Source organism: Ahaetulla prasina, chromosome 8 (assembly GCF_028640845.1).
Source record: "Ahaetulla prasina isolate Xishuangbanna chromosome 8, ASM2864084v1, whole genome shotgun sequence".
NCBI classification, from domain to species: domain Eukaryota; kingdom Metazoa; phylum Chordata; class Lepidosauria; order Squamata; family Colubridae; genus Ahaetulla; species Ahaetulla prasina.
Genome location: NC_080546.1, coordinates 31653272 through 31770383, shown reverse-complemented (window position 1 = coordinate 31770383; position 117112 = coordinate 31653272). Strand labels below are relative to the sequence as shown.

Below are 117112 nucleotides of genomic sequence, written 5' to 3'. Positions count from 1 at the left end.
AGCACTAGCTGTTACAGGTTAACTCATTTCTGTTTTAAACAGAAAGTTCAAAACAATTAAGTAGCCTTAGGATCCCTTCACTGATTTTCATTGCAGATTATATGGAATACAATTTTCTACTTAAAAACAGGTTGCATTCCAACAGGCTGTTCATAAGTCAATTTTAAAACAAATCGGCATATGTATACAGTGCAGCGAAACTAATTTTTTTCCATCTTCTAGGACGGGGGTTCCCAACCCCCAGTCTGTGTACCAGCAGTGGTCTGCGGCATGCCAGCAACCGGGCTGTGCAAACAAGCGAAGCGCCATCCATGAGATGCAGGTAGCACATGAAACCCCGCCCCTCCTCCGGTCCGCCGAAAATCCTCTGTTTAAGGAAGCAGTGTCCTGGTGTCAAAAGGTTGGGGGGCATTGTTCTAGAACCTTCTATGTTGGAGTTGCAGACAGCTTTGTTCATAGTAGTGAAGGTTCATAACTTGAAACTGCAAAAGAGGAGGACTTTCTGTAAATAGAACTAACCAGAGCATAGCAGCCTGTATGCACTTAGCCAGAAAATAAGTGTTAATGAATTTAACAGAATTAATATCAAAGTTAGTATGTGCAGCTTGGTGATTGCTGAGGTCAAATTTTCACTTGGTCTGTTTGTTTGTCTTGATTACATTTTCCTTGTGTATATAGGGAATGGTTTACATGTGAGATAATGTTTGTATGTAGATGTGGACCAATTAATTTTGCACATGGAATGTTTTATTCAATATTTATTCTCATGACCTTGTTGCTTTTGGAATGAGGCCCTTGGATAGAAGAGTACATATTGTATTTATAAGTACATATTGTGTCATATGAAGACATTAGTTGGGAGAAAAATATCTGATATTGATTCCAGTAATATTTGACAACCATAGTTGTCAAGGAAAAAGCTGAGCAGCACCACAAGTTTTTGCATGAACTTATAACCATTTTTCTGGAATTTTTCTTAAATAATCTTAAAATCAAACTTTTTCATATATTAATTTACAATAAATTAGAATGGATTCTATTCACATTATCCAAACTTATTTACTTCGGTGTGCCTATTACAAATATATAATTTTTGCAGTTTTCCTTACTATAATGTACCTTTGTATATCATTTTCTTACACATATGCAGACTTTGCCTATTTTTAATTTTGCCCAGTTCTCTATGTAATTTTTTTTTCTTAGACTTCAAGATTAGCTTGCAGCAGGTCCAGGCATGCTATATATTTAGTTTTGTCTTGATGTAGATTTAATTTATTTATCTTACATAATGAACTTAATATGAGGAATGTTGGCCTTTGATGGCTAGACATAGTGTGCTTAGATTTTTGTCAGCCTTAAAATTAGATTGTCTAACCTTTTCAAAACAAGTTACCAATATCATGTCACCTCACTAAACTAGTCATAACATTTCTACAAGTGTGTGTGTGTGTGTGTGTAGGTGAAATATGTTATGAGCTATACTGCATATATAAAGAGTTAAGGATTATGAAATGCAATTATTAACAAATATTGGCCTCTTGTTGGTATTAAACTTGTGATATTTGCAAAGGATTTAATCTCCTGACAGTTTTCGAGGTATATTCTTAACACAAAGTCAACTAATATCTTCTGTAGATACTTGATGTATATTTGATGTATATCAAAAATCTTATTGAAGAAAAAATGCCATGTCCATTTTAAGGTTTTTAAAAGTCTGGCTGAATAAAGAACTGAAGTAAATAAATAGAATAAAGTAAAGGGTAAGATTGGCACAAATAAATAGTAAAAGAAGATTGGACATAATGGTGAATTAAGGGATACAGACCTTATTTACTGGAGCTATTGGAATGAAATATATTGGTCCTTGGGTTTTACTCAGTGGGTGAACAAGTGAAATAGTAAAGTCCAAAAAGTATAACAATGATTCCTTGAAAATAAACCCTATCAAAAAAATAAGCCCTAGCTTGATTTCTACATATGCGCCCAATATATGACCTACCCCTCCCAAAAAATAAGCCCTAGTTAAGACCCACTCCAGGGTGCACGAGGTGTGGTGAGCACACAGGTAAAAATCAAGGTAGGGTAAGGATGGGGTGTGTGGAGCTGCCCTACTCGTACTTACCTTCAGACAGTTGCAGCCAGGCCTCGCATACCCCGACACCTGCCTTGCCTTGCTGGCCCACTTCTTCTGCGGCCGCTTGCCAGAGGCCAGGGGCAACACATGCAAGCAGCAGCAAGCAGCTGCAGAAGTGGGCTGGCAGCAGGCTCCTAATGGATGGGCCTGTTGGTGCCACCACCGCGAAGTGAGTTAGTGGAAAATAAGACCTGGTGCCTTTCTTGGTGGCAAAAAAATATAAGACCAGATCTTATTTGTGGGGAAATACGGGTAGTAAAACTGTATTATTTGACAGCTGACCACTAAATGAGTAGGAATTTTTGTGAAGTTTGTGATTCCTAGAATGTAAGACATGGAAGGCTTATAGTTATTTAATCTAATTGCTCTTCCGTACAGGAATTCCCATTATAACTTCTCCAAGCTTCTCCAGCTTCTGTTTAAATAATTCCATTGAAGTAATCCAGTAATCTCCCACCTGTTCTCTCATTAATTGTTACTATTCAAAATGTACAAGTAAACTCTATTCTTTGCAATTCAATCTTACTATTTCTTGCCCTGCCTTCTGTAAAAACTTTGAACAATTATTCCTTGTCTCCATTACATACCTGATGACAGCTATCCTGCCTCAGTGTACTCTTCTCACTATATTTAATCTCTCAACCATTCCTTGTCAGGTTTCTTCCCCTTATAATCTTGGCTTTTTTCACTGAATATTTTCAGTTCATTAATATTTTTCTTAAAATGGTGTAAGAACTGGATGGTGTTATCTGACTAATACAGTATATAGAAGAATTAAGAGTTAGTCTTGGTCTTGACATTATATTTCTGCTGATGCAGCCTAGGACTGTTTTTATTTGTTTTCTGTACCTGTATGATACTGTTCACTAAATTCAAATAATACCAGATTCTTTTATGCATATGCTGATGTTCTGTCCTGCCCTAAATTAATCTTGATTAATTGCAACTTGTCAATATCTTGCTAAATATAGAGGTTTTTCAAACTTCTGTTGCCTCTATCTTTGTCTGATCTGCAAAAATACTGGAATTGTCATTATCATTTTCTGTTTGGTCTTGCTGTTTTCGCTGTTATCCAGAGTCACTCAGTGAGTTGGGAAGCCTTTGAAATGTGATAAATGAATAAAAACTGTAATAATTATATTTTCTAATTTCTTATCGTGCAATTTATAAAATCTCCGTGCTGACAAGTCCATAGCTTAGATTGGAGCCTAGCAGTACCTTCTTCAACATTTTCTCCTAGGTCATTGTGGAGCTGTGGACTTGTTGGTTACAATTGTTTAACCAACTCTGTATCAGCGGTGAAATCCGGCCAAAATCTATCCGCCTTGCACGAACCATTAGGGCCGGCGGCAGGAGACTCAGCCCACCCATCGGGATGTCATTACATCCCATTTTTGACCCTCTGCGCATGCACAGAAGAGGCACGCATGCTCACATTTCCGAACCAATAGTGAAGGTAAGTGCATTTCACCGCTGCTCTATATCCATCTAATGGTAATTTATTCCCACTCACATTTGTTATCTTCCATACTAGAGTCTCACTGGTGACTTTTTCAAATGTTCAAATTTGTTCAATTAAAGGTACACTATTCAGTGCATTCCCATTGTGAACTAAATTAGTTATTTTGTCAGAAAAAGGAATCTGATTGGTTTAGAATGCCTTATTCTCATGAACCTTGTGTTGATTTGTCCAGAAACAAAATGTTAAAAAAAGGATTAGCCTGCAGTCAGCCAGTTATCTATAAATGTTGGCACAGGTAAGTAAGTATAAGGGTGCCTCCACAATAAACAGTAACCTTTTCTTGACTCTAAGAATGGGCTTATGTGATGCCATCAATGGTGCCACTTCATTTTTATTTTCTGCCAGCAAGATCCTCTTTTTTTCCTCCCTTATACTGAATCTATTGTGATTTACTGGAAAACCTTCAAGCAGAAGTTTTGTGGAGAGAGTTAAAGAACAAGCTTTAATTACACATTTCAAGAATAAGCAACAGACTTCTTTTAAAGCATGAGTTTGAACTACTCAGCTGCTAAGATGTATATCATCAGTTTCATTGCAACCATTGTGTACAAAGTATGAATCAGTATTTAGTTGAGAGAAGGATTAAATAAAGTGTGGAAGGTTCATTCAACATAGAGACACACCTAAAACTTTTTCAGACTCACCCAATGTTGTATATTTTGAGGGTTTGAAATAGACAAGGTAACCACTTTGCGCATAAATGGTGTAATTTCTATAGCTTGAGTTAGCACTGGAGGCATAAGTATGAAGTATGGACTAGATTTATATAACGCATATATAGATTAAACTAGTATTAACTATATAATAGTATTCTAGCCCAGAACTTTATGCTTTGTTACAAATTATCTTACTATTTCATTAGTGAAATGATTCATAGACCTATTGATGATCAGCTAATAATATTCTTTTACCAAGAGTGATTAAGATTCAGACGTCTGTTTCATATAAATATCAACTGTACAGTATGGCTACCAGCCATCTTTCAGCATGTTTTGAATCAGTGGCTGCCAAAAGTTGTGAAAATTTAAAAGCCATTTTGATGATAGTTTAAAAATGGCAAAGATTTTGGAAACAGGTACCTATTTTCAAGATCAACTGTGTTTGTTTCTGTTTGTGTCGTGTGTGTGTGTGTATTCTTGATTATCCAACAAGAAATCTCAGGAGAAAAATAAATCAGGCACTGTTTCTTTCTGAAATGTTCAGAAGTCTTTCCATTTTTAGCACTATTGATATATGATGCAGCTAACTCACTATGGCCAACTTGCCATGGCCAACTTATCACAGGATCACTCTCCACGGGATAAGAAATGCTGGAACAGAATCATTAAAGGATGCAAAAGGAGAGACAAAATGAAATGTGAATGACAAAAATTTAAATTATTTTAAAATTATTTTAAATAATTGAATTGAGTTGTTGAATTGTACTGTGGTGAGTTGTCCCATGGTGAGTTGACCATGGTGTGTCTTGGCGAATTGTCTGGGGCAAGTTGGCCACGTGAGTTGGCTGTGGCGAATTTGCTGTCCAGGGCAAATTGTCCACCTCAAGTTGTACCATTCTGGTTTTCATCTATCTCTAGAAGAGTTGGTCTCTAATGAACCATGGATTATTCCAAGTACATTTTGTATTGGAGATGATGAATTAGAAAGCAGTTTTAGGCGTGGAGCTGTTTTTGAACTTTCCTTGTGCGGAGAGATAACACTGCAAAAATCTGATGCCAAGACTAGATTAGAAAGGGGCTCCAATATCTCTAAAATAGCTCTATGAAGTTCCCCCACCAAATGTATGCATACTTGTATACATATATATTTTCAAGAGGTAGAAGGACCAAATTAAAGAATTCCTATTAACGTTATCATGAGTTAAGTTTTTATTCCAATTTCCCATTTCCAGCAGCCACTGTAAGACATTCTTCTGTTCAGAATGGGTTCTGTTCTACACTGATCTCATAGGACTTTATATCCCACAGTATTCATCTCTTATCTTCTAATAATCCTGCCTGGGTTTCAACCTAACCTCCCACACAACTGGATAGAAACCCACATTCTTGGAAGCTGAAAATGCCTATGCTTTTTAAAACAAAAATGCTTTTTTTCAACAGGAAGTCCAAATTTGGGCCGTATGTCATAGTACCAGTTTGAAAACTCATGCCTCTTGTTCAGGGAGTCAGAATTTACCAAGATAATTGTGGGCAGTGCTTTCACACTTTCAAGAACAAAAATGAACTGCATATTCTTTGTATTTATCTTATCCTTGCAGTTTTGTATGTGAGTATGTGTCTGAGCATGCATGTTTCATTTTCATTTGTTAGAAATATGACTCGTAAAACATTCCTTGATTTGAATGCTTGGATTTGATTGTAAAAACATTTTATGAAATTTTTAATTTTTTCTCTCTTAATTGTCTATGGAGATTCTCAGACATCCAAGTCATGGTTGTCTCAAAGGTGCTTTTTTCTAGAAGGCAACTGGAATTCCTTGTTGTTGTTGTTTTTTGTTTGGTTGTTTTTTGAAGAAGAACAGAAGAATCTTCTTGGATGAGAAGCGAAATATCTTCAAGGAAAAAACAAAGTCCAGTTGCCTTTTTAAAAATCTTTGGATTATCTCTTAAACGTACCCGGCATAATAAAAATGTGAATTTTAATAGATGATTTGCTATTGCAAAAATAGAGAGATCGGCTATTATCTTTTTGCTTACTGTTTTACTAGACATGCTGTATTCTGTGATATTGAAAAACCTGATGGAACATAGTTTTTGGCGAGATATGTTTTTTTTTTAATTTAATGAAAGTAATTTACAGAGCAATGCATACTTTAAAAGTGAATCAGAAGTACAAGTGTGAACAGAGCACTTCCCGCTATTAATTAAAACAGCTATGAAAACCTGACCAAAAAAAGATCACTATTTTAAATATCACACTGAAAATATGCTGCTTTAATAACATGAATCATTAAAACAGTGGTTTTTCTGTCGGCCTTTCAAATAAGTCTGAAAAATGATGCATATATTGTGATGAATAGAAGATAGGGGGTGGGCTTGCATGAAGCCTGAAATACTTCTCTGGACATTTTTCAAAGTATTCATACCCCTAATAAAATACTATTGTGATTTCATGCTGTTTCAGGTTAGTGAGAATCAAATACATAGAGGAGAGTTGCCATTTACCACAGGAGTGTCAAACCCAAGGTCCGGGGGTTGGATCCAGCCCACAGGGTGCTTAGATCTGGCCTGCGGAGCCGCAGAGCCTGGAAACAGTGAAGGACTGGCCCGTGGTGCCTCTGCCAGTGAAAACATTTTTCCTGGCAGAGGGTTATAGGAAGTTGTCACAGCTGAAAAGGAAGGTCGGGAGCCCATTTTCACTGGCAGAGTGCTCGGCCCACCACACGCACTCTAGACACGAGTAACGTTGAGCTGGCCACACCCACGCCCGCCCACCCCGAGGTCAAACACAACCCTGTTGTGGTCCTCAGTGAAATTGAGTTTGGCCCCCTTGATTTAAAATATTCTGGATAGTACTGTTACAGTTTTGATTATTTTCATTCATACAGAATATGGGATTTTAGAGTATTTTACTTGGTACTTTACAATACCATCAATACGTATTGTATTCTAGAAAAAGTAGAGTCATGCTTATCTAGTAAGTTGGAATTATTAAAATATTGCTCCCATATGACTGTGTCACTGAGTTGCAATGCAGAAGCACGTAAAAGACATTTATTGGAACAGCCTATGTGCTTGCTTGATATTTTCATTAGTTTGCTTAAATATTAAATGAATTGCGGGATTTAAAAAAAAAACTTTTGGTGGATCATAATCGAGTTATTCTGCAGTGTGGTAGTGCTGCTTTTCTGTTTTTTTAATGGAAATATTTTTATTGATATAAGGTATTATGAATGTTAATGAAAATATAGAATGGGAAGGACAATCATTTTTTATAAACATGCTTATTATTGCAGCAAACACGAGAGACCATGTATTGTATGTCATCCAAAGATCCAAAGCTATGAAGAACAGGTGGGCTTTGGTATATGACAGTAAAGGAGCCTGCCATAAAATGGATTGTTTTATGATCATAAGATGAATCAGTCACGTGATTGATTTTATGATCTTTTGCAGCAATTGTTAAGCAAACATCATATTTGTTAAACCAATGATTTACCATGGATGTGGTTTGCCAAAAATTGGAAATTCTGGTATTTGGCAAAGCCATAAAATGTGGTCATGTAACTGTGGGATGCTAAAAACAGCTGTAAATGCAATCATGTTGCCAAATGTCTGAAGTTTGGTTTTGTGGTTGCAGAGGAGGCCCGATAGTTGGAACTTCAAATATGGGCCATAAATGCCTTTTTTTTGTAACTTTGAATGGTCACTAAGTGATTGGTTGTAAATTGATGACTACCTGTAGTAATAATACATGATTCTAGTGATAGGTTAGGAGTGTGGACAGACTGGTTCAAGTCCACCTTCAGCTATGGAAGTTCCTTTCTAGCTAACATTGGCCAGTGCAACATGTCTCTGTTGTCAATATGAACATGTAAACTATGTTTAGCTTGGTGGAAAGAAAAATAGAAACATAGAAAACTGACAGCAGAAAAAGACCAATTGGTCAATTGAGTCTGTCCTTTGGAGTTTTTTGAATTATTATTTTATTACTTTTTAAAAACTTTTTATTATGTTTACCCCCAAGCTCAGTTATTGATAACTGACCCATTACTTCCATTGGAAGTTGGTTCTACGATTCTACTATTATTTATTTGAAATAATACTTTCTAATATTACTTTAAAGAGATACTAAATCTAATAATAGTAATAATACCATCAAGAAACAACACCATAATTAAAAATAACCCTTCCATACTTCCACCTCTCACAATATTATTATTATTTATTATTATTTATTAAATTTCTATACCGCCCTTCTCCCGAAGGAATACTTGACAACACAGTATCAACAGTAGAAACCTTCGAATTTCTAGGTTCTATCATATCACGACATCTAAAATGGACAGTTAACATCAAAAACATCATCAAAAAAGAACAACAAAGACTGTTCTTTCTGCGCCAACTCAGAAAGCTCAAACTGCCCAAGGAGCTACTGATCCAGTTCTACAGAGGAATTATTGAGTCTGTCATTTGCACCTCTATAACTGTCTGGTTTGGTTCTGCAACCCAACAAGACAGACACAGACTTCAGAGGATAATTAGAACTGCAGAAAAAATAATTGCTACCAACCTGCCTTCCACTGAAGACCTGTATACTGCACGACTCAAGAAGAGGGCTGTGAAAATATTTACAGATCCCTCACATCCTGGACATAAACTGTTTCAACTCCTACATTCAAAACGATGCTATAGAGCTTTGCACACAGAACAACTAGACACAAGAACAGTTTTTTCCCAAACAAAAACTCTGCTAAACAAATAATTCCCTCAACACTGTCAAACTATTTACTAAATCTACACTACTATTAATCTTCTCATCATTTTCATCACCAATCTCTTTCCACTTATGACTGTATGACTGTAACTTTTTGTTGCTATCACTAAGGGTTAAATTGCAACCTATGACCATCATTTGTGTTGTAAATGTTGTACCTTTGATGAAGGTTTTTTTCTTCTTCTTTTCTTTTATGTACACTGAGAGCATATGCACCAAAACAAATTCCTTATGTCCAATCACACTTGGCCAATAAATAAATTCTATTCTATTCTATTCTATTCTATTCTATTCTATTCTATTCTATTCTAAACTACTCTTGAAAAATAGGTCACTGTCTGCATAGTTTATTTCCTTTCCTTTGAAGCAAAGAATTTATATTCTTTGACATCTCCACCATACCATAGCTAAATTGTCCTTACTGATCCCACATGAAACTGGCAATCATGTACCAACCAATACTGGCACCAAACTACCAACAGATTATAAATTATGGAAAATGTATTTATATAGAGCACAAATTCCAAACAACTTTACTATGCACTTGCAGAGTAAAGAGAACTAATATATTATTTGGAGCTGGTTATCATCCGGTATAAATGTTATTTTTTGCTAGCATACTAATTAAAAAGTTATGTAGCTCTTTAAAATACAAGCTTTTGATGTGCAGTGGCTTCTTACATACATGTTATTGTACTGTATATGAAAGAAATTATATTGGATACACTATTGCTAGATCATTTTTTTAAAATAATGTATTAAACAGTGGTTGTGAAATGTTGCACCAACCTAAGCTTATCTTTTCTAAAATTCTGCCTCTTCCAGCCTGAGCAAGTCACCAGAAAGCCAGGAAGGAACCATATTGATCAGAATGCTAGCTTTGAATTTGATTGAAGCAGGTTCAAATCTAATTTAGCCCTACATTTCATATAGTTAAATGTGCCACCAGTCCTATGGTGATGTAAGACTGAGAAGCCAGAAGATTGAAAAATATTAAATTGAACTTCCCACATTACTTTCCACTGTATCCTGCATTAGTTATTTTTTCTGTTTCCTTTCAAGTGGAGAGTGCAGAAAAAAACTCAAAATAGTGATATCAGCCTTTGGGTCATTTATCCGCAGATGGTTTTACTGTCTTGAAAGACAGGTATAAAACTATACGGTACTCTTTAACAATTATTCTAACAACAAAGCATGTTTTTAGAGGGTCTCCATTGTGTGAGTGGCCTCCCTCCCCCCTCCCTCCCAAAACTCAGGATTTTTGTCCACCCTCCTTCATAGATAAAATTGATGAAGGAAATCATTTAAAAAAAGGGTCAGAAACGTCCTTGGAGATCATCTTTCTAGTGCGAGTTTCCGCTCAAGGCAAAACACTCACCACTTTTAGCACTGAAAGCTTCTGCCAAAGAGCTTGAACAGGTGTGGGGAACAAGGGCGGGGGGAAAAGGGGCCTAATGCAGAACTGAGAACCAACGGTTTATTCTGCAGCTTAGAACGACTGGCGGATCAGCCGCACCTTTGAGCAAACAGCGCTGACGGCCTGAATAAAGGAGCTCAAACCCAGAGTCGGGGCCTTGCCCGCTGGGGAAGGCCGTCCTCTCCCCTCTGCCTGCTCGGCCTGCCTTCCATGTGCTTTGGGCGGCGGTAACAGCAGCCGAGCCACCGCCTCCGGGCGGAGCCCCGGCGAGGAGGGGAAAGCTGATTCTTATACTCCACCGCCCTGTGCCGCGCAGCCTCCTCTATCTCTGCCGCACACGCGCCTGGAGCGGGGGAAGGGGAGGAGGAGGAGGAGGCGGCCAATGCTGCCGCTGCCACAGCTGTAGCTCCGCCAGCCAGCTCGGGCAGACAGGAAAGCAGCCGCCTCAGCAGCATGGCGGGGCTGCGCTACCCGTCGCAGAGCGGCTACTGCCGCGTCGCCACGGCCATGAACCTCCTGCTCGGCGTCTTTCAGGTCCTTTTGCCTGGCTTCCGTCTGGGAGGAGCGCAGGGCCAAGGTAAAGAGCCTGGCGAAATCCTGGAGGGGCTAGCGCGGATCTGCAGCGGGAGGGGAAGGCGGGGGAGCTGGTGTGGGACGAGGGGGGGGGGTCGACCAGAAGAGGTCCGGTTCTGACAAGGACGAAAGTGGACTGAGGTTTTCCACCCTCGCCCCTTTCTCTCTCTCTCTCTCTCTCTTTCTACGCCTCCCTTTGTGCAGCGACGACTCTGGCTGCTGCCTTCTCGGGCGCCCAGAAAGGGGGGAAAAAGAGCCGCGAGCTAGTTCCCCTTCCCGCCTCGTTGCTTAAAGCTTCAAAAAAAAAAAAAAAAAAAAAGCCTGCTCGTTCGGAGCTCCTTTTTTGCACGAGCGTTGTGGCAGATCTGTAAATAAAGCCGTGGGGGAGCCAAACCGCCGAAGGCGCGTTCGCACCCTGCGGACGCTGCTTTCATGACTTGCCACCGCCGCCCCCTCGCTTCCCGCCCTGCTTGGCCAACACGCTGCTGCTGCTGCTGCTGCTGCTGGGGTTCGCGTGGCTGAGAAAACGACGCCACCACCCCTCGCCCAGGCTTTCCCTTCTGCCTTTCCCAGCTCGCCGAAGAGGAGGAGGGGTGGGTTGTTCGGACTTGGAGCTGCTGAGGTAGATCTCTCCCTCCACCACCGTTCCCCCGCGACCTGCTTGTTTTAAAGAATAAAAGGCCAAACGCGCGCCTTTGGCAAGTCGAGTCGGCCTCTTCACACTCCCCTTTTCTTTCACGCGTGGTGTCTGCAGCAGCGTTCAATATGGAAGCGCCTCTTAGCCTCGAGCCTGAACAAAACAAAGCCTGACCACATGTTTGGGCCGATCTGAAACGCCCGGTCCTACAACATAGGAACTCGCCTTCTTTCTCTAACTATATTAAGATCCAGATCACCAAGATATTCTCCCTTGACCTGGTTAGAAGTGATTTGGCACTGATTGAGGTTTCTACCTCTTTCTCTCCCCCCCCCCTCTAGCGATTGATCCTATTCCCAATGTGGTGGAGCTGTGGCAAGCAGAAGAAGGGGAACTCCTGATGCCTGCTAAGGTAAGGGGAACATCTGGGAAGAGGTAAATAGCAGAAGGGATATTGGAGGGGGGGGTGTAGCATCTATAGAATAAGATCATTCTTCCCCTTAGAGGGAGATTAGGAGTCTGGAAAAACAAATAATTTCTGTATATTGCCAGTGTTTTCCCTCTACATTGTTCTGCAAGTCATGGTGGCCTAAGATTTAGAGATGGTGGTGGCTGTGGCTGTAAAACAATTCTCCCATGTTCGTCTTAACCGGATATCGGCAGCGCTGTAGGCTCTATTTTGCTGTAATTTCAGAGTAAAATAATAAAAGGCTATACACCAAAAAGTACTGTGAGCTTCTGCAAGATTTCAAAATCTATTGCACCTGATAATTTCATAGGACAAATCCACTGACAACTGATGGCAGTACTGCTTCTATAAGTGAAGGTTGCTGTCAGCAGATCCCATGAATTTTTAAGGTGTTTAAAGCCCACTTCTTTAGGAGGAACATTGTATCAGATATGTTTATAAAGTTATTTTTTTCTTGTTACAATGTAATCCCTGTTAAAGTGAGGGAATATAGCCATTTAAATTGTGAAGATACTCAATTTATTAATTTTAATTATTTTAAAATTCAAACTTTTAGAAAAATTCTTAAATAGAAGGTGGATGGTTTTCATTTAATAGTTTCTAATAGTTGCTGATATATTTTCTTTAGCAGCTATCTGGTTTTTCCTTATTCTGTCTATAGTTCCACACATTAATAAATAATGCAATATTCATGATTATAGTTCTTATTTTATTTATTTATTTATTTATTTTGTCAAGCACATATTAGATAATATATATAAGTATAAGCATGAATTGAATACATAAAATGAATACAATTAAAAGGAACATTAAGACAGGGACAGTAGGCACTCTGGTGCTCTTATGCACGCCCCTTACAGACCTCTTAGGAATGGGGTGAGATCAACAGTAGCCAGTCTAAGGTTAAAATTCTGTAATCATGTCTTCTAATTTAGGTATAATCTTAAATGAGCTGAAATGAGTTTATTTCTAAGCACTACAAGACTTTCCCTGGTGCTGCCCAGGTATAACTTGTTTCATCCCCAGCTGCTGCAGGAGTTCATATGGTTAGATGGTTAGATGGAGCTCTCATATGGCAATATAGCTTAAGGCCTCAGGATTGGAAGAACTACTCCATATGATATCTTCCATGGCTAAATACAAGCAGAAGAGGGTCTGGCATGGAAAGAATGTATTTGGGGAACTTATTTCAGTTTCTTAATCCCACAGTGATCATTTGTAGAGCATGATAGTTCCATCAACTCCCTAGATAAAATAAACCCTTCTCTTTGGACTTAAATATCTATGGTAGAAATAAAGTACGTATGAGCATTATTACTGAGACAATTTCTTACTATGCAGGAGTGATTTACATGAATTGGTGTTTGTGTGGTTATGTCATTTAGTCTTATGAAAGGTGTAACTCCTGCAATGATCTTGACTGCAAGTTCCAGATACTTTAAAACTTAGTATGTTTGTTTTCTGGTTTAGTTATTAATTGATGAAGTGTATATTTGTTATATCTAAATTGAAGGAAGGTGGTATATTAAAAAATAGCATGCTTTTATGTTTAGTTAGTTGTAATCACCCATTTTTGATTAACTTCAGAGTGTTGCTATATTTTATTTATACTAGTGTTTTAATTTATGGCATTATTAGATACTGAGTTCTGTTTAGAAAAGCAAAGGAGGGTGTTAACTTTAAGTAAAATTAAGATTGTTGGTTTTTCTGGATTGTCAGAAAACTGGCTAAAATAAGTTAAATATGGTGTATTATGCCAAATTATTGTTTGTCCAACATTGGTGTGCAGACAAGGACAGCACAGTAGCTGAAAGCTTATTACTATAACATGTTTAGCATAGTTTACATCATCTAAATCAGTTGTATATTATATTTTCATGGAGCATATAAATAAATATTATTCCAAATTATTATATTACACCATCAGTTAATTATGTATGACTAAACCAAATGGTCTTTTGTTTCACGATGCTTTTTCTGCCTTCCTTTATGAGCAACAGTGCATGTTGCATGCAAAGTTGACCTTTGTTTCAGCCATGCGTAGCAAGGTGAAGCAACCCTCATTGGTGCATTAGTTTAACAATGCAGCAATGATTATCTTGATGAAGCAAATGAATTTTGAAAAAAGCTGAATCTCAGTTTTGTGCAATTGTAAACATTCTGTGAGCATCTCCCTATTTCTCTTATCTTACATTTATAGTACATTGGTTTGCTACTATCATAATGCCTAGGCATTAAAACAATGGTTTTGGCAGTTATAGGAATGAGTTTAACAACTGAAGGATATCAAAATGAAAAAGTTGCCTCTAAGCCTTGAGTAGAAAGATAATATAATAATTTCTTTCTTTTTATGTTACTTTTAACAGAAATATTTTTTTCTGTAAAAGTATGCTTCAAATTTTTTCTCAGGGAAAAAAGTTTTACTAATATGACTTCCTATTCATATATAAATTTTGTAGACACTAGTATGAAACTAGATTGGTTTCAGTATACCAACAGCCAGTTTTAAAAAGCAGAAGTGAATTTAAAATAAACACTAATAATTTCTTCCTTTGTCTACTGTGAGATAGTTTGAAGTAGATTGTAGAAGAGCTGAAGTGTTTTGGGTACTTCCTAAATGCCTTTTTAAGAGAAAATTCCATTTTAGGTTCATATTCAATTTCTCTGTCAGGCCTGTAGTATTTTGTTTAGCCTCTATGTAAGTTCAATGCAATAGTAAGCAGAAAGTGAATTAAGAGTTTCATTTTAAATTCTCGGTTACGAAGTAATGAAACTGATGTTCTTATTTTAGAAACTGGTGGAATCTCAATTCAAATCTTGAGTAACTTTGAAATGCTCATGAAAAGAATAGTTTTTTCCCAATATTTTTCAATAGGCGTTTTCTAATATTCTTCAGGAATAGATAGAAACCATAAAGCAAAAGTGATGAAGTTCTGCAATCCAAACACTGCTTTGTTTATAAATTCTTAATTGCATTTTCTTATATTATACTAATGCCATTTCTTGCTACAGTATATTGATTTCTGGGAATCAACTGCATTAATGCTTGTTCAACTAATGACTTATAGATAATCAGTTGCAAGGGCAATTGGTACAAGTTATGGTATATGGTACAAGTTATCATATTTTGTGCCCATTGTGGTTTATAAATAACGTCTATTATGAACTGGTAAAGATACCAGATGCCTACTCATATTTGTTTATAGCTGTCTTAATTCCTATGTAGGAACACCACTAAAATAAGATTGATTCACCAGTGAATATTTTAAAGTCTTTCATTGGTGCATTTTTTACTCCATCTTGAAGGGAGTAATATTTTCTTAATTTTGTGGGACACATGTACATAGATTAAATAAAACAAAGAGAGTGAAAAAGTATTCTAAAAAGGAATCTTGTCCCATTTGTGTACATTCTCATAGATGTCTTAACTAAACTACCGTATTTTTCAGAGTATAAGACGCACCGGAGTATATGACACAGCTTAGTTTTTGGGGAGGAAAATAGGGGGGGAAATCTGCCTACCAGGTATTCATCTGCCTAGCATCCTTAGTCTGGTCAGCTTCAGCACATTAGTTTGCTGGTTTTGAGCATGCATGCTTTTTGTCCCCTGCTTGGGGATAAAAAACAGCTTCTAAAGCACAGCTGATCTTTGGAGAGAGAAGCAATGAGAAAAGCAGGCGAAGCTTCATTCTCAGTAGCACCTCCACTCTCACTAGCAGCTCGTTAGGGCTGAAAAAAAGCTTCTAAAGCACAGCTAAGAGTCGCTAGTGCCTCGTTAGGGCTGAAAAAAAGGTTTGAAATGGAGTATAAAATGCACCAAATTTTCAGCCTCTTTTGGGGGGAGAAATGTGTGTCTTTATACACCGAAAAATATAGTGTATGTTTATGTAAGTAATCCTTGTCTTACAACCACAATTGAGCCCAAAATTTCTGCTGCTAAGTGAGAAAGTTGTTAAGTGAATTTTGCCCATTTTATGATCTTTCTTGAACAGTTAAGTGAATCACTGCTGTAACACGGTTGTTTGGTGAATCTGGCCTCCTCATTGACTTTGCTTGTGAGAAGGCTACAAAAAGAGATCACATGACCTCAGGACACTGCAACTGTCATAAATATGAGTCAGTTGCAAGTATCTGAATGGTGCTGCAATGTTCGTAAGTGAAAAATAGTTATAAGTCAGTTTTTTCAAGGTGCTGTTGTAACTTTGAACAGTCACTAAATGAATTGTTATAAGTCAACTGTACTGGTTCAAAAGAGATTATTTGTAATAAAATTTGCTTTTGGAAAAAAAAATCCTCTAAAGATCAAGTTAATGCAGTTACAACAATAGCAATAGCACTTACTTATATACTGCTTCACAATACTTCATAGTCTTCTATAAGCAGTTTACAGAATCAACATGTTGCCCCAATAAACTAGGTTCTCATTTTACCAACCTTGAAAGGATGGAAGGCTGAGACAACATGAACTGGTCAGGATCGAAGGAATTGAACTTTTTTAGCTTGCAATATTGCATTCTAACCACTGTGCCATCACGGCTTTGTCACATTTAAATATGAATGCTGGGTCAGGAACATGATGAAATTAATGCATGGGATGCTCGCTGATTTGAATACTATGTTTTGTTAAAAGGAATGATAACCTTGATGGCACAAATCTGTTTTGCTTTAGAAGATACAGGACCTTCTGTATTTCAAGTGTGCTCACTTAGAATTCTGGCAGTTGCATTCATAAGAAATTATAATCTTCCTGACTGCTGTTAATTCTGGGAGTGGTAGTGCTAATATATTTTAAAGGCATCCATTATTTCTTATATTTATGGATTGGATGTCAAAAGCGCAGATTATGAACTAAAAAATGTTTTTCAGGTTTTCAGGTAGAAATATTCAATGAATAGTATAATAAGGTAATTTGTATCCAAATAAACAAGCAATATTCTTGAATGTTTTAGGATATTACTCCCCAGATCTGTGGACAAGGCTGTAGGCTATAAAAAGAAAAGACACTTGTTTTCTTATGTGTTTCTCATGTACTTAAGTGTGTGCTATGATATCATAAGAGCTGGATGCATTTTGCAATTTGGAAGAAATGGATTTTTCATTTTCTTTGTCTATATTAAGGATGTGGCATATGCGAATGTGGGAAGAAGAGGAAGCTACATTCTGTAGTTAGAAATACAGGACTTTTACAGTCTTGTTATTTCCCTGCCAAGGATGATAGAAAAAAATAATCTCAAATGGGAAAACCTTTAGAAGTGTGTGTATTAAGCAAAGTCTATCTATTGATACTCTCAGAAAGGAAATGACATGTTTAAGTTTATTTGAGTGTTACTCAGTGGAATACACAAGGATAATATGCCACGAACAATGGGGCTGCTTGCTATGGGATTTCAAGATACTGCTTTCCCAGGGCCTAATTTATGGAAAACAAATGCCATTTGTCATGTATTATAGATTTCCCGGACTTTCCCATGAGTCTTAATGCAGTTATTAAATGTTGCTGATACATCTCTTTGTCTGGTGTTTATTATGGTTCATCACACAATCAGCCAGATGTTCACACTGGATTTGGCATTTTTGTCTACCTCTCAAGTCTTTTCCAAGGACCTGTGATAGGCAGATGTGGATGTTTGATGGTGTTAGATGTATTGTTGCAGCATATAAGATGTTCTGAGTAAATCTGCCTTTGCAATTGACTGATGGTGAATTTGTCAATGCTGATGATGTTCAAGTGTTGTTCCAGTTGGTTTGAGATTGCACCCAAGCCACGTATTACCATTGGTATTACCTGTGCTTGCTTTGGTCACAGTCATTCTATTTTTGTTTACAGGTCTTTCTATTTTGTTATCTTCTCCAATCTTCTAGAACTGTGTTGTCAAACCTATGAAATGGGTGCTGGAAGCAGCATGCAGAACCATCCTGTGAGGAATGCGTGGCCTGTCTGGTTCCTCATCCACGTTCCTATGCACACATGCGCACTGGTCAGCTGGCTGTCATGCGCACGGGCATGCTGAAACCCGGAAGAGAGGCATTTCGTCGCACATGCGCAAGCTGGCACCCAAACTTCCAGGTTTACGTCAAGCGCATGCGTGACGGCCAGCTGTTCGTCTGGCGTGCATCTGTACTAGAAGTTCAGGTGCCTGCTTGTGCATACACTTTCTGGGTATCGGCACTCCTGCATGTGCGAAGGCCAATGGGGCCATGCGGTCCAGGCGGGATGGTTTTGCGTGCCATTTCCGGCATGCAGGCCAGCACGCGGTAACATAAAAGCTTAGCCATCACTGTTCTAGAATATCTTCTGTTCTGCTGTTGCTCTATATTTTGTTATTGTTATTATTTATTTTTTTACAGTGGTCTTCTGTTACATGTCTTAAGATTTAGGCATTTACTTCAAAAGGTTTAAATTTTGCTAGTAGCATTTTTCAAAAATTGGCATGCAAATGTTAAAACATATTGTAGTATGATAGCCTAATTAACATGAAACATCACTGAGCACTTACAATACTGGCGGTGCCAAAATAAAGTATATATAGGAAATGCATGTTTGTTGCTGAAAAGCTTTCTGGTGTTTTCTTTGTTTACTAGGCTGAATCAGAGGAGGATGTGGAGGAAGATCCCCAAGAGCAGAGGTAAGCAAAGTTAACTTTCAATAAAAGTCTGAACAATTGGTCCAGCTAATCTTCAATTATCAGTTCTTTCTGGCAGTGACTACAATAGTTAAGTTAGAAAATTTAGTAGTTTCAGTTAAGAAAATGTCCAGCTCTCCTCTGCTGCTATGGCAAATTCCCACTGAATTCATTTTGTAGCATTCCTCATGGTATTAATAGAACTGATACTTTAATGTATATTGTTTTTAGTAGAGAAATGCAACACAATTATAATTATACAACTGTATAATTTGACTTATAATAGCATTCATAATTATCTTTAAAATCATTGACATGTTCTTATTTAATTCTTATTTATTTCTCTGAGAAATGTACTTTTTCAAAGAAACAACATTTTCAAGAGAGCAATGTTTCTAAAAGCAAATCGGTGCTGATCTGTTTTACCTTAGATGAATTTTATGTAGAAAAGTAATCTTGGGTAGATATGGTTCTGGAAAAATAAATATAAACAATGCAATTCCTCCTGTTATAAAAATAACATTAACATTATTGCTCAGTCTCAGTTAAAATTCTACCCTTCTTAACAGAGGTAGGGTTTTATAGATAAAATTTAGATATTTCTTTCCAAAATATTCATGTAAATGTTTTAAATAATGTAGAAACTTTAAAATTTAAAACTGAATGCTGGTTTTATTATTTGTAGTTATTTCAGTTTTCTTACTAACATTAGGGAATAAAAATACTTGTCTTTGCAAATGGTTGAATCATGCCTACCACAGGTGAGATAATTCACTGCTCCCTCCGCTTGTACTTATTCTCAAGAGGAAGATTTTATTATTGTGCTTAGTTGTAAGTTGCTTCATTAACTTTCCAATCAAGTACAGATATCTATATGTTTGCTGATTAATGGATGTACATATTTGAGTTGTTTCCAATATACTGACAAATATAATCAATTTTTTCTTTAATTAGCTAGCATCCCTTCTTTGTCGCATCTGATTCCCCTTGATTTTGTAACTACTACCATATACTGTACTTGCATATCCTTAACCTGATCAAGCTAAATCCAGGAACCACCCTGAACTTTTAATAAACATTTTATTTGTCAATGAATTAGAAAAAATGAATATATAGCAATTTCTAAGTATTGATAAAATATCCATAATTTGGAACAGTATATAATATAGCATGTAATATGGCAATAGCTGTTTCCTTTAAAATTTGAGATTCATTTTAAAAATAATTGGTGACGTAAAATTTTTGTTATATACTTCAGAACACATTTGCCTTGTCTTTTTCAAATCCTGTAAAATGAAGATGAGGAAGTTTTGTTTTTTATTCACCATATTATTATATCAGATTATTTTGTTCTACGTGAAAGAGAGAATGGTTGAAAAAGACTCCTTCTTCTATTCCTTTCTAATAATCCATAGGATTTAATTGAAGGTCAGAAAGCCTTATTAGTGCTGATTGCTCTCAAAGTCATATATATCTTGCCTCCTCCACCACCTTATGTAAAATAAACACAATGTCTTTGTAATTCATGTATGCACAATTCGCTAAAATACAATTCCTCTCTTAATATTTTAAAACTGTTTCCATAAAACTGAAGAATTGAAAAAAACGTAGAATACATTTTTTGTATGTTTTGTAATACAAATACATTTCCCATAATTTTTCCTTATCTTTTATTAGTTTCATAGTGTTTCCTAGAAATGCTATTTCATGTATTTGTTTTATTATGCCTACTTGTTCAATTACAAATTTGTGAAATGAAAAATTTAAAATTAAAAAATGTACGACTTAATATAATCCAGAAATAGACAGAGACAGTGCCTGGGGATCTTTCCCTATATAACACTCATTGTGTTGGATCATGGTTGCTAAAAAGTACAGTTTAACATGCCAGGAATGGTTAGGGTCAGTTTTCTCTACTTAGCCAACTTTTAGTAAAATTCAATATGCTTTTTTTTGGTTCAGACATGAGATCATTGATTGACTATAGAGAGATATAGAAATTCATAATTTTTAAGAGCATTGCCATTGCTTGCATCCATATCTTTCATTATTGTGGACGTCTGTGCAATGAAGTCACAACTTCGAAGCCTACAATAATTGTTGCAATACTATTGCATATTTCAGGAAATGGGGAGATGTTTCAAGTGCTGTTCTCTAGTTTTACGGAAGATGCTGTTCTGCAAACAATTCTTGTGCAAACGATGTGCTTTTAATAGATGTGAACCAGGCAGTATGTATAAAAACATTTGTGAAACTGGACTAAAGCTGCCATACTAAAGATGAACAAGTATATAGAAAGAGTGGATAAAAAAGCCAGGAATTGTCTAAAACAGTGTTTCTCAACCTTGGAGGCTTGAAGATATATGGACTTCAACTCCCAGACTTCCCCAGCCAGAATTCCCCTATATCCTTAGAGGAAATAGATAAGAAGGAACCAAATTGTTAAGGAAAAATGTCACCTGAACCAGAGAAAAGAAGTTGGACCTGAAGTTCCTGAATACTTGGAAAACTGCAAATCCCATCAACAGCTACCAGATTTTTAAATGAACAAGGCAAGAGTAGTTTCCATTAGTAAATTAACAAATCATGCACTTTGGGCAATAAAAAGGGTTCAGAAGCCTGCATGCTCTTTGCATTGTCTTTGGATTCAGATTTGGCAGCTCATCCCTCTAGCAGGTTGAGGATGGCAGCTTAGTTGAGCAGGATGCGGGTAGGTGTGGATCCAGGGGTGTGTGTGTGTGTGTGTGTGTGTGTGTGTGTGTGTGTGTGTGTGAGAGAGAGAGAGAGAGAGAGAGAGAGAGAGATAATAAATTTACATTGTTACTTGCTGTAACTTTAGATTCACTGGGTCTCTTGTGTATTCTTTAGGAGTGAATGAATGTCAGTATTTGGTTGAAAGTGATTTTAGTGGCTGTTGATGAGTAACACTTATGGTCACTCACTCACACTCACAGTCCTGATCAACAGCCACTCAAATCACTTTCAACCAAACACTGTTTATGGGATTTGGGGTTTTTTTCAGGCTCATATTACCATACAGTAAATTACATACTTAGCAGCTTTTCTCTTGAGGTATAAATTTTAGTAAAAGGAAAATAAAAACTTCGCTGAGGGGAAGAACCTGGAAAAAAACACCAATTTGGCGTTTTTTAAACTTGTATTGATTAAAAACAGGCAATGGATATTTGAAACATTCTTATGAAACTTGGTATAGATGCCTTCATTCATTTGCATTCCTGGCATTTTAAGAAAATCTTTCATTTACACAATGGGTGGGAGGCCCACATGCCTCATATGCTCTCCCCAATAATGTGTGGTTCCTAGTGTTACCAGAAATTTTGACTTTATGATTGAATTTCAGCACTACCAGTTGTAAGGTCCAAGCTTCAAGTAAAAGGAATTTACTTTTCTTTTTACTTACATTTCCATTTTTCCTTCTGATTTTGTATAGGTTAAATCAGGGGTCTGCAAACTTGGCTCTTTTAAGACTTGTGGACTTCAACTCCCAGAGTCCCTCAGCCAGCAAAGCTGGATGAGGAACTCTGGGAGTTGAAGTCCACAAGTCTTAAAAGAACCAAGTTTGCAGACCCCTGGGTTAAATAACTAACTAAATAAATCTAATGTGGAAGGGCTCTTGCTGCATCCTGTGAATTCCTGAAAGAAGGCAGAAAGAATGAAAGTGGATTACAGGTAGTCCTCGAGTTACAAATATAATGGAGGCTGCTCATTCCATTCTGTACCTCGAGGATTAGTGAGAATGTATCTTGTACCTTGAATGAGATAACGCCCTACTTTCAGCCACGCATTCGCTAATTTTAATTAAGTTGCACATGAGGTATCTCTGTGTGAGAAGGCCACCGGGGGTGGGTAGTGATGGAACAGGCCCCCAAGGCCTCCCCAACCCACTAAAATACCTCATGCTTTTCACTTTCTGCCACGCTGGACTCACTTACCTTGCAAAGATCTGTCTCCTCTCTGCCACAGTTTCTTTCGCTTTGAGGGAGAGAAGAGTCAGTGGAAGCTCCTGGGCATGAAAAGTGTTTGCTGCACCTGTCTCCCACTCCTCCCCCAATCCTTTCCATCACCACCGGGACACTTTTCACCCAGACGGAGACTGGATGCTTCATCTGCATGCAAATGGGGCCTTTGAAAACGGAGAGATTCGCTCCCTTTTGAAACACCCCTTGGACACCTAAGAGGCCTTTGAAAATGGAGCAGATCCCTCCATTTTGAAATGTTCCATAGGCACCTGTGAGGCCTTTGAAAATGAATGGATTCGCTCCCTTTTGAAATCCCCCATGAGGCCTTTGAAAATGGAGAGATTTGCTCCCTGTTGAAATCCCCCACAGATGCATATGAGGCCTTTGAAAATGGAGGGATTCGCTCCCTGTTGAAATACTTCATACATGCATATGAGGCCTTTGAAAATGGAGGGATTCGCTCCCTGTTGAAATACTTCATACATGCATATGAGGCCTTTGAAAATGGAGGGATTCGCTCCCTGTTGAAATCCCCCACAGACGCATATGAGGCCTTTGAAAATGGAGGGATTCGCTCCCTGTTGAAATACTTCATACATGCATATGAGGCCTTTGAAAATGGAGGGATTTGCTCCCTGTTGAAATACTTCATACATGCATATGAGGCCTTTGAAAATGGAGGGATTCGCTCCCTGTTGAAATCCCCCACAGACGCATATGAGGCCTTTGAAAATGGAGGGATTCGCTCCCTGTTGAAATACTTCATACATGCATATGAGGCCTTTGAAAATGGAGGGATTCGCTCCCTGTTGAAATCCCCCACAGACGCATATGAGGCCTTTGAAAATGGAGGGATTCGCTCCCTGTTGAAATCCCCCACAGACGCATATGAGGCCTTTGAAAATGGAGGGATTTGCTCCCTGTTGAAATCCCCCACAGACGCATATGAGGCCTTTGAAAATGGAGGGATTTGCTCCCTTTTGAAAGGCCTCATAGGCATTTACGGGGTGTTTCAAAATGAAGCAAATCCTCCATTTTCAAAGGGTTTCCATTTACAAAAAGGATTTGTGAAAAATAATTCCAAATTATTTTGACATCCAAATTTCTGTTGCTAAACAAGGTAGTTGTTAAATGAGCCACAACCAATTTTTTTTTATTTGTCACAACATTATATACAAGCACATACAATGAAAGAAAACAATAGGACAGGAATGGTAGGCACTTTTGTGCACTTATGCATGCCCATTATTATTATTATTATTATTACTATTATTATTTTATAACCTTTTTTGCTATTTTGTTAAATATAGTAAATCACTGCAGTTTTTAAGTGAATCACATGGTTGGTAAGCAAATCCAACTTCCCCCATTGACTTTTCCTGCCAGATGTCATCTCGGAAGGTTGAAAATGATGATCACATGACCACAGAATGTCTCAACCATCATAAACACATGCCAATTGCTCAGTGTCAAATTTTGATCACATGATAATGGGAATGCAGTAACAATCGTAAGCCCAAGTACTGATCATAAGTTCCTTTTTTTCAGTGTCTATAACTAAATGAATGGATACAAGTTGATTATCTTGAAGAATAGCGCAAATTTATATTTCCTTCATGTTTGATTGTACTGCATTTCCCCATTACTATGTTCACTAATGGCATGGTAAAGAGTGTGGAGGCTGGTTAGGGAAAAAAAAGAAAAACAGCAGAGCATTCCGGCATTCACAAACTTCCAGTTCTTGATTTAGACCATGGAGTGGCAACCAATATTTCATGAATATTTATCTTGGAATGTAGACAAGCTGCAAATTAAAGCACAGAATTTATATTCATGGGTCCAATTAAGCACCTTCAGGAATCAAGCCAAGAAAAAAAATGTGAATTGAGGAAATACCAAATATTCTTGTGAGGAGATATTAGAGCGCAATGTCACTGAATAAATTTTGGATAAATTTTTGTAGTGGCCTTATTTACTGTAGCCATCATTTTTAGACCATTTTCAAAAAGTCTTAAAAGTTTGCTTTATACATGTCAAATTAAAAATAATTATCAGAGTATGTCTAAAATGAGCAGGTTCAGAGTATGCCTTTGCTTTAAATTAATATTCAGAAAATTTCTCCCAAATAAAAACTAAGGCAGCTAGATATAACAGAATAACAGAGTTGGGAGTGACCTTGGAGGTCTTCTAGTCTAACCCCCTGCTTAGGCAGGAAACCCTTGGCTTCTGAAAAATATCTCTCTTCTTAAAAACATCCTGTTAGAGCACCCACAACTTCTGGAGACAAGTCATTCCACTAATTAATTGTTCTAACTGTCAGGAAATTTCTGCTTATTGGAGTCTCCAGTGCAATTTGAAGTTAATAAGTATTTATATTGTAGACTTAAAAGTTCATGAACTATTCAAAGTTTATAAAACTAAGATTGGACCAAGAGCAAGGCAAGTAATATCCTGGGAAATCTCAAAGAACCCGAGGTTAAGAGCTAAGGAGCTTTTTCACATTGGCCAATGTCAGTGTTCATGAAGAACACTGAACAACAATGGTTTGCAAGGCAGAGTCGCAAGGAAAAAGACACTATCCAAAAAAAAAGTACTGCTAACAATTTTCAGTTTGCAAAGGATCATGTGGATAAGTCAGAATGCTATTAGAAGAATGTTCTTTGGATGGATGAGACCAAAATAGAACTTCTTGGCTTCAGTGAAAAAATGTTATGTAGTATGGTAAAAGTAAACCATTACATGAGAATCTTACCTCCTATGTTAAACATGGTGGCCCATCCTATGCCCTGAAAGCAGTTTCATGTTTGTGTCATGAAAGCAGTCAGAAGTGGGGATGGGCGCAGGCTAGGACCTTGTCGAGGCTTATGGAATTCCTTACTTCCTGATGTAAAGATAGTGTCTCCTCCCTTTGAACATTTAGAAGAAAATGAAAATAGTTTTTATATTGCTGGGTTTTCAGAACATTTTAGAAATGTTCTGAATGCCATGCAATTCTACTCGGCTTCTCATTTTTTAAAATGATATTAGGGTTCTTTAAATATATGAGTTTCCTAGAACTTAATGATTGGGATAGAAATCATGTAAGCTAATTAAGTATATTTAAAAAATAGCAATCTCTAGGGATACCAATGGAAGTAAGAGCTAAAGGTAAAATGCAAATGGTTTCTGCTAATTGGTTCATTTGAATGGACTCTTTGTAGTTCTATATTAAGATGATTTTGATTTCGTTTTCATTTTGAAATGAAATTTGGCTTTGAAAAAAATAGGACTTTAAATACTGTTAATCTAAAGGAAGATGCATGGTTATTTTGCAATGTTTGCTACCGTGCATAATTACAAATACTCAGTTAATTTGATCTGTTGCTCTATTTTTCCAGTCATCTCCAATCTTTGGCTTTGGTAGCATGAATTATAGGCTATGGAAGTGTATATCTGATAGGTGCTAGGTTAAAAAAGTTTGTCCTGTCCTGTTTCTCTACCCTGTGTTGTTTTAGGGTGAGAGTGTACATCAGTGGTAGTCAGCCTGGTCCCTACCGCCCATTAGTGGGCGTTCCAGCTTTCATGGTGGGCGGTAGGGGTTTTGTCCGATACTGAAGCACTTTCCTTTTTTTATATTTAATTGACTTTTTAAAAAAAATTCATAACATTATTTAAAAACATTTTCATTAGGTTTTCATAAAATTCCCCGTGACAATTTAAATTTCTGAAAATATACTATTTGTATTGCCTGCGCATAAGTTTAGTGCATGTTACGTAAGTGAAACTAAATGGTGCTATAGTGTGACTGCAAATAAAAGAGCCTCATCCCAGAATAGCTTGCGCTTCTCCCCCCACACCACCCAGCTGTAACAGACAAGCAGAGCTGGTAGCCGGCGCCTCCCCCAAACCCAAACCATGATGCGCGAGAGGCATGCGCAGACGATGATACATGGTGCATTACTGTGGAACTGGTGGGCGGTTAGAAAATTTTATTAGTAACAGATACAAATAGTGGGCAGGAGGTATAAAAAGGTTGACTACCCCGGTGTACATTCTTTTGCCTTCCTCTGCATGAAAAATAAGTACAGATAGTCCTTGACTTACAAATGTTCATTTAGTGACCGTTTGAAGTTACAACAGCACTGAAAAAAGTGACTTATGACCATTTTTCACACTTATGACCATTGCAGCATCCTCATGGTCACGTAATCAAAATTTGGATGCTTGGCAACTGGCTCATATTTATGATGGCTGCAGTGTCCCAGGGTCACGTGATCCCTCTTCTGTGGCCTTCTGACAAGCAAAGTCAGATTCATTAAACAACCATGTTACTAACTTAACAACTGTGGCCATACGTCTAGGACTATCTGTATTCATCATGATTTTATAGTAACAGAAACTATTGGTATACAACCCTTCTCAGGGATGCAGCAGATGATTCATGAAAGAGGAGCTGGAACAGACTGCAGCAGTTGAGTGTATGTAGCAGACATCTATCACAAGTGTAAGCAGGCTTTCACAAATTCACTAGCCAAAAACTTGGAACAAAAAAAAGAGGGGAAAAATGTGTCTTGCTCTGCCAGAACACTCAGTATTTTAAGAGGATATTTTAAGAGCAAAATTAGACTTCCAGAGCTCTTTTGGGAATGTTGTGCTGTCATTTGGTTAGCTGGTGGAAGGCTGCACCATATTTGGTGTTCTGATGTTCAATATTATTTTTAGTTTTCTCTGTCTCTAGATCCATTGCCCCATGCAGTCTCTGAATTATACCCCTTACTTTATGAAGATGTTTCTCAGTTTAAGATATTCCTTAAAAATACTTCCCAGTTGCTGCTGACTTCATTCCAATATAGGTAGCTATTTAGAAGAACAAATGGAAAGTTTGATTACTGTATCTGCTGACAAGACAATTTCCAAACGTTCTTTTTATTTTACCTGTAATCCTTGCTTCCTTCATATTTGATCTCAAACTGTGTCTTTCTTTATCCCTCAGTTCTATTTATTTTTTTCCAACTGTCTTCATTGATAATGCAAAAACAATTTGGAGAGGGCAGAATTAAAAAAATGTTGATATAACTTTATTTGCTAAATAAATCATTTGATGTAAAAGACCCTTCCCCATATATTTCCCCATCCTTCTGTTAAATGAACCCTGAAATAATGTGTCCATCTTAGAAATGAACACATTTGTCAATTTTATTTTCTCTCAGTTCCCAATATCTATTTTTATATCCCAAAATTGCACAAGTTAGTTTTTATTTTAATTTTTTTTAGAAAGCACCAAAGCATATATACCGTGTTTTCCCGAAAACAAGACCTTGAAATAAGGGCTTGGCCTTATTTTGGGGGGTCTTATTATTAAAGAAGAGGGGGACAAGCTATTCTCCACAGGAGGGCAAGACAAGAAGTAACAGATGGAAAATTATCAAAGAGTGATCCAACCTGGAATTAAGGTTACATTTCCTGATAGTGAGAACAATTAATCTGTGGAATGTCTTGTCTTCAGGGGTTTTGGGTGCTCCAACACTGGACATTTTTAAGAAGAAATTGGACAGCCATTTGTCCAGAATGGTATAGAGTTGGAATAGAAGACCTCCAAGGTCCCTTCCAACTCTAACATTCTGTATTCTGTACTGAAGTTCTTCATTTTATATGTGCTAATTAAGATCTTTTATAGTTTCTAATGTTTATTGTATCTATATTGGTTCAGTTATATATGCTTGAAATCTCTTGTAATTCAGTTGTATTGCATTTTGTCATCTGCCTTAAGTTTATTAGAATATAACCACTATTTTTTATTTTACTTGTTTTGTATTTTCTTATTTTCAGGACCATTGATTGTTAGGTGGCTGCCTAAAGTTAAAAAACAATTTTTACATTGTCTTTTTTCCTTATATAAGGAAGTAATTTTAATTATACTTTGCCGTGACTTGATATAAGTATTTTCTTAAGCAATATTTAACATGGATCAAGTATTTGAGATGTTTGGTTCAAATAGCAAATCAAGATTAGATCTCTGTGCACTTGTGAAAGATGTATGATTTGAAGTTTTGATAAAACAAAATTAAGTTTATATAGCATGTAGTTTTGTGATTAAAAGTTATATTTTATATTCTAATTTTAGAAGTAATAAAGATTGTTCATAAAAATGAACCTATCGAATGATAGGCAGAATAACATTTAAATAAATTAAACAAAAATAAGAAATCAGTTAAATAAAATCTTCAATGTCAGCCTTCTGTTGCATTTGTCGACTGCAAAATTGCAGTTCTACATTTTCAGTTTGGTTAGAACTTCATTTTGGATTTTAGATCTTGCTTAGTCTACTAAGTCAAGAAAAGATTAACACCAAGTGTCACTTTTAAAGTATGTGCCATCTTGAATAACACTGTATTGAAATGCTTTACAATACTGTACTGTTTGCTATTTTCAAAATTCTGTTCAAGACAAGTAGCAATAGAATGGATTTGAAAGACTTGTTTGACCAACTCTTTGACCCATGACATACATGTTTTGTTGCCATTAACTACTGTTCTTCGGTGCCAGTTTGATTTCTGTTGCAGTGTTTCCATTTATAGAATTTTCCCTCACCCTTTTTTTCCTGTAGTCTTAAGAGTTTCTGACCAGAAGGATTACTCTTTGTAATCCATTTCTTTCAAAATTAATTTGAGTTTTGATCTGTTTAAATTCTGTTTAAGATGCAGTTGACTTTAAACTTATAAAACATATTTGCATAGAAGGACTGGTTTTATATTAATTAATATTTATATTAATTTAAATTATATTTATATTTATATTAATGGATTAGAGCAGGAGTGTCAAACTCAAGGCCCATGGGCTGGATCCGGCCCATGGGGTGCTTAGGTCTGGCCCGTGGCACTGCCCTAGAAACAGTGAAGGGCAGGCCCTCAGTGCCTCTGATAGCAAAAACAGAGTTCAGGGGGACACATGCAGTCCCCCTGAGCTCTGTTTTCACTGGCAGAGAGTGGCAGGAGACTGTTGCAGCCGAAAATGGAGTTCGGGAGCCCATTTTTACTGGCAGAGCGCTTGGGCCACCACAGATGCCCCTGACACGAGTGACATCAAGCTGGCCATACTCACCCTGGCCCCAGAGGTCAAACACAACCCTGATGTGGACCTCAATAAAATCGAGTTTGACATCCCTGGATTAGAGGATTGTTAAACTCTTTCTTATGTATGTATATACGTATATGCCCATCAGCCAAAAGTATGATATAACATAACAAATATCACAAGAATGTTATAGTTACTCACTTCTCTATACATGCTTATTCTGTTTACAAGTAAGGCCATATCAATCATGGTTTGTTAAACCAAGCTTCTTACAAAATACTTTTTATGAAATAAAAAGAGTTTTGTGCTGCTTTTACCTAGAAGAATAGTGAAAAATACTGGTTAATGATTTTACAGTTTTATTTTTTCTGAATGAAAGGTGAAATTCTGAAGTTTGGCTAGTTGCGTGATGATACCCATTAGCTGTATTCAATTCTAGTGGGACTGTAAGTTTGTACATGTTTTTCATAAACTTAGAGAGTACATACTTACATGGATTTCTCCAAATGGCAATTATAACACATTTTCTATTTATGAAACTTTTGCTTCTATTTTAAAATAAACATATTTTGAGAGAGTACCATATTGCTTTTCAACCTGCAGTTTACTTAAACTAACTTTATGTAGCAGACCATAGTTGGAACATAATGTTATTTTGAAAATATTCAATATATTCATTCAGTTCTGTGATTAGACTTGAACTATTCAGGTTACCTACATTGACAGATCCTTTATATAATTGCAAAATCTAGTTTACATTGTTTATTTAAGACTAGGAATTGGATTGTATTAATATATAATGTATATATAAAGTATAAAAATGTGGCCGGGTGTAATGACATTTTACTTCCTATTGCTTCAAATTGTATTTCCTTCTTCCCTTCTTTAATTGCATTTCCCTTCTTTATAACAGAGATATACTTAGTGAGCATAGAATAGGGCCAAACTCTTGTTTTTTCTTTAAAAGTAACCCTTTTATTTGGAGAGTATTTATGACTATTTGGATCTAGATTATCCCTGGTCATTCCATGGGGCTACATCTGTGTATTAAAACATAAGCCTTTGTGTTACCAAACAAAGGTTAAGCTGGATTTGCATATACAATCTCCTTTGGGATAAAAGATGTCAATGCAGATTGCATGGACTTTTGACCTAAGTGCTCCACATATAAATATAGTTCAGTATATAAAGTCAGAGAATGGAGCAAAGAGCTGGATTCATGCTAATAAACCCCTTTACAACAAGCACATGCTAATAAAAAAGGTATTCTTGAAATTTTAATTTTAAAAGCCTGTTAAAATTCTATCCGCAGTTAACTTGTTTATATGTGTGTGTGTGTGTGTGTGTGTGTAAAGTATATTGTTAGTATATTTTAATGGATTTTATGTTTAGATTTGTCTTGTTTTATATAATAAATTTACTTTGTCCATAATTATGGGATATTAATAATTCCATGCTAGTGTTGGCTTTCCCCTTGGGTCGACTGGCTGTTCTTATGACCTGGACAGCTGATGACTAAGGGACAGCTCCAGTTGTGGCTGAATATTAATTTTATAATTTCATTTCAACTTCATTCTCTAAACAGAAATAACTCACTTTGGTTTGGATATCATGTTAAGATAGAGTTAGGCAAAGTTACAGCTGTGGGTATCACTGGATCTGCAGTTGCCTCTGTTGGAGCCTGTTTGGCTGTCTATTTCATTTCATTTTTTTTTTATGCCTTTGAGTCATGACTTGTGGCAGTAGCTTAGACTAGTCCTGCAGTTTTCATGGCAAGGCTTTTTGTAAGTGGTTTGCCATTTCTCTTTCCTAGGGCTAAGAGTGACTTGCCCATGTCACCCAACTGGCTCTGTTCCTAATGTGGGACTACAGCTCATGGTCTCCTTTCATTTCTAATGTGATGCCTTAAGCACCACACCATACTGTCTCTAATTCTTAATGTGTTTGTTGAAAATTTATTTATTTAATTTATAATGGACACGGTGACTCTGGGCCGTTTATAACTTTAAAAAAGCTAAAGTATAAAACCCATATACTGGGTATGTCTAGTTTAATAAAAAGAAGGACTAGGGGAGACATGATAGCAGTGTTCCAATATCTCAGGGGTTGCCACAAAGAAGAGGGAGTCGGGCTGTTTTCCAAAGCACCTGAGGGTAGAACAAGAAGCAATGGGTGGAAACTGATCAAGGAAAGAAGCAACTTAGAACTAAGGAGAAATTTCCTGACAGTTAGAACAATTAATCAGTGGAACGACTTGCCTGCAGAAGTTGTGAATGCTCCAACACTGGAAATTTTTAAGAAAATGTTGGATAACCATCTGACTGAGATGGTGTAGGGTTTCCTGCCTGGGCAGGGGGTTGGACTAGAAGGCCTCCAAGGTCCCTTCCAACTCTGTTGTTTATTAGATTAGATTAGATTAGATTAGATTAGATTATATTAGATTAGATTAGATTAGATTGTGGAAAATGGTTGGCTGTGTTCTACTTTACCTTAACTTAGAACTTTTATATGAGCAGTTCATGGTCTATTCCAGTCAGCCTCTGGCCACATTTCTGTTATTGTAACTAAATTCTTCTATCTCCTTTTAGTAGTAATATCGTCTGTCTGATTTCTTTATGTGTTATGTGATGATATCTATATGGGTAAGACTGTTAGCAACAGAGACATCATTGAATTGGCAAAAATTGATAAGTTTTCCCGTTTTCATTTGTTTGCTGTGCGTACAGTCCAATAACATTCTTGCCTTGCTGTTTTCATCATTGATATTCAAGTCCCCAAGCACAAGCAGCACATCTTACTTGCATGTACTGTCAATTTCAGATTGAACTTGACCATAAACCTTGTCAGCCTCTTCTTCTGCAATAGTGATTAGAACATAAACATGCCCAGCCTGTCATATCAACTGGTTGTCTACAAAACCTAACTGATTTTATTCTGTCATTTATTACAGTGTACCCAGATATTGTCTTTGCTTTATCTTTTATAACTTTGAAAACAGTGCAATTGCTTCTTTGCTTATTACCTGTTGAGTAGTAAGCAGTATGAACTTCTAAGTGACCTTTTCCAGGCCATTTCAATTCTCTGATGCAAAGATGTCAGAGTGTAGTAAATTCATTTCATCTTTCACTGTGTTAACCTTTCCTGTCTTTATGCGGCTCACATTCCATGTTCCTACAGTACTTCTATTTTTATAACTTCCAGATTTTATTCTCTTTAACTTGCTATCTGGAAAGCCACACCATAAACAATTCTGAGAAGTTCTCAGCTCTTTTTAGTAGCATACCTAGTGTCATCTGACCTGAAAGGCTCGTTGTCCAAAATTACATTGTCAATAGCTTTATCTTGTCTATCCATGTGTTTTTCCTGACAGATATAAAATTATGCCTTTGCCATTGTCTGTTAAATGGTCTTTATCACTATATCTCACACAACATCATATAACACTGCAACGTAATATAGATACCTGCTTCTTTTAGTTGGTGTCAGCCTTCCAAGTAGGCCAGATCAGGAAATGGACAAGACATATTGGAACTCTGTTGTTATAGTAACAGAATCTTGAAAGCCTGCAGCATTTTCGTTTCGTGATCCAGAATCAAGGCATTATTCCTTCAGATTTCTGAGTATCACTTTCTTTCCTTCCCAGATTTAATTCATGTTTTCCAGTGCGCTGCTTGGCTAATCCTGTTGGAAATACATACACTCCCAGTGCTTTTTATTCACTTCACTCAGCAACACTCCTCACCCTGCATAGTGAGGCAGCATAGCAGGCCTTGGGGTGATTACAAGCAGTGTTGAAGACAGCAAATGAAATGGTTGCCTGTTTTGCAAGGAAAACATTCAGTTTCACTGATCATATTATCTAGCCGTACAGGTCACTGTAAAAGCAGATATATGTATAAACATTGGATCTGTCAGTCTTACGTATTATGAAATACAAGATCAGAAGAATTAAGGTTTTAGACCAATTCCATTAATGTGGGCAAGGTTATATGGCAACAACAACAACAACAAAACAGATTACAAATATAAGAGCAGTTTCAGCAAGCTGAATTTTTATGTTACATCTGACTTTGAAACATACTGTCTGCATCAGTACTATGTGTTTTAAAGGATTAAAATTCTAATAAAGTTGTGCTGCTCATTGCATACATTCAAATTAATATAGCTGTAGGCTTCTGTTCTTAGAAGCTGATTCATGGACAAAAACTCATTCAAAGTTGTGTAGAAAGTTGTGCGGAATAGATATTATGTAAATGAATACATGGGAGAAAACTAAGAAACTTGGTAACCTGTGCTGCCTTCAGCATTGTGATTAAAACTAGGTCCTGACTTCAGTGTAAATTTTTGGATAAGCTATGTACAATTAAAAATTATTCTTTTATCTGAAATAGAAGCTTCTGAGAGTTAGGCAAGTTTTCTCATGTGAAGATAAAAATAATATCATGGACATGGACAGGTTGCTGGGTAGGCTGAATGCCACCACATGTTTACTGGATCCGTGCCCCTCCTGGTTGGTACTGGCCACACAGGAGGTGACACGAGGCTAGCTCTGGGGGATTACAAATGCTTCTTTGTGGGAGGGGGTCTTTCCCGCTGCCTTGAAAGAGGCGGTGGTGAGATCTCTCCTCAATAAGCCTTCCCTGGACCCAGCTGTTTTAGGGAATTACCGGCCAGTCTCCAATCTTCGCTTTACGGCGAAGGTTGTAGAGAGTGTGGTGGCATGTCAGCTACCCCAGTACCTGGATGAAGTTGTCTATCTAGACCCGTTCCAGTCTGGCTTTCGGCCCGGATACAGGACGGAGACAGCTTTGGTCGCGCTGGTGGATGATCTCTGGAGGGCCAGGGATAGGGGTTATTTCTCTGCCCTGGTCCTATTAGACCTCTCAGCGGCTTTTGATACCATGGTATCCTGCTGCGCCAGTTGGAGGGGTTGGGAGTGGGGGGCACCGTTTATCGGTGGTTCTCCTCCTACCTCTCTGACTGGACGCAGACGGTGTTGGCAGGGGGGCAGAGATCGACTCCGAGGTGCCTCATGTGTGGGGTGCCGCAGGGATCGATTCTCTCACCCCTCCTGTTCAACATCTATATGAAGCCGCTGGGTGAGATCATCAGTGGCTTTGGGGTGAGATACCAACTGTACGCTGATGATACTCAGCTGTACTTTTCCACCTCGGGCCACCCCAGCGAAGCTGTTGAAGTGCTGTCCCGGTGTTTGGAAGCTGTACGGGTCTGGATGGGGAGGAACAGGCTCAAACTTAATCCCTCCAAGACGGAGTGGCTGTGGATGCCAGCACCTCGGTACAGTCAGCTGCAGATGCGGCTGTCCATCGGGGGCGAGTCGTTGGCCCCGATGGAGAAGGTACGCAACTTGGGCGTGCTCCTGGATGGTCGGTTGTCCTTTGAAGATCATTTGACGACCATCTCCAGGAGAGCTTTTTATCAGGTTCGCCTGATCCACCAGTTGCATCCCTTCCTGGACCGGGATGCCCTATGCACGGTCACTCATGCTCTCGTTACCTCTCGCCTGGACTACTGCAATGCTCTCTACATGGGGCTCCCCTTGAAGAGCACCCGGAAACTTCAGCTAGTCCAGAATGCGGCTGCGCGGGTTATTGAGGGAGCGGTTCGGAGCTCCCATGTAACACCTATCCTGCGCAGACTGCACTGGCTACCTGTTGTTTTCCGGGTGCGCTTCAAGGTATTGGTTACCACTTTTAAAGCGCTCCATGGCTTAGGACCGGGCTACTTACGGGACCGTCTATTGCCGGCCTCTATCTCCCAGCGTCCGGTGCGTTCCCACAGAGAGGGACTCCTCAGGGTGCCGTCAGCCAAACAATGTCGACTGGCGGCCCCCAGGGGGAGGGCCTTCTCTGTGGGGGCTCCTACCCTGTGGAACGAGCTTCCCCTTGGGCTTCGACAACTACCTGACCTTAGGACCTTTCGCCGCGAACTTAAAACCTATTTATTTCGTATGGCTGGACTGGCCTGATTTTAAATTTTAAATTTCAAATTTTTAATTGAATTTCGATGGGTTTTAAATTTTTGTAATTCTTATGGGGTGTAATGTTATTTTATATTTTTTGGCAAATTTGAATCAGTTTTTTAAGGGTTGTTTTAATTATTGTGTATGTTTCTTGTTTGTATTTTATTTGCCTGTTCACCGCCCTGAGTCCTTTGGGAGAAGGGCGGTATACAAATTAAACATCATCATCATTATTATTATTATTATTATTATTATTATTATTATTATTATTATTATTATATATGCATGCTCCTGCTTCTAATTAACAAGTCATATATATAAACTTTCAAGAGAGTCACTTTTTGAGAGTAGAGAAGTAAATATCAGAATACTGCCTGAATGGGTGAGCTACACTAGAAACTGATGAGACACGGTGTACAGAGCCTTTCTTATTCTCTTGAACCTCTATTATCTTGCTGAGGAGCCTTTTTGTACCAAGTTGGGAGGCTGAGAACCAGTATAGTTCAGTGATTTTTCCCCATTGAAGCAGAGGCTTTGGGACTTTAGCAACAGGTAGATCATGCAGCATATCCTACTTTGTCTTTGTTAGGGACAGATTGTTGCATACTACATTAACTTGTTGAGGCCAACAAAGAAGTATTGAAATATTCACAATTAAAAAAAGAATGTCCAGAAAAACATGGTATTATTTTGGTTCTGAGAGTGAGATTATGTCTAGAAAACAGGGGTGTCAAATTTAAGGCCTGTGGGCCGAATCCAGCCCACTGGGTGTTTAGATCTGGTCCACAGGGCTGGCCTGGAAATAGCAAAGGACTGGCTTGTGGTGTCTCTGCTAGCAAAAACAGGCTGGGGGGGGGGACATACGTACTACCGTGCCTTGTTTTGGCCAGCAGGGTGCTGCAGGAGGCTTCTATCCTGTCTCTCTTCCCCTGCCCCCCTGCTGGTATCCTTACGATTTATATTGACTGCTTCCTAATATTATTTGATTGCTTATTTGTACCCTATGTTGTACCTTATGATTCTTGACGAATGTATCTTTTCTTTTATACACCGAGAGCATATGCACCAAGACAAATTCCTTGTGTGTCCAATCACACTTGGCCAATAAAGAATTCTATTCTATTCTATTCTATTCTATTCTATTCTATTCTATTCTATTCTATTCTATTCTATTCTATTCTATTCGCAAACACTTAATGGCTTAAATTAGCCATTACAGAATAGTTTATATGTAACTGAATTCTTGAAAAGGTTTTATTACATTTGGATAGAATATTATGAAATTTAGTATCCCAATATCTGGAATTTTATATAGTTTAGCAATACAAAAATGGAATTACCAAATAAACAAAGCATTAGATGGCGTGCTACACATTTAATTGAAGGAGTGTTTATGTATTCTCTTATCTAATAAGATTCTATAGTTATTGCTATATTCTTTTTCAGGTTTTCTGCAAAAATGCCTGATGGAAAGATTATTCATTTTCATCCTTCTATTCTCCATTTTGGAATGCAGTGAGTATTTTTGCATTTTTTCAGAATAAAGGCAAAATAATATATTATACAAAAATAATATTTTCAAGAAAAGAGCCTTTTGTCTGATTTCATTTCTCATTACATAAGATGCATCAATACTTTCAGGGTGATTATGAAAAGAAAAGTAAATAATGAACAGATACCATTTTTTTTTTAATTATGAAAGAAACAGCACATTAGCTAAGTTTTAAAATAATTACAGCTCTTAAGAGGAATATGTAAATCAACTACATTAACTTGCTTTATAATCTAGATTGTTCACCTACTTATATCATAGATGTAGTGTTATATCAAACCATGGTTTGTTGTAATGTGATCAGGGCAAGGCTCATGCATTGTTACTATATTGAGTCTCTGCTAATTTCAGCCATAGTTTGACCTTATCCTAAAACCCAATTCAGCATATTCAAGCAATACTCTTCTTGTTTGATTCTGCTTTGAAAAGCAAATGAAAACAATATTTAGATAATATATTGAAATCCTCAAATATTGAGAGTGCCACAATGCTAGGAAAGAAGAATTTGTGTCATTGTAAACCATGGCATTGATACCATGTCTTCAGTTATTGCAAAATTATCTTTTTTCAAATTATGTTGAAAATAATGTTATTTTTGTGGAGTATAATTCTGTAGTGTTGAAACTGAGTTGGAACAAAAAGAATAATCTATCGTTTTAGCAATGTCTTCTTATTTCACCTTTTCTTGTTCCCTTAGGTTACTGGGGCTGCCCAAAGCTAAAATGCTCTATGCTTACAACCCTAATAAGGATAGAGACATTCTAGTGAATTCAGTGTTTACAACGACTAGGCATTTTCATGTGTCCCCTGCTCATAGCAGAGTGAGTATTTTAACGCCTTTTTGAAAATTATGTTGCAGTAGCATGCAAGTTTTTGCCGAAATCGCAGTGCTTATATTTGTAAGCACACAATCAATTTATAATTAACAAATGAAGTTTACATCCATTCATATCAGAAAAGCGGGTTACATTGACTTGCTGTTGTCATCTTTATTTATTAAATTTTATTTTATTTATTAAACATTCACCACCATCTTACGTCTGGGTGGCTTACAGTATTAAATTAGAAGAGGAAATGCATTGAAGCCAATATATATTTTTCATTCCTTGATGGAAAAAAATAGAGCTTGGTAGGAAAAATCCTCTTTTCAATCATTCGAAATCATCCTATCATTTCTGTCCTTTTTTCTGAAGAAAATACTTGCAAAAGAGAGCAAACATTGCTTGTAAAATGCAGAGTTGCAAGTAAAATGCTTTATCAAGTGTACATAATATTTAAATATTCTTTTATATTTTACTAATAACATACAAAAATGTTAATAAAGCATTCAGTATAGTCCATTTATAAGAGAAACATTGGTCCAGTGTGTGACTTCTAACAATAATTGTTATATCAAATAATTTAGTCACCTTTCTGGAATTTTAAAATACCAGTCATTTAATAGCAAATGCATAATCATAAATACAAGCCAGTTGCTAAGTACCCAGATTGTCATCACATGACTGTGGGTATAGTGCAACGGTTGTAAGTGCAAACTTAGGTCATAAGTAACTTTCTGAGGGCATTGTAAACAATCGTAAATTGAGGATTACCTGCAGAATGAAGTCTTTATGGATTAGTGCTATTTTACCATACTGAAACACCTGAAATCAGTCTGAATTTTATGTCTCCTGAAAATTTCAATTCCCAAACTGCACTCAAACTGCAAGTATAAAAAGTTTCTAACACAATAACACAAGTTGTAGCTATGATACCTATGTGTGCAACAACCACATTATTAAAAGCTGAAGTACTAATTCTTCTTTTATGTGGTGCTGTATGTGCAAGGATATCACTTCCCTAGAAACCCTTGTCTTGAAGGCCATTTGAGGCTCGCTCTAGTGGTTAAAATATTGACTCAGTTTTAAGACAGAAAGTTGTGGCTTTGGCTCAGTTTGTATTAATAAATAAGACACATTCCCCTGTGAAAGAACTGAAATATTTCTGATTTAAAACATGTTAAAAGATACCAAGATAACCAAGAAGTATATTTATAATTTTGCGTTATTAGAACACATCCTTTAAAAAATAAAGGTGAGTTGACAACATGTTACTCGGTTCTGTCTCATTTGTGGGAACATACAACAAAGTTTCCTCCCTCCTTTTTGTAAAGCTTATTTTTCCTGTTATAAAGTACATGATGTGAACGCACACAGAATGCAAATAGCAAGTTTGAAATGTGATTCAAGCCTTGAAACATAAAGCAATTTGCACATGAAACTGCAGAGCTGATGTTAGATCAAGGTCTATATATCTGTAAGGCTCCTCCTTTTATGCTCAGTGGGCTGTTAAACCTTAACAGAAGCTGATAACCAGCTGTTTTAATGAAATATTTAAAATATGGTTTGCAGGCTCCATGTTTTCCCTTTGCAAAATAAAATTTATTTTGCAATTTATCATGCTTTTTTGAAGCCAAACTAATCTGGAACTTCCTCTCAAAGTATAAGGAGAGCAACCATGATCAATGTGAACATTTAGGTGTACTTAAAATGTCTTAATTTTTTTCCCTACAGTTCTTCCTCCCTACCCCTATCTTGTCACAAATTACTCTGAAGTTAACCTGATTTCAAGGGTGGTTTGTTACGTTGCAGGTTCAGTTGCTGTTGAAGGGCATCAGTCAACATAAACCAAGTATATGGAAATGTGAATTTATTTCCATAGAGGTTTTCGCATCACATCCTTAATGTTAAAATGTCATCTTTGTGTGTGTGTGTGAGAGAGAGGGAGAGGGAGAGAGAGAGAGAGACTTTCCTTTTCATCAAAAGTATAAATAATTTCAGTAGCTTATCACCTATTCTTAAAATACAACAAATGATCTCTTCTTCCCTGTATCCCATCTCTTATCTATAAAAAAATCCATATTGCTGCATGGTTTCAGCCCTGATCAGCAAAAGTCCATTAAGAGTTACTAGAGATAGCAATGTATCTCTTTTAACCTTAATCAAAACTTTATACACCTCTTTTAATTATTAATACATCTTGTGTAACATCTTTTTCCATGTCATTTTTAAATCCACTTTTAAATCACTCTCAATCTAGTCAGCTAATATTTGTTCCTCTTCCATAGCATCTTTTAAACACAGTCTGTTTGTAGAGGCTGTCACTCTTAAAATCAACTTCTCAGACCATTGTTCAAAAATATCCTTCAATATGTCCATTGATAAAATATTTTGCTTCATTCTGTATTTGTAAATTGGAATTGAGTCGTTTTCTGTTAATTCTCTGTTAATTGTAATCTCTAGTTCGTTCTAGTTGTAGTTATACTGATTTGTGACAGATCATAGCTTTCCATTTCATCCAGACCTTACAAGTGTGACTTACAATTGTAATGTAGGAACAAGCCATGAGGAATGAGAAGAGGATATGTAATATGATACTAATCACTGCTATTTAATGCCACATGAAATCCATTTAAATCCCTTTAAAATGGATTTTGTATTCAGGCGTAATATCACCAGTTTTTAGCCTGGAGTAATGTATGAATGTATCCGTTATGAAATGGCATTATGTCAGTGATTAATAGCTGTATGTGAGAATAGCTAGTGACTGAATTTGTGCCCCCAATGTTTAGCCATAATCTAAGCATTGGCTTAGCTATGTGTGTAAACCTGGCCACTGTTATTCATAAAAATGTTTTATAATTTAGTGTTATGGGTAACCTAGCTCTACTGGTTTATCAAAGCATGATTAATACAAACTATAGCATATTGAAGCCAGATAATAGAACACCACTATTATAGCAATAGCATTTAGACTTATATACCACTTCACAATGCTTTACAGCCTTCTCTAAGTGGTTTACAAAATCAGCATATTGTTCCCAACAATTTGGGTCCTCATTTTACTGATATCAGAAGGATGGAGGACTGAATCAATCTTGAGCCCATCAGGATCAAACTGCTAGCAGAAGAGTTAGCCTGCAATACTGCATTCTAACAACTGCACCACCATGGCTCTTTATGACACTTGGAAGACAATAATTTTTCTATGGGTTATAGAAGGACAATGTAATACTATTAGGAGTTGGTTCTTTGATGAAGTGATGGGCAAATGAGTGTATTTTGGCTAGTTTTATCATAGTAAAGGAAAGAAGTAATAGATGTCTCTTTGTAATTTATAAGTCTGTAATAAATGAATGGCAATTTGATTTACTGAACATCAGATGCTTTTTATTTTATTTGTAGGTGATTCCAGCAATGGGAAAAATTTATTTCAGAGTACTTTTTCTTCCAGTAGAAGAAGGCAGTTTTGAAAGTTCGTTATTTATAAATACCTCATCTCATGGAATATTTTCATATCAGGTAATTATTAATTTACCAGCTTGAGATATAGAACATATTTGATTTCAAATGATGGTGTAATGGACCAACAACCGAAAGCTGTCAAAGATGTACAGTCTAAACAAATACAATTTGCAGAACATTACATGCTGTGTAAGAAGTTGACATTTAAAGGTATCCTCTCCAATAGTCATTGCTATCATGAAAGGATTTTGCATGGATATTGGTGAGTCTCCTTTAAAAAGAATAATCTTTATGAAAAAAATATCTTTTTTTAAAGGACAAGTAGTCTTATTGGGAATATTAATATTTTGATATTCATTCACATAATTTAAAACTGCATTATACTATTTGGCCTTGATTTATTTTTGCAAGGTATGAGGACACAATCTAGGCTTTATGCTGGGCTCGTTCTACAAGCAGTCATGATGCTTCATTTTTATGTTTGATTGCAGAATTGGTCTTACCGGGGTGTCAGAAGCTGGCATGAGAAAGGCATATTTCTCTAGTTTGCATAGATGTCTCTGATTTTTAAGCAGTTCTATTTTGGAGCAAAGCAGACACTCATTCCTCTCTTTCCTACCAGGAAACATAGCATAATAATATGTTCAACCTTGTCTTATGAAAAGCAAAGATCCTCTTTTCACTGTAAAGGTAAAGGTTCTCCTTGCACATATGTGCTAGTCGTTCCTGCCTCTAGGGGGCAGTGCTCATCTCCATTTCAAAGCTGAAGAGCCAGTGCTGTCTGAAGACATCTCTATGGTCATGTGGCCAGCATGACTAAACGCCAAAGGCACACGGAACGCTGTTACCTTCTCACCAAAGGTGGTTCCTATTTTTCTACTTGCATTTTTTACATGCTTTCAAACTGCTAAGTTGCCAGAAGCTGGGACAAGTAACGGGAGCTCACCCTGTTTTTTTTTTGTTTTTTTTTGTATACATTTATACCCCGCGGCACTAGGGATTTGAACTGCTAAACTGCTGACATTTCAATCGACAAGCTCAGTGTCTTAGCCACTATGTCCCCTTATTTATTATTACTTATTATTTTTTACTATAGTGGAGACCAAAGCATCATGCCATCTGAGAATATAATGCCTTTGTTACAGCCCTAGTTTTTATGCTAGCATGGAACTTGGGTAAGAACTGACTCCTTTTTGAACCCAGCTTCTCAGGCAAATGTCTCCCACTCTCCTACTGTTTTTCCTTCTTTCTGAAGACAGGGCTCTTTTTGTAAACTTGAGCTGTCTTCAGAGTGCCTTTGGAAAGACAGCACAGATTTCCAAAGATATCACAGCTTTTGGAAAGCTGCGCTATCTTTGGAACAAGTCATTCTCGAGACAACAGATTTCTGAAGACTGAAGCTGGAGAAGTTGTGTCTGAAAAGAAGGCAGCAAAAAGTTAAAGGTTGGTGCATGGAACTGGGAGAGAAGATAGCTGGGGAAATGAAGGTTTGCTGGCACTGTTGGGCCAGCCTGGGAAGCCACTGTAGATGTTGGAAATGTTTGTGGGAGAAGCTGGATTCAAAAAGAAGACCGCAAAGACAGGGAGGTGCTTCTGCTTTGGCAAGGGGAGCTGAATGTAAAAGGTGAGAATTTAGTTTGGAGAACTGGTAAAAAAGGCAGCTGGGTGAATGAATGGTTCAGTGGTGGGTTTCAAATTTTTTTACTACCGGTTCTGTGGGTGTGGCTTGGTGGGCGTGGCATGGCTTGGTGGGCATGGCAAGGGAAGGATACTGTAAAATCTTCATTCCCACTCCACTCCAGGGGAAGGATACTGTAAAACGTCCAGTCCCTCCCCAATCCAGGGGAAGGTTACTGCAAAATCCCATTTCCTCCCGATCAGCTGGGACCTGGGAGGCAGAGAACAGATGTGGGCGGGGCCAGTCAGAATTTTTACTACCGGTTCTCCGAACTACTCAAAATTTCCATTACTGGTGGAAATGGTCAGAACCTGCTGAAACCCACCTCTGGAATGGTTGCTGGCATATCTGGGGCTTCCTGGGACACTGTAAGCAGCCTTTGGGACTGCTTGCCACCCTGCCAAGCAGCCTGCCGGGCAGCCAAAAGTTAGAGGCAGTCTGCTAGTGAGCCCTGCGGCTGGGAGGGGCCAAGCCTGGAATGGCTTGGATTGAGGTGGGTTCTCCCTTAATGATATGTTATTCTCTGTTAATAACAACAGTGCAAAGTGCCGGAATTGCTGTCGTAAGTTAATGCGGTCAGATGACATTCACTTTATAACCACACTGACTTAAGAAGGCAAGCCCAGTCCCAGTTGTGGTCATAAGCTAAGGAACACCTGTAGCTTCTTCCTTTCAAGAACCCTGTTTGTGGTCATATGCTTATATACCGTATGAAAATTTCCTTTATTTTTATATTTTTTTCTATAAGTGTTCTTTTTAGAGACTTAAAGAAAGAAACAAAGCAACTCTGTGACAGAGGAGAAAGCTATAATTTTATTTTCATCCTGATTTTAAAAAGGATAACAACCATGCTGGCATGTAGAAAAAATTTCTGTCATTTATATTGCATGCCTTTCAACTTTTCTTGAGATGGTTTTTGTTGTTTTTTTTAATCCTAGGGAAGAAGCTCTTTTTAAAATGGACTACATTTATTTTTAAATAGGACATCCTATTTTATCTCAGTACCAACAGTTGAAATCTTACCTGTCTTTCAAACTGCTTTTTTTCTTTTTCTTTTTTCAGGAATCTGTCTTACAAACTAAAATGTATTTTTGGAAATTTTGTTTTACTAGGCGTATTCAAATATATGTTCATCTTTAATTTGTGAGGTCATGTGTATCATGATTCTGATATAAAATTGTGGAAAGAAGTGATACCTTATTAATATAGGCAGTCCCCAGGGTAAGAACGTCTGACTTAAGGACAACCCCTAGATAAAAACAGGCTGCCCGTCACTAAAAATATCAGTGGCAGATGGTCCTGCCTAAGCCAACAAAGCATTGAAGCTACGCAATTCTTTCAGGAACTACTGAAGCTAAGTATTTTTTTACATACAGCTTGTTTTTAGCAGTTCCCGAAACGTTGTACAGCTTCATTGGCTTCAAGGAATGATAATGCCATTCTCAATTTTTAGTAATAAGCAGTCCTAAGTACAGGACAGAGATAGGGAACTCTTTCTTAATCATAGACTACCTGCATGTTCAAAATATGTTCATTTGTAATAAATGTGCTAAAAAAAAAAACACCCTTAAAATATCAGGTTTTGAACATATTCATGCTGCCCTGACCTGTTTGCTTGTTTGTTTTTTTGCAGAAAATGTGTTTTATATTTGGTAGGGATGAATTTAGCAATGTTTAGAGTTGAGGCATACAAGGGTCTAGCATGAATTTGGATCTGGCATGAATTTATTATTATCCCACCTTCATTATTTTTATAAATAAGCAGTGAACATACCTAATTCTTCTTCTTAATCTCCACATGAGAGAGAAACAAAATAATAATAATAATAATTAGAATAATTAGAGTAGCTTAGGAAAATAGAAAACTGAGTACAGTACACTAAAAGAGCCTTTTCCTAAATTACTATGCCTGTGCCGTTACTGTGAGAGTTCAGAAAAGTTGTTGCTTCTCTACTTTGTGATACTTTTTAGGGATACATGAACAGGGCAAATCAGCTTTCACTTTTTAAATCAAAAATTGGTCTTTTTGCTTGCTTTACAAAAAGTTAAAGCTAGATGGGGTAGCTGATTCAAATATATTGAAGAGAGCATTATCTATTTTATCTATTCCAGTAATAGATACAATGTGATGCACGTCCTCAACACACACACACACACACACACACACACACACACACACACACACACACGCATGCATACACGCACGAACGAACGAAAGCACACTCACAAACTTTTAATGCCAATATGAAACAGTAAAATCTTGATTAATGATTATAAACACGGAGAAAACAGTGTTAATTAAATCTGAAGTTCTGTTAAATCTGAATTGGCAAAATTTACATCATTACTTCATTGACATTTTTGCATCATTTGCAGTCACTTACATCATTTGCATAATTTAAAGCAAGAAGCAAACAAATACAAATATTAATATATTTTATACAAAACTATTTACGTTACAAAGTTTTGAGGACTGTTTTGTAAGAAACATAATCTGTTGTTTGGGGTGGGGGGTTGTAGGTGTGATGTTCAAAATAAAATTTGGTCAGTTGAATCTGAAGTTTCCTGAAAGGATATTTCATTTATACCCTAGATGTTTACCGCAAACAGTTTCTTTTTGCTGTTTTAATACAGCAACATTTAATTTATTGTTAAAATAGCATTATATAAAAGTGCTAGTAAAATATTGCAGTTCTTTATTACATTTATTGTTGGAAATGTTTAATTTAACATGCTGTTTTGTACTAGGTATTTGGAACAGGAACTTCAGAAGCCATTTCAGAAGATTCTAGACAGGAGTTAGCTAACACTTATTTGCTGCTTCCACATATCAATAGTCTTCAGATATCACAAACACTGGTACTGTATTCTTCTTTAAAAAATATCTTATTACTCTTAATGTCCTGTTCATTATTAAGTACAGTATTAACTGGAGTTTTAAATGTGACCTTGGAATTGAGAATGGGTAATTTATTGACAATTGAAGATTCTACCACTGAGTTTGTAAGTGGTAGGGAAAAATAACCTTATTGATGAAATAACTGATAACTAAAGGCTGTGGTTTTGCAGACAAGTGTTTCCGTTATGCTGAGGATTTTGCTCTAAAAATAAAGCGAACTGTTTCGCTTTCTCATGCATCCATGCTTTGACATAATTCTCATTCACTTTCACCAGCTAATTTAAGCAGGCAAAATTTCTGACATATAAACCTGCTTGGTATATAACTCTTACATAAGATACTGTCAGAGAGAGAATCTCTTAATGAGATTTTTAAAAGTCTTTTCAACTTGCTTACAAAGAAATATTATTAAGGGTTTTTTCATTACTTTGATTGCTGCTGTTATTTATTCATAACAACTAAGAAAGTTAGAGCAATTCATAACTGTTCTAAAGCAGTCTTAAGGTCTTTTACATAGTATTATGTAATACAGAAATGCACAATCTGATTCCCTTGGCTGCATACTTCTAAACATTGCAATATGTAATGTGACAGATGTAGAGAAATAATTTAATTAGGGACTTGAGGAATCACATATTTAATTTTAATTAAGTTTAAATGCAAATAATATTTAATTTGTTTAATAATTTAAACAATATTTTTAGAGCAATGTTTCTCAATCTTGGCAGCTTTAAGATGTGTGGACTTCAACTGCCATCTTGTCTAGGGAATTCTGGGAATTGAAGTCCACACATCTTAAAGTTGCCAGGATTGAAAACAGTGTTTTAGAGTATTATTTTGTGATTCGTATTTGAAAAGCTAAGTGTGAACCTCAGCTTGGAAAAAAATATGGATCTTTCTTTGTAGCATTTGTCTACTGAAGCACTATTAGTTGATCAGTAGTGATTGGCCATTTTATAATAAACTGTTATCCGAAACTGAATTAATTGACTTAGCATACTGACTGACCACTTTATAGCAGAAAAAGCAAGAATGTGAATTTCAGCACACAAATCTTTCCAAGATTTTTTTTCTATCATCAACTTTTTCTGATTGTGTCCCATTGTCTTTAGAAACTTTGGGCAGAATAAAAATGCATTGAAGTCTATAGAACACAAATACTAGATTTATATGTGAAAGAATATAACTAAATTGTTTGATTTGCATGCTAAGGGCTGGGCTTCCCACTTTGCAAACAGGAAATTTTTTTAAATGGAGCTAGAACTATGAAATGCTATGTGAACTTTTTTAAAAAAGTTCTAGCTCAGTGAGGAAAAAAGTGTTTTATTGACTGTTTTATGGATAAATATCTTTTTAAAGGGCAAGATACACTTTCATATATTAATAAACATAGAAAAGGGATGATAATAAGTCTAGATCTTATTTTAAATAGAAAAAATCATGCAAACTCGATCACTGGCTCTGCGTGATGTAGCAGAAGCAAAGGGAACAGGTTTGCTAAATTAAACGTGGTAACAGATGTTTATTAGCCTTAAATATAGCAAGGCTGCTTACTCTATACCATGACAACATAAACAGTCCCTAGTTTATTAAAAGATGCATTGTTTCAGTTGTTACACTGTCAATATACTGATTTATTAAATATTCTTTTGTAAGTGTAGCTCCTGCTGATTCTCCTGCATTGTATTTTAACAAAGCTGATAATAAACACAAGTTTGGACCTTGGATATTAATATTTCCACAAAATGTGGTGCTTATATAAAGAATTTAAATAAGATCTTATAGCTCCCCCTTGTGGAAATTTAAAACTTTAAATGTAACAATGAAATAGAATGAGCAACAATGCTATTTAAATTTATTAAATTTTATATTATGTTTGTTATATTTTGGATGCAAGCTCTTCAATAAGTACCTCTGACAATCTGATTTTACAAAATGATAAATACTTTTCCAAGTGGTTACTTATTATTTTAACACAAATAATATAAATTACAACATTAAAAAGCATACATGCCATTTGTATCTTCTTAAAATGTCTGAAGTACATTGCATATAATAGAAGGTTTCTATGATCAGTAGCCTTGGGTCTTTGGATAATTAGAGATCCAAATTTCTCATTTTTGTTAGGAAGCCCAAGATTTTAATACAGAAGAAAGTACTTCTCTGTACTTTGACACAACCTTTTGTTCAACTTAGATATTATAGATTTCTCCTTATTTTCCTCTAGATTTCAATTTCTTGAACTATTTTATAAAACTACTGGTTATGTATTTTTTTCAGGCAGAAACTAGGAATGTCAGTCATGTAAAAGTTCGCCTTGAATGCAGTTTACATAACAAATTGTATCATTATTTTAAGGTATGGCATGTATGTTTGCTCTTAAATTTGCTTTTACGAATATAAGCATTTTATCTATGAGCAGTAAATTGAGCTGCTGTTAGATGTGACTTGAACCAGTTCTGATTCATTGCTCCGGTATACATTAGCATGTACACTGAAGTTATCTTTTCAAAACTAATTTTCCCTTCTTTATCTTTATCAGGTCTTTTTCAAGTTATATACGGCCTAAATACCCTTTTTAATATTTATTTATGAACATTATTAGAATTATTTAATAATTGCTCTTAAACATTCTATTCTTTGAATAATTAGCTTTGTTAAACAGAACTACTTTTATTCTAGATATTCTTTTTCTTCAACTTTAAGCTGGTTATTATCTAACATAGATTTCTGTGCTGTTTCCTTTCCTGTCTTCTTGATTCTCTTACTATTTTGGGGAACTTAAAATGGTGCAAACACCGCAATTTCTGTTATTAAAGTGACTCTAAGAATGTGAAAAACTTGCCATTTTAAATTCTGGAATGTTCCAGTCCCAAGAACAGCTGGTTTGGTGGTATTCAGATGAAGAATGGAACATTATAGAGTTAGCCAGAATGATCCTTTCCCAGAATCAGCTCTTTTACATAGTATTTAGAAAATACTAATTTTCTCATGTTTACTACTCCATCTATGAAAAAAATAATAATTAGTTTCAAGAACTCTTTCTTCCTGGATTACTTTTGTGGAAGGAGAAGTCAACTGACAGATAATCTCATACTAGTAGAAGGTAGCATTTGGAGACTAGCTTTCATAACTCATTCCTTTAAGAAGTCCTGACGCCCTTTAGATTTCCAACAGAATGAGGAGGGGTTACAGGTAGTCCTCAAATTACAACCACAATTGAGCCCAAAATTTATGTTGCTACATTTGTTAAGAGAGTTTTGCCCCATTTTACGACCTTTCTGGCCAAGTTGTTGAGTGAATCATTACAGTTGTTAAATTAGTGCCACGGTTGTTGATCTGGCTTCGCCATTGACTTTGCTTGTCAGAAGATCACAAAAACTGTTCACATGACCTCAGGACACTGCAGCCATGTTAAATATGAACCTGTTGCCAAGCATCCGAATTTTGATCATGTGACCATGGGGATGCTACAATGGTTGTAAGTGTGAAAAACGAACATAAGTCGCTTTTTTCATGAGCCATTGTAACTTTGAATGATCACCAAACAGACTCTTGTGAGGACTACCTGTACAATTGAATAATGGAGGACCTTGAAGGCTCTGGAATGAAGGGTGGTTAATTTCCAAAAATGTTCTTCTACCAATACAATGTTGAATATCAAATCTTTTTCTTTAATACTGTTAAAGAAGTTAAAGTAAAATCAAAAAACAAGATGGAATTCATTCCAGAGTTTTGAATATATGAAACATTGGTCATGAGATGGCAGATGAGGGCAGGAGAGTAGTTTAGAATTTGCAGGGCAGGCTGAGAGATTCATAACACCATTCTCAATAACTAGAAGAGATAGCAGTGGGATACTACTGCTGCCCTCTTCATAGTGCAGGCATTTAGAGCCTCAGGTAGCTGCTTCATTCTCTTCATTCATTCTCTTTATTTAACATGATCAAACTTTTGAGTTCCATTTCAGATTTGCAGACTCACTTCTAGATCCAGTAGTGGATCTAGTAACACTGCATCATCAATAGTGATATTACTATCTTCCATGGTTGTCTAAATTATATGTAAATTATAAATTCAGTTTACACATAATCATTAGATAGACTTAATTAAACTTAAACAATTTACATGAAAGCAACATAATAGGTGTGATACTGCTCCTCTTTGGAATATCCATGCAAAATAATAATAATAATAATCCCTTAGCTAGTGCATAGCATACAAGAAAAATGCCATCAGAGTGTCCCTTTGTTTGTCACACCAACAGTTTTGCTTTGGTGTGGGTAACACCCACTTTTAAGACTTGTATTTGTAGGCTTTTAATTATTCACCTGTGGTCATTTTTGGATTTTCCTTTCGTTTTATATTAGAATTGTTGCTTTGCATCCAATGACCTACTGCTAGAAATAAGTTTAATGGTCCGAATGAAAAATGTGCAGCATGAATTTGTGGATCTTAGACAATACTTACTGGAGAACCTTTTTGTAATTTATGTAGCAATGGATAAAACACAGACCTCAGGTAAGGCCAAGCTATATTACCACTTTATTTTTTTTATTTTTTACCATAGTATAATATTAAAGTAGAGAGTTTACATTTGTTTCTGGTTTTGTTCTTTTCGTATAGATGGTTCTTCAGTAATCTTGTATGTATTACATTCGGGGAACAACCTTTTATATGTACAGGTAATTTTTAAATATATATATGTATATATAAACATTATATTATTGTGCTTAATATTATTTTTGCCCTAAACTTTTATGTTTAATAAGTTGCTCACAAATTCTTTCTGATCCCCTTATGCCCAGGAAGTTATAATACAGCAAATTGTGATTTTATTGAAAAATAAATTGGAATAGAAAATCCTTGATTCAAGGAACAAAATACAAACAGGATTGTTACCAACATGTTTATGATGTTGAACAGAACATTCTTTATTTCCTAATTTGGTTTAGAAATAGAAATTAGTTTAGTTTTTTTGAACCAATCAAAGTATTGAATCAGGTGTGCAAGGAAGGAACCGTCCTGGAAATCAGTAGATTAAAAGTTTTTAGAAATAACAGCCACCACCACCACCTAGGATGCTGGCAGCAACCTATATCAACCATTAGCACCAGTCCGTGGTATGTGTGATGCATTTTGAATGTTCAGTTGACTGAGATTCATGTTTAATAAAGATGATGATGATGATGATGATGATAACAACAACAACAACAATAATAATAGTGTAGTAGTAATAGTACCCGATAGTAGTAATAAAATCAAAACAATATTGTCCCTTAATGTCTCTTCCTCTGGATAATCAAATACTTTTGTGAAAAGACAGATTGATTCAAGAAGCTTTTACCAATGAACTGAGAAATGGAGTATTGAAAAGCAGATGAGAATATACTTTTGGTATAAATTGTGAATGAAAGAATTTGCACAAGTAGGGAGTAGGATGGGACAAACTGCAGGGATTTGAAACATTGCCTGTTTATAGCAACTATGATAAAAATAAATGATGTAACAGTATAATTTGCTTTTTTTGCAGGATGTAAAACATTTGACCCAGGAAAAAATATTTTCTTTGCTTTTTGAGCCAATATTGCTACCATCGTTGACCATGAATTTCACAAAAGTAGCTTCTATTATTTGTAAAGGTACAGTACTTTCATATGTTGTGTAATAATAAGTGATATTTTATAGGTCTGTTTTTGTTCAGAGCTAAAAACTGTTTAATTTCATTTTAACCATTTTGTCTACCTTTCTAATAAAAAAACAAAATGTATTAACTTAGCATACTGTATAATTTTTGGCTTTTAAAGAACATTTCAAGTATATATTTTATTAATGTTCATGGTCCTTTTGATAGGACTATTAAACATAAGTCACATTGTATTATGGTATAAATATGTGTGTGTATGAAATACATGTAATTATACATGGATAATTATAATCTACTTCAATTTATTCATCTTGGTAAAAGACTGTGATACAAGTGAGAAACTAAAGTGGATAGGATACCATCATATAGTGTGGTTACATTGCAGGGAAAATAATATGCTTTCCAGACAGTTGCTTTATTTGAAATTATTTTGTGTTATAGAATATTTTATTCTATAAAATATTAAGTTTTTTCCATACTTAAATTCTCAACTGTGGATATGGTGAAATGCATAATCAGCATTATAATTAACAGGTGTATATTTTTGGTTTGGAATCTGTTTTTCATTAATTTTCTTTCTAAATATCCAATTTCAAACATCTGAGAAATTGCTTCCCTCCAGTTGGTCTTTACATCCTAAATTTAAACATTTTACAAACAGCAGTATCTATGGGTATTGATTCAGATACATATTAATGAGATGAAACAGTAGTAATTTTTTTGAGAAACTGCTAAGGTTCTAAGATATATGTGAAATGTATGCCAAAATTGTTGTTCTTGTTGTTCAGCCAATAAGTCTGATTTTTCATGTGTGCTCCTTTTTTTTTTTGTTTTTTTTGTTTACATTTATACCCCGCCCTTCTCCGAAGACTCAGGGCGGCTTACAACTCCTTTAGAACAGGAGTCTCCAACCTTGGTCCCTTTAAGACTTGTGGACTTCAACTCCCAGAGTCCCTCAGCCAGCAACTCTGGGAGTTGAAGTCCACAAGTCTTAAAGGGACCAAGATTGGAGACCCCTGCTTTAGAAGATAGAATAATAGGGTTGGAAGGGACGTTGAAAGGCTTCTCCTCCAACCTTCTGCCCATGGCAGGCAATCCTATACCATTTCAGACTTTCTTTGGCCTTGATCGGATGGATACACACAGTCATAGAAAGAATAGCAGAATAATAGAGTTGGTAGGGACCCTGGAATTCCTCCAGTCCAACCCCCTACCCGAGCAGGAGACCCTACATCATTTCAAACAAATGGCTGTCCAATCTCTTCTTTAAAACTTCCAGTGATGTAGCACCTACAACTTCTAAAGGCAAGCCATTCCACTCATTAATTGTTCTCACTGTCTGGAAATTTCTCCTAAGTTGCTTTTCTCCTTGATTAGTTTCTACTGTTTCTTGTCCTGCTTTCAGGTGCTTTGGAGAATAGGTTGACCCCCTCTTATTTGTGGCAGCCGTACAAATATTGGAACACTGCTGTGGTGTCACCCCTAATTCTTATTTTCACTAGGCTAGACTTACCCAATCCTGCAACCGTTCCTCATATGTTTTAGGCTCCAAACCCCTAATCATCTTTATTGCTTTTCTCTACACTCTTTCTGCAGTCTCGACATTTTTTTAATATTGCGGCGAACAAAACAGTATGCAATACTCCAAGTGTGATCTTACCAAGGCATTATAAAGTGGTACTAAAATTTCATATGATGTTGATTCTATCCCTCTGTTAATGCAGTTTAGGATTGCATTGGTTTTTTTGATGACTGCAGCACACTGCTGACTCATAAGAGTGGTTGTCCATTAGGACTCCTAAATCCCTCTTGCAGTTACTGCCATTGAGCCACTATTCTATAGCTGTGCATTTGGGTTTTCTTACCTAAATATAAAGCCTTACTTTTCTACCACTGAATTTCATTTTGTTAGATAGAGCCCAGTCAAATATGTCAAGATCCTTCTGGTTCCTGAGCTTGCCTTCGGTGATGTTGGGTATTCCTGCCAGCTTAATGTCATTCGCAAATTTGATGAGTTCCCTTTCTATTCCCTCCTCTAAATCATTTATGAAGATATTGAACAGTACTGGGCCTAAGACAGAACCTTGGGGTATACCACTGCTTATTTTTCTCCAGGTAGATGCAGTTCCATTAAGGACTACACATTGAGTGCAGTTTTTCAGCCAGTTACAAATCCATCTAGTGTTGATCTGTCTATTTTACATTTTTCTAACTTACCAAGAAGTAGGTTGTACTTTGTCAAATGCCTTACTGAAATCTAAGTATACTATGTCTTCAGCATTTCATTGGTCCACTAATATAGTTTTTTTGTCAAAGAATGCAATAACATTTGTTTGACATGATCTGTTTTTGACAAACCCATGTTGGCTTCTGGTTATAACTTTGCTTGCTTCTAGGTGTTCGCAGATCTGTTGCTTGATTATCTTTTCCAGGTTCTGCCCAAGTATTGATGTCAGGCTGGTTGGTCTATAGTTTCCTGGATCCATTTTTCCCCCTTTCTTTGACATAGGTACACTATGTGGTCATGAAAGCAACCAAGAAAGAGTTAATCTACTGGATAGAACAACTTTACTTAAGCCGTGTCTTTTGCATCCAGTAATAGAAGGGTGAGTTTTTAATGCAAATTTGTAATAACATACTACAATGCAAAATCCTCAAAAATAGAGGAATGCGTATTCTATAAATTAGAATTAATCCAGATATCATAATTCATTTGACATGATTTAAAAACAATTTCCAGAGGGATACATTGATTTTAATGACATTTGGAACAGATAGATTTTACTATATATTGAGATATAAATAATAATAATAATAATAATAATAATAATAATAATAATAATAATAATAATAATAATAATAATAATAATAAGTAATGCTACATCATGAGGAAGGAAGGAAGGGAGGGAGGGAGGGAGAAGGCAGTTTCCAGATTAATTTTTATTGTATTTTGAAAAATATTTATACATTGTATTGTTTTGATATAGAGATACTTATAGAATATTAATTAAAATTATTGATAGTCTTCTCATTTAATTGTGCATGTTATCTCTGTAGGTATTTTGGCGTTAATCCATTTGCAGTGGTATTTCACATAGAACCACATCACAATATTTCAGCATTTTGGTCTGTATGGTTTACAAATAATTTCGATTTTAGCATTATGCTAAATGATGTGTATGTGTCAAGGCAAACTAAGGATATTCTAAAGGTAATTTTTTTAAAATTTCTGGTCCCATAGTGCACTTTTCCTCAAATGGCCATCTCTATAATAGTGCTTTCATTCAGCTCAGTCATATCTCCTTTTCTTTCTGCAGTTTGTTCGTGTATATATATCTAGATTTTTATTCATTCGGTCTACATAAAATACTGATACCTTATCTGTGACTGGTATAAACTATGAACATTTATATGAAATAAATATTTATCGCTGTATCATAAAATAAATTTGGTGGGACGTACTAAACTGAATTTGAAATTTATTTTATGATACAGCGATAAATACTTGTTTCATATATATGTTCATAGTGCAAACACATCATATCGAACCAATGTGAAGCTCTACTGTGATTTGGGTATTGGGTGTTAATGAGTACAAGGCCTCTCAAAAGGTCTGCTAAGTAAACTAGAGTGATCCAGTTGGGGCCTTCCCAGTTTATTTTAGTATTTGGCAGCTGTGACATAAGCTGTTTATCTTCTTTATTCTGAACAGCTTCTAAAATGCCACTAAGCATCAGTGCACATTTTAGAAATTATCCTACTTGTGACTGAATTTGTGAGGCGCCAGTGAAATTGTAAGGATATTGAATGTTGAATTCATAATCAAATTTCACTGTGGGGCAATATATTTGAACAATGATTGATAATCTTCATACTCTTGGCTTTATGAAATATCTAGATATTGAAGGAAATGGTCTTGCAGCAGAGAGAAGTAGCAGGACAAACATCCTTGTTTGCTGTTTTATTTTCATATACACTAGGATTAGACTCAGAAGACATAAAACCAAGTAGTATTTGTACGTGTTTTTTTTACCAACTAAATCTGAGGTTTTTGCCATTAGGTTCTAAACTTCACGGGAGCCCTGATTCTACCTCCTGGCTGTTGGAATGTGTTTTCCTTGAAATATCACATACAGGAATCTGTAATAAATTTATTTTCCAGTATTTTTGTGACTACAAATGTTGGAGTGATATTTGAGATTCCACTACAGATTTATTCTGCTTTGTCTCAGGTACTGTATTGCTCTAAATTTATAAATACAGAATGCATTGAATAGTAATATTATTACAAAAGTGGTACTGTCTTCTACTTGCAATGTGTTGTCTATGAAATTATTCTCCATAACATATAAAGACAGGAAAACTCTTAATGAACTAATAAATAGGTCCCAGATGGCACTTTCATCTGGAGAAATATATGAATAAGATTTTTCTGGTCCCCTATTAATGTTTCGGATTTTAACTGAAATAGTTTCGCTTTTTTTAATGTATTGCCGTCTGTAGTCATAATGTTTGAGTAGGCCAGTCATATAAATTGTATCTTAAAAATTAAATAAATAGCTAATTGAAGCAGTGTTTCCTGAATCTGAATTAAGTAAGACCCAGGATTTTCTGAACCACTTTGTATTATTGTGACAGAAATTGAAAGCTTTAGGTCACAGGAGTCTACAATCTCTATTCTTCTTTCTAAAATTTAAAAAAACACCAAACGCATACATTTTAAAATTATGTCATTTAATTTGTGTTTTATTTGAATTTTAAAAATTCCCGAAACCACATAAAACATAAGAATGAACCATAGTGCAAACCGGCTTACATTTAAGAAATTTATTTTTCCAAGATAATTTTGCATAACCATTTGTTTTTCGATTATCTTTCAGCAAGGAGAGACTCATTTTGAAGCCATAGCACATCATGATATGTACTGTTCCTTAAGAATGTCAGACAAAGGTAAATGTAGAAAAAATAATGTTTTAATCTCTTATCTTATCAAGTAAAATACAACAGCTAGCATTCATTTCTTTGCAACACTATTTATTCTTTATAGATCTTAGCAATATTCTGTCATTGCTGCTTAACATTTTGTAGTACAGAGGTTTAGATTTTTTTGGCAACAGTAGGAAAATAGGGCAAGGCAGTACACCAGAGGAAAGGTAAGTTAGATGCCGCCTCCAGCATGAGAAAGAGAAATAATAACAAGGGTTGTTTTTTGCATAAGTCTCATGTAGTAGATAAAATTTGTTCTTTAATTTTTTCTAAAAATATAGATTCTTTGATAGTTTCCTAAAATGAGAAGATGATCAGAGAAGTATTAATTAAAATAATATTGTATAACACTGCAACTGTGTATTTTAATTTTCATTTTAGCAAACCTTCTCTGGGAAAGAAGTCTTTCTCTCGACAGCTCGACATGGAATGTGGATTCTGATCTTGCATATGAACTCCATGAAAAATGGCAAAAAATTAAGCAGAGTGAAATTTGCAGGTTTGCATAATAAATGCATATATATTCTTTTAGCAATTTTGTCTGCAGCTAGAGTTGTGGTTTATAATTAAATCTATGTATGTAGCAAAAATAGGCATAACTCAAATTAGGATGAAGAAAAAGTTTTCGGGCTCAATTATGGGTAAAATGCCAGCTATGGAGTGCAACTTAGCTTTTTTCTGACTTAAGCAGGGCATAGACCTAGGAGGAAGGGCTTGGAAGACAGTCTGGAAACAGGTTCCCAATTGGCAATTTTCTTTATCTCTCATTCCATTGTCATTTTGCTTGTTCAGCCATTATAAAACTTCATCTTCACCTCTTTTCTTCTTAAAAATATTATAAGCAGTGGGGTAAAACCACTGGCAAAAATCCAGGCTACTTGAGGCACCATCTCATTCCATTGGGACTGACCCGTCTCATCTGTGCTGGCAGAGGAGGCATGCTGCAGGCCCTGTCAGCCTGATTATTCTGGCTTGTGAGGTCCAGGTGAAGGTCCTTCTCTGACTTTGCGCTTGCCCTCTGGAACATCTTGCCCCTCGATGTGAGGTCGGTCCCAACCCTCAGGAGTTTTCGTAAGAGCCGACCTGGCTCTGCCATTCAACTTGGGGTCCCAATGGGGGCATCACATCAACCATGGAGGTGGCTGATCAATTAACATCCACCCACCCACCCCGTCTGTAATTGGATCATAGCATTTGCTTGTATTAATTTATGTATATTTTTAGTGTATATGTATATTTGCTTTCTAGGATTGTAAGCTGTCCAGAGTTACCCTGCGGGCGGCCAATAAATTTTATAAATAGATAAATATTTTTTAAAAAATAGAATTAATTTTACAAATATTTCCAACCAAAAGTATATAATTGATATTTATATAAAAACATTAAATTTATTGACCATTGTTTTATATGTATTATCTCAACAGAAGAAATCTTAGGGAAATTATTCAAGCTGCTTATCAAAAAAATCCTGAAGAAGAATCATCTGCATTATCTTTTCCCCATTTGGTGTCAGAAGCTGGTCTTACACTGAACTTCAGTGCAGCTGCACCAATGAATAGCATGGTGAGATTATATTATTATGATCTTGAAAAAAATTCTAATGTGTAGGTATTGCATCAATTTAAAAGAATTTTGACAACAACTGCTGTGTTGGAAAATTGTAGAACCAGGTTGAAGCCAATAATTTAGCTTAGCACATTGTATTATGTTATAATAAGTGGAAAGAAATTTTTTTGACATTTATAATCATATAAAGTATGCTAATTAAGTAGGGACGCAGTGGCTCAGGGGCTAGGACGTTGAGCTTGTCGATCGAAAGGTCGGCAGCTCAGTGGTTCAAATCCCTAGTGCTGCCGTGTAACGGGGTGAGCTCCCATTACTTGTCCCAGCTTTTTCCATGCGCCTTTGGCATTGAGTCATGCCAGCCACATGACTACGGAGACCTCTTCGGATAGCGCTGGCTCTTCGGCTTTGAAATGGAGATGAGCACCGCCCCCCTAGAGTCGGGAAGACTAGCACGTATGTGCGAGGGGAACCTTTACCTTTACCTTAATTATGTATAATTGTAAATATTTAAGGAAAACATTAAAATTTATAGACCATTGTTTTATATGTATTATCTCAACAGAAGAAATCTTAGGGAAATTATTCAAGCTGCTTATCAAAAAAATCCTGAAGAAGAATCATCTGCATTATCTTTTCCCCATTTGGTGTCAGAAGCTGGTCTTACACTGAACTTCAGTGCAGCTGCACCAATGAATAGCATGGTGAGATTATATTATTATGATCTTGAAAAAAATTCTAATGTGTAGGTATTGCATCAATTTAAAAGAATTTTGACAACAACTGCTGTGTTGGAAAATTGTAGAACCAGGTTGAAGCCAATAATTTAGCTTAGCACATTGTATTATGTTATAATAAGTGGAAAGAAATTTTTTTGACATTTATAATCATATAAAGTATGCTAATTAAGTAGGGACGCAGTGGCTCAGGGGCTAGGACGTTGAGCTTGTCGATCGAAAGGTCGGCAGCTCAGTGGTTCAAATCCCTAGTGCTGCCGTGTAACGGGGTGAGCTCCCATTACTTGTCCCAGCTTTTTCCATGCGCCTTTGGCATTGAGTCATGCCAGCCACATGACTACGGAGACCTCTTCGGATAGCGCTGGCTCTTCGGCTTTGAAATGGAGATGAGCACCGCCCCCCTAGAGTCGGGAAGACTAGCACGTATGTGCGAGGGGAACCTTTACCTTTACCTTAATTATGTATAATTGTAAATATTTAAGGAAAACATTAAAATTTATAGCACTCCAAAAGATGCCTCATAACTGTATATTAATAACTTGAATTCTTGTATTTTAATTATTTAGGTAAAATATTTTACGTTAAGAAATCCTTCATATTTCCCAGTTACGTTGCAACTCCTGCCTCTGTCCTTCTATCCTGATCCTCAAGCTCCACTGAATCTACTCAGCAAATGGTAATTAACATAGCTATTAAAGAATATGACTTTTCTTTTATTATCCCTAATTTAAACACTTACAAAGAATTCCATCTATATCTATGGTAGTAAATATGTGTAGTGGGAGGAATGTGATGATAGCCATTAGTCCTCTATTACTTTTATACCACTTGAGGTCACTCTGGAATAGAACCGATTATAAATAAATAAACTCTAAGTATATTAAGTTTATTAAAAAAAAGTGTTATATGTGAAAGCAATGAGAAAGCAGAAGAGACAGTATGCGTAGCTATGCATGCTTTAGGTCTTCTGTGCTCTTAATAAGTTCCCAATTCCAGTTGCTTTTCCTTCTGTGGAAAAGAGCATGCATGGAACATGCAGAAGTTGATAATAAATGATAGCAGATATGATCATCTATGTTTCTTTATTCGTTCAGTCCTTCTTTATTATTTTACAAAGCAGAAAACATATACAACACACTTCCTTACCCACAACAACCACCCTCTGAGTTAAGTTGGACTGAGAGAGAGTGAGAGTAACCCAGTGGTGGGATTCAAGTAATTTAACAACCGGTTCTCTGCCCTAATGATTTCTTCCAACAACCAGTTTGCCAAACTGCTCAGAAAGTTAACAACCGGTTCTCCCGAAATGGTGCGAACTGGCTGAATCCCCCCACTGGAGTAACCCAATGTCATCCAGCTGGCTTTTATGACTCAGGCAGGACTAGAACTCATAGTCTTCCACTTTCTAGCATAGTGCTTTAACTACTAGACCAAACTGGTTCTCATGATTTGCAGCAATAGGCTGGAAAAGTCAGGATAGTAGAGAAGCAGAATGACAGAAGTGGCATTGCAGTGATGCTTTTGTCTCTTGTCCATGCATCAGGATGCTTTTTCAATTAGACTTTTCTTTCAAAACAAAGTATTTGAGGTAAATAGAAACTTAAAGGAACTTGAGCTTTTTAGTTATTTCTGTGCCGTATTTTGTGTTTGGGGGTATAACTATTTTAATGCATTTTGATGCAGGTTTGGTGCAAATATACAATCTATTAATTATACAACAACTGAATTCAGATTGACAGAAGAGTATACTTACCGGGTAAGTTATGTCTTGTGTTAAAGTGATACATACAAAAATAGGGAATTTAAAAATAGATCTGCATTAAATACATTCTCTAGCAACTTACTTTTTTCAGAATGTGTTGTTTATATACACAAAAGGCACTCAACTATTCAGAGTTATTATTCGCTATGAAATATAGAATTAACTTTTACATGATGTACAATATTTATTCGTTTTTAAAAAAAGAAAAACTCATTGTCTCCATTGCAGGTTTTTAATTTTTATGGAACAATTAAATAATACAGGACAGGTCACAGAAAGATAAACTCTATCATTAGAGAGTATACATTAAAAGAGCGAAATTTAGTTAGAATATAGACTTTAATCAATCAGGATTAAAAAATGGAAGAAAAACTGGCTGTACCACTGAATAAAATAACCACCACAGGTAACTAATGACAAGAGTTAAAAAAAGGAAGTTTTTTTAAAGTGTTTTAGAAGATTGCTTCCAATGCAAATGAAGAGAGAAAACCTTGAAAAAAGATTCACTTACTAGTTTGTAGTCAGTTTTTATTTATTAGGGTTACCATATCTTAGTTGCTGGGTGATAGCAAAAAGATACAGAAAACTAGTTATTTGATGACATCTAATGGGTGTACAGATTTTTCCATCTAAAATATGGTCCTATTTCTGTATTTTCGGAGTATAAGATGCACCTTTTTCCCAACTAAAAGGGGGTGAAAATTTGGGTACGTCTTATACACTAATGTAGCCCCTCCTACCACTGGCCCCCACCCTTTGGCCTCTGCCTCCCAGCAATTTACCTCTTTGCAGCAAGCAGCAAGAAGAAACAGCCCATTTCAGCTTCAACACAGCCTAATTAGCACAAGTTGATTGTCCCCGATTCTCAGCTGTTTCAGGCTGTAGGGATTGCCATTGCTTATAGAATAGAATAGAATAGAATAGAATAGAATAGAATAGAATTGAATTGAATTGAATTGAATTGAATTTATTGGCCAAGTGTGATTGGACACACAAGGAATTTGTTTTGGTGCATATGCTCTCAGTGTACATAAAAGAAAAAGAAAAAAAAATCTTCATCAAAGGTACATTTACAACACAAATGATGGTCATAGGTTGCAATTTAACCCTTAATGATAACAACAAAAAGTTACAGTCATACAGTCATAAGTGGAAAGAGATTGGTGATGAAAACGATGAGAAGATTAATAGTAGTGTAGATTTAGTAAATAGTTTGACAGTGTTGAGGGAATTATTTGTTTAGCAGAGTGATGGCCTTCGGGAAAAAACTGTTCTTGTGTCTAGTTGTTCTGGTGCAATACTCTATAGCGTCGTTTTGATGGTAGGAGTTGAAACAGTTTATGTTCAGGATGTGAGGGATCTGTAAATATTTTCACGGCCCTCTTCTTGATTCGTGCAGTATACAGGTCCTCAATGGAAGGCAGGTTGGTAGCAATTATTTTTTCTGCAGTTCTAATTATCCTCGGACGTCTGTGTCTTTCTTGTTTGGTTGCAGAACCAAACCCGACAGTTACAGAGGTGCAAATGACAGACTCAATAATTCCTCTGTAGAACTGGATCAGTAGCTCCTTGGGCAGTTTGAGCTTTTTGAGTTGGTGCAGAAAGAACAGTCTTTGTTGTCCTTTTTTGATGATGTTTTTGATGTTAATTGTCCATTTTAGATCTTGCGATATGATAGAACCTAGAAATTTGAAGGTTTCTACTGTTGATACTGTGTTGCCAAGTATTGTGAGAGGTAGAAGTATGGAAGGGTTTCTCCTAAAGTCTACCACCATTTCTACAGTTTTGAGTGTGTTCAGTTCCAGATTGTTACGGTCGCACCACAAGGCTAGTTGTTCGACCTCACGTCTATATGTGGATTCGTCATTGTCTCAAATGAGACCAATTACTGTTGTGTCATCTGCGAACTTCAGTAGTTTAACAGATGGATCGTTGGAGATGCAGTCATTGGTATACAGAGAGAAGTGGGGAGAGCACACAGCCTTGGGGGGGTCCCTGTGCTAATTGCACAGGTATCTGAAGTGATCCCGCATAGCTTTACCTGCTGCTTCCTGTTAGTTAGGAAGCTTGTGATCCACTTACAAGTCTGTTCAGGTACTTGTAGCTGGTTTAGCTTAGTTAGAAGAGTGTCTGGAATTATGGTATTGAATGCTGAACTAAAGTCTACAAAGAAGACCCTTACATAGGTCTTTGGAGATTCAAGATGTTGTAAGATGTAGTGCAGAGCCATATTAACAGCATCATCTGTTGATCTATTTGCTCGGTATGCAAATTGCAAGGGGTCTAACAGCGGATCCGTGATGGTTTACAAGTAGGAAAGCACTAGCCTTTCAAAGGCTTTCATGACTACAGATGTTAAAGCAGCTGGTCTGTAGTCATTCAGTTCCTTGATAGTGGACTTCTTCGGCACTGGGATGATGGTAGAGCATTTGAAGCATTTATTGCTACGCTGGCCTCTTCTGCTTGCTGCAAGGAAGTAAATTGCTGGGAGCAGATTTTTTTTTCTTGTGCTAATCAAGCTATGCTGAAAACGAAAATGAAAGTAAAGCAGGCTGTTTGCTGTTTGCTACAAGGAGGCAAAATTGCTGGGAGGCAGAGGCAGATTTCTTTTTCTTGTTTTCCTCACCAAAAAAGGTAGGTGCGTGTTAAAGTCCGGTGCGTCTTTAATCTGTATCCAGTCTATTAATTTGGTACACATGTTCTGTTGTCCTGATATTTCAGGTTTTAAGGATGTTTATTCTGTGCATTGCCTAAGCTTTTGTTTATGCAGGAAGTAATACTGTAGGGTAAAAAGAAGATCCCTTAATAATGTTAAATTTATTTATGTATTGTATCAATTTATATAGTCTTCCATGTCATAATTATGAATCTGAGTGGCAAACTGTTTCTTGATTTGTTGCTAAAAGTAACACATTGAGTCTTCATCTCAGTAACATTCATTTCTTAGTAAAGAATTTGAAAAATAATTATTTTTTTGCATCAGAATATTTTGTTGATCTTATTAACCTTATCTAATCTTATTAATTTAACTTATTAAAGGTGCTCTTTACAAATCAATGCTAAGTGATGCCAAAAAGTACAAATATAAATAATATGTTATTATTTTTATTTTACTTGTGGTGTGAACCACAGGAAGGCCATGATTATCGCAGGTCTAGTTCTGAGACGCTTCATTTGAAATTGCAGCCTCTAGAAATGAAGAGAGTTGGTGTTGTCTTTACACCTCTTGACTACAGGAGAGTAACTTCCCTTATATTAGTCAGGTAGGTCTACTTTTTACTTAGAGTGAAACTAAAAAGTTCATTGCAGATTTTTTAAAACGCTTCACATTTTAAATGATATGAGGTGATGTAAACTAGTGATTGTCAATCTTTCCATCTCCATGGACCGGCAGCGGCGGTGGAGAGGTGGGGATGATTTCACGTGCACTTGTCTGTGGCTTGTGTGACCCAGTTCCCCATGGGCTGTAGATTGGGTCTGGGGAATGGACCGGGGGTTGGGGACCCCTCTTGTAAACACTATAGTTTATAGAGTTCATATGTATAATTTATATATATATATACGTGTGTGTGTGTGTGTGTGTGTGTGTGTGTGTGTGTGTGTGTGTGTAGGTCTTTGGTTGTTCGGGTTTTCTCCCGTTCAAAATTGGAAGTGTCTTGGCGACGTTTCGACAAAGTCTCATTCGTCATCTTCAGGCTTCAGCATATGAATATTTTATGTTATATGCCTCCAGTAGTCCGTTTCATGCACAGAAATATAATGCTCTTAACTTTCCATAATTGAAAACATATTTTTTCCATCATTAAAGCCAGTGTTAATTCAAGGTGTTCCTATCCATGAGGTCTTCAGGATAAGTTAATTCATTAGGATAAGTTAATTCATTATTAATACGTTAGGAAAAGGAATTACCACTGTATGTTTCCAACTTTTTGCTTTGACATATATTGCACATATTGTATTCTGTTGGGTGATTTGTGATGGTGCTAATATTTTTTTGTTAAATTTAACTTTGCCTTGATTTATTGCAGGAATAATTTGACAATTCTGGATATGGTTCATGTTGAAGGCATTGGAGCAAGAGAATTATTGAAAGTAGGGGGAAGGTTACCTGGGGCTGGCGGATCTCTTCGATTTAAGGTGCCAGAGTCAACCCTTATGGACTGCAGAAGACGTGAGTACAAAATTTGTCTGTTGGTAAGGGATTGAATGGGATTAGTTTCCAGTGTACAGATATGTATGGTTAAAAGAAAGGTGTAGAGACTAGGTTCATAATATGCATGTATGTTTATTCACATATCTCTGATTCCTGTTGTGGCTATTTATGATCATAAATATGTGTGCCATAAGTACATGGATGATATATAATGTAGTACTGATTGTTTTATTTTTGCATTAATACAGGGAAAACGTTGAAGGGGTATTGCATATCACTGTTATTCCCACCTAACTCTCTTGCCTTGCATATAAATGAATGTATCATAGCAGCATTATCAGAAGATTTGTTAGCATTATAGAACATTGAGATAGTCTGCTATAAAAATAACAATATATCAATTTTATGATTTTCAGAACTGAAAGATGGCAAGCATATTCTGTCTATCACAAAGAACTTTAAAGTCGAGAACATTGGTCATCTTCCTATTACTATAATGTCTATGAAAATTAATGGGTACAGTTGTCAAGGATATGGGTTTGAAGTACTTGACTGCAGGGAATTGTTTTTGCCACCAAATTCTTCACGCGACATTAGCATTGTGTAAGCATTTGTGCTTTTATTGATAAACTTATTGTTTCTTTCAATTGTCTTTAATTATCGATAATGAGCAGAACATTCATTCCGTAAAACATTTTCATAGAAAATATTATAATTCCCAAATTCTTTCTAGTAAAGATTTTAACAAAATTTTACTTCAGTAACATAGTCTGTAACTTGCAACATTATTTTAGATGTTGAGATCTTCTAACAAGACATAGTTTGCTTTGCTGGCTGCTTAAATCATTATTTATGGGAGATTTTTTGTCATAGTTACCTGTAATAATAATAATGCTCTAAAAAGAAAAGTTCCATAGGCTAGTTCAAATCTGTGAGTGTTTTAGCCTTCTTCATTCAATCTTCTGGCAAAGGCATTTCTTGTTACGGTATTCTTTCCTGAACTGTTTTGCATTTCACAGTTGCTGATATTAGATAAGGGAGAGGTTGAAAGAGACTGCAACAAATATATTAGAATAATATGCATTCAAAGCATTTCTCAATCTGTATTGGAATGATTATACACCTTTTCACTATTCTTATTTCTGCTAAAAATGGAAAATATTTCTGGTAGAATCCTGTTACCCAGGCATTTACTACTTTCTTACGTTCATGTCAATGTTGGTGATGCTTTGGTACCACTCCTGACTAGAGCAGTTAATGAGGCCATCATGTGGCCATATAGCTTCAGAATGTCTCCTCCTCAGCAGAACAGTTTGTTGATAGTTTTAAGTCTATGCGTATATGTGTGTTTGGAGGGAGGGAGAGGGAAGGGGAGAGAAGGAGTGCCTTCATGAAAGTACAGTATGCTTCCATAACAGAAAAACTGATCTTCACCATCTTCTTGCTCTTACCACTGACAAGGCGTATTCAGCCTGGTCTTCCGCGAGGCAGCTGCTGACCACATGAGACCTTCTTCCCAGTTCTCACAAGGAAACTGCCATGTATGACCTTGGCAAGAAAGCCTTGCATACCTCTTCAGCAGTGGGAGCAAAAAGATAATAAAGGTCAGCTGGGTGGCAGAGCACCCCAGTAGAAGCGTTAGGCTTCAGGGATAGAAAGGATAGGCAGGTGAAGGGAGTTGCAGCATGCCTAAAGTTATAAGTGCAGGTGGTCTGCCAAGCACCTGAATTTTGAACACATGACTACTGTATCTTAGAGCAGGGGTCTCCAACCGTGGCAACTTTAAGACTTGTGGACTTCAACTCCCAGAATACCTCAGCCAGCAAAGCTGGCTGAGGAATTCTGGAGTTAAAGTCCACAAGTCTTAAAGTTGTCAAGGTTGGAGACCCCTGTCTTAGAGGACTAGGGGTAAGTACCACTCAATCAGTGCTACCTTAACTTTGAATGGTTGGAATTTGAGGACTACCCATAATGATCTTGTTCCCAGCAAAAGCAACTATGAAAGAACTATTTTATAAAAAGGCTCTTGATTCATTGTCTTGATTTCTTTTTCTGGTGCAGTTTTACTCCAGATTTTACATCATCTTGGGTTATTCGTGAGCTGACTCTGGTTACTGCTGCTGGCATTGAGTTTCACTTTACGCTCAACGTGACCCTTCCTCACCATCTTTTACCCATATGTGCAGATGTGGTACCAGGACCCAGTTGGGAAGAGTCATTCTGGAGGCTCACAGTACTCTTTGTAAGGTAAAGCAGAATCTCAGGATGCCTTCAATGGGGTCCTAAGGAGAAATAAACTCAGTAATCATACAGGAATAATTGTTAAATTATTTTAACAGATGTGGATTTTTTAAATCAACTGCCACTAATATTTTCCTCTGGTCAATTTTTAAATCTCATTATAAAAGAGGATGAATATTGATGAATACAGAATTCTTACAAATACTCATACAGATAGTTGGTCTCTACAAAATTGCTTGGTGTTGTGACCCAGACCCAAGCAGTTATTAACAAACTCAATCCGTGATAAAATAAACTTTATTCGAACAGTTGGGAATTAGTTCATTCCCAGCGTCATTCAAACTAAAACAAAGGCCTCCCAAACACAAATTCTTCAGTTATCACAAACCTGAGTCCAATTAGGCAAACTGCCAAAGGCCCTTCCTGATAAATGTCCAGAAGTCACAAAAACACGAAGCAGAGGACGCAGCTACAACGTTGTTTTCCAGCAAACTGAAACACTGGTGCTGGTCTGTTATTAAGCCTTATGGGAGGGGCCAATCATCTCTTGGCCCTACTCCCGAGTTGCCCTCTCTGCTTGAGCTGCTCTTGTGTTTTGGCAGCTCTTCTCATGCGTGCATTAGGAACAGGCTCCTCCAGTTCCTCTTCCTCACTATTATCAGTCTCTGGAGGCTCTGGAGCCCACACCTCACTTCCCGATGGCCCTGGCCTCACCTCAGCCTCATTGCTGTCCGACTCTGTTGCCAACACCATAGGTTGCTGATGGACCACAACATTTGGTGTCTATCAGGCATTGAAGAACATATATTAGAGAACATTATCAGGAAGAGGATAATCTCAGCTGTAAAACAGAAAATAAAATATGTGAAGGTGCTGCTAGTCTGACAGCCCATTTACTCTGGTGGAGAAAAATACTACATCCCACATACTGTTCCTTAGTGGGTTTTGCATCATACTAGGCTCAGTAAATTCTGGAATCTGTCAGGATCCTAGATGACTTTAAAATACTGTTGATAGAATACATGCCATGCAATTTTACATATTGAACCACACATACCACAGAAAGTTTAGGATATGGCTTCAGTTTTGTTTTTCACATCACCTTTTTCAAATACAAACATCTTAATCTCTTAATCATCTTCTTTTTCTTAATTTCTATTAATATCTTATTCAATTTCAATTTCATTTGAAGTTCCATATCTTAATCCCTTCTAAATACATAATAAGATCATATTAACCCTTCTACCATTCTTTTTGTATTGCACAATTATCATAATTGAGTTTTTACAATACTGATATTAATACAGTTCATTTGATTCTATAAGTGTATAGCATATTTCCTTTCCTCCTTTCTCTTGTTTTTTTCCATTCTACCATTTGTATTACACAATATAGTTCATATTACACTCACAAATATTAATAATAATACAGTTCACTTATAACTATAGGTATATATCATATTACCCTTCCTACTTTCCATTAATTACTCCTTTAACCGTTTTCTCTTGGTCTATCCAGCAATCCACCTCTTAAAATTTTCCTCCCTTTATCCCATTCTCTCATTTTCTTATTTTCTTTTTTCTTTTTATAGTTATTATGTCTTTTCTTCTGTATCCTTCCTTTGACTTTTAAATCCTTTACTCGTCTAGTTTGCCCTAAGTTCCCATCCGATCTATTCCCCTTTTCTCCTCTCACTTTTCTTATTTCCCCACTGTTGATCTCAGTGTAATCATTAAACTTTTTTGTGCCTAATCCTTTCCCCTTTTCTTTTCTCTTTTGTTTTCGGTAAAATGGTAAAATGATTAATAAGGAAATAAGAAATGATAAATTGGTCCACCATAGAAAATAATTGACATTAAGAAATGTGAAATATTACGCTATAATGATAATAAAAAAAAGAAACTAAGGATGGAAAGGACTATGTTTAAATTAAAGGGTTTCAATAGAAAAAGGAAATAAGAGGAAACAAATTGATGATAATTTACAAATGTGATTTTGAGAAATATATATGATAAGTGGAGATATAAGATAATGAAATGAAATAAGATTAAGATTGGAGATTAGGATGGATGGCAATATTGATTATAAATTAAATATTAAGTAGAGATTAAAAATAAAAGTGAATAATATGGCAGAAATTGAAATTTATAAATTACATTTGAGAAGTACTTATGTTATAAGCTGTAAATTTTGACTTAGTCAATATTCAGAAAAAATGCACTGTTTATGTTTTAAAAAAATAAAAAAAAATTACCAAAAAAAGTTTAGGATATGGCAACTTGTATAATAGTAGTCATTCTTTGGCTATAACTTCTTGGTGCCTTCAAATGTGTTTTATTAAATTGAGATTAAATTGACTTTAATTTTTGCACATTTTGCATTACTGTTTCTATATGTGTGTTTGCACTTGCAGTTTGTCCTTATTTGGTGTGATCTTGATAGCTTTCCAGCAAGCACAGTACATTCTAACAGAATTCATGAAGTCAAGACAGCGGTCAAATCATAATTCTATACTGCAAAACAACAATTCTGTGGATATCATCAGTTCTGAAACTTACAAGTAATGCATTTTACCTTTCTATATATAAAATTCTTGGAAACGTTATTTAAAAATTATAGATTGTGTATAGATTGGTATTTCTAAGATCTTGGAATGACTGCTGTTTTATACTAAGAAGACAAGTTACTGTCTTAAAAGTATGCATAAAATATACATAATCTAGATTTTCATATTTTCATATCAGAGTATATTTGCTACTTTGCAGTATCTCTCCAGTGGAAGAGGGGCAAAAATCTAGGCAAGATGGAGGTCATATAAGTTTAATAGATAAATAAAATAAAAAAATGAATATTCTTGTTATGACATCTATTAAGGGAGCCAGGAAATATAAAACTGAAGGACATAGAAAATACAGAAATCCTTTTAGATCAACTTGATTTCAAAGTTTCATGCTTGGTTCCATGTTTACAACTTTTTTACTTCATTGTTTTTGGCAGTTGTGTAGAAACCATGCAATCTTTTTTTATAGTAAGTCTTATAATTTTATCTTAAAATCAGGAGTAGCTGCAGAGCGTTTACTGAGACTTACAGTTCTTCTGATAAAGGAAAAGGAAAAGGATCCCTTTTGGTGGGCACTGCAACCAGCCGTAGCCAGAATGCTGCCAAGAGGAGTCCTGCAACATACAGTCATTCTCAGAAGAAACATAAATGTTCTGTATACTATGGTAAACAAAAATCAAGCACAACAACTAGCAGCAACATTCTGACAACAGATGATAAGCCGAACCAGTCAATTGAAAACCCTATTTCAGCACCAAAGGAAGACATTTGTACTGTTAATGAAAACTGGCTGAGCTTGAAATATGCAAATAGCGTAAACATGAACCTGCAAAAGAACTTAACACATCCAGGGACCTTTGTAGATAAAGACGAAAGTGCATTGAAAAGTGCAACACTTATGAAAAACATTTCTTCAGATTGCAGTTTGAAGGAGGGCCTTCAAACAAATATGTTTCCTAAGGAAACGAATCTTAAGTCTTCAGAAAATTTAGCTGAACTCAAAGAACCTGAGTTATGTCCTTCAAAGTCATCAAAGAAATTGTCTGAAAGTCGCTTTCCAAGACCTCAACAACAATCAGAATTTCAAGAGAGTTCAAGGAAAAATGGAGGTAAAGGTGTTGTTTTGAATAAAGTCAAAAGAGAAATATGCATCTCAGAAAATTGTTTTTGTTAACTTCTAGAATTTTGAAAATAATGCTAGAATTATAGCCATAGAAGCTGGACTGTCAAATATTTTAGCAATCATTATATTGCAACCTCAAGCATTTTAATCCTTTTAAAAAGTGGCTTTTAATTGGATTTTTAGCATTTAACAATTAGGAAAGACATACAGATATGAGACAATGGCTGCAATTTTAGGCATATTTACTAGGATTAAGATGAATTGTAAATGAGGAAATTCCTTCAGAGTAAATTTTAAAGTGATTGAAATACAAGCATAGTTTTCTTCACCTTTATTTTGCTTTCCAGAAAGAAAAGGGTTTTTCCAATGTTTTATTTATCCAGTCAGACCCAAATATTTTTCTAAAGTATCTCATAAAAGAATATTTTCAGTTAAGAAATTGAGAATTTTTAAATCCAATCTAACATGACACTAACCTTTACTGTAAATTTCAAGTAATAAACTTCCATAATTTTTCGTGGTTTATTAGCGGTTATTACAAAGTACATGTCTCTCTATTGTTTAAGGGAATGGTCAGCAAGTGCCTCTCAGAAATGAAACAGGAAATTGTGAGACGTTGCAAAAACAGGCTAGTGACCAGCTTTCCACAGAAAAGTTAGAGAATAAAGGACTTAAAGATGAATTACTGTATTCTGGAAAACGGGAATTGATTTCTGCTGAGGTTTGTATTTTATATATCTTCTTTGCAATATTTACTTTAAAAAAACACACAATATAATAGATCAGAGGTCTGGGTTAAATATAATCCAGTTTGTGGAAAGTTTTATCAGAGCTAATAAAAGCCCAGTGAGTTCAACAAGATGAACTTTATATTTCTTTTCTTGTTTCATACTTTTTAAGAATTGTCTGTCAGTATGCCCCATGCACTATGTGTGTGTTACAGCAATTGGAATTAGTAGCAATAAAGTACAAGCAATATAAACAATCGTTAAAAAGAATAAACACTTTCAAAATATGAAGATTGGTTGAAGTGGGTTAATGAGCTCCATTTTTACAAATTAAAAAGTTTAAATGATTTAATTAAAAAGAATTGTTTCAAAGCTTTGCATAGTCTCTTAGATGCTGCATAGCCTATATGAGATTACTTATGTTGTTCGATTCACTTTAGATTTACAATTTTGTGAACTAACACCATAACAAAAACATGCGTGCATGAAACTTACCTTTAATTTTCTCTTTGATTAACCCTGGCTGCATCTATATAATACAAAGCTGAAATAACTTTTCAGAAAATTTTGAACCTCACTGGAACAGCAATAACAGTGAGTGAGCGAGCGAGTGAATGAGTGAGTAAGTGGAAAAAAAAAGAAAAGAAGAAAGAAAGAAAGTCGGAAGGAGCATTTATAGTAGGTCTGCTAATAGTGATACTGACCTGGTTTTTGTCAGTCAGAATTGTACTACTAATTCTTCCTCCCATTCCAGCCTTTTCTAACTCAAAACAGAATAAAAGTATCAAGAGAAGAAATAGAAAAAAGATTTACGCTAATATATTCAGTATCATAAAATGGTAGCCTTTCAATAGTTGATTATATTGAATATGGTTCTAGCACATGTATATTTAAAAAAATAGTTGTGTCTTTCAGCAGGAAGAAGTTCACCGAAAAAATGGGTCTCAAGAGAAAAAAGATGGACACTTGCCCAATACTAGCTGGAATAGACATAGGACAAACAGAAAAAATAAGAAGAAGCATATAAACTTATCTTCACGGTATGCACCACTACCTTCACATATTCACATTTTAAAATTAGAAGATCAGCAATGTTTCTACCACTTAAATTTTATTGGATGTATTCAGAGAGTGCTACCAATCTTTGAGTGTATTTTTATTCTGAATGTCCCTGTCTACAGAAGGAATGACTTTTTCTAATTCCTTTCTCTTCATCCCATCACCATTGCTGCTGCTGTTTCAAGGGGTTTCCGCAATATTTTAGAATGAAGGCTAAAAGGACTCTTGAGGAAAGAGAAAATGAAGAAACTTTTTTTTTTTAATTCTTTGGCTGGATCAGAAACCTTTGCCAAATAGGGATAGTAATTCTGTGTAAGAAAGGGAGAGTTTGGCTCCATTTATTATTTTATGATTATTTATTTGACTTGTTCTCTTGTTAACATGTAATCTGGCTTTTTTGGTGTTTCAGTTGCTGTCCAAGTGCTATTTAACCCAAGCATCTAATCTTAATATGCATTGTTGCCATTATTCATTCACTGATCAGACTGGAAAGACAAAAAAACCAAGGCCTTTCTTCTTGTTTGGGGGACATTTTTACAGGGTTCCTGAGCAAGCTGAGCTGAAGCACGTGTGCAGTGAAAGACATGAACTTAGAACTACTATTAACATAAGAAATTGGTGTGCTCAAAGCAACGGGGAAACTTGCAAAGGAGATGATAAATCTGCACACAGGGAAGCAGGTAGGTAGTAAAATGGAAATGGAAGGCAAACAATAGTAACCAGTTTTTCATTTGAAATCTTTTTTTGTTATTTCAGTCCTCAAATCAAATCCAAGAAACAGATTGATTTGATTTGATGCTGTAACAAGGAGAACATCCTAGTCTTTATATTTGACTGTTTGATTAGGAGAAAGGGAACCAGTGACAAAAAAAAATCCATATTTATAAAACTTTGAACATTTCTAAATTTCAGGGATAGTCCTAGTTTAGAAATGAGCTCTCTCTTAGTCTGCCATTCATTAAAAGTTGTTTAATCTTCCTATCTACAAAAAATGGAATAGAAGAGAAAGTCTGATATCCTGGTAATCACACGTTTGCTTATTTACGAGAATGCAATGATACGAGTGTTAAAGTTTGGTTTTGTTAACTGCTTCCCGAAGAAGGTTTCTACCAGTGGCCTAAGAAGAAGTGCTTGGAGAGGTTTTGTTCAGATTCAAGTTCAGATTGTGGAAGTTCTTCTGGAAGTGTCCGGGCCAGTCGGGGCAGCTGGGGCAGCTGGAGCAGCACCAGCAGTTCGGATGGAGATAAGAAGATTCCTAGCAGACATTTTCTTCCTTCAAGTACGTTTCTCTTTTCTGCTTTGGGAAAACGTCACTGCATGTCACCCGCCTTGACTCCCCACCTTCCCCAATCTTGCTATTTAGAAAATAATCTTAACTGAAAATAACAAAAATACCTTAATTGCTGCTATTAAAAGTGTTTAAAATAAGCACACCTGTTTTAGGGGATAATACACAATCAGTTTATTTTAAAAGGGATTTTGATTAAACTAAATTTACAATGAACTATTAACATAGTCAAATATCTGAACATCACTTTTAAAGAATTTTATCCCACTTTTATTATTTTTATAAATAACTCAAGGGTCGTCCTCCTATTTTACCCCGCAACTACAACTCTATAAGGTGAATTCAGCTGACAAGAGAGTGACTTCCATGCCTAAGGCAGCACTAGATCTCAGGGTTCCTGGTTGTTAGTTCAGTGCCTTAACTGCTAGACCAAACTGGCTCTTTTATTTAAAAACTAACTCTTCCTGGCATTTTGAAGTTTTAACTACAGATAATTCTTGCTTATAACCATTCATTCAGCAACCATTCTAACTTCAAGCAGCGCTGAATGAGGAGAAATATGACCAGTCCTATTATAGTGTCCCCATGATCATGTGATCATGATTTGCATACTTGGCAACTCACAGTTACAACAGTCTCAGTATCCCACAGTCACACAATCACCATTTCCAAACTTTACTGCTGGCTTCTGACAAAGCCAATGGGGAAGCCAGCAGAGGTTAGCAAAAGGGGATCACATGACATTGTGCTTAACAACTGTGCGGAATAGACTTAATGATGGCATTTGGAACTGCCATTGGCATGATCGTGCAATGTTGCTCTTTACAACTGCATCACTTGGTTGGTGGTCCCAATTCCCGTCATTAAGTGAGGACTACTTGTATAAACAATCAAGTCCTTTCATTAGTAATTCCTATTTGTTTTTCTTGTTAATCTTTATTAACAAGATAAATTGTTAATAACGTAATTTGGATTACTATTTTGAAAGCATCTTAATGGTCTCATGAGTTGTTAATAGCATAGTTTAAAGGAACAATGAAGGCAAAGCCATTGAAATGTATTGTTTCTGAAGGCAAGGAGACAAGTTTACTTATATAGTTATTTATCAAAAGAGCCATGGTGGTACAGTGGTTAGAATGTAGTATTGCAGGCTACTTCTGCTGATTGCCAGCAGTTCAATTCTTCCTGGCTTAGGGTTGACTCAGTCTTCCATCCTTCCAAGGTTGGTAAAATGAGGACCCAGATTGTTGAGAACAATATGCTGACTCTGAAAACAGCTTAGAGAGAACTGAAAAGCACTGTGGAGTGGATCTAAGTCTAAGTACTATTGCTATCAAATTTGTACATTATGAATTAATTATTACTGGCATTGCGATCTTAAATGCTAGTTCTGGATGGGAATGCTATGTCTGTTCCTCAGTCTTTTTCTTTTCTGTGACTTGGGAATCTCTACAGAAAAGAAAGAAAATCTCTAGAAAGATGCTAAACAGATGCAGAGAAGATGCTCCTCTTAGGGACTACCTGTTAAGTCATATAGTCCCAAAATAGTATATTGTGTATATGTTATTCCAGTCCCTGATTCTTAATTTTGGTTTTTGCAGGGGAAAGTATTTCATGTAATGATTTTTCACCTGATACGCCCATCACTTTAAATCTTTCCCACAACATCTGCAACACCAGGTAAATACTTTTAATAGTTCCTCTTTTCTATATATCAGTCACAGACCAACTGTTTCAAATATAACTAGCAAAGAAATGAAAAGCAAATGTTCTAATTCTAAACTTACTTATACATTTGATAATGCTTTTAACTGGTTATTTCATATAAAACAATAATGTGCCCCCTTTTTTGGTATAATAAGATGAATATATGCATATATATGTCCATTTATGAACATAACCGTGGTTATACTCTTTGCAATGGAAAAGTTATGTTGATCATTAAAAATATAAAATATTTATCTTTAATTTTAGTAGAGAAGTGAACAGTATCACACAATATCCAGAGAATTTGTGTCCCAGCTTTACTGATATAACCACAGATCAAGACAAAAATGAAGGTTGGTTAATTAAAAAAAAAAGATCTGATACAGTAACTAAATCATATCAATTTCATGCATAATTTTTATTGTTTGTAATATAAGGCAGATCATCCACTCCTGCCTTATTCATTTTCTGATACATCCAACTTTATATGACTAATGATTAACTTATCTTTAATATAGTTTCACTATGATTTATGTAACTCAAATGAAACTAGGTAGCTTATTTAGGATGGTTGCTTAAATTTCACTAACTTATCAGGAATACATTAGATATTAAAAACCCCTTGTATTTCTTTCTTTTTTCCTCTGTTGAAAGATAATGTGCCCTCAAGGTTTTGTTATTGTTAACTGTTCTTTTTTAATTTCTTATTTACTGAAACTTTGATTCAGAAATCTGAAGCTTCATTGAGTACATCCAGCATCATGTCCCTTTGACAAAATTGGATGGGATCTACAGGCAATATCCATTTAAAAGAAGATAAAGTCTAGATGAAATTCTAGTCAAATAAATAAGTGGAAAGGAACTTTTTAAAATGTAATTTTTAAGTTGACAAGTTACTAAAATTGTTTATAAAGGTTGTCGTCAGTTACAAAAATAAAATTTTGGGCTCAATTGCAGTTATAATTTGAGGATTACCTGTATTTTTTGATGAAGGAAGAAGTCAATTGTTTATATATTTCTCTTCTTTTATATCTTTTATATCTTATTTTTCCTTGTTTTTCTGTTTTTTCAATTTTTGTCTTTTCTGCTTTCATTTTTACTTTTTATTGCTTTTTAAATTTGCATTAGTTTTTATTATTGTAAATTGCAATCTTTAATAAAAGTACTATAAAAAATTAAAATGACGCTTCTCCCCCGAAAATAAGAACTGCCGATCAGCTTATTGTTCACAAGAGATCAAAAATAAGTCTGATGAGAAGTTTTGTTAGAGCTAAAATAAGTTTGCAAATGCATTTCCTCCTTCTGAATCAAGAATACCAACTTTCATGTAAATAGATTGAGATATTATAGTGATGGGATTTACTTAGCTTTTTATGGGCAGATATTATGAAAATGACAGAAATTAGATACAAAATTATGCCAGATATAAATAAATGAACAAGCAAATTAAGCCTTTTTGCTTGTTTTTTTTTTCTCTAATTAATTGTCATCTAAGTCATAAAATGTGAATGACGAATGGGAGCATAAAGTAGTTAAAGCAGAAAGACTTGCTCATCCAGCATTTTCAGAACAAATATCCACTTCCTGTTCTTGCATTTCCCACAGACTTCCATTTTTAAATATTCCTGCTTCTGGAAGGTGCTTTTGAAAGGACTGGAATAATCTTGTGAATATAATAATTCAGCATCCTCCTCTAAAATCCATTGGTCTCAAATGGACAGGGTTACAAAAGGAGAGTTGGGGACTAACTTACAACTTTCTGCAAATATATTATCTTTCCCAGAATCTCTTAAGGATTCAGCTTTGGTCTATAGAAATCCCTCACTTAACCATAGTAATTGGAACTGGAATTTCTGTTGTTGTGATGCAGTCATAAAGAGGGATATCATATAGCTGCATCGCTTAGCAACTGTAATACTGCCAGTCCTCATTGCCGTCATTAAAGATTGTGGTTCATTAAGCAAAGAGCTCCCATGATTATGATTTGTGACTTCCTGCAAGCTTCCCACAAGCAAAGTCAATGCAGAAGCTAGCAGGAAGTCGCAAATCCCAGGTGGTTCACAGGCTAGCAGGTTGATGCTCCATAGTGGCACTCTGGGGAAAAAGCAACAGGAGTTTCTTGCAACTTTCCCTGCTGGCTTTCCCGCTGACTTTGTTTGTGGGAATCTGGCAGGGAGGATGTCAAATTATAGTCCTATGACCACAACACACTGCAATTGTGTGAGACGATTGCTAAGCACTCAGATTATGTCCACATGACCATGGAAATGCTGTAACATCCAGAACTTCTGCGAAAGAGTCATCAGTACTATTCGTTCAGCACATATCTCCTGAACTGGCAGAGTTTGATACTAGCTGAAAACTCGTAACTTTTACAACAAATTCATATGATGGGTAATCTCCGGCCTTATGCCCTTCAAATATATTGTACTTGAACTTTTATATCAAAACTGTATAAACCTCAGCCAATTAAGTGGCTAGAATGTTGTATATTATAAAACTTAATTTGTTTGGGTGGATATATACAGTGTTGCATAGCATTGTAATGTTGATGCTTGAAAGTTTTTTTAAAATATGTATTGTAGAAATATATAACATGCTATAAATTTTATTTGTTTTTCTAGGTCTCTATCCAGCAGGAGACCTGTGGTCATCCCAGCCTATCTGCTTGACGAATAGCATGAATTACAGTCTTGAAAATAATGTATCGTGCATGATCCAGGAAAACCCTTCATTACATAATGGGCAGGTTTATTTATTTATTCATTATTGCTTATATATTTTTACTATGGTCTTCACAGTCTGAGATTGTATGTTGGGGGTGGGAGCTGGGAGTCGTCCTTTCATATCTGGAAGATGTGGAGGGATCCAAATTAGGAGGGGCTGTTTTATCAGAAATATGTTTTTTGTTGTGACTTTTGAGCCAAGGTATTGGATTTAATTCAGTCTTTCTCAATTTTTTCTTTTTTCTTTTATCTTGCAATAGCTTTGTTGATTGGAATCCACCCTGTGATGGCCAGCTTAACATGTACTGTCCGGTAGAAGTGAATGAGTATGGTGAGTCTTCTACAGAACCATTAGTATTCTATATGGAAATAGGTACGCTTAAATAGGCATTCAGAATTCCATTGAATGTAAAGTAACAGTAGAACTTTACTGATTACAATAGATATATATTTGCTCTTTCTCATACACACTCATTCACACTTTCCCATGTTTTTCTCAATTAGACTGACAGGCACTAGCCAGATGGACAGAAGCTTCCAAGTCTAGATCCAAAAACAACTCAGAGTCAGGAGTCTTTTATTCCCCAAATCCTTGCTTGCTTTGCTTTGTTGATTGACAAGACTAGCAACTACTCTTTCCATGTTAATTTACAAATCTGGTAGCTGTTGATGGGATTTGGGGAAGAGCTTCCCACGTGCTCAGGCCCAACTTATGTTGTCTGGGTCAGGTGACATTTTTTTCCTTTGTTTCCTTAACAACTTAGTTCCTTCTTATCTATCTCCCCAAAGTGATCTTTTAGACTGGATTCCTGGCTTTTATCCACCCTACTTACTTGTCCGCTTCATCTTTAGGTATGGCAGCTTACCATACCCAAAATTTCAGTCTCATAACACCTTCTGTGAAATGGATATTGTTCTTCAGTCACCCAACTTATATTATTATTTAGTATAGACCAGGGATGTCAAACTCGAATTCATTGAGGGCCAAATCAGGATTGTGTTTGACTTTGAAGGGCTAGGGTGGGTGTGGCCACCATGACATCACTCATGTTGGGGGGCGCCTGTGGTGGCCCGAGCGCTGTGCCAATGAAAACGGGCTCTCAAGCTCCATGTTTGGCTGCGATGGCCTCCTGCAACCCTCTGCCAGTGAAAATGGAGCTCGCGAGGACCACATGCAGCCCTCCTGAGCTCCGTTTTCCTGGCAGAGGCACTACAGGCCAGTCCTTCACTGTTTCCAAGGCGGCCCTGCAGGCCAGATCTAAACATCTCACAGGCCAAATCCAGCCCCTGGGCCTTGAGTTTGACACCCCTGGTATAGACTGGCTTCTCTCCTATATAAATGAACAAAAAACAGGATATAAAAATAGTTTAAGTCCAGATTGATTTATGATGGACTATACAGGTATGTCAATATGGTAGCAATGGGAAGTAGTTTTCCACTGCATTATTTTGAGAATTTAAAATTTTCCCAAATAGCCTTGGAGGCCTCCCATGTAAATACTAATCTGGACTGACCTCTTTTGGTTTAAGGAGATTAGCCAGAGTTGATTAGGTGCTGCTGTCAGCTGGGCATACAAACAGGATCTAAGATTCATATAGTAAGTATTTGGATAACTAATGTTAATAAGGAGCATTAGATATGTTTATTCATACAATATATAGAATCGCATTTTCATACAAAGTTAACTAATACTGAAAACCCTTCTGTCTCCTAAAATAAAGAAAACATGAATTACCATAATGGATTTCCGTGTACAGAAGAAATTCAAAATTCAGCCTTCATTGATCATAGCTGTCAGTCTTCATGGAACACCCCACCTAACCTTCCTCCAACATGGGAACCCACCAGTTATGTCAACCCAACAGTAAGTATTATAAGTGGACTGCTTCATGCATTCTGTTATAGTTGTTCAAATATACCATATTTTTCAGACTATAAGATGCTCCAAAGTATAAGACACACCTAACTTTTGGGGAGGAAAACAAGGGGGGAAAAAAATCTGCCTCTGCCTTCCAGCAATTTACCTCCTTACAGCAAACAGTCTGGTCAACTTCAGCACAACCTGACTTAGCACAAGCAGCTGATTGGCAGTTGGATCTGTCTCCCGGTATAACACCTATCAGCTGTTCCAGGCTGCGGGGATTGCCGCCGCCCATCGCTTCTGTCTCCTATCACCACCTCCACATGCCCCATTTTCGGCCTCCTTGCATTCCATTTTTGGCCTCCATGCGTCCCATTTTTGGCCCATCCCAGGCGGTGGGATTGCTGCCCCTGCCACCTGGAATGGGCCAAAAACGGGATGCGCAGAGGCAAAAAATGGGGCGTGCAGAGGCAGTGATAGATGGCAGCAGCGATGGATGGCGATAGTGGCGACAGGCAGTGGTGATCCCTGCCACTTGGAACAGTTGATAGACAGTATTCCGGGAAGCCGATCCAACCGCCAATCAGCTGCTTGTGCTAGATCAGGCTGTGCTGAAGCTGACCAGGCTGTTTGCTGCAAGGAGATAAATTGCTGGGAGTTGCTGGCTGCAGGGTGAAGGCCGGTGAGTTGGCTGTGCTTCAGCAACATTCGCTGTATAAGGTGCACAAACATTTCCACTCACTTTTTTTGGGGGGGTGGGGATGTCTTATACACCGAAAAATATGGTAATCTTTTGAGGTTGTCCTTTACATATTCTTGGGTTTCTTTTTTTAAAGTGAGGTATATTTAACATTCACATTTCAAAATGTAGGTGGCTTCAATTTCAGTTTTGATTGTAATTTTGGCACATTTAATAACACACAGTCTGAGTTCCATAGATTTCATTGTTCAGTACATATTTAAATACACATTTTCATTATGCATATGGTGAAATGAGTAATGAAAAATGGAAAAATGCTGGATTTTTTTTCTGGATATTAAAATAGATTTATAATTCTGGTGCAGTGATTAAGGCGTAAGGAGTAGGGTTTGGGAAACACAGCGTTCCAGTCCACATTTACCTGCAGAACATGCTTGCATAATGTGGAGCTGTGAGGGCATGAAGACTTTGTTAAGACTGGTCCTTCAGCATAAAAATAAAAGGGATCTTGGAGTCCTAGTGGACAACCATTTAGATATGAGCCAGCAATGTGTAGCAGCTGCTAAAAAAGCCAACACAGTTCTGGGCTGCATAAACAGAGGGATAAAATCAAGATCACATGAACTGTTAATACCAATCTATAATGCCTTGGTAAGGCCACACTTAGAATATTGCATTCAGTTTTGGTCGCCACGATGTAAAAAAGACGCCGAGACCCTAGAAAAAGTGCAGAGAAGAGCAACAAAGATGATTAGGGGACTGGAGGCTAAAACATATGAAGAACGGTTGCAGGAACTGGGTATGTCTAGTTTAATAAAAAGAAGGACTAGGGGAGACATGATAGCAGTGTTCCAATATCTCAGGGGTTGCCACAAAGAAGAGGGAGTCGGGCTGTTCTCAGGGCACCTGAGGGTAGAACAAGAAGCAATGGGTGGAAACTGATCAAGGAAAGAAGCAACTTAGAACTAAGGAGAAATTTCCTGACAGTTAGAACAATTAATAAGTGGAACAACTTGCCTGCAAAAGTTGTAAATGCCCGAACACTGGAAATTTTTAAGAAGATGTTGGATAACCATCTGTCTGAGATGGTGTAGAGTTTCCTGCCTGGGCAGGGGGTTGGACTAGAAGGCCTCCAAGGTCCCTTCCAACTCTATTGTTATTATTATTATTAAAATGTTTATTTCCATTTTAATGTAGTTTTCACCTTAGCTTGCTTGCTTCAGTTTCTCAAGAGGAATGCTGTTGATATAATTTACTTGGACTTCAGTAAAGCATTTGATAAAGTAGACCATAACCTACTACTAGATAAAGTAGAAAAATGTGGGTTAGACAGCACCATCACCAGATGGATTCATAACTGGCTGACCAACAGCACTCAACGTGTAGTCCTCAACGGAACTACATCCACATGGAGGGAAGTATGCAGTGGAGTACCCCAAGGCTCTGTTTTAGGCCCAGTACTCTTCAACATCTTCATCAATGACTTGGACGAGGGGATAGATGGGGAACTCATCAAATTTGCAGATGACACCAAGCTGGCAGGAATAGCCAACAGTCCAGAAGATAGGCTCAAGTTACAGAAAGATCTTGACAGACGTGAACATTGGGCGCTATCTAACAAAATGAAATTCAACAGTGAAAAAAAGTAAGGTTCTACATTTAGGCAAAAAACCCAAAATGCACAGGTACCATATATGTGGTACCTTGCTCAATAGTAGTACCTGTGAGAGGGATCTTGGAGTCCTAGTGGATAAACATTTAGATATGAGCCAGCAGTGTGCAGCAGCTGCTAAAAAAGCCAACACAGTTCTGGACTGCATAAATAGAGGGATAGAATCAAGATCACGTGAAGTGTTAGTGCCACTTTATAATGCCTTGGTAAGGCCACACTTGGAATATTGCATCCAGTTTTGGTCTCCACGATGTAAAAAAAGATGTTGAGACTCTAGAAAGAGTGCAGAGAAGAGCAACAAAGATGATTAGGGGACTAGAGGCTAAAACATATGAAGAACAGTTGCAGGAACTGGGTATGTCTAGTTTAATAAAAAGAAGGGCTAGGGGAGACATGATAGCAGTGTTCCAATATCTCAGGGGCTGCCACAAAGAAGAGGGAGTCGGGCTGTTCTCCAAAGCATCTGAGGGTAGAACAAGAAGCAATGGGTGGAAACTGATCAAAGAAAGCAGCAACTTAGAACTAAGGAGAAATTTCCTGACAGTTATAACAATTAATAAGTAGAACGACTTGCCTGCAGAAGTTGTGAATGCTCCAACACTGGAAATTTTTAAGAAAATGTTGGATAACCATCTGACTGAGATGGTGTAGGGTTTCCTGCCTCGGCAGGGGGTTGGACTAGAAGGCCTCCAAGGTCCCTTCCAACTCTGTTGTTATATTATATTATATTTAACTGCTTTGTTCCTGGTCTTCAGACATCTTTTGCATTCCCAGTGATACCTTCCCTTTGCCTTTCAGTCCTACCTCTCGAGCACCAGGAGTTTGTCACCCATGTCTGGCCTCTTCGGTTCCATCTGGGCCCCTCAGAATGATGTCTATGACAACTGCTGTCCCGTCAGCGCTGCCACTCAGCATTCAGCTCAGGTGGAGAGCCAAGCAGTCCTATGTAAGCAGGAATGTTACCCGAGATTTAACCCATTCCGTGCCTATATGAACTTAGATATATGGACTTCAGCAGCTAATCGGAATGCAAATTTCTCTCTTCCTAGGGACTCGGGTTATTGTGGAAATGTGTGAAAAAAGGAATGTCATTTTTAAAATGTGAACTAAAAAAATGCTTTTTCTTTTGATTACTAGAATGAGCTGGTGGTTTAACTAGAATTCAATGTTGGTCATTATTTTGGCACTTTTGTATGGAAAATAAACTTTTTTTTTTTACCAAGGCATTTAGAATTTCTCTTTTCTGACAAAATACTTTCAATAAGACACACAATGGTGTTAGAGATGTCTCAATCAGCAGTATCATGCTATTCACTCCATAGCTACTTTCTCTTTCCATTTTGGGAAAGAAGAAGAGAAGTTTTAAGTTTTTTTGTCTTGTTTCGGGATGAAACACCATCTAACCAGCATTTTCTGACTTTATTAACTTCTGTTTCACACATTTTTATTTATCAAGTTTATAGTCTATTTTTTCTGATGCAGTTTAGACAGATTAAGGCAGTTAAGAGCAATAAATAGAAAAAAAATAGCCATTCAAATAATTGTACAAAACAAAACCAAGAGCCTTTTCAGTACAGACAGTCCTTGACTTATAATAGTTCATTTAGTGACTGTTTAAAATTATAACGGCACTAAAAATGACTTATGACTGTTTTTCACCATTACAACTGTTGCAGCCTCCCTAGGGTCATGTGAACAAAATTCAAAGGCTTGGCAACTGACTCCAACTGTGGCAAGAAAGATCATAAAATGGGATAAATCTCACATAACAACAGTGTCACTTAGCAGCAGACCTTTGGACTCAATTATGGTCATTAGTTGAGGACTATCTGTAGTACATATTAACTGTACAAAAGCCAAAGAAAGGTTAATATCCCCATAACCATGTCTTCAAAAATTCTAGCAGTTTTTGTTTCAAACAGTAGTTATCTCAAAACATAATTCTGAATATAAGGCTATATTTCCCAAAATAAAAATATAAATACTTGTGAAAATATATAAAAATACTGTTCTCCATCATGGTCTCTTCGCATTAGAAGCATTAAAAGGTTGTGAAAATATATACAAATGTTTTTCATTTTGGTCTCTGCATATCATATGAATTCACTACCTGCACAAAAAACTCACTGGATTTTTTTATAATTGAGATTTCTGATGGGAAAGTCACTTCTATATTTGCATAAAGCATGTTCTTCCATTCTTTTCCTTTTTATTTTCAGTGAACATAGCAATTGACTCTGGAGCACTTTTTGCTAAGTAGGTGTTCTTACTCATTTTATACTCTTAGAACTAAAAAAAATTACAAATAATTTCCCTTGTCTCAAAAAATGCTAACAGGATGTGGCGTAATCATTTCTTCCCATATGTATGTCAATAAGCAATATACTATTTATAAATATATATTCATTTTATAGATAGCCACATCCTCAGCACCTTCTATAAATTGCATAAAGTCTGAAAAGCAGATGCGTGAGCTAGTTGCTTGGTTACTTTTTCTAGATTGAATAGATGATATAGATTGATGATGGATGGATGGATGGATGGATGGATGGATGGATGGATGGATAGATAGATGATAGATAGATAGATAGATAGATAGATAGATAGATAGATAGATAGATAGATAGATGATAGATAGATTGATTATAGATTATAGATTACCATCCTGGCACCTTGATGGGCTTTGCTGAATCTCCAACTTCTTTTTTTACAACCTTGGAGAGGCTATAACCCAAATTAATCACAGTAGCTCTTATCTATGGCTACAGAGAACCATGCTAAAGGTTAAAATCCCAGCGTGTCTTGTTCCATAAATCTTTGGCTGAAGCTCTTATCCTTGAAGTTTTAGCACCACAAATACTCCAAAAGTACCACTTTACCAGAATTAAGGCTGTAATAACTAAATTTCCAAAGCCTGGTTTTCTTTCCGTTTTTGTTTCTCCAAATGGAATATGATCAGGCAAAACAAACAGAAGGACAGCAAGCGGATCTAGGAAAGGCCCCGGCCTGCCTTCCATCAGCAAATATGAGACGCACTGTCTTGCTGCCAGATACATTGCACAGCTACCAACACCCACCTATAAGAAAGCTTTCTCCTTTACCCAATGTCATGTTCTTCCCTCTAGTTTGGATGGTAAGTACTGTATTACTGTAATACTGTATTAAAAGTAGCATTGGAAACCAGGAAACATGTACTTCTCCCTTCCTGAGTCAGATTTCTCCTTCTCCTAATCAGCAGATACCCTGATCGCTCAGTCTAGGCATATGGCACTTAAGGTTACAGCCCACATTGCTAGGTTTTGTGCAGCATCATATAAGATCCTGCAGACTTTGACAGCTGAAGTTCCTGCTACATATGTGTATCTTATTCATAGCCCAGACTTAGACTGCTTCTCTTTAATTTCACTCCGGAATTTCAGTTAGGTGATTTTATAGGTGTGTTTTAATGTTGTTTTATATTTTTATTCACCGTTTTCTTATACCATGCATTTTATAGATGGTTACAGATCACTTATGAACGTATTTCTTGTCCTGGTCTGAAGTCACAATAAAAAAATGACTTCAAAATTGTAATTCAAAGGCAGCACTACATCACAAAAGCCCATCAGAAGTTCATTTAGAACATTCAGTATTTCCTTTTTAAAGCATGATTTTAAGTCTTGAATTAATGAGGAATAATCTTTTTATTATAGGATTTTCTTAGAAATCAATTTTTGAGACACCCAGTATTGCTATTACAATACATCTTTTTAAAATAAGTACCTTAAAACAGGGCTCTCCAACCTTGGCAACTTTAAGACTTGTGGACTTCAACTCCCAGAGTTCCTCAGCCAGCAAAGCTGAACTCTGGGAGTTGAAGTCCACAAGTCTTAAAGTTGCCAAGGTTGGAAACCCCTGCCCTAAAAAGCTCAGTAATTACTTCCTCCCAAATGTGGTTTGTGTCATACTACACTATATAACCATAATGTGCTCCAATGGTATTGCCACATATTGCTAAATCTAATCAAACTGTGAGGTTATGCCCATCCCAAAATCTTTTACCTAGAATTCCAGCAACATCCTTTCAAAATTGCAAATCTTCCTTTAAGTCTAGGGGATCCCAGCAAATGGCTATCTAGCATGATTAAGAAAATGATTTAATCTTTGCACACTTCTAACTTAACCATGGCTTAATGAGACACAATTTGACATCCGATCATCTGAACTCTACTGAAATTGCACTGTGTTATGTTAGAATGATCTTCATAAACTCTCACAGACAACACACTAAACCATTGTGCAGGGCACTGTTTCTGTAGTAGGATTATGCAGGATATTTTAGGAGGTACTTTTACTTCAACATGGTTTCCTCACTTCTAAAAACAAATTAGATACGTTGCTTAGAAAATCAGCTAATCAACAAACATTCCTCTGCAGCAGTGTTTCCCAAACTGCAGCAACTTTAAGAAGTATGGACTTCATTTCCCAGAATTGCTGACAGAGAGAATTCTAGGAGTTGAAGTCTACACAATTTAAAGATGCTGAGGTTGAGATACACTGCTGTAAATGGGGCGGGGTGGTGGTGGATCAAATTATTCAAGTCCCAAAGTCACAAGTAATCAAACAACCAGGCCTTGATGGGTTTGTGGAGCCCCAGAAGCATACTATAGGGTCCCCAATCCCCAGCCCATGGACAGCACCTGGCTGCAGCATGCCAGAAACTGGGCTGCACAAACAAGCAAAGCCCCATTTGCAGGATGCAGGCAGCACGGGGAATCACGCCCCCTCTGGTCTGCGGAAAAACCTCTCTCTATGGAGCAGGTCCCCAAAAGGTAAGGGGCCGCTGCTATAGGGGACAATCTAATCTCCAGGAGAAAGTAGATGGGTTAGGATTAGAGAAGGGAATTCCCGTGATGGTGAACCTATAGTATGCGTGCCCAAAGTGGCACACGAAACCATGTCACCCGGCACGCATGGCCTTGCCTGTTTGTCTTCTGAGTTTCTGGCACACGTGCACATGATGATCAACTGTCCTTCGTGTGCGTGGCAGTGCCAAAAACCGGTGTGCACGTGTGCCGGCCAACTGTCTGGTGCGCATGCATGACAGAACCCAAAAATTTGGCTTTTCTGGAGCACGATCCCTTTGCGCACATGGCAGTGCTGAAAACTGCTGTGTGTGCTGGCCAGCTGATCGTTGGGTGCACATGCGCGCTAGAACCCAGAAGTTCAGTTTTTCTGGAGTGCGCCCCTGACAAGCATGTATGTGCGACGTTTCTGCATGACCTTTTCGGCACTCGGTGCCAAAAAGGTTCGCCATCACTTCTATTCCAGAGAAGGGGGACCGCACTGGAAAAGACCTGTTCCCTGGAGAAGACATTCCTGAAGGTTGGGTAATCAAAGGAGTTCTCTTTTTTAAATCTGATCAGATAGGCAGATGCCACTGAGAGAAAGTGTTCCCAAAGACAGCCAGATCTGAAGTCATGATAGGCTTTAAGTGTGACAACACTTTGAATTGCTAGAGTTCTGCCTAACAGTTCTTCACCATTATTTTTCTATCCAGTCTTGTTTGATTTATTTAAAACAATTTTACTTTCATTTTTTAAAAAAAAGAATTTTAGTGGAATTCAGATAGTTTTTGTTGCTTTTGAACTCATTTAATTATCAGGTGCCTATTTGTGACGATTCCGTAATTTATTATACAATAAAGTTGAAAAGCAACTGTCTGCCTGGCAGTCTACACTTTCCTTGGTTTCCTGCATCCTCTTCCAACCGCAGCAGTTAATAAATCTCAAAAATAGCATGAGAATAATATTCAGAAGTGATTTTCAAGCACCAAGATTTGAAAAACAAAAGGACCCCTGCAAGCTAGAAGGAATGTTTTGAGACACCCAGATTTTGTAGATTTTGGCAGAGTCTTAGTATTGATCTTGCTACATCCTCCTAGTGAAAAAGGAGATGCAGGGAACTCTTTCTGAATTTTGAAGGACAACTTCAAAGTTGGGAGTTGGGAAGCAATCTGCTAGAACCGTGATGGCGAACCTATGGCATGAGTACCCAAAGTGGCACACAAAGCCATTGTTGTGTCTCGCTTGCTCCCCCTGCCGCAGCCGGGCTCCTCTTATCTCCTGCTGGACGCTGATAGTTCAGAAGAATGTCCTGACATGCCTCCAGCCCTCAGCCCTGGCACCATGCCCGGACAGGCCGAGCAAGACGAAGGGCCTGACGTGCCTTCAGCCCCCAGTCCTGGCACCATGCCCAGGCAAACGGAGCAACTAAACCCCTCCCCCACAGCATGTGAACCTGAAGAATGTGAGGCCAGTCATGAGCTAGGATTGCCAACAGCTGGAGGCTGGAGAGATCCTCGCTTCCGGAGAGTTGAGAGGTGACGTCAGCAAAAGGAAGAGAGGGGCAGGCCTGGATAAGTGCTGAGTCATGGAGCCACACCCCATGGCCTATATAAAGGATCTGCTTTCTGGCATTCTCTGAGTCAGGCAAAGTCTAACTTGGATTGCTGAAGTCACTTCCTGGTCTCCTGCCTGCCTTCCTTGAGAACTCTGATAGGACTTTGGTAGAGCTGCAGAGGCACGCTTGATACGGACTTCCCTGACCCGGCCATCAGCAGAGGAGTGGGACACGACAGCCATGTCATCTGGCATGTGCAGCCTTGCCTGTTATTTTCAGGGTTTTTGGCGTGCATGCGTGCACGACAATCAGCTGTCCGCGCACACGGCAATGCTGAAAACCGGTGTGTGCATGCGCACCTGCCAGCTGATTGACGGGCGTGCATGCATGCTAGAACCCAGAAGTTGTTTTTCTGGAGCATGTCCCTGACGAGTGCACGCATGTACACACGACATTTCCATGTGACCTTTTCAGCGCTCTGTGCCAGAAAGGTTGGCCATCACTGCGCTAGAATCAAATGGGTGTTCCTGTTGCTTTTCTAGTGATCAATGAGCTGTGGCAAAACCCTCTTCCTGCTGACCCGCCTCTTGAACAAAGTATCATCAGAAATTCAAGAGGGATTGTCAGAACAAAGTCTATCTTTGTGGTCCACGTCAAAGGAGCTTTATAAGAGTTGTGATCCTGATCACTCACACGATAAAAAGGAAAGCTGTCTCCAACCCATACAATGGCTGCAATCTGAGACCCTGGGGTGTATAAGGAGGCCAGACATTGCTATCCACCCAGCTTTCCTCCTTCTTCTTTTTCTTATTTGCTTTCAATTGCTTCTTTCATGGCTTCCTTTGACTCTATGCGTGGCCTAGCAAAGCATAGAAAAGGGAAGGGCTGTGGCCCAAAGAAGCAGTGATTTTTGTCCATTTTCCATTTTAAGCATCGTTTTATTAAAAAATACAAAAAAGTACATCAATATATTATCAGATTTTTGCGAAAAGAAACCAATTCGAGGAGAATTCCAGGGGGATATGTTACTGTGACTAAAATTTAGAAATAAAAAATATATATCAAAATGAGCGTGATTTCTAACTTTGGGATCATATTGTCTTTGCTAAAAGCAAGACAACCTAGGAATAGCCTGGAGTCAAGCCAAGATAAATCTTAGTTCAACCTGTTTGTCACAGGAGCTAACCAGAGGCTGCTTCTGGGCTGCTCACAAGCAAGAGATGGAAACCTTATTATCTCTGCTACCGTTATTCCTCTGCAATTAATAAATGGAAGCAAAATCCCTGATTTCTGAGATGATATTTGAGTATTGAAGATCAATACCTTATAAACCCATCTAATATAATAGCCATCACTGCATCTTGGAATAATGCATTTTATTAGAGTGATAGAATAACAAAGTTGGAAGAGACCTTGGAGGTCTTCTAGTCCAACCCCCTGCTCAAGCTGGTAACCTATACTGTTTCAGACAAATGGCCAATCTCTTTTTAAAACCCTCCAGGGTTGGAGTACCCACAACTTCTGGAAGCAATTGGCTCCACTGATTAATTGCTCTGTCAGGAAATTTCTCCTTGGTTCTAAGTTGCTTCTCTCCTTGATTAGTTTCCACCCATTGCTTCTTGTCCTGCCCTCAGGTGCTTTGGAGAATAGGCTGACCTCCTGTTTTGGCAGCCTGTTAGATATTGTAACACTGCTATCATGTAACCCCTAGTCCTTCTTTTCATTATACTAAACAGACCCAATTCCTGCAACCATTGTTCATTATTATCTGCCCTTTGCAAATAAGTCCTTTCTTTAGTCTGTCTTACATTTCTGTCCAGTCAGATTCACGGGAAGACCCTGGTTTTAGTGTTTGGAGAAAGGGAGGAGGGGAAAAGCCCATTACCTCCACGCCACACATGATTTTTTTTCTCTTTTATATCCTTACTTCTTTTCTTTTTCCATTCATCTTTTATCATTTCTTTCTATTCTTTTCTTTTAGGTTTCTTAATAATGCTTTATATATACAGATATAGTAAAATTACTAACATTTGGAAAGAGCTTGTTTCAGAGTTTGGGAAAGAGGCAAGTTAGATCAGGGGTCTCCAACCTTGGTCCCTTTAAGACTTGTGCACTTCAACTCCCAGAGTCCACGAGAGAAATCCAGCTTCATCCAAGTCAAATGTTGGGGAACAATTGCTCTTTACCTCTACAATCACACTTACCACAAAGGTTAGTGATGGCTAACCTTTTTGCCATCGCATGCAGGGGGGGGGCGGGGAGGGGTCATGCGCATGCCCATACCCATAATTCTATGTGCCCCGCAACCCCCCCCCTCTCCCTGCTCCTGGCACGCAATGGCCAGTTAGGCCCGTTTTTCTCTCTCACCTGGCTCCAGGGCCTCTCTAGGAGTCTGGGGAGGGTGAAAACGGTCTTCCCCACCCCCACTGGAGGTCCTCAGGATGCCAGAAACGGCCTGTTTCCCTACTTCTGGTGGGACCGGAAGGCCCGTTTTTTGCTGTCCTCAACCTCCAGGGCCTCTTTAGGAGTCTGGGGAGGGCAAAAACAGCTTCCCCTCCCTGAGGTCCTCAGGATGCCAGAAACGGCCCATTTCCCTACTTCAGGTGGGCCCAGAAGGCCCGAAAATCAGCTTGCCGGCGCACACATGCTGAGCTCACATGCCCACTGATATGGCTACACATGCCACCTGTGGCACACATGCCATAGGTTTGCCATCACGGACTTATCATAACATAACATAAAATGGAAGGTTGGAAAACTTTGCGGGGATGCATATAGGAAACTGCAGAAAGAAACAAAAATATCCCACCTATTAAATTTCATCTACATTATGAGTGATTTTTCTACTACCGAGACTCCAATTGCATTGCTTGGGGCAATTTATCTGAGGATCAAAATATCTGAGGATAAACCCTCTGCAAACATTGGCCTGCACACAGAATGAAGGTAAGAGTTCAGCACACAGAAATAGTTTTCTGTTCTATTCTTGGGGCGGGGGGCAACAGGTGTTTGGTGTCTGCATTAAAACTAAAATAGCATTTGTTGCATTGGTGAAATATTAATAGCAATTTAGGTATGCTGTCAAGTAGTTAGTTATATCTATTTACTATAATACAAAAATGTTGAACTAATTAGCCTGGAATTGAGTGCAGAGAAGAGAAAGATGATTAAAGGATTGGAGATTACGATGAACGGTTGCAAGAACTGGGTATGTCTAGTCTAATGAAGAGAAGGACTAGGGGTGACATGATAGCAATCTTCCAATATTGGCTGATCTGTCACTTGTGATCCTAGATAGGACAGCCCTTATAAATTATTCAAAAACTACAACTAGTTCAAAATTCAGAAGCATACATATTTTCCAGGTTCTGTCATTGGAAGCACGTAACACCAGTTTTGTGAATCCTGCTTGAATCGTCAGTTGATTTTCAGGTATAATTTAAATAAGAGGTCACCAACCTTTTGGACCTCAAGGACCTTTTGGACCTCAAGCTTTGCTGGCTGAGGAATTCTGGGAGTCGAAGTCCTCCAGGCTTAAAGTTGCCAAGGTTGGAGACCCCTGCACTAATTTCATAATTTTAAATCCCGCGGACCACTAATACGATCTACCTAATGACTACCTGGGTGGGCATGGCTAGGTGATCATATGACTGGGTGGGCATGCCCAGCTCGATGTCACTCACGTCAGCCTCTACTCACGTTAGCCTCTACTCCCCCCTCCCCTCCCAGTCCCTCCTCACCTGCCCTCCCAGGCTCCTTAGGGCCCCAATAGGAAGCAGTTGTAGGAGCTAAGCAGCCACCACAAGAAAGAGTTGGCAAAACAGCTCAGTTCAAATTGGATCTGATCGAGAAGGAGGCTTACCAGAAGTACCTCACTGAGGACTACGAGCATAGGCTTTCCAAGCAGAGGGAAGACCTGCAGGAGTGCAAGGCTAGGTACTGGTGCCTGGAGGCTCAGTGGGCTGAGCAAGTTCCAGCCCATGAGGCAGTCCCACTGGAACTGGCTCTTCGCTACCAGCAGCGCTTCCCTCCAGCCTTTGCCCAAAGCCCTGCACCAGGAAGCCAAAGCAGACCTGAAGCCGGAATTTCTGTCCCCCTACGACCCACACAAAAAGACCCCGAAGTGGGAGACGCTCTGCAGCAACACAAACATTCATTGCACGTATCCATCCCAGGGGCCATAGTTTGAGGACCCCTGATTTAGTGCAATATAAAAAATGCAAATAATTTTTCTGCAGACGACCAAAATTTTTCAGTGGTCCACAGACGACCAGTTGGTGACCGCTGATTTAAATTGTTTGTTTTAACCTATGAAGCCCTTTATGGCCTGGTATTTGGAATATGCAGGACCATCTACTCCAAGTAGAACTTCCAGATGTTGCTACCCATTTATAATTTTGTAAAAAGAACACACACATATAAGTGATACCTTATTCAGTGATACTATTAACATATTTTTTTAATTCAGTTAATTCAGCATCTGTTTTATCTTAGCCCATTGAATAGTTTGTGGTGCATTTATAGTCCATGCTCTGAAGCCACTTGTCCAGTTTGGAACTAAATACCTCTAGATGATATTGTGAGGTTTGCACTAGGTAAGTTTTCTGAGTTGTTTTCTGCCCCCAAATAGCTTATGGATAAAAGTCATTTGTCCTTGAAGTTGCTGTTTGCAGGAACAGCAGTTTGCATGAACTGGGACAATTCATTTTTTTAGCAAGAAACAGAGGAAGGGGCTAAATCTTGAGGGAAGCTAATCAAAATGCTATTCTTATTATTTTTCCTCCAAATAAAATAATAACGCATGTGGCACTCATTATGTTCATTTTCAAAAAGCTCTTTCCCACAGGCGGGAAAAATTCAAGAAAAATTATTTTTACCACTAGATGTCACCAAAACCTTAGACTTGTTCCATAGATTTTCTTTATAAACCAGTACTCTAGACAATCAACCCTGACTGTTCTTTGAAAGGATACTGAAGCTGAAGGTTGAATATTTTTGGGGCACTAAATGAGAAGAGAGAACTAATGGGAAAAGACCCTGATGATGGGAAGGATTGAAAACAAAATGAGAAGGGGGCAGCAGAGGATATGATGATAAGATAGTGTCATTGATGCAACAGTTATGTGAAAAATGTTCATAAATCACTTTTTTCAGTGCTGTTGTAACTTTGAACGGTCATTAAATTAACTTTTGTAAGTTGTGGACTACTTGTAAATAAAACTGATTGTACTTAATAGTGGAGTTTTTCTTAAGCACAGGGATACTGAAGAAAATGGAGATATTTCACTACGAGCAAACCTAACTAGGGAAGCAGAAAGTAGTGTATATTAAAGATAGTTCCTGAAAGTTATCTATTAAGGAAATTGAAACATACTGGTATTGTAATACAGATTACTCTATTTAATTACATAGTCAAATGGTGGTGGCGTATTAAAGTAATAGATTTGTTATGGTAATGAAACTGTAATGGGTTATAAGCATGACAGACTTATTCGCAGGAAGTAAAGCTACAAGGGAAACCCCCAAGTCCTAGGCACAGCAAAACTTCCACATGTCAAAATGACAGATTTATGAACAATATATTAAGAAGACAAATTTTAACAGCTAATAGATCAATTAATCTCTTTGCAGCTCATTTTAAGTTATTTAATAAACTTAATTGATTGTACTGTTGTGTATCATGTTTCTCTCTCTCTCTCTCTCTCTCTCTCTCTCTCTCTCCAGCAGCATACAATAATCTTATTTTGGGGTAATAAGTTTCCACTTCAATTTTGAATAAGAAAAAAAATAAGAAAAGGGTCCCCAGTTAGAATAGATACAATACAGGCTCAAATTCAAGTTTGAGTTTAACAGTAGCTGAAATTGAGCACAAATTGTTATTATATGCAGATGGTACGTATTATTTATAATTATATATTTTCTATTTATTAAGTAATTATCAATAGTCCAACAGTGTTATTCAACTAATTGGAGTAATCCTCTATTTTTACAGTGCCTGCAATTGTAACATGATTAGTATAGTATACACATACAGAGAGAGACACATATCATCATAATCTGTTAGGTTCATTATTGAATTTGTTTTAGATAATCCTAAACCTATGTTTTACTTCTTATTTTAAAAGATGAATATATCGGCACGAATTCTGGAATAAGGAGCTGGAATATCATACTAGGTAATTAATGGTGAAAGGTCCTTAAAATGTTAAATGATATATTAAAGGTATTAACATGAGATTAATTTAACAAAAATTACTGGGCTTCTCAGATAATATTTTCAAAGTGCAGATTAAGTTAATTATATCAGAAGGTAAACTGTACTGGGGACACTTGCTCTTAAAATATTGGATGATCATATTAATGTTCCATTTTGACATGAGGTTTGATATCTATAAGGTTGTTAATTTTTTATTACAAAGATCATTACAGTTTAAGGATGTGAATGAATTTCTTACATTTCTTACATGAGAGTCTTGAAATGTTACTATATAATGAACTAAATATACCATATATATTGATAAAACTATTTTGTTAAGAAGTCCCCCTCTCAAAAGTATATGTTAGCATTGAAAATATATGTTTTGTTGAAAATGGAATTAGAGTATTATTAAAATACCACTCTAACTTGTTTGCATCAATTTACTGACTTGCTTGTTCCTGTAACTCTGTATCCTACCATCGCTTTCCTTCACTGTTATGTTTTAAGTGGGATAGCTTCTAAGTCTATACAGTGGGTGTGGAAATGTTTCTTTCCATCCTTAAATTCATGTCCACCCCAAAGTACTTTTTTCTCATTCTATAGATGAGAAAATGGAGACGCAGTTCCATTATCGCTGTGGTTTTTATAAACACCTCAGGGAAGACATACTGTGTCTTTTTTTCAGGCTGAATAATGGCGGCCTTTGTAATCTCTTGAATATAAGCCACAGTTAGCACTTCTATTGCTGATTATTTCAGCGTTTTACAAGACCAATGTTTTACAATGTCTGGGATGAGTTTGACCCTGTGACTCCCGAGGACATGGACAGGTTGCTGGGTAGACTGAATGCCACCACGTGTTTACTGGACCCGTGCCCCTCCTGGCTGGTGCTGGCCACTCGGGAGGTGACACGAGGCTGGCTCCAGGGGATTACGAGTGCTTCCTTGTTGGAGGGAGTCTTTCCGGCCGCCTTGAAAGAGGCGGTGGTGAGGCCCCTCCTCAAGAAGCCTTCCCTGGACCCGGCTGTTTTAGGTAATTATCGTCCGGTCTCCAACCTTCGCTTCGCGGCGAAGGTTGTAGAGAGTATGGTGGCATATCAGTTTCCCCTGCACCTGGAGGAAACTGTCTATCTAGACCCGTTCAGTCCGGTTTCCGGCCGGTTACAGCACTGAGGCGGCTTTGGTCGCGTTGGTGGATGATCTCTGGAGGGCCAGGGATGAGGGTTGTTCCTCTGCCCTGGTCCTATTAGACCTCTCAGCGGCTTTTGATCCCATCGACCTTGGTACCCTGCTGCGCGGGGTGGGGGGATGGGGAGGGGGAGGCACCGTTTATGGGTGGTTCTCCTCCTATCTCTCCGACCGGCCGCAGACGGTGTTGACGGGGGGGCAGAGGTCGACCCCGCGGCGCCTCACTTGTGGGGTGCCGCAGGGGTCGATTCTCTCGCCCCCTCTGTTCAACATCTATGTAAACGCTGGGTGAGATCATCAGTGGTTTCGGTGTGAGGTACCAGCTGTCGCTGATGACACTCAGCTGTACTTTTCCACACGGGCCACCCCAATGAAGCTATCAGAGTGCCGCCCGGGTGTTTGGACGCCGTCCGGGCCGGGATGGGGAGAAACAGGCTCAAGCTCAACCCCCCCAAGACAGAGTGGCTGTGGATGCCGGCATCGCGGTACAGTCAGCTGAGTCCACGGCTGACTGTCGGGAGCGAGTCATTGGCCCGATGGAGAGGGTGCGCAATTTGGGCGTTCTCCTGGATGAGCGGCTGTCTTTTGATGAACACCTGACGGCCGTCTCCAGGAGAGCTTTCCACCAGGTTCGCCTGGTGCGCCAGTTCGCCCTTTCTGAACCGGGATGCCCTATGCACGGTCACTCACGCCCTTGTGACGTCTCGTCTGGATTACTGCAATGCTCTCTACATGGGGCTCCCTTGAGGGGCATCCGGAGGCTACAGTTAGTCAGAATGCAGCTGCGCGGGTGATAGAGGAGCCTCGGGCTCCCGAATGACACCTATCCTGCGCAGGCTGCACTGGCTGCCTGTGGCTTTCGGGTGCGCTTCAAGGTTTTGGTGAACGTCTTTAAAGCGCTCCATGGCATAGGGCCGGGCTACTTACGGGACCGCCTGCTGCTGCGAATACCTCTCACCGACCCGTGCGCTCTCACAGAGGGACTCCTCAGGGTGCCGTCGGTAGCGACAGTGTCGTCTGGCGGCGCCAGGAAGGGCCTTCTCTGTGGGGGCTCCCGCCCTCTGGAACGACCTCCCCCCAGGACTTCGTCAACTTCCGGACCTCCGAACCTTTCGCCGCGAGCTCAAAACTTACCTATTTATCTGCGCTGGCCTGGGTTAGTTTTTAAATTTATGGGTTTTTAAATGGGTTTTAGTTTTAAATTTTAATTGTGGCCAATTTTAATAAGTTTTTTAAGTGTATTTTAAATTGTATTTATATATTGTCTATTTTACTTGGCTGTGAACCGCCCTGAGTCCTTCGGGAGAAGGGCGGTATACAAATTTAATAAAAAGAAAAGAAAGAAAGAAAGAACCAAACAAAAGACAAAAGACAAAAGAAGGTAATAGAATAGTAGCTGTGTTATCTTTTTCCTTTCAGACATTATATACTCATTTTAAAAATATTATAATGTAATGATATACCCTGGCCACAGCTCCCTTTGGGAGACTTTGAATTTATAAAATGATTTCAATACATAATAACTTAAAAGAAATACATTTCAGCTAAATTATTTTGCATATATATTCAAAAGGGCCTCTGTGGCTCAGACTGCTAATGCAGTCTGTTATTAACAGCAGCTGCCTGCAATTACTGCAGGTTCTAGTCCCACCAGGCCCAAGGTTGACTCAGCCTTCCATCCTTTATAAGGTAGGTAAAATGAGGACCCAGATTGTTGGGGCCAATAAGTTGACTTTGTAAATATACAAATAGAATGAAGACTATTGCTAACATAGTGTTAGCCACCCTGAGTCTTCGGAAAAGGGCGGGATATAAATGCAAAAAAAAAAAAAAAAAGGATACACACACAGACACTCACAGATATCAGTAGTGGGATTCAAATCCCATCGCTACCGGTTTGCTCATGGGTGTGTGCATGCGTGCGTGCGCACCACTTCTGCGCATGCACAGAAGCTTCTGCGCATGTGCAGAGATGTCCAGGTGGGTGGGCGGAGCCTCCTGCCACTGCTACCGGTAGCAACCCACCACTGATATATATACATATGCACACACACACATACACACTGTAATGTACACTGCAGAAGCACAAAATCATAGAGTTGAAGGGGCTTGACTTATTGAGTAAAGGGGAGTCCCCTCTTTTTCTGGGCAGCAGGTTCAAGGGTTAAATTGCTCTTACTAGAAGAACACTTTTCAAAACACTGAATCTGTTTTCTTGAAATCATTATTCTAAACCCAGCATTCTGTACTGAGACAGAACCGGTCTTGATCTACTAGTAGGTGATACCTTTTCAAGTATTTGAAGAGTACTATCATATTTCTCCATCTTTCCAGGCATGTTTTCTCAAGGCTAAACAGCCCAGCTGCTTAAATATCTCTTTGTAGGATTTAGTTTCTAGTCTCCTGATTATCCTTTTGACCCTGATTCAGTTTCTCTACATCCTTCTTAAAATATATTGGCTGGAAAAGGAGAGAGTACTCAATCGGTGTTCTGGAACAATTACATCCTGTGATTTGGATAGATTTTCATTGATACTATGTTAAATTGCATGTGCTATGCTGCTAACTAATATTCTGTTTTTAATAAACTACTTGAGAGCCTATTTGGTGTAGTGGGGAAGGCATCAGGCTAGAAACTAGGAGGTCATGAGTTCTATTCCTGTCTGAGGCAATGAAGACAGCTGGGAGACTTTGAGCCAGTCACTCTTTCTCAACTCTAGGAAATAGGGAATGGCAATCACCTCCAAAAAAATCTTGCCAAATGAACTAATGGCCCTTGTCCAGGCAGTTTCCCAGAGTTAGCATTGACCTGAAGTCTCTAAATAAAATACTTATTCCAAGTTTATTTTCAAAAACACCAACCTAAATATCCCCATATTGAGTCCTTGTTTTCCAAGTGAAGAACTTTGTATTTGTCTAAACTTAATGTCTTTTATTACTTTCGACAATTATTCTGAAGTTTTTGAATGTTATTTCTATTTTCTAGCTTGTTAGCTATCTCGCCCAATCATCTGAAAATTTGGTAAATATTCCCTCCATCTCTCCATTCAGACCCTAAATAAAAATGGCCCTTTTGTCAGCTTTATGAGCTGTCTGTGAACATAATTAGAAATGTAAAGGGGAAGCTTTATGCTAAGCAATCACAACTTTCCAAAAAGGTTCATGCTTAGCAGAAATTGTCTCCCACACAAATGCCAGAATTAGTCTTCATGGAGGACAAATATACAAGTTAGAAATATTACACCTGACATTGCTATTAGAGGCATGCCTCCTACTAATTTTTTTCAAGACTTTCACATCTATATCAAAACTGTTTTTGAATAGATTTTTCAAAATAAAATCTTCTGTTTTTGTGGATAAAGTTATTGATTCTTCTACAAATGCTATTTCAATGTCAAAGCATGCATCTGTGATTCTAATTTCATGTAAAGATCACTTGAAGTATTAATACCACTTTATAATGCCTTGGAGTAAGGCCACACTTGGAATACTGCATCCAGTTTTGGTCGCCACGATGTGAAAAAGATGTTGAGACTCTAGAAAGAGTGCAGAGAAGAGCAACAAAGATGATTAGGGGACTGGAGGCTAAAACATATGAAGAACGGCTGCAGGAACTGGGTATGTCTAGTTTAATGAAAAGGACTAGGGGTGACATGATAGCAGTGTTCTGATATCTCGAAGGGGCTGCCACAAAGAAGAGGGAGTCAAAGAAAGCAATATATTATTCTCTAAGTTCAATGTCATTACTATAAAATTGACTTACATTTGGTGCAGTGGTTGCCTAGCAAGATGGGCTGTAATTTTGCTGACATCAAAGCAGGCTTATAATGAAGCTCATCCTGACTACATTATTGATCTTTTCAAAGTGGGTATTTTGTAAGGCACAGGTTTCATCGCCTATCAAGTCATCACATCAAGATGCTACCAGCCCTTTAACTGAAAAAAAATAAGGAGTGGATGCTACTCCCTCCAGCTGCTAAGGGAGTAAACCAGCCCTGTCCTTGGGAATTTATTTAGATAAGCAACTTGAAGCAGAGAGAACAGATTACCACTTGACACCTTTGGAACTTTGCCAGACTGCGTACAGGAGGACCTACTAAAGAGGTATGGGAATGTTACACAGTCTTTAACTACAGTGCATAAGACAGTTGACCCACTAATTGATTTGCTTTCTATGCTCTATGCAGAAGGCTGCAAAAGCAGTATTAATACGGATTTATCTTTAACATTAGTCAGAGGCATGTCATGGGACAGACAATTAGCTTGCCTCATTGAAAATTCAAACATGGAATGGTGCGGTGACCTAGAGGTGATACTCTCACCTCACAATCAGGAGGCTGTCAGTTCGATCCTAGGTAGAGGCAGATATTTCTCTCTCTGGCCACCCTGAGAATTTAATCTGCTGAATATAACTCTGCATGGGTGACAGGAAGGGCATCTGGCCAGTAAACACTCAGCTCCATTCAGTTGCCCAGCCTCCACCCCGCAAGTGATTATGGGGTCATTAAAAAGATGATGATGATTGAAAATTCAAACATGCTACCAGGAGTTGCAAACATAGTCCTGCAAATCACGGAGTTTGCAGATCAGCTGATCTCACAGATCTTTATCTGAACCCCATTAAAGAGCACTCAGATATCTGATACAGGCTGTTCCAGGACAGCAATTGGCAGCACAAAGCTGTGGGATATTTTCTCTGCCCCAGTGTTTCTCAAGGAACGCCTTTGGCTGAGCACTATCTTTGTTCAGCCAAACTGAAGGACATTCAACCAATATTACTTACGTGTCTTTTATTGCCTGGAAGGAATATTAGGAGTAGAGCCCCATCTTTTCTATCAAATATATCTAACTATGATGTAGGGTTTTATGTATCAGGGAACGTGGGATGTGGGTGAACCACTAGAAGGGTTTAAGACACATTGGAAGCTGTGCTTCATGCAGGACCGGGGAGGCTTTGTGATGGCTTAGGTCAGAGGTCTGCAAACTTGGCTCTTTTAAGACTTGTGGACTTCAACTCCCAGAGTTCCTCAGCCAGCAAAGTTGGCTGAGGAACTCTGGGAGTTGAAGTCCACAAGTCTTAAAAGAGCCAAGTTTGCAGACCCCTGGCTTAGGCATTCTAACGCCTGCCTCATTATAAGCTCAAGTAACTAGTTTAGCAGTATGCACTGGCGATTCTCCTGCAATTCAATAGAAACCAGTTCTTCTTGATTAATGTGAATGTTCCATCTCTGTGAATATGATCATAGATGAAACATGAATGGAATAAAATAGATACCCATGTGGGAGATCTAATGATTGCATTCCCTGTTTCATACTTAATCCTGGCCAGCGACTTTAATGCAAGAACTAGAACAAACAATAAATCTCACTTCTAAATGTCATTACCAGCCTGTATCTTCTATAATAACATCTCCTATTTTATGCCGCTCGTCTAAGAATAGATTCAGCAACTACAGAGGATTTTGTCTCATTCAAACTTTTACAAAAGTGAACCCGGTTTTTCAGAGTATTACCAGCTGAGTTTACCCACTGGACCAATAAAAATCTTCTTTCTTAGATTAGACCAGAGGTGTTAAACTCCAGGCCCATGGCCTTGATGCAGCCCATGGGGTACTTAGATGGGGCCACCTTGGAAATAGTGAAGGATTGGCCCGCGGAACCTCTGCAAGTGAAAATGGAGCTCTGGAGGTGTGTGTGTGGCCGTCTGAGTTCCGTTTTCGCTGGTAGAGGGCTGCAGGAGGCCATCACGGCCACCACAGGTACTCCAACACGAGTGATGTTGAGCTTGTCACGCCCTCCCTGGCCCTCCAAGGTCAAACACAACCCTGATGTGGCCCTCAATGAAATTGAGTTTGACACCCCTGGACTAAACTATGTTGGGATCTTCCAAAGTTTAATTCCCTATCTATCTAGGTTTACAGTTGTTAGTAGATCTGAAAGTTACCACTTTCCTGTTATCCAGCACCTGAAAACCTTTGGTAGGTGACTGATAACAGTGGCTAGTGACTTTGCCCTACTTGTACTAAATAGACATCTCAGCAAGCAACCATAATCACCAACCTTGTTAGAAGGAAATCAGCCAAAACTCTTTACTAAGTCATAAAGTGGCATATAGTTAGATAACATTGTACTGGCTAATTTAAATAACTTAACCAAACTGTTTCAATCATTGTTAACTGACTCCCAATCTGTTAAAATTAGGCATGACTGAAGAACACATCATGTTTGGTTCAATCATGAATGGCGTGAAGTTTGGATCTCTCTAAATGTTACTTTAACTGATACAAATGGAATCTTGGCTTTTGTTCAATTTCTGACCCAGTGAAATTGAAAAAAAAACCCCACCAGCTTAATTAATTCATTAAAAAAAGGATGCTATGGGGATATCCTGGCAACTTTTTGATTGCAGCTGCCAGTGAAAAATAATTCTGCTATCTTTTGGAGGATGGTAGCCCCATTTTTTTGCCCTATATGGACAAGCAGAGAATTCTGTGGCAGACGTGCTAGTTGGATATAATCAGTGGTGGGTTGCTACCGGTTCGCAGCGGCTGTGGGAGCCTCTGCTCACCCGCCTGGACATCATCAAATATGATCTGCGCATATGTAGAAGTGGTGTGTGCCCGAGCAAACCAGTAGCAAAAGTAAGTGAAACCCACACCTGGATACCATCTCTCTTCCCCACTGGCCCATAGTCACATATTCAGAGATCAGAAATATAATTAAACAGTTTAAACCAGATAAAGCCTCAGGCTTTATTACATATGAATAATAAAAAATATTTTTGAATGGTCGAGCCCAGTGGTAGCGTCACTTCTTACAACAATAAATCGTTCAGCCATTATACAAAAGGACTGGGGCTTGGCTATCATCATATCAATATGTAAGAAGGACAAAAGAGATGATCAAGCTAACTACCACCTAATCAGTTTGCTAACTTAGATCAGCAAAATGCATGCCAAACATCCCCAAGAGAAACTAATTGATTGGCTTGAAACCAAAGACATTCTGAAGGATGTACTGGCTGGGTTTAGAACAGGATGATCAACGTTAGACCATCCCTTGGTGCTGCCACATTTTATTTATTTATTTATTTATTTATTTATTTATTTATTTATTTATTTATTTATTTTTTATTTATTTTGTCACAACAGCATATACAAGCATAAGCATGAAAGAAACGATATAATATATAAGCATATATATATAAGCATAAGCATGCAATAACTATATTAATTGGATATAACGAAAAAAACAATAGGACAGGAACGGTAGGCACGATGATGCTGTTAATATGGCTCTGCACTACATCCTACAACATCTTGAGTCTCCAAAGACCTATGCAAGGGTCCTTTTTGTAGACTTTAGTTCAGCATTCAATACCATCATTCCAGACATTCTTCTAACTAAGCTAAACCAGCTACAGGTACCGGAACAGACTTGTAAGTGGATCACAAGCTTCCTAACAAACAGGAAGCAGCAGGTGAAGCTAAGCAAGATCACATCAAATACCTGTACAATTAGCACAGGGGCCCCCCAAGGCTGTGTGCTCTCCCCACTTCTCTTCTCTCTGTATACCAATGACTGCATCTCCAATGATCCATTTGTTAAGCTACTGAAGTTCGCAGATGACACAACAGTGATTGGTCTCATTCGAGACAATGACGAATCCGCATATAGACGAGAGGTCGAACGACTAGCCTTGTGGTGCAACCAAAACAATCTGGAACTGAACACACTCAAAACCGTAGAAATGGTGGTAGACTTTAGGAAAAACCCTTCCATACTTCCACCTCTCACAATACTTGACAACACAGTATCAACAGTAGAAACCTTCAAATTTCTGGGTTCTATCATATCGCAAGATCTCAAATGGACAGCTAACATCAAAACATCATTAAAAAAGGACAACAAAGAATGTTCTTTCTGCGCCAACTCAGTAAGCTCAAACTGCCCAAGGAGCTGCTGATCCAATTCTACAGAGGAATTATTGAGTCTGTCATTTGCACCTCTATAACTGTCTGGTTCGGTTCTGCAACCCAACAAGAAAAACACAGACTTCAGAGGATAATTAGAACTGCAGAAAAATAATTGCTACCAACTTGCCTTCCATTGAGGACCTGTATACTGCACGAATCAAGAAGAGGGCCGTGAAAATATTTGCAGATCCCTCGCATCCTGGACATAAACTGTTTCAACTCCTACCCTCAAAGCAGCTATAGAGCACTGCACACCAGAACAACTAGACACAAGAACAGTTTTTTCCCGAAGGCCATCACTCTGCTAAACAAATAATTCCCTCAACACTGTCAGACTATTTACTGAATCTGCACTACTATTAATCGTTTCATAGTTCCCATCACCAATCTCTTTCCACTTATGACTGTATGACTATAACTTGTTGCTGGCAATCCTTATGATTTATATTGATATATTGATCATCAATTGTGTTGTAAATGTTGTACCTTGATGAACGTATCTTTTCTTTTATGTACACTGAGAGCATATGCACCAAGACAAATTCCTTGTGTGTCCAATCACACTTGGCCAATAAAATTCTATTCTATTCTATTCTATTCTATTATGCACGCCCCTTACAGACCTCTTAGGAATGGGGTGAGGTCATTAGTAAATCTTGGTTGAAGATTTTGGGATTTTGAGTAGAGACTATAGAGTCAGGTAATGAGTTCCAAGCGTTAACAACTCTGTTACAGAAGTCATATTTTCTGCAATCAAGATTGAAGCGGTTAACATTAAGTTTAAATCTATTGTTTGCTCTTGTATTGTTGTGATTGAAGCTGAAGTAGTCTTTAACAGGAAGGACATTGCAATAGATGACTCTATGAGTTATTATTATTATTATTATTTATTAATTTGATTTCTATACCACTCTTCTCCCAAAGGACTCAGGGCGGTTTCCAGCCAGATAAAACACAGTTATACATATAATATAAAATTTAAAAATATATTAAATTTGGCCGAATTTAAAACTTAAAAACAAAAATAAAACTATGATAAACCCCTATTAAAATTACTAATGATTTCAAGCCAGCCCTGCGCGGTAGAATAAATATGTCTTCAACTCGTGACGAAAGGTCCGGAGGTCAGGAAGTTGTCATAATCCTGGAGGAAGCTCATTCCAGAGGGCAGGTGCCCCCACAGAGAAGGCCCTCCCCCTGGGGGTCACCAGTCGACATTGTTTGACTGATGGCACCCTGAGGAGGCCCTCCCTATGGGAGCGCACAGGTCGATGGGAGGCTATAGGTGGCAGCAGGCGGTCCCGTAGATAACCCGGTCCTAAGCCATGGAGCGCTTTAAAGGTGATAACCAACACCTTGAATTGCACCCGGAAGACTACAGGAAGCCAGTGTAGTGTCAAGGTTCCAGAAAAACCTCTTCTGCATAAAAAAACCTCAGAAGCCATTGTCTTTCAGAGTTCTTTACTAACATGAGGAAACTGGCACATGATGAATGAAATTCCAAAACTGAACTTCCGGATTCTTTTCCCAGTTATACAAACCCCAAGAGTCCCACCCCCCTAACCCCTTTGCTGGTCACATGGTCCCACGTTCTCCCAGTTCATTCGAATATCTTCTCGCCACTCCTCCAGCAGATGTGAACACCATCCGACCTTGACCGCTTGAAGAATGTTACCATACCCCTCAACCCCCCTTCTTCCCCTCAGGGGAAAAATGTAGCAGTGTCTGGAACCCTAAAGTCTAGTATGGTTTCCAGGCCTGACATGCAGCTTGCGCAGGAGAGGTGTTATATGGGAGTCTCAAGTCGTTCCCTCTATCACCCGCGCAGCCGCGTTCTGGACCAGCTGGAGCCTCCGGGTGCTCTTCAAGGGGAGCCCCATATAGAGAGCATTGCAGTAGTCCAGGCGGGAAGTGACGAGGGCATGAGTGACCGTGCATAGGGAATCCCGGTCTAAAAGGGGTGCAACTGGCATATCAGGCGTACCTGATAGAACGCTCCCCTGGAGACGGTCGTCATATGTTCTTCAAAGGACAACCATCCATCCAGGAGGACGCTTAAGTTGTGAACCCTCTCCATTGGGGCCAATGACTCGCCCCCAACAGTCAGCGATGGCTTCAACTGACTGTACCGGGATGCCGGCATCCACAGCCACTCAGTCTTGGAGGGGTTGAGTTGAAGCCTGTTCTTCCCCATCCAAACCCGCACGGCCTCCAGACACCGAGATATCACTTCAACGACTTCGCTGGGGTGGTTAGAGGTGGAAATGTATAGCTGAGTATCATCAGCATACAGATGGTATTGCACCCCAAAACCACGGATGATCTCGCCCAGCGGCTTCATATAGATGTTGAACAGGAGAGGCAAGAGAACCGACCCCTGTGGCACTCCACACATGAGGTGCCTTGCGGTCGATCTCTGCCCTCCTGCCAGCACCGTCTGCAACCGGTCAGAGAGATAGGAGGAGAACCATCGAAAAACGGTGCCCCTCACTCCTAAACTCCCCAACCATCGCAGCAAGACACCATGGTCGATGGTATCGAAAGCCGCTGAGAGATCTAATAGGACCAGGGCAGAGGAATGACCCCTGTCCCGAGCCCTCCAGAGATCATCTACCAATGCGACCAAAGCCGTCTCCGTGCTGTACCCAGGCCTGAAACCGGACTGGAACAGGTCTAGATAGACAGTTTCATCCAGGTACTGGGGAAGCTGCCGTGCCACCACACTCTCAACAACCTTCACCACAAAACGAAGGTTGGAGACAGGACGGTAGTTCACCAAAACAGCTGGGTCCAGGGAGGGCTTCTTGAGGAGGGGCCTCACCACCGCCTCTTTCAGAGCGGTAGGGACGACACCCTCAGTCAAAGAGGCATTGACAATTCCCTGGAGCCAGCCTCGTGTAACCTCCTTTGTGGCCAGTACCAACCAGGAGGGACATGGGTCCAATAAACATGTGGTCGCATTAAGCCTTCCCAGTATCCTGTCCATGTCCTCGGGAATCACAGTATCAAACTCATCCCAGATAATATCATCCAGACTTACCTCCATCATTCCGTCTGAATCTACCCAAAACCATCCCGAATCTGAGTGATTTTATCGTGCAGATATTGTCCAAAATTCTCAGCACACCCTTGCAAGGGGTCATCCCGCGTCTCCTGATGAAGGAGGGAGCAGATCACCCTAAACAGGGCGGCTGGGCGGTTATCTGCCGATGCAATAAGGGTGGAAACATAATCACATTTAGCCGCCCTTATCGCCACTAGATAGGTCTGAATATAAGACCTTACTAGTGTTCGGTCGGATTCCGAATGGCTGGCCCTCCATCCACTCTCTAGGCATCTTTTCCGGCATTTCATCACCCTCAGCTCCTCAGAAAACCAAGGAGCCAGTTGAGAACGACGCCGGGTCAGAGGCCGCAAAGGCACAACACGGTCCAAAGCCCCAGCTGCTGCCCTTTCCCAGGTGGCGACTAGTTCTTCAGCCGAGCCGTGGGCTAGATCCTCAGGAAGTGGCCCAAGCTCCGTCAGGAACCTCTCTGGGTCCATCAGGAGCCTGGGACGGAACCAACGCATCGGCCCCATTTCCCTACGGTGTTGGATGGCGGTATGAAAGTCTAGTCGAAGGAGCGAATGGTCTGACCATGACAGGGGTTCAATAACTAATTCCCCTAATTCCAGATCATTCAGCCACTGTCCAGAGACAAAAATCAAGTCCAGCATGTTTCCCCCGGTGTGAGTGGGGCCATTAACTAACTGGGTCAGGTCATGGCCGTCATGGAAGCCATGAACTCCCGAGCTACTGCTGATGCTTCACCGGTCGACGGCATGTTGAAATCCTCCATAACCATCAGTCTGGGGGTATCAACCGCCATCCTGGCTATCACATCTAACAGCTTGGGCAGGGCTGCTGTTACGCAGCAAGGAGCCAGGTACGTAATCAGCAAGCCCACCTGCATCCTCTGACCCCACTTCACATAGAGGGATTCACAACCGGTTATCTGTGATACAGTGGCCTCCCTTGGATCCAGACTCTCCTTAATAATAACTGCCATCCCCCCACCCCTACCTTGGGCCCCGGCTGATGAAATGCTCGGAAACCCGGTGGGCACATTTCCACAAGGGGCACCCCCCCTTCAGTGCCCAACCAGGTCTCCGAAATGCCCATTAGGTCCGCACCCCCCCGTATAAGATCAAAAATAAGGTGGGCTTTACTCACCACGGACCTGGCATTACATAGCATCAGCCGAAGGTCCAGGCTCTGGGGATTCCAGCCACTCGGGGAACGAGAGAAGTCCAAGGGACCGGAGTGTGTGATCGCTCGCAAACAGCGATCGCACACTCCCCGAACAAGATGCGGCCCCCCGCTTCCACCATATCTGCCCCTCCCAATTACCGTGCCAATGAAACAGCCCCCATAGAATTCAGATCAAGCCTCCTCCTTCACCTCCGAACCTACTGCAGCTATGCCGCGAGCCCTCACAGGGGCTGGCCCTCTCCCCGACGGGTTTCCCCCAACACCCATCCTTACCCTCCCTCCCCTTAAAAACCCTTTATTTAAAACACCCCGAAGACTCTTCTTAGCCGCATGCCACCTCTCGGGATTCCAAAATCCGTCATCGAGGTAGGCCCTTGATAACGTGGAGGGCCACTTCTGCGAGAAGGGTGAATCTCGCAGACCAAGGAGTTCCGCTGCAGAGTACATATGTGATTTGAGGAATGGCAAGTGTTCTCATCCCAGCCAGTCCAGATGATAAATCTCCGATTAGGAACAAAGTTAGATGACATTCAATCCAAGGCCCCAAGGGGAAAAAAGATGTCACCACCACCACCAACGCTGCCTCAAGAGCGCCGCCGCCACCAGAAGACGTCACTGCCGCCATCGCCGCAGCCGCAGCTACCACCCAGCCATTCGGGCCTCCGGGGGCCTCCTCCATAAAGGGGGGGGGGTTCCTTGGGACTCCTTGGGGCTCCGGGGGGGACATTGCCATTGCCGTTGCCGCCGCCACCACCGCCGCCAATGCCACCTCAAGAGCGCCACTGCCGCCAGAAGACGTCGCCGCCGCCATCGCCACAGCCGCAGCTACCACCCGGTCCAGCCATTCAGGCCTCCGGGGGCCCCCTCCATAAAGGAGGGGGGCTCCTTGGGACTTCTTGGGGCTCCAGGCGGGGGACATAGCCATTGCCGTTGCCGCCGCCCCCACCGCCGCAGGAACAGCGCTGCCGTCACCAAAAACGTCGGAGATATGACCGCCGCCGCTAGATGACACCGCCACCACCGCCGCGGCAGCCACCGCAGCAGCCACACCACGGTGGCCACACCCCCAAACCCCGAGAGAGTTCCTCCAGGGCTCCATGAAACTCCGTGAACTCCGTCCGTGGGGGGGGGATACTGCCGTCCCCATTGCCGCCACCTCCTCCTCCTCCTCCTCCACCACGGAAGTAACGCCATCGTCATCGCTGGGAACGCCGGGAGCGCCTCCCTCTCAGCCATCAAAAGGCCCCACCAACAGAGCCACGGCTTTCCCGACTTCCCTCAACTTCCCTCAGCCTCGATTCTCGGCCTGCTCTCCCAGGCTGGCGAGATGTTCAGCTAACCGGGCAGGGGACCAAAAGGATTGAAACGGTCTCCCCCCGTTCGGACTGGCCGAAAAAGATCCTCCATTCTCCTTCACTCTCACGAAAACAGCACCATCTTGAGCATGCGCAGAATCAAGATTGTTAAACTCAGTTAAACTCAGGTCCTGTCGAAGGCGGCGACATCTAGTAGAAAAGATTATCCACAACTCAGGGCAATCCCTTTATGCAGCATTTATAGATTTAGATCAGCTTTTAATGCAATATCAGTATCAATATCATTATTTAGAAGTAAACTGTGGTATAAATAAAAAAAATTACCACAATTGACAGACGACTGCTGCTTATCAAAATGCATGAGAATAGAAGATTGAAGGTTAGGTGCAGTAATCAAGGATATATCACAAGGGAAATATTTGCAAGTGAGAGCTGGGGATGGGGAGGAATCAGCCTGAAATCCCTACGTGGGCACAAGAGGGTTAAATCTTATCTCCCTTATCTAATCTCACCCAGGTGTAAACTGTTTGCACCCAGATTCCTGTGTATAGACTTGAGCAATAAAACAGCTAATAGAATTCTTCACATATGGGTCTACTTGTTTTTGAAATGGAGTTAGACAGGGATATATATTGGTTCCAGTTTTATTCAACTACCGTATAAACTATCCTGTCATTAATTTCCATTAGTTTTAAGAGTTCTGAGATAATTTTTGCATCATTGTACTGACGAGCAACTAATAATAAATTACACTAAGATTATTATTTTTTCGAAACGCCCAAAACAGAGAAGCTCAAACTTAGGTGGAACTTAATTTTTTTTAAGAAAAATTTTATTTTTTTCAAACAAACACAAATAATTTTTTTTCAGATCTCCTTCACTAATCCAGATCAGTTATAATAATATCAAATTTGCAATTCCTTTCTTCCATTGACTTCCCTTCTTAATAGATAATTCCCAATATTCTAATGATCAAAAACAAAATATTTCTTTAAATTCCTTTTTCACATCTCCTTTTTCAAATACAAACTATGTTAATCTCTCAGTTGTAATAATATCCAACTGGCACTTCATCATCTGTTCCATTTATAACAACAACAACAACAACAACAGAGTTGGAAGGGACCTTGGAGGTCTTCTAGTCCAACCCCTGTCCAGGCAGAAAACTCTACACCATTTCAGACAAATGGTTATCCAATATTTTCTTTAAAATTTCCAGTTATCTTCAAAGACAAAATTCTTCAAGTTTATTTTTCACATCTCCTTTATCAAATGTAAAACATCATCTTAATTTCTCCGTAATAAAGTATAATCCAAAAAACATTATCTTAATCTCTTCATAATAAAGAATAATCAAATCCAATATTACGTCACCAATATAAATCCTAATACAAATCACTTATGACGATAAGCATTACTTTCCCTAAATTCAATAATTACCATCATAAATATTGATATTCAAACCATTTTAAATATATAGCATTTTGTCTTCAATGTATCATCTTGTTCAAATATTACAATTACCATATTAACCATAATGCAATTCATATGTAAATTTCATTTTTCCCAAACTTCTTTCCATTAATTCTTTCCTTTTAGGTAAAGGTAAAGGTTCCCCTCGCACATACATGCTAGTCGTTGCCTACTCTAGGGGGCGGTGCTCATCTCCGTTTCAAAGCCAAAGAGCCAGCGCTGTCCGAAGACGTCTCCGTGGTCATGTGGCCGTCATGCATCAATGCCAAAGGCGCACTTTTTTCCCTTTTAAACCTTTTCTTTTGGTCCCCCCTGTACTCCATCTCTTAAGATTTTACTCTCTTCATCCCATTCTCTTATTTTCCTTTTTCCTTTTTTTATTTTTAAAATTATTATATATTTTCTTCTGTTTATTTTCTTTTATTTTTAAATCTCTTAATTGCCTAGTTTGCCCTGAATTCCCCTCTAATCTCCCTTTTCCCCTTTTTTATTTCCCCAATGTTAATCCCAGTGTAATCCCCAATTGCAAATTTTTCCTATCTTTTTCCCTTTCCCTTTTCTTTCCTTTGTTTGCTTCCTTTTTCTAGTTAATTTTCTCTTAACCCTTCTCATTTTTAGATCTTTACTCCTAATGTCATCATTTAATTTTCCATAGTCAGTGTTTTTATCTTCAATGCTAAATTCTTGCTTCTCCGTCATGATTTATTTATCCATTTGGGTATGCTGTAACACAGTTTCTAGTTCATCAAGTTTGAACGCATCGTTTCAATCATTTCTTTCAGTTCAGTTTTAAATGATGCATGCATCATTTTGATCATTTCAATTATCTCCTGGGACATTTTGTTGTTTCCACAATCTTTTAACAATCTTTTAACTTTAATTTAGAGTTCTGCTGTAGTCCACCTTCTTTAGAGATCAAACAGCTTGAAAGAAAACAAGTCCTCCTTAAAACATCCCATGGCTTTTGTGTAAATCAAGGTCGCTTAAAAAAAAGATTTTTTTCCGGTTTACAAATTAATTGTTGTAATTCTTCTTTTCCAACAGTAGATGTCTCTCCACAATACCAATCAACAAAGTAACAAAGTAACCAATTTGTGTGTAAAATCCACGTTACAAATATTCCCCAATTTCCTTCTTCTTAATATTATATTCCCCAAATTTAAGTTTAAAATCCAATTCCAAGTCCAATTGTAAATCTTCCTTTATGGGGCTATTGTTGCTGTTGTACACTTTTCTTTGTTTTTCCTTCAATGTTCAAAATTTTAAAAAGTTTTTTCCAATCTTCTTACACAGCTACTTTTTTTCGGGTTTTTTTCCTAATAATTAATTAATTATCTCATTCCTCTTCAAATCTAAATAGCAAGCTCCATTCTGAGCAAGTGCTTTAACTTCTGCTTTGTCCGTCTCCCTCCATTAAGATTTCCCAACGCCAATTAGCTGCTTTTTCCTCGCTGGAGACACCTTTTCAAAATTTTGCAGAAAGTTCTTTTTTACCTGTGAGTTGGCCAATCACTCACCCGGTATCAGTACTCCGTCCAAATCACCGCTCCAGCTCAAAAATTATTCTGGTTACCCCAGCTTCATGATGGTCGCCATAGCCACCGCTACTGCTGCCGGATTAAAGGGTTTCCTCCGACCTCCGAGGAACTTGCCTGTTCCACTTGGTCTTCCGAGGTGCCTCTCCTTCTTCCCTGTCCCTACAGGATGGATCTGGTCTGAAGACCCCCCAACAGCGGTTTGTCAGCCTGGATTTTTGCAAGGCTCATCAGAGCCCGTTATTTCCAGACTATCTCTCCACGACGCTTCAAGATGACTTCCTGGTGGAACTTAATATTGAGTAGGTTAAGATTTTTAGATATCTAAGAACATTTTTTCAATCTCATGTAGTAGAAATGCACACTTGGATTATGTATCCCCCCCAATGTAGATATCTATATCAACTGTACAACTTATTATTTTTCCAAAGGAGCACAGTTTATCTCCAGTGCAATTGTTTTCAGCTAAAGCCCGAGCACAATTGCTATTCAGGGCTCAGTTAGAACCATATAACAGTGTGATCACTTTAGAAAAAATAAAAATAAAATTTTTGAAGAAGTATCTTTCATTGAATTGTTCCAAATGCACAACTTCAACAGAAAGCCAGAGTTGGTAAACTTGAATCTAATTTTTGGATACATATCTTTATCTATTGTTTGAAACCACATCACAACCTTAGAAAACTGACTCAGCAAATATTGGCAGATGATTACAAATCTTCCTGGGAAACAAACCAAGCTGAGCTTCTATGGTTTCTTCAGTTGATGTCATCTTAGTCAGATTAATAGCAAAGGAAGGACTTTAGATATAGAAGGTCAAACAGAAATTGCTTTTTCTCACAATATAATTGCAAATGACAAAATGTTAGTGTTTAAACCAGTCTCATATGTATATCATATAATTCCCAAAATTAGCCAAAATCTTTAGCTCAATTTAATGTTCTCCTTATACCTGCCCTGGAAGGGAAATATAGGATAACTCCATATGGAACCTGTGATATGGATGCCATAGAAACTGCAATCAGTGTTTTTCTGTATTGCCTATTTTACAAGGACATTCATCATAAGTTTTTTTTTTTATAAAAAAGTTTTATTTTTACAATCATGTCGAACAACTCATTCAATGTACAGTTATATACAATTAGTCGGGCCTGCCCAGTCACCACCCCACTTTTTAACACTCTTCCCTCTTCTACCTTCTTTTACTTTCCAGACCTTCCTCTCCTTCTCTTATCTACCTCCTCTCCTCCCTCCACCCTACACCTTCCTTCTCCCTCTTCTACCCCTCTTCCTTCCTCTTCTCCTCTTTCCTACCTCCTACTCTCTTTTCTCCTCCCCACCGTTCTAAAATGGTAACTGGGCAGACCCGACCCTACATTAATTATATTTATACATCTTCAATAATCCCTGTACATTAACCATCACTCCATCACTAGCCTCAATCCCCCAAATCCCCTCCCCCCTACCCCCCACCCCGACTTCCCACAACAAAATGCAGGGTATCAAAACTAACAATCATAATCTAAAATAATTCCTAAATTATAATCTCTAGTCTCTCACACTTAGTCACACTCTCAATTCCCTCTCCTTCAGAAATATATCTAATACAAAATATTTCCTAAATTTACTCATATGCTATTCGATATTTTTTTATCTGATACTTATTTTGAATATAATCAATCCACATTTTCCATTCTAAAATATATTTTTCTTGTGTATAGTCTTTCAAGTAGGCAGAGATTTTTGCCATTTCTGCCAGATTTGATACTTTAAGTGTCCATTCTTCAATTGTAAGTAATTCTTCTTTCTTCCAATATTGTGCAATCAAAAGTCTTATGGCTGTTATTAAGTTCAAAATCAATTTAGTCTCTATAGCTGTACAATCCATAATTATTCCTAGTAAAAAGAACTGCGGGTAAACTTAATCTTCTTTTCAAAATATTCTGCATGATCCACCATACTTTAATCCAAAATGCTTTAACTTTTTTACAAGTCCACCATATATGGTAATAAGTGGCATCTTCACAATCGCATCTCCAACATTTAGCCTGTACATTAGGATACATACATGACAATTTTTTGGGGTCTAAATGCCATCTATAAAACATCTTATAAAAATTTTCTCTCATATTTTGCGCTTGTGTAAATTTAACATTCCTCACCCAAATTCTTTCCCAAGTTTCCAACATTATTGGTTGCTGAAAATTTTGTGCCCACTTAATCATACAATCCTTAACCAATTCAGTCTCTGAGTCTATTTCTACTAATACATTATACAACCTCTTAATATGCTGTTGGCCTTGATCTCTCATTTGTTTTAACAAATTATCCTCAATTTGCTTAACACCTATTTTTTGATCTAATTTCCATCTAGCTTGTAATTGTCCATATTGGAACCATGTATAATTTTTCCCTTCTTCCCCCATCTTTTCTCTAGATTTTAATTGTAATTCCCCCTTTTCCATACAAAGAAGTTCTTTATAGGTAACTACCTCCATCTTTTGATATATATTTATATTTTCTATCATGTGTCTCGGGATTGCCCATATTGGAATCTTTCCATCTAATTTATATTGATATTTCCTCCAAACCCTCAATAATGCATTTCTAATTATATTATTTTTAAATATTTTATCTACTTTCTTATCATATAATAAATAGGCATACCACCCATATAACAAACCATAACCTTCTATATTCAAAACTCTTTCCTCAGTTAAATTAATCCAATCAGTAATTAATGATAAGACAACTGCTTCATAATACAATTTTAAATTAGGCATTTTAAGACCCCCCCTTTCCCTTGTATCCTGCATTATTTTTAATTTTATTCTTGGTTTTTTGCCCATCCATACAAATTTACTAATCCCCTTTTGCCATTCCTGTAATTTAATATCATTCTTAAGCACCGGTATCATTTGAAACAAAAATAAAAACCTGGGCAAAACATTCATTTTTATAGCCGCTATTCTTCCCAGCAAAGATAATTGTAACTTCTTCCAACTCTCCATTTCTTTCCATACCTTCTGCCACAATACCTCATAATTATTTTTGTATAATTTAACATTTGAAGCTGTAATATATATTCCTAAATATTTAACCTTTTTAACAATTTCAAAACCTGTAGTTCTTTCTAACTCTTTCTAAGTTTTTTTTTTAATTCAAAAAGTTTTACAAATTCCCCCCCCCCTTTCCCCCCACCCCCCCTCCCTTCACTAATCCCCTCCCCCCTGACTTCCCGGAACAAGCACAAGGTATAGTTAAAAATAAAACAAACATATGCTAAGAAAATTTTTCCCCAAAACTATTATACCAATTTTCCCTCTCTAGCTCTGACTTCCTCCTAACATAACCAAAATCCTTCAAAAAAAAATAATTAACAATTAACAGTAATAAAATATATAAATCAATAGAACAAATTAATCCTAAAGTATTTAAAACCAGCTAAAGCATAAACATCCAATCCAATTCAGAGAATATCTCCCTTATAGCTTCTATAACCATATAATTTTTCCCTCAGGTCTTTCTTACATAAGATCTTTCGAGAATATTCTATTTAAAATTCAGTGCAACACATTATAAAATTTCAATACAGAAAATTACAATATCTATTCAACTTTAGTCCTTCCTCGTCAAAATCCAGTATAGATCCAAATATCTAATCTTTTATGATAGATATAAAACATATAATCAACCTATTTCTTCCAGATCTTCCTCACATATTGTCTTTCTGGGGCACTAATATTTTTGTCTGTTAATATTTCAAAAAAACCTTGTTTCAAGGATAATACTTTTGTCTCTTGCCATTTTTTTTGATGCATTAATCTCTGTCTTTCCTTCATTACTCGTTTTGAAAAGTCAGCCACAATATTTCCTAGTAGTTCCTTATGTCCAAGAATCCACAAATTACTGCCGTATATTCCATCAGTCCAAAAAGAGAACTCTTGGAAAGCATTAACCCTGTGAGTTTTTTCGGTTCGGGAGACAGCGTCCTGTAGCACAAATTCAGGCATTTCATCCAAACTATTTAAAGGAAACTTC

The 117112-nt window shown here is 38.0% G+C and overlaps 1 protein-coding gene and 1 non-coding gene across 2 annotated transcripts; both read left to right on the top strand.

Moving 5' to 3' along the window:
• Positions 1-10854: 10854 nt before the first annotated feature.
• TMEM131L (transmembrane 131 like) lies at positions 10855-83978 on the top strand. Its single transcript, XM_058192613.1, has 35 exons — positions 10855-11085; positions 12060-12130; positions 18770-18813; positions 37273-37341; positions 38076-38199; positions 41602-41718; positions 46088-46198; positions 48519-48596; positions 50609-50759; positions 50865-50923; positions 51772-51880; positions 54395-54491; positions 54943-55096; positions 55947-56117; positions 56766-56835; positions 57253-57370; positions 58296-58434; positions 59738-59847; positions 60855-60927; positions 64066-64196; positions 64962-65104; positions 65503-65689; positions 67148-67333; positions 69741-69887; positions 70386-70996; positions 71577-71731; positions 72654-72778; positions 73338-73477; positions 73897-74076; positions 75687-75765; positions 76063-76145; positions 78417-78537; positions 78779-78849; positions 80241-80383; positions 83551-83978. The coding sequence occupies exons 1-35, from the start codon at positions 10962-10964 to the stop codon at positions 83827-83829; spliced, it is 4770 nt and encodes a 1589-aa protein (XP_058048596.1). The 5' UTR covers positions 10855-10961; the 3' UTR covers positions 83830-83978.
• LOC131203583 (small nucleolar RNA SNORA66) lies at positions 47679-47809 on the top strand. The gene has a single exon (XR_009156431.1). It is a non-coding gene; the product is annotated as a small nucleolar RNA SNORA66 (small nucleolar RNA).
• Positions 83979-117112: the final 33134 nt, after the last annotated feature.

Excerpts from the sequence above, each read along its gene's own strand:
- TMEM131L (XM_058192613.1), top strand. The coding sequence starts at position 10,962 with ATGGCGGGGCTGCGCTACCCGTCGCAGAGCGGCTACTGCCGCGTCGCC. Across the intron at positions 76,146-78,416 it reads AGATCAAGACAAAAATGAAG|GTCTCTATCCAGCAGGAGAC; the intron begins GTTGGTTAATTA and ends TTGTTTTTCTAG. Across the intron at positions 78,538-78,778 it reads AACCCTTCATTACATAATGG|CTTTGTTGATTGGAATCCAC; the intron begins GCAGGTTTATTT and ends ATCTTGCAATAG.